At 39.7% G+C, this 135,414-nt stretch overlaps 8 protein-coding genes across 14 annotated transcripts; 2 read left to right on the top strand and 6 right to left on the bottom strand.

Moving 5' to 3' along the window:
• Positions 1-22,533: 22,533 nt before the first annotated feature.
• On the bottom strand, positions 22,534-30,636 carry sp3a (sp3a transcription factor). The gene is made up of 6 exons (XM_077536044.1): positions 30,453-30,636; positions 30,044-30,141; positions 26,670-27,918; positions 25,756-25,942; positions 25,459-25,655; positions 22,534-24,089 (listed from the first exon to the last, which is right to left on the bottom strand). The coding sequence occupies exons 1-6, from the start codon at positions 30,457-30,459 to the stop codon at positions 23,797-23,799; spliced, it is 2,031 nt and encodes a 676-aa protein (XP_077392170.1). The 5' UTR covers positions 30,460-30,636; the 3' UTR covers positions 22,534-23,796.
• Positions 30,637-32,310: 1,674 nt separating this feature from the next.
• LOC144030486 (uncharacterized) lies at positions 32,311-80,854 on the bottom strand. Of its 5 annotated transcripts, none has more exons than XM_077536842.1 (10): positions 77,101-77,228; positions 76,343-76,447; positions 76,138-76,256; positions 67,146-67,289; positions 65,693-65,838; positions 57,107-57,147; positions 44,405-44,530; positions 43,754-43,856; positions 39,551-39,676; positions 32,312-32,810 (listed from the first exon to the last, which is right to left on the bottom strand). In XM_077536842.1, exons 4-10 carry the CDS (start codon positions 67,269-67,271, stop codon positions 32,648-32,650), a joined length of 831 nt encoding a protein of 276 aa, XP_077392968.1. In that variant the 5' UTR covers positions 67,272-67,289; positions 76,138-76,256; positions 76,343-76,447; positions 77,101-77,228; the 3' UTR covers positions 32,312-32,647. The 5 variants fall into 5 exon arrangements, with proteins under 5 accessions (XP_077392963.1, XP_077392968.1, XP_077392967.1 ...); XM_077536841.1 differs by lacking the exons at positions 76,138-76,256; positions 76,343-76,447; positions 77,101-77,228 and adding exons at positions 79,568-79,715; positions 80,583-80,665; positions 80,736-80,854 and having other exon boundaries at positions 32,385-32,810; XM_077536838.1 differs by lacking the exons at positions 76,138-76,256; positions 76,343-76,447 and adding an exon at positions 33,534-33,680 and having other exon boundaries at positions 32,663-32,810; positions 77,101-77,224.
• Positions 80,855-83,080: 2,226 nt separating this feature from the next.
• On the top strand, positions 83,081-85,248 carry sp9 (sp9 transcription factor). The gene is made up of 2 exons (XM_077536920.1): positions 83,081-83,334; positions 83,472-85,248. Exons 1-2 carry the CDS (start codon positions 83,314-83,316, stop codon positions 84,750-84,752), a joined length of 1,302 nt encoding a protein of 433 aa, XP_077393046.1. The 5' UTR covers positions 83,081-83,313; the 3' UTR covers positions 84,753-85,248.
• A 984-nt stretch (positions 85,249-86,232) lies between these two features.
• cirsr (corepressor of RBPJ and splicing regulator) lies at positions 86,233-92,977 on the bottom strand. Its single transcript, XM_077536584.1, has 10 exons — positions 92,641-92,977; positions 92,287-92,381; positions 91,971-92,044; positions 91,437-91,450; positions 91,285-91,337; positions 91,142-91,190; positions 90,779-90,899; positions 89,041-89,147; positions 87,289-87,374; positions 86,233-86,958 (listed from the first exon to the last, which is right to left on the bottom strand). The coding sequence occupies exons 1-10, from the start codon at positions 92,710-92,712 to the stop codon at positions 86,460-86,462; spliced, it is 1,170 nt and encodes a 389-aa protein (XP_077392710.1). The 5' UTR covers positions 92,713-92,977; the 3' UTR covers positions 86,233-86,459.
• On the top strand, positions 92,322-95,683 carry scrn3 (secernin 3). 3 transcript variants are annotated; one of them, XM_077536583.1, is made up of 8 exons: positions 92,322-92,464; positions 93,344-93,556; positions 93,653-93,834; positions 93,903-94,102; positions 94,407-94,619; positions 94,682-94,844; positions 95,031-95,214; positions 95,282-95,683. In XM_077536583.1, exons 2-8 carry the CDS (start codon positions 93,404-93,406, stop codon positions 95,453-95,455), a joined length of 1,269 nt encoding a protein of 422 aa, XP_077392709.1. In that variant the 5' UTR covers positions 92,322-92,464; positions 93,344-93,403; the 3' UTR covers positions 95,456-95,683. The 3 variants fall into 3 exon arrangements, with proteins under 3 accessions (XP_077392709.1, XP_077392707.1, XP_077392708.1); XM_077536581.1 differs by lacking the exon at positions 92,322-92,464 and adding an exon at positions 93,007-93,190; XM_077536582.1 differs by lacking the exon at positions 92,322-92,464 and having other exon boundaries at positions 93,199-93,556.
• On the bottom strand, positions 95,529-105,017 carry gpr155a (G protein-coupled receptor 155a). The gene is made up of 16 exons (XM_077536580.1): positions 104,780-105,017; positions 103,231-103,731; positions 102,687-103,086; positions 102,430-102,592; positions 101,077-101,232; positions 100,618-100,701; positions 100,396-100,516; positions 100,240-100,324; positions 100,068-100,158; positions 99,804-100,002; positions 98,466-98,555; positions 98,231-98,358; positions 97,964-98,059; positions 97,830-97,894; positions 97,532-97,669; positions 95,529-96,553 (listed from the first exon to the last, which is right to left on the bottom strand). Exons 2-16 carry the CDS (start codon positions 103,661-103,663, stop codon positions 96,358-96,360), a joined length of 2,445 nt encoding a protein of 814 aa, XP_077392706.1. The 5' UTR covers positions 103,664-103,731; positions 104,780-105,017; the 3' UTR covers positions 95,529-96,357.
• Positions 105,018-105,796: 779 nt separating this feature from the next.
• LOC144030847 (acetylcholine receptor subunit alpha) lies at positions 105,797-115,805 on the bottom strand. The gene is made up of 9 exons (XM_077537482.1): positions 113,690-115,805; positions 112,197-112,339; positions 112,068-112,112; positions 110,891-111,000; positions 110,312-110,507; positions 108,934-109,171; positions 106,868-107,091; positions 106,439-106,675; positions 105,797-106,356 (listed from the first exon to the last, which is right to left on the bottom strand). Exons 1-9 carry the CDS (start codon positions 113,730-113,732, stop codon positions 106,228-106,230), a joined length of 1,365 nt encoding a protein of 454 aa, XP_077393608.1. The 5' UTR covers positions 113,733-115,805; the 3' UTR covers positions 105,797-106,227.
• An 874-nt stretch (positions 115,806-116,679) lies between these two features.
• Positions 116,680-127,652, bottom strand: chn1 (chimerin 1). The gene is made up of 7 exons (XM_077537329.1): positions 126,921-127,652; positions 125,886-125,970; positions 121,165-121,338; positions 120,974-121,051; positions 118,910-119,047; positions 118,638-118,743; positions 116,680-117,422 (listed from the first exon to the last, which is right to left on the bottom strand). The coding sequence occupies exons 1-7, from the start codon at positions 127,170-127,172 to the stop codon at positions 117,251-117,253; spliced, it is 1,005 nt and encodes a 334-aa protein (XP_077393455.1). The 5' UTR covers positions 127,173-127,652; the 3' UTR covers positions 116,680-117,250.
• Between the last annotated feature and the right edge of the window lie 7,762 nt (positions 127,653-135,414).

The following is a 135,414-nucleotide window of genomic DNA, read 5'->3' as shown; positions in this document are numbered from 1 at the left end:
GAATGAAAGCATATAAGAAAAGCATTTCTGCAGCTGCAAACTGGCACAGAAGATGCACATTTGACATTTGAATCTCAGGGGCCCTCATGAATAAGTAAATCTCCTGTCGAAGCGCCAATCCTGCACAGCACTCCCAGCGTAGAGACCATTTCAACTCTAGAAGGGGGCCAAACAACAGCAGTTGGTCTCCTTTAAACAAGTCTGAGCAAAAGGGGAGAAATCAATAAAGCCCCCGGCGCTTGGCTTTAATGTATTCAATTAACTGGCGGTCCCTCTGGAGAACATTCGGATAAAGAGGCAGCGCATCGCCTGGAGATGAATACCGCTCAATGTACTCGTTGTGACGAGCGTGATTACAAACGCTCCACAACAGCTTCTTAATTAAACTTTGCCTCCATGCGACTTTTTGGCTTTCGAGGGAAAATTGTCGGAGGCACATTGAAGGTTTTGCCGCGTTTTGGCATGTTGTTTACTGCTGAATTCATTCAAGTCTCGTGAGACTTCCACCGTGCCTGCGCAAAGTCACCTCGCCCTCAAAGAACATAGAATTATCTCCGATTCAATCACAGACAATTATGTTTTGAAATGAGAGAAATCCAGCAGTCGGGTCGGAGTGGGAGGGATAATTATGTGCCAGTCATTACTGTTCCCATAATAGCGCTGGAAGACATTAATGTACTGTATGAACATACTGCACGTGTTGGAAAAATATACGTTGAATATAGTCAGAGTGGCCATTTTTGAATTAAACTCCCTCCCACATTTGAAAGATCCTTCATCATGTCCTCAGGTGAAAGATGTGCGCTCGTGTCGACTTGAGCTAATTATCTTCGGCAAATACGTCTCGGGGGAACCCACTCGGCTCTGTAGCTGCTTTTCAGCTCCGTGCGGCCCCACCAGCACGGACCGTCTATTAAAATCAGTCCCTCATCGCATCGTGCACACGCAAGGAAATCAACTTAATCACGCTCATTAGGCGCCAAGACGTGTGAGCTGTTTATTATTATTATCCATTCCTGACTCTTGATATGGGAGCCTGTTTACGGCAGTGGAATTTATTTTCTTTTTACTGTCAGAAACCCATATCTATGGATAAAAAGTTTTATTTAATAATTTATTTATGTATCTACTGTCAGAAGCCAGTTTCTGACTGCGGCACCGGTATAAGAAAACCAAACAAAAAAAAAATCCTTATTAGTTTGGCCACAGGTGTCAAACTCAAGGCCCGGGGGCCAGATCCGGCCCACCACATGATTTTATGTGGCCCGCAAAAGCAAATTATTTGTATAAACGTCCATGATCCTTGCTAAAATCTATACATAAATTTCAAGTTGTCATGTCTAATCAATAATATTGAGATTTTGCACAGTTTTTTGTTACCCTTTTAACCTGAACAATAATTAAACTATTATTCTTGACTTTTGTTTTCAAAACTAGTCTTCTAGCAATTTATTTTGTCTTCTGTATATAATAATACGACGAGATGATTCAACATTTATGTGGTTCCACTGCTGTAAAAACAAAGTGGCCTCTGACAAAAATGAGTCTGACACCACTGGGTTAGTCGCTAGCAAGAAGCTGAGTTGATGTGAGAATGACAATTCCAGAAGGCTTTCTTCACTCTGTCTGTACGCCGCCACTTAACAAGTATGACTGTGTCGCAAATGAGCGTGAGAGGAGGTGCCCCAAATCCTCCTTTTGTGTTTGAGCGTGGCCTGAAAAGCGTGGACGCGCTTATAATGCGGCGTGGAGAATGACTTTGTGATGGAGTCAGCACCCAACCTGCAAGTTGGTCCCGTATCGGAGTATTTTGGTTAGTGGACACACTTGGTTGCACCAGGGCGCTTGGCCCCGCCTCCATTGCAGATGATAATCTGTTCGGGGCTGACTGATGACACAGCTTCCCGCTTTCCATAGAGCCAAGCCTCGGCTTTATCAATGGAGCCAAGCTGCTTGCTAATTAGACTCATTTCCTGCCGCATGCATTATTTATTCCAATTGTAAATGATGAGAGGCGATTGGAGCGTATCAGGATGAAATATTAGGTACAGTTGTGCAATTTAAGAGCAAGTATAAACGTGCGATTTGGACTGTCACTCATGTTTTGTAACAAGATGCTTATTATGGCGGCTGTGATGTTTGCAAAATTGGACCAATAAGTTTAGCTTATTATTTTTTCGAATTTGTGTTAATTTTACACCTGCCGTGAATTAAACCGAACAAAAAAAGCTTCCAAATTTATTGTAAATTTCCTCACCACTGAATCACTACTCGATCTGCATTAAAAAAAAACAAAAAAAACCCAACAACAACATGGTGAATTAAGATTAAATTAACAATATGAGTTTCACTTCTTAACTCATTCACTCCCAGTCATTGTCAATGAAAAAAAAAAACATTCGCTCCCGGCTGTTTTACTGGATTTTGACTGATTTTGCAAGGCCCACGGAATATCGTGTTCTATTGCTATCAGAAGATGGAACCTACCAAAAGAACGATTAGAGTCTCTTGTTTCATCAGGAAAAAAAAGTATATTTGTATCTGTTTCCGTTTTGCAGCAATTAGCGTTAGAATATAGCTAAGTTTCACCATTATTCACATTTTCTGTTGAAAACACTGACAAAAAGAGCTTGCTGCAACATGGCCCTGGCTGATCACGTATACTCTGCTGCCACCTACTGGCTGTTAAGCCACTTCTTCATGCCAGAACCTGCATCAAAGCATTCTGTATGCTCTTGCATTTAAAAAAAAAAAAAAACAAAAAAAAAAAAAAAAAACATGCAACTACGTTTTTGGGCGGGAAGGACAAAGTATTAAAAAACGTGTTTAAACGTTTTTGGGTTCGAATGAGTTAAACTGAACTAAAATAACCCAACAACACCCAACATTTTTAGTGTGCGCCGTCACTGACTCAACACTGTTAATATAATGTAAACTACCTGTACTGCAAAAATGTACAGTATGTATACATTAGGGATGGGCAAGTACTGATACCAGGCATCGATATCAGACAGTCGTAGAGGCTGGCGATACCAGTCACGGATAATTGGGCAAAAAAAAACAACAAAACTGATATTGAGAAAGTCCTCCGTGGCTGTAGTTGGCGCTATACTGCAGCAGTTTGACAGACACATCTGCAAATCATCAGTCAGAAAAAAAAAATGTCTGTTCACAATTTTTGTTAGTATTAAATGAAATTCTATATATTTGAGTAAAAGTGGTATCGAACATCCCTACCATATACTTCATAAAATTTGCCCCCCTTTTCATCCTTCCTAACTACATCTACTTTAATAATTTTGACAGTAAAAACAAAACAAAACCAACAACACTATCCTTAATTGCATTCCTATCTGGAAGGCAGAAATATGCAGAGCGAAAAAAAGCAAAACATTGCAACGTGACGGAATTGCTAATTAGCGTGTTATTCTTTTTTTTGCATTACCAATCAGTATGTTACGCTTTGCAAAGAAAGATAGAAGGCCAAGGAGAAGGGGGATGGGAGAAAAATAGAAAGTAGATAAAAGACTAGAGAGAAAGTTTGGCGTAATTGTGTTCTACTTGTTGCTCGGTGAAGTATTATGGTGCACGCTCACCTGAGGTGGCGGCTGCGTGACGCTCGCCTCTCACGGCACAATACACACTGATGAGGTCAACGAAAACAGCCGAATGATTACACCCGGGCGAGACGTGTCACACAATTCTCACCAAGGCTCAGCGGACAATGAGGCTCCATTTTCATTTGCACTTTGAAAGTTTATGCAGACTTTTAAGCAGTCATTACATTTCCAAAAAAAAAAAAAATCTCTTTTTGTACAATGACACTTTTGCTTGCCATTTTTGTACGAACAATAGCAAATTACACCAGTGTAAGAAAAAGCAAATCTTTCATAATGGATAATACGTTTAGTGATTGCAAATAATTGCCTCGAGGGGCTTATTTGCCTTAGGTCGAGCACGGCGACTTCTTTAGAACTAATATGAGGACGTGAACCCTTGGCCTCGCTGATGAGGCCTATTCATAGCCATGTGCCCCCGAACGCTACTTATGCTGCGGGCTGATGAGGAGTCTGCTGGTGGAGTTGCACTACACTGATGCGATTACGTCCCCGTGGCATTGCTTCAACATGCCAATAATATAATAACTTTTTTTTTTTTTTTAAACTGTTAATGTACTAAGAAAATGTAACCGTATTCAATACCAAAAAAACATATAAATACGTCTTTGGGACACTTAAAACATTTTAAAAAACATATTTACACGTTATTGGGAGCAAATGAGTTAATGAAAGCAATCATTAAGAATAAATTAGGACGGGGAAAAAAAAACCCACAAAAGGAAACAAGCAACAGCAAAGTAACTTTGTCTTAACGCCATCAAACTCCCATCAATGTTGACCTGTTGTATAATATGAATGCTGCATCTTTCAGGTATAAAATAGGCTTTGTGGAATATTAGCGGAATTGAAAGAAAACGTGAATATCCAAATATTTGTGCACATTGTCTTCCGTTTGTAAAGAGCTACCCTGGGAAATCATCCCGAAAACAAAAAAACAAACAAAAATGCAGGATGCTGGAATAATTACATGAGGGCGTCCAGCGCTCTGTCGCCGAAGATATCAGCGGCCGCCATGTCTGGGCTTTGACTATATCACAACTGAGGAAACTCCCATTTTGGTCAGCAAAAAGGCCCCTTGACAGGACACGTGTGCATCAAGTGAGCGCCTGGACAAAAGCCATGTGGACATGTTAACACTTTTCTTGCTGGTCACTGAATTATTTGTCTACAAGTTCAAAAATTCTGCACAACCATCAGCAAGTCACAAATAAATGACCTCCCACACTGTCACTGAGTGGGGGAGACGAAGTGAACTGAGTTTCTTTAAAAAAAATACTTAAATGCATATACCGTATGTAATATCCGGGAGACACAATCAGTCTAATAATGTTGCCCGCAATTTCCCGCACAGTAATTCCGAACACTTTGCAATCATCAGAAGTATCAAGTCGGGGTCAAACGTGTGAAAAAGGAATGGCTTCATCTGTAAATTGACACAAATCTATTGGAAAGTGACTTGTGTGATGATGAGTGCGGTAATGAGCAGCGGGGGGAGCAGCGAGGTGGAAAAAAGTTCTGCCGCTTGGCACGCTCGCTCGACGGAGTCACCGTAGGAGCTCGCCACTTAGCCTAATAAGACGAGTAGCCCGGCAACACGCAATTAAACGTCTCCGTGTAAAATGAGCTCTCAGGTCATGTTTAATGGGCAGAGAGCTCATCAAGATTGGGCTGAGCAGGAGAGGAACACTGACAAGGAATTTGTACGAGAGAGAGAAAAAAAAAAAATCACGTCATATTATGCCATACCAAGCATGAAAGGTTAACCTTAACTCCTGTTTTACTTTTTTACTTTACTACCCCACAACACTGCAAAAGAACAAAGGGGTGTTAAACACTGTCAGAAAATTAGGGTACGGTTGGGATCCATTCTTGTTCTCTAAGGGAACTTTTTGTGATGTAGCCAACAATTGAATCCCTAAATACGAATAAACACTTTTAAAAGGTATATAAATGGTCCATACCCGGAAAAAGGTTAATTTTTATTTACGTCACCTATGTGAATGTCTTTCAAAAAAAAAAAAACACACAATTGCATTGAATGGAGTTCAAAATAATAAACAGAAGTAGTAGAAATCGACAAGCTAATTGCACTTTCCACGAACTGTCAGCGGTTCTTGTGAAGCGGGGTTACCACACAATTTTTTTTAACATCTACAGTTAAAAGTATTTTTGGACAAATAAAACTGGCAAAACTTCTTCTAAAATATAATTAAAACTAATTGAAATAAATTAAATGGAAAAATAAAAACCAAGCAACTAATTATGCAAAATGCAAGGTCATATTTTTGAGAATTGTAGTTTAATGTACTTTATTACACATTTAGAGACTCCTTAAAGTTAAAAAGTTAAAAAAAAAAAAAAACTCACTCAAACCTAAAACTAAAAAACAACAACAACAACAACAACAACAACAACAAAAACCCTAAACTAAAATGAAGTATTTTTGGAAAAATAAAACTAGCAAAACGTCCTCTAAAATATAATTAAAACTATAATGAAAATTCCAAAATATAATAACTTGGCTTTTTACTGAGATGACCAATAAAGCACAGCACACATATGAAAATAAAATTAATACTAAAATTACTACTACTATTTAAAAAAACAAAAACTGGCGTTTCTGAACAAATAAAATCTAACCAAATGTTTCAAACGTGTTTAAAACTAACTGATATAAACAAAAAAGAAAAAAAAACTCAAAAGAAAAACTAACTATAACGAAAAATCTCAAACTACTTTATTTTTACTGACACGATCCAGAGAGCACAAATGTGGTGTAGTACCAAGACTGACCAGAGAGGCAGCAAACAATCTATTTGTTGATGTTGCCACTCTACTAATATGTTTGCATCAAAATCACTGTGATATTGTACGCAAATGACACGTGACATGAAGCTTTGCGTCAATACTTTGCTTTCCTGAGCGAGAGATGAAAATATTCATCTTTTGTTACGTGCATACATTGATTTTCGTTGGCAGGAAATCAATTGGAAGGTCTCCGCAACGACTCACATTGTGGCCATTTGTGTACCTAATCTGTCGAGACAATCATAAGCATAAAAGGACAGCGGCTGGGAGTGATGAATCGGACACAACGCTTGAGCCTGTCTGGCACGACAACATGAGGTGAAGTGGAATAAATGTTCCCAGTAAATGTTATTCCAAACAATATGCCTCCAAGAGCGCAGGGGGCGCGTTCAGCCGAGCGTCGATCAGCTTCAAAATGCTATTTCATGCATTAATACTCCGCAAAGCCAACACGGCCACGACAAAGCGCCGCCATTTATGATTACCAGTCAACTAAGCAGCGGCGGGCCTGTGCCCTCCGCCCCCCACCGACGCTGCAGCGCCGGGGTCCCCACTGGCCCCTGCGAACGGAGGCCGTCAGGATAAACGGGATCAAGGCCAAAGCGGGGCCAAATCGCGGCCGCGGGGACGACGCTCTTTGATTTTTAACCATTACGGAGTTTTCATAGAGCTGCAGTCAATTTATTTTATTTATTCTAATGAAGAGCATTAGGAGGGCCATGGTGTGCTGCACTGCACATTGATCGCCTCGTTAATCACACTTTGCAGACACTCGCAAATCAAGTTCTAACAGCAAGCAGTGAATCAAGAGCAATGAAGCGTGAGATCCTTCACAATTTATGATCTTTCAAATTGCATCTTTTCAACCATTAAATTGCAAGATACCATAAATTTTTATCCCTATTCTTCAGTGCCGGTATTGATTCTGTCGTGTGAAAAATAGAGGAGTTGTAAATTCTGGCAGTAAGACTCATCTTAAGTTCCAGCAAGGTGTCTGAGGGAAGGTTGTTAATTTGCGGATGAGAACAAATATCAGTAGAGATCAACTTTTAAAAGTCAAGCCGCACAGGAGGACACGGATTTGTTTCAACTATGTACTTCATTACTTCCTAAAATTCCAGTTGGGGCTGAACAATTAATCACATTCAAATCGACGACGCTCTGTAGTAGAATACAATTTTCAGATTGCAAAGGATGACATTTATTATATATATATATATATATATATATATATATATATATATATATATATATATATATATATATATATATATATATATATATATGTATATTAGTGTTGTTCCGATACCGGTATCGGTATCGGTGCCGATACCATTAATTCCAACGCTAATATAGGATTTTGGATGCAGCATCATGTAGCGTGCTCGTGCGGTTAAAAAAAAAAAAAAATTCAAAATTTGATTATTTTTTAAATTTATTCAGTCCACCTTTACGGTCTTTCACCTGCCTTCATTTTTAGACTACAGATAAAGAATGTTAATAAAAGTTCGTTCTGCGTGCGATCATGATACTTTTCGCAGCCAAACTATAATATATAGGGGGGAAAAAACGAGGCAGTAAAGCAAATCAAAAGAATCCGAAAACAACATCTTATCCCAGAACAATTTCAATCAGTTTAGAAAGTTATATACTTGCTTTTACCTGTGAAAATGTCCACCTTTCACCAGCCGCTTACTGTTTCCACTAAATGACATAATTATTCTTGGATTGCTTTGCACTCTTGCCAAACTGTGAGGACCGCTTGTCCAACAATGCAGGCAAATTAGTTCTTTATGATTGGGGCTTGTTAAGCAAGCACACAGCACTATATATCTCCAGGAAAAGAATGAGTCGTGACTCATTTCCTGTGAACAGACGTTGAGATGACGGAAAAAAACAAAAAAAAACAAAAAAAAGCTTTGACATAAAAAGTATGCTTAACCTCTCCACACCTGTGCAGAGTTCAATTCTTCAGCCATGATTGGAAAGTGCACCTGCTGTTATGTGACACATGGACACATGGAATACTGCTTTAAAGTAAAAAAAAAAAAAAAAAAAAAAAAAAAAAAAAAAAAAAGAGAGATTACGTTCATATTTGAGTCTTTTAAAAAAAAAAAAAATGTATTTAATGTGTCACTTTTTCATTTATGTTTCCATTGGGAAAAAAAGTGGCTGCGAATGTCAAATGTTTTCACTAGCATGAGTGAGACGCCAGTTTTGCAAAGAAGTAATGCAACAGAAATTGGTGACACGGACCCTCCCCAGGGAAGCGGAATCAGCAAGAAAAAACAACAAACCATAATAAAGGGCATTAGTGCTCACAAACATTGGATTGATCAGATAATTACAATCAATCTGGCGTGTTAAACCCAATCTGGTAGCGCACGCAGGTTGGCAGGCTGCCTTTCCGCAGCTGGAATGTTTCCAGATGCTCTTTTACTGGTGTGCGCACAGGAAATGCGGAAAAGAAAAAGAATGCGGATGCCAACCATGACTCCTCTTATTTTTGGGCGGCAACTAATGATTCATTTACTGGTTTGAACTGTAAAATGGGTAAACAGGTTGATCATTTTTGTCCAAAGCTAGGCCTGCTCGATTATGGAAAAAAAAAAATAAAAAATCATGATTATTTTGGCAATAATTAAAATCATGATTATTCAAACGATTATTTATTTTTGGTACCAAACAAGATCATGTTTAGGCATTTAAAACAATATTAAGACCAACTAAAAAAAAACAGAAATACTACAAATATATATATTAAAAAATATTTAAAAAAAAACAAAAACAAAACAAAAACTAAAACAAAAAACAGAAATACTATAAATATGTAAGTTCCATTTGGACCAAACAGAATTTATTGCAATATATATTTATAATAATATGTATTTATTTATTTATATTGAAGTGCACTATGCAGTAGGACAATCCTTTATTTTTTGGTACAAAGCAAGAAAACGTTTAAACGTAAAAAACAAATAAAAGAAATATTAAGACAAATACAATTACTTGAAACACTATAATTATGCAAGTTTTGTTTTGAATGAAACAAAATGTATTAAATTAGTTATGTTAAAATTTAAAAAAGGTGCAAATGTATCAATTTAAACAACTCAAAAATTTGTATTAATAATCTTTTTTTTTTTTTAACGATTATGCTGATTTTGTAATTGTGGAGTGCAATAATTGAAATTGTAATTGGATTTCGATTAATTGCACAGCCCTATCCAAAGCTAAATAAGATGCTCGCAAATGTTTTGTTTTGATCAACACAAAGATAATTAGGACTATGATCATAAATCTGAGAACATGTATTTCTGAGAGGCTAAAATGAGCATAAAGGGGAGTGCAGAAAAAACAAAATGTTTGAGGGACGCATCAGTTAGTGTTGGGAAGACGTGAAGGCAGGTAAAAATCAATTTCATAATGCATATGTTACAGTACGAATAAGCGTAACCATAAGACAGGAACACATGGCCGATGGGGAAAAAAATAAAATAAAATAAAAAAAATAAATAAATAAACAGCAGTGGGCTCATGTTGGAGCCCTGAGGAACACACGTGACAAATTACTACTGAAGGAAATAAAACAAACAATCCTCAATCACAAAGTCATTCTCGTTTAAAAATGAGCTCAACCATGATTGCACGAGTGTCAACTTCTAAATGTTTTGACGAAGAGACCTTGTGGCATAAGCGGGCATAAGCAATTACCGTCTCCACCCAAGTCATATCAAAAGAAGCACCACATTTAGATCTTCATTTTCAAGTGGGCATTCCCCGCTTAAAGCTCCTCTTAAGGTTGCTTAAAAAAAAACCAAAAAAAAAACCGAGCGAACCACAAACACGAACAACATTTCACCGAGCAACTCCGCAACCCAACAAAGGAAGACGCACGCTCTGGGCAATGACAACTTTTGGAGAGTGACAAAAACGCCGCCTGACAAGCATTCAAGGGGACGGCTGAGCAGCGGCAGATTACACAGATCTTTATCTTTTCATAAAACAGAGTGCAGCGTTTAAGTGCCACCGACTGCGACTACAATCTGAATGGTAACGAGTGTCACAGCCATTACGCGGCCATGTTGGGCCCGTAATGGTGGGAGTAATTGTGTGATGACAGTTTCACTGCGCACTGACATTCTCTGGGGCATTTTTCACCATCCCCGCCAGCCAGGTAATGCTGAGAACGGGACGGACTCTCTTTCACCATAAACACCCACACAGAGTCCCCCGTAGCCATCTTTACTTACTTCTCCGTCAAACCCCACCGAGTCCGAGTACAGCTGCAGGTCTAAGTGAGGTAATGAGATGTTAATGTGAACTAATGGCATCATGGCGGATCGTTACGTAGGGAAGAAACGCGGACGAAGATGTGATCTCCCGAGCGAGGGGAACAATTGCTTGAAAATCAAAACATGCTGTCAGAGGTTCACCTAAGCAGCAGCAAAATGTCCTGACTTTGGAATACATTACAGTGGTAATTGCTCCGACAAAATTACCTTGTCTAAGATGAGCTCAGCCAGACATGCAAAATGTGCGCGTCGATAGGCGCAATTTCCTTATCGTCCGAAGGCTAAAATCACCACTTTTAGGCAAGGGAAAAATAAATAAATCACTAACATACATGAAATATGTTGAAATCGGTTTATATAGAGTGCATCCTTTTAATTTAGGAGGTGAATGATTTGAATAAGTTCCAATCAGGAACATTTAGCAGTAGACATAAACTGCTATACATGAATAAAAAATAAAATATTAGACACTTAACTCATTTTTATAAATACGTTTTATGTTTTAAGTGTCCCAAAGACGTATTTATACGTTTTTTTGTTTTTGTTTTTTATGCTAGAGCATACAGAAGGCTTTGATCCAGCCTCTCAACTGCAAAGAACGGTTGCAGAAAAGGTAGTTATTACACAAATGGCCAGCAGGTGGCAGCAGAGCAAAGGAGATCAACCAGAGCCATGTAATCACCACCAGAAATGAAGACAATCCCTGATCTGTAAATTGTGAAGTAGTTTATTTGTTTAAATCCTGTATTTAAAAAGTGCATTTTCCAGAGTGAAACTGGCAGACTGCGCCTTTAAGATGCAATGCTTTAAAATGCTTAAATTTGAAATCAATTCTATGCTCTATGCGCCCTCACTAGTCTAATGCTCATCAATACCGCGTTTGGATATTGGAAAATGAATTAAGCAACAAAATCCACCCATTTTTATCCAACTCATGGGGCTGCCATTTTGCCTTATTGCGCCACTTGCCGTCTACCGAAAACGACATCACATGACCGAATCCAGAGAACAGGCGATCTGTGATGAGTATTCATACTGTGTGTTACGGTAACGCTGAAAAAACACCAACTGCAAAGCCATAGCTTAACTGTCTATGTTAGTCTTTATAAATTTGTAGTTCTAAATGGTTAAATGTTACTCTAAAGCTTTTCTCCAGTGCTATTAGTTAAACGGATGATTCTACAGTATATCTCTGAAGAGGACAAAAGGGGCTGAACAACTGCCAAGACGGAGGCAACTGTCTTAATAAACAAAAGCATATTATCATGCACGGACTTCCGCTTTGATTACCAGTTGTGCATCTTCGCAGTGGGCGTTCACGTTAGCAGAGGGTGCGCTACAATCCCCAATGCGCCTCCGATCCGATGAAGACCACCTTCATCCCTTTTGAAAGGTGACGTCGGAGCAAAACTGTTTCTCCTAACACGTTCTGCCCGAGGGGAGAGCGCACTTTCCCAGCCTGTTAACAAACATGTAATTTCCATAAACATGTCTGGTAATTGACAGCTTGATTTGGGCTGTGCCAGCGAGCTGACAGGCAGTTCTTGGCTCGCTTTAAATGCGAGCCCAGCCCGGCTTAAGGCCTCACCGGGCTCTAATGAGCCTCTCAGGGCTTCGTCTGGATTAAGCATCTGACAAGAGGAGCCTCGCACAAATCCCATCCGACATTCTTTATCTTGTTAGACGACATTTGTCTACTGTCATCAATAGGGATGTAACGATACCGGCAATATCGTGATATTAAAACTTCCACAATATCGTCGTCGTCATGTTCACGGTATTTAAATGCCACACATCTGTTAAAAAAAAAAAAAAAAAAAGTCAGGTTGATTTCCATTTGCGTAGTTGTAGCACCCTCTGGTGGCTATTTTTTTTTAGTGGTTTAATTTTCATTAGAGATGTTTTGGCCCTTCTATGTTTAAAATACACTAATAGTCAGATGAAGGGGGAACGTAATAGGGCTGGGAATCTTTGACTGTCTCACAATTCGATTCGATTACGATTTTTGGGTCTACGATTCAATTCAGAATTGATTTTCGATTCTCGATTCAAACGATTATTTGATTCAAAATTATTTGATTGACAAATGATTCCTGCTTCAATTTACAGATATGCACAACATTGTCATGATGTACTCCAGTCTGCTTTGCAAGACAAAATGACAAATAGTCATTAAAGTGTCTTTTTTTTTTTTTGTGTTTAAGCATTTATTAATTTTGTATTGTACGTGCCTTTTTCCACAAAAACAACATGTGGGCAAACAACTGCCTTTTCCCCTTCTTCTACGTTTCTAATTTAAATAAAATCGATTTTGGGATATTAATATCGATTTGATTCGATTAATAAATGAGAATCTCAATTCTTTTATGAATCGATTTTTTGGCACACCCCTAGAACGTAATATGCTTGTGAAGTGAGTCAATATGTGGAGGAACTCAATGTGTGCTTGCATTAGCGAGTAAGTCCCTCAATATTAAGTGTTATTAGAGATTGGAGGTAGTTTACGTGTATTACTGTTATGTACAAAAAGCACAATATTGTGCTTTTTTTTAATATGAGCTCTTTTTTTTTTTTTTTACAATATTGTGACCTTACATACCGCCAGCCTCCCCACAATATCGTGATAATTAACAAGCAAAGTCGGAAACAAGGAGTATAAACCGTGATGAATCTTTAATTCCCACGCAGCACAATGGATGTGACTTTATATTGTATAAAATGTATAGAACCAAGATTTCATGAGCAGCACATTCTGACCTATTCTTGTTCATCCATGGCGCATCACCGAGACGAAAAAAAAAAAAAAAAAAAAAATAGACCGCGGTAAATCTGTATTGAGCCGAGCACGAAGGCTGTTAATACATATTAATGGTGACAGGAGTATTTGCAAGTGAATACACGGGCAAAAGGGGATTAAACATAAGTCACCATAGAAGGGGAGGTATCATCACTCCCATTCTGGCGTGGGACCGGCCTCTATCCGATTCATCCTCATGCACATTGCCAGCAAACACTGAGCCCTTATCTCCTCGCTTGGGCCTCTCCGGAGAGTTTACAATTTCTCGCTTCGCTGGAGCCCGAGCTCAAGCTTGTTACGGGCACAAAGGCTGGCGAGGTGGCCTGCTCCACAGCACAAAGCTCAGCCCTCACCTCCGGACACGCGCGTTTCCCACAGATAACGGCTGACATGGCGGGCAGCGGCGCAACCGCGACCCTTCGTATTCGTGAGAACAGCATCGTAGTACGGAGCCCCTAAGGTGACATGGTAGAAAAAACAAACAAAAAAAAACTGCGTGCCATCGCTAAAAACTTTGCGTTCGAGAACGCAAAAAAAAAAAAGCAATTTTTTTCCCCCGATAACTGTTTATTAACCGGTGATCCATATTTACTTTGTACTGTAAAAGGTAAAATTAAAACAGATATTTTGATTGAACGCAGAAGATAATCAGTCTTCTTTCATGAAGGACTACATAAATTACTGAAAAATTACTGTTCATATGCTGAAAATGAGAGGACTTGGACAATTTTGAATTAAAATATGGCTTCAAACAGTTAATCAATGATTAAAATAGTTGTCGATTAATTTGATCATCGATTACTTGTCGATTAATTTTGACAGCTCTACAATATAACTTACCAACACTGAAAAGAAATTCACCATGACGCGCTAATTTTTTCTGCATACAAAAATGTGTTTAAAAAAAAAAATGAAGCACCAAAGTTAAAATTGTCCATAACTTATAAATATAAATCATTCCAACATTGCATAATCAACACACAAACAGTTGGACTGTACATTTATGCAACATAAGAGAAAAACAAAACAAAACAAAAAAACAAATCAATGTGCTTTCAAACCAGATTGCAGCTTGTCTTCCACGAGGCCTCCCGGTCGTTACAATGTCAGCAGACGCGTTGCTGAGACAGCTCCGCCATTGTTTCCACGGTACACAATGAAATTCTATTTTGGGTTTTACTTGGTGCAGTAATTATCTGCATTGTTGCTCGAGAATAAAGAAAATAAAGTGCATGAATATGTGCCGGTCAATTGGATTCTGTCACTTCAAGCAGAATCGGCTACACGAGCGCCTTGCCGGCTCGTAATAACGGCGGCGTTTTGCGTGGAACAATTTGCCCTCTAAAACAGCTCATCAACACAAGAGAGTCTGTCACCGCGGGGACGGACTGACAAGTCGCGCGCATCTGTCTGTTATTAGCATGTCTCTGGCGACAAGCTCAATTATCTGACACTGCCCGTAATTTCCATTTCCTTTTTCTGGCACAATGTAAACTTTTCCTCTCCTTGCTTTTCAAAAGGCAGGCGCTCGTTTCGGATTGCTGATATAAGAAGAAACGTGTGGGAGGCGGAAGCGGGAAAACATCTGCACGTCAGGGGGAGGCTGCCACGCTCGCTATGATGAGGCCTTGACGCTTGCGCTCCGATGAGTCCGTCAAGAGGGAGAACGTGGCAGGAGCACAAATGAGTGAAGCAACAATTATTTGAAAGATTCAGTTACGATTCTGGTGTCTTTATGTTGCAGCTAATGACAAAAGTCCTCTTGTGAAGAGGTGGTCGAAAACCAGCAACATACACAAGTCTTGCGGGGGTCTCGTGCAGCCATTTTGGCGGGAAATGATAAATTGGACAAGTTAGGTAGCTAGATTACATAAAAAGAATCTTTTTTTTGTTGTGAGGATGGCCAGATACTAGGGATGTAACGCTATCCGAACATCACAATACGATATTATTACGATATGAAGGTCACGATACGATAATTATCATGATATTGTGAGGCTGCCGACACAAAAATGGTCAAAATATTATATATATATATAAAAAAAAAGAGCTCATACTTTGAAAAAAAGATGTTTTTGTAAGCGGGCTGGCGGGCGGGCGGGCAGGCAGGCAGGTAAGCAGGTAAGCAGGTAGATAGATAGATTACAGTGTTTGCACAATTTAACGTTTAATATCAACTTTTCCCCATTCATTTTCAATGGGACAGACATTGAACTTTTTCTAAGTATCACTTTCCACGGCCACTTCCATACATATAACTTATCATTACCAGGTGTTGAATAATACTGCTCGGTGGCACAGTTGGAAAAGTGCATTGCCCAGTAACCGAGAGGTCATAATTTCACTATTTATCTCTCCGTTTAATTCTTAAGCATTCTTCATGCATTCAAATCTTAGCATTCAGCTTTTCAGCATTCCCACGCAATTTCTCCAGAAATTGCACTTAGTCTGGTTTATAACAAGTTTGATATATTTTTTTTTTGTAATAGAGATTAATTTATTGCTTGTGTTTGAAAAAAAATAAATACAACTCACTAGGGGTGTGAATTGCCTAGTACCTGACGATTCGATTCGTATCACGATTCACAGGTCACGATTCGATTCGATACCGATTAATCCCGATACGAATGGTCACGATTCGATACCGATTAATCCCGATACGAATTTATAAGTCGATTGTTGCGATTTTTTTCCATTCAAATTTAGAAAATACTATCAGTAAATTTCTACATGTACACTGTAAGATTTGTATGAATATATTTATCTAAAACTTGAGGCTTATAACCGTGAGCCACTGTACACAAACAGTTTGCAATCTGTTTCACATTTGAACAGCATTAAAATAAAAATATTAAGGCTTAATGTGCCGTTCATATAACATTCTTCCATGCTCAAGGTGTGAATCCTAAAAAAAAAAAAAAAAAAAAAAAAAAAAAAAAAAATTCGATTCTGCCGATTATTGAATCGATTCGAGAATCGCGCGATGTAGTATCGCGATATATCGCCGAATCGATTTTTTTTTAACACCCCTACAACTCACATTAAATCACAATCGAGAAATAAAATATTGAGGAAGAAAAATCCCAATTCGATTCTTTTTCAAAATCCATTCCCCTTCCTTCAGTCACAATGACACCACTTCCTTTGTTCACCCTCCTCCCTCTATGAACCGAAAAGTTGTCAATAACTAACAAACAGCTGATAAATAAACAAACAACTCCATTCATTGTGATTAATTATACTGGAATAATTCACTTATTTGAGTTGTGACTGGCTGCAGACACAACAAGAACCGAACACATTCACCGGCACTGAGTGCGTGAGCGTCTGTCTGCCTTGCTTATGGGGCCAACGTTAGCGGAAGCGGTAATGATGACAGCTCGAACGCAGTACAGGTGCACTAAAGCATGGCGGCGTGTTCAATTGCCCAGAAGCCATTACCGCTCCCCCGAGAGCAACCTTGTAATGTGCGAGGTTCCTTCTGCAGAGCACTGACCTATTGTCAACAGAGAAATCGCTCCCATTTTTACATGACGACGCATTGCAAAGGTTCATTCTGCTTAGTGAGATTTCCTTTCTGAGCAGGATGAAAGTGGATCGACAACATGGCTGATTGCTCCCGGCCTCCGATACTTTTTTTTTCTACACAAATGTTATTTGTTCCGACAATAAAAAGGGTGGGAATTGTAACATTCGCCGTGCGCAGTTTCTCATTCGTGAACAATATCAGTAATGTGTCGGCAACATTTATGCAGTATTCTCAGAAAAACTGAGCACGATTTATAAATACAAGCATTTTTACATTTAGAAATAGTGATTAATAAATGACCTTTAATAAAATCTTCAACCAGCTATAGTATCACTGCTTTCCCATTTGTCATCCTCTAGAACAGATGTGTCCAAACTACGGCCCGGGTGCCATTTGCGGCCCGCCGTCCATTTTTTTGTGGATTTTATTATTAAGATTTTATTGTGGAAATGCTGAAGCATTCCCACGTTATTGTGATTTTTATTCGCCACACTTTTTTTTTGCCGCGTAACAACTCCCACATAATACTTTCAATTTACACTGTTTAAATCTCAACTAGCTTAAAAAATTCACACCTCCCGGGGTGTATATCGTCTGATTCAACATTACTTACAGTATTTGCACAATTTTAATATCAACTTTTCCCCATTCATTTTCCATGGGACTGACATTTAACTTTTCTAAGTATCATTTTCTACGCCCACTTCCATACATATAACTTATCATCATTACCAGGTGTCTGATACCGCTCGGTGGCACAGTTGGTAAAGAGAATTGTCCAGTAATTTCACAATTTATTTCTCCATTGACTTCATAAGCATTCCACATGCATTCAAAATCTTAGCATTCAGCTTTCAGCATTCCCACGCAATTTCTCCAGAAATTGCACTTAGTCTAGTTTAACTAGCAGTAAGGATTAAATAGGTGCCTCCTGCTCCATAGCGCCCTCTACAGTTGTAAGGCTAATTTGCTCAAAATAAAAAATGATGCAACCAAAAATGTCATTGGGTTGACTTTGTGTGCTGCTGGCATCTCTATTCCCGTGTCATCTTGACGAAAGCCGCTGTTTGACGGCCGTCTGCCAGATGCGTTCCATCTGACGAAGGCATAAATGGGACCAAAATTGAGCTCACCTCCGAGGCGGACTTGAGTCCTCTTGAAGGGAGAAAAGCTTTGGATGGGCCCCGCGCTTGCAGTCCTTGTTTTGCTCCCTGAGACGTGTGTAATCAGAGCCAAAGTCCAGCACAGATTACAGTCTTCAATCAGTCGGGGAGGAAAATGATATGTACATTATTGTCTCTGCGGCACGTCGCCGCCACTGTCATCCTGCGTGCATATTACCTGTGTCAAAACTGCCACCGAGCCGTCAAACGGCGGTGTGGATTCTTGCCGGCTCGCGCTCTCGGCGGGGGGGGGGCGACTCCGCTGTGACCTCGGCGGCTGTTGTTGACACCGTTTAATGTACATTTCCAGACAAACGTCTCCTGTCATATGGGAAATTGTCTTCCAATAGGCTGAGTAACACAAACGGCCTGCTCTTGTCACCCAGAGACAACAGCGAGAGCGCCACTGCTCACTTCGGAATTGAGTGAGTTGAAGCGCCGCTGTCGGGTGTGACCTTGAGGGGAGCAATGAAGGAGAGTTATTCTGCATAGCCAAGGAAAACTACACGGCATCATCCGATGCAATTGTCTCGTCGGTAAAAATAGACAAGACACAATGGACATCATCGTGCGGGATATTGTTGTCGATTCAATTTTCACAGCTGGATGCGGCTAACGGTAAATGCAAAACAGCGGGGCAGAAATTCCGCAATGAAGATTGATCCGATTTGAATTTCATCCCTGAAAACGGAGGAGTCCGCGTCGTAATCCGCCGTCTGCAACGAGTGTTTAATTTGAAGCTGAATGGCACCTCGCCGCCTAACAGGATGACGCCAAATCATTTGTAACCACGGCAATTCAAACATTCATGTGTACCGAAAATACACGAGAAATGTCACCTGCAAGCGTGCTGGATATCGAGTTTGCATAAAATTCGCTCCTTGTCCCGCACCAGGTATCACCTTGAGCAATCCAGACCCGATCACAAAGCGCTTTTGCTGGTGCTACAATTGTGTTTTGCCTCCTTTGGAACCTGTCAGTGCTCGGGGGGGGGGAGGTCAGCAAATTGTCTGTGAGATTTAAAAAGAGCGAGAAAGGTGCTGACCTGGCGCTAAATTGTCCACATTGAGTAGACGGGAGAATATCAGGTTATTGAGTTGATCCATGCTGGCTTTCCTCGCCGGGGGAAAATGATCAGTGCTATTGTCTGCCTCGTGCAGTTGATCAAGGGCACGAGTGCGACGCCAAAAAGGACACCCTTCAATCCTGCCGATAACAAAAAAAAACACTATTAAAATAAATGTTATGCTTGGGCACATACATTCAGTCTACATGCAAAGATTCTGTAGCCTGTAAATCTTAAGAGGTGATTTACACACAAAACAGATGTAGTACATGACTGCAGCTGTGTGACGCCAACAAACCCTTTGCGCTGTACTTGTTCCTTGAGAAAGGAAAATAATAGTCATTTGGCAAAATTGCAGGCCTATCTTGCCACGAAAACCGGACCCAAATGGAGATGTTAGCCGCCTTCATCGCTCAAGTGTTTTGTATATGAGGGACAGTAAGGACGAAATATGTCATTTGTGCCAACAGTGCACAGACAAGGTTATACAGCACAATGCTCAATTCTATATTGTTGGAAATGTCATTGCATGAATACAGCGTTCTCCTCTCGTTGCTTAGGTTTCAATATCAATGCACACACCACAGATATGCAAGAAAAAAAAAAGCTTTCCTTTCATTTTTCATGATTAAAGCCTCTGAATAGTGAAAATATCTCTTATGAATTTCAAGCACTACAGAGAAGTTGGCAGAACAACCCTGACAAATTTATATATATATATATATATATATATATATATATATATATATATATATATATATATATATATATATATATATATAAAGAAGTATAAAAATTTGTATATTAAATACCGTTACTAAAACCTTTTTTTATACTTATGCATTGTGGGCCAAGACAAAACTATTTTTAGTATGTGTTGCGGGCCGCTAAATAACAGTGGGCAGGCCACAAATGGCCCCCTTGCCCTATTTTGGACACGGTTGGCTTTAAACCTTCCACCAGGTCATTACAGGACTTTTCATGTTGAAATGAGAGGCATTCGGTTATGTTTTCGCCTAGTAATAATAACGAAGCAACTCATAAGTTCTTTGTCTTCGCACGTTTTCAGTAATTATTTTCAAACACGGACATGCATTGGGGAACAATTCTCACCTTAAGGGGGAAAAAAACAAATCAGTGTATACTTACTGTGTCAACAGCAGCTTTACAGTGTGAAGTGGTCTCAAGTTCTTCAACCCAATTATGGCCGCAAGAAGGTCTTCTCAGCCCATTTGTCATTGGCTTACTGGCACTGAACAGAGAGCATTCAAACATTAGAAGAAAAAAAAAAATGAAGTCATGCAGCATACAAATGATGTCTCCATCCCTCACTGTGATTTCTGGCAAACCTAATAATAATACAAAGACAAATAATACTCGACGTAATAATAATTGATCAAAGGAGCTCACATGTCAAATGTGCATCCAGTTCAAGTGGATAAAGTCACGATGTTTCGCGCAGATTGTCCCAGAGGTGTGCGCATTGTGGATTTCATTCCTTCAGGGGAGCAAAGATTATTAGAGTATTCAGATTACAGAGCAAGGGAAATTAATTGGACTAATTAACATACAAGTAAATGATGATACCGTTAACACATTTCATTAACTCAAACTGTCATTCTATGTGCTTGCTGCACTTGGTATTGCATTACAATGACTTGGATTCATTAAATTATGCAAATGAAAGGTGAGGGGAAAAATGGACGAGGCCTCTTTAAAAGGCAACACCATTTGACTTGCTTTTTATTTTCTGACAAAAAAAAAAAAAAGAGAGAGAGAAAAGCATACTGATTTACCCCATAAAGCTTTTCATCGACTATGTTAATTATGTTCATACACATTAAAATCTAGTGGCCATTCATAAATTTTTAAACGTCTTCTGCTCCTTTCAGTAGACAATATTTAAAAGAAAGAAATAGCAGTAAGGTTTAATTGGTAAAGTGTCCCATTTCTTTATTAGGCAGATGTACAGTGCGCAAAATTTGTTCTCTTCATTGAACCTGAAGAACAATTAGTGAATGTCCTAATACAGATCTTTTGTCAGCATGGTGCTCAATGAAGCTGATTAGAAATTAAGCATACGTGTTTTGAATTGTGGAGGTAACCAACGCAGGGACAGGGAGGCCATGCAAATTTTACTATTAATTAGTGCAAAATTTATTACTACAAATAATGCCTTTTTTTTTTGTGTTCATCTATGAAAGTGACTGGCAAAACAATTAAATGCACTTCCACTAAATGGCTGCTCCATCTCTTGCCATTCATACAAAAGAATTACTTTTGTGACATTTTTTTTGTTTGTTTTTGCCTTGACTCAAAAAAGGTTGAACACTAGCACGTTTTTTTTTTGTGGCCTAAGAAGCAAATAAGTGCGCCTACTTCCTGTTCCCTGCTAAATGGTTTTGTCATAGACATTTTGGTGGAAAATCTGTCTCAAACTGGCCTTATTTTTTCTTTTCAGTGACATAAGCATTTGACCCCTTTCTTAAAAAATCAAAACAGTAATTTTACACAATTTGGTTGTCACTATTTTACATGACTTGATTTTAAATTATGTATAATGAATTTCAACTGTGTACTGCATATGTAATTGAATGAAGAGGTGATTACAAATTTGTGATTTTCAGTTATGTCTCTGTAGGAAACCATAACAATGCGGTCGGCAGCGACATTTTGTTTTGCACCTCATGCAATCAATCATATACAAGACACTCACCAAAGTCTGCCTTGACAAAGACAAATTGACTTGGCAATGTTTATTATTGTGGCTTTAGAACAACAACCCTACTGAGAAGTATCACCTCCAGCTCAGTTGGACACAGTGCAGTTCTACACTCACAATCCCAATAATAAGCACAACATAAATTAAATGAATAGACTCTACTTACCTGACATTTCAAATAGTGATGCTGAATGGAGCAATCCACAGGCGTACTTCACATTCACTCACTCAACCCTGCAGGTTGTTCAAAGTCATGAGACTTACTCAAGAAGCGTATGCTTCTAATGTTTTCGAGTGAGATCTCACCTCCTATTGGCCAACTTGGTCTTTGCGACACACACAGGGAAGGTCAAGGGGTCAACCGGGCCTCAGCGTTGCTCCCTTGGCTGTAGTGACATCTGCTGGAGCACACAGTGGGAGAGAGGAGGCTGCGGAGTTGAGAATGAAAACCTCAGCAACATAGGGAAGTGCAATACAAGGAAACTTTCAAGCTACGTCAAATTTGGAAACACAAAAAAATATATACATGGAAATTCAAGTGTAACAGAAATGTTTATAATGACATTATAGACAGGTTTTTGTACAGTTCTAAACAAGTAAAAATTGCAATTCTTAATACACAAGGAGCTGTGGGTCAGTTGAAGAGAACAATGTGTATATATATATATATATATAAAAAAGTAATAATTCCTCATTTTGCTTATTCTTTTAGATGTTGGGGCCAGAAATAACATATAACATGGCAAGACATTTCTTATAAAAAAAAATCTATACAAATAGAGATTTGCTGACATGGATGCAGACAATGAAGTGATCAAAATCCAAAGTATCACCTTCCAAATGACATTTTCAGTTAAATTGGACTGATTGTGAATTGCAGTTGAGATGATTCGGTACAAGAAACCAGGATCGTTACCAAATAGGGGATACAAAAAAAAAGACATAACTAATTACTCAATGGGAGCGGCTACAATAGCGGTGCCGTTCTTCTGAGTTTTTGGTCCGTCTGAAAAGATTTGTCCCAAAAATGAGACATTATAGGGGATATTTTCTCCACTTGTGTCATTCAGTTAAAACTCACCCTGAGTTTTTAGGCAATTTTGGCAACTATCACCAAACATGGCTTTTGAAGAAAAAAAAAAAAAAGTCCTCCATAGTATTTACAAAAACATATTTACTCACAATGAAGCCTTTTTTAAACAGTTACCATTAGTTGTAAACAGGATATTATGTCACCAACATAACTATCTGTTCAAAAATATCTAAAGAACCATTGTCATGTTGGTCCTTTTGAAGTGGAATTAATAAAATCTGTTGATTTGATTCTACCGAAAAAATGGCAGTGAGAAAGGCTAAACTGGAAGCACTGTGGGCAAACGCATCCTCAAGAAAACACACACAAAAAAACAAAAGCAAAACTTAAATATATTTGCGTCAAAGACAGTAATTCCGAATACGTTTTACTTGGAGGTGAAGCTTGGTATTGGCTTAAAGAAAAATGAACAAACACAAAGGTGAAGGTAAGAAAAGGTGGAAAAACATTATTAACAGTTGATTGAGGACACTGTATACCTACAACTATATGATATTGTACAAAATAAGGCATTTCCTTGTGTAATTACTGCAATTTCTTTTTCTATTCTTACCTCCACTTCATAGCAGAGCGAACAAGACTTTCTCTTTGAATGGTAAAATATATATCATCACTTTATTTTTCTTTTCTTCAAAGCTGGAATAAAAACGCAGGTAGGAGTATACGAGAATGCCGTCACGTGAGTTTGCGAGCGCCGCGTCCGTCACTCTATGACTTCGCTGGCCGCTAAGGTGGTGACGAGCTGCAGGGGGATCTCGGCGTTGGCCAGGATGTCCTGGGCGTTGTTGGAGCCCTGCTGGATGTTGGTGAGGATGAGGGTGGTCCCGCCCGGCGAGGTGATGAGGCTGTCCGAGGACCCGGCCGACTCCACCGAGGTCACCATGGCGCTGCCAGAGTTCACGCCTTTTTTGTTCTGGTGGGTTTTGATGTGCTTGGCCAGGTGGTCGCTCCGCATGAAGCGCTTGGAACATTCGGGGCACACAAACTTCTTCTCGCCTGCGACACAACAAATGTTGACATTTCACATATCAGGAGACATACAGTGGTGATAAAAAGATCTAAAAATCTCAGTTTGAATTCATTATTTTCTCCCATCAAATCTCAATAATGGCGGAAAAATTATTGCAATTAGCTGATTTTTTTCCAAAATCGTTCAGAGTTAACCAGTCACATTTCAATTTAAATGGAAATCAGCACACACCTTAAAGTTGCTCTGATTAACATCAAATAAATTTCAGTTGTTCAAGGAGGCGTTTCCGGCTTTCTAGCTGAAACCTCAAAGTTTTACAGGTATGTTAACACTGACTTGGTCTTTCAAACTGTTCACAATTCACCAAATTTCCCAAATGTTAGAGAATGTGTTATGGTCTGATCAAAACAAGGTTGAACTTTTGGGCCACAATTTTAAAAAGTGGCACAAACAACACTGCTCATCAGCAAAAGAAAAGAACACTACACATACAGTGAAGCATGGTGGTGCAATCTTAAGGCATAATGGATTTGGAGTCGTTTTCCTTCAGCTGTAAAAGTCTTTGGTCAAGACAGAAGGAATCTATGAACAGTTACAAATAGTATTAATTTTTCCACAATATCGGCAAATCAGAGGCACTTTAAATGGTGACATTAATTTGAATGTGATCATGGTGGATTTCTTTTAAATTATGTATCTTTATCTTTTTATCACAAAAAAAGGCATTTGAGCAGGCCAAGTGTACTACTAGTGTACCTTACTATCCACTGTATTCACAGAATAAATGATTAATAACCCCAACAGTTAAAATAAGTGCTAACTGGGCTTGCAGCAGTGTAATGAAATGCTTTTGTATGGCATCATGCTCACTAATATTAAGTCTATGCGTCTAGCAACAATACTGATTGGAAAAACATCTTTACCAGAACCGTTACAATTTCATGTTCATATTCAATCAACTGTAGTGTGTGTACTGTTTTGTGTTGCGTGCTATTATGGCTGCAGACAAGGACCACTGTGAAAGGAAGGGTAAACCATCACACACTCACCATCACACTTTCGCTTTCCAAATCCATTGATGTATTTTCTACAGCACTTGTCCTCAGTGCACAAATAGACGAACAAGCATTCACTCTCACATTCACAACATAGAGCCTTCAATTAACCTAAGACGCATGCTTTTCAATGTGGAAGGAAGATGGGAGTACCCAGCGAAAATGCATGCAATCACGGGGAGATCATGCAAATTACACACAGGAAGGCTGACCATTGAGGCAGAGATTTGGAAAAACAGCTTCCAATACTAATACAGAAACACTGTGAAAGTTGTGGTACAAATTCAGACAAGTTGCTGAAAAATTCCATCCCACAAATGAAACCATGACATTGATTTACCCGTGTGTGTTCTCCTATGTCTCTGCAGCTCGTCACTGCGCGTGAACCTCTTCCCGCAGTACATCCAGGTGCAGACGAAAGGTCGCTCCCCGGAATGCCAACGCAGGTGTGCCCGCAGGTGTGACGTCTTTCCGTACACTTTGCTGCAGCCTGCAATGTGGCAGATGTGCACCTTCTTCTTCCCCACGCCGGATCCCCTGAGGAACACGCGCCGGCACAACGAGCATCCCGACGATTTATTTAGAAAACAGCCGTACGGTTTGTGGAACTGAAGTGGATTCCGCTAAGAGAACTCACCTCCCCCCAGACTCTTTGCAGTTGGGGCAAGTGCACGCCACTCTACGTAGCCTCTTGCCTCCCAGGCCTATATAATTTTCATCCTCCACCAGCCTGACTTGAAGGTGGGACAGATCGCTTGTGTTTAGGGTAGAATCAGAGCTTAGCTGCCACTCCGCTGAGTCCGGCTCCTCCTTTATCCGGATGTCTGGAGAGTGCAGAAAAGACGTAGTTTGGAGTCATATTGATGTGTGTGACATGGCTACACAATATTTGAAAGTAACATTTATGAGATAATCAAAATAATATATATATTTTTAAACTTCAAAAGTATGTTAACTATTTTAAAAATAGTTTGTAAATGAAGAAATAAACAAAATAGCTCCCAGCATGGTAAATTTGCCCCCCCCCCCAACTTAAGGCCATGTTTTTACATTCATGGATTCAATGACTTTCAAAGACTTTTTAAGGATCTACAGGAACCAAAGATACCGTTGAGTTGGCCTGTTTTGTTAAATCTAATGGCAGTAATGCTTTGTTACTTCGTCAGCCACAAAGCTAACTTTGCATGGAAATTTTCTTCTTTCTTTTTTATGGTTGCATTACTCATTGCACTTGTTGACTTTTGACTTAGTGTCTTTCAGTCAGGCGTCGCTTCACTTAAACTTTTGAAATGGAGTTTTGGAAGATGTCTGTAGCTTTTGTTAGGTATTAAAGCCTTTTTCTTGTTCAAGGGCTTGGCATGAGCGCAACTTCGATGGGCACAGTTGGCAATGTGTCCTCCAGAGCTCTCTAATCAACGACAGTGCTATTTTATTTTTTTATTTTTTTTATGTGACTGTGTTGTTCAGAACTGAACATAATTATCTCCACAAAGGCAGACTTAGATTAGCATTAGCAATCGTTCCCCTTATATTATATGCAGTAAACACTACCTCTTGGCATGTCTGCATTTCCTTCCTGTTGTGCCACCGAGTTGACTGTCACTGTTTGCAAGGTGGGGATCTGGCCAGTGTTGACGCCGACTGGACTGGAACCCAGTGAGAGAGTCTGGACTGGAGCCAGAGTAATCTGCTGAGGGAGAGTGGTGGGAAGCTGAAGGTTTTGCAGGTTCTGGACACCTTGCACCTGGAAGGTCTGCCACTGTAACTGGCCTGACGGGGTCACCGTCTGGGCTTGGATGATGAAGGTCCCAGGGTTGATTAGCTGAAGGTTTTGCACACCCTGTCCGCCCGTACCCACCGGTTGGACCACCTGCCCGTTAGTGGTCTGCAGTGGCACCTGCTGAAGCTGGACGATGGGTTGAGCTGATGTCGCCTGGATGTCCGACTCTTGAGTCTGTTGGATGAAGCCCTGCTGGAGGCCAGCGCTGGAGTCGGACTGTTGAGTAGCCAGGGACGACAACGAGGCATCTTGGGTCAGGAGGCTGGCTTCACTGGTCGGATTGTGTAACTGGGAGGAAGACGTTGGCACAAAAAGCTCAGCATTGGCGTCATTTACTGGTAGTGTTTGTGAGAGGTCGTCGTCCGCCTTCTCCTGACTCTCGGAGCCACTCCCCGGTTGATTGGCCATGATGAGCTGGCCGTCGGCGGTCACGCCCGTCGCAATAGTCTGGGCTCCGGATAGGCCTAGCGCGTCCAAGTCTATGCTGTTAATGGGAACAAAAGTGATGTTCCCCGGCAAACCCACAGGCACATTAGTAACAACCTGACCCTGGTTGTTGAATGCGGAGCTGCCAATAGAAATCCCCTGGATCTGATGGATATTCCCAGTCTGTGATATGAGGCTCTGGTTGTTCGTAAGGATGCTGGCAGCGGACGTCACGCACAGACCCTGACTAGCGTCAGGCAAGATCTGAATCTGTCCCGACGCATCCTGACTCAGAGTTGCTCCTTCCATGCCGGTGGTGGCGAAGCTCAGCTGTCCGTCTGCAGTCTGAATCTGAGGAATTACTTGGTACTGAATGTTAGGCACTGAATTGGCAGAGGCAGTGTCGCTTCCTGACGACACAAAAAGAGGCTGACTCTGCAGACTCTGGAGGGGAAGAACGTACTGTCCATTTGACGCTAATATTCCTTGGCCTTGGATTTGTATCATCCCGGGGTCATCCTTTGCAGCCGTGGTGGGGGCTAACACCTCCCATTTATCGGACACTGTAAGCTGTGCAGATGTCTGATCTGTAGCCTAAGAGAGAAAATGGTGGCAATTACACACATGCAAATCCATGCAAAATACCACAGGAAACCTAAACGATTTGTGCCTCTCAGGCAAGGCAAGATTTTTCAACCAGTTGCTCCTGGCTGTTTTGTGGGCAACCTCCTTTCTTTAAATGTATAATTGGTAAGGTGTTCATCCAGGTATGTCGCCTTTAATTTGGGTGAAATACAAAATCAACACTTGAAATAAAATGCCACATGCAAGGGTCAAAAAATTTAATACTAAAACCATGATTTGACCAGATATGATGCGGCAAATTTAGTAGGGAAACGGGGTAATATGTTAAGAGTCATATCTGTCAAATTAAAGCAGGGTCATGTAGTAATTGTAGATTATGTTCCCTAAGATTCAAGGGACAGTTCAGGACTGGATGAATAATGTCTTTACAAGTCTGACTTATCAGTCAGTAAGTCCTCCAAATGTGGTAGATGGGTAATTAAGCTATTACATGACGATAAGTGGATATCAACACCCGTGGCTGTCATGAAGTCAATACTGTATGCCTTCAAATAGTTGCCAAATTGGGAGGCTACAGTGCGTGCATTAATCGCCAGGTGACGTGTCCACTTCAAAATAAATGCCTGGGTGTCAAACATTTCAGATTTGGAGTATGGTCAGAAGCGGTAATAGCAGTATAAGTAGGGAATAATGCATTGTATTATTCATAGGAAAAACAAAAAAAAAAGACACACGGAACTAAACTGCTCATGCGTGTCCGTTACACTTTCCATTCCTACTAACACGGAAGGAACAACTCTTTGACATCCGTTCAACAGACATGTCCATCTGTAACCAGGATTTTAGAAAAATTAAAACATCCTTTAAATAAATGCCTGATACTCTATAGTTGAGAAAATAAATTTCCCTGGACATTAATTACCATGGGTAAATTCTTAGATTATGGAAATTCCTTAAAATATAAGTATAATGAGAGGAATTTTTGATAGTGGACCCAGATTGTGGGCAGCTTCTCTGTTGTGCAACCGTTACCTGACCGTCTCTGCAGCAAGCACACCAAATGAGAGGATTTATTTTCTCTGAAAATCAAATTAGGCGACATCTGCCAAGTCTTTACCAGTCAATGCTCTTGTACTGTAATGTGCATGTTCAACATAAATTCGGTGTATGAGCTGTACATTGTAGATGAATATCAATTACTGCAACTCTTTCCTTACATGTATAATAATAAACATTAGTCAGCATTGCCTTAAAATAAATAAATAAATAAATAAATACATAAATAAATAAATAAATAAAGTCATATGATGTAATCGCTACATCGTACAGACATAAGCATGCCAGCTGCAGCTGTCCCATCATGGTTTTGGCGAAATGCAACAGATGCTACTCTGCCACAACAAATGGACGTGAGGTCAGTGACAGGCATCCTTTACACTGCAGGAACTAAGTTATAATGAAGTTTAGGCCAATGTTTACATATCATAAACGTGTACTGAAAATATCCCAAATTAGACAGGTGAAAGGATTTGAAGAGTTATATCACCATCTACAACATTAGGTATCCCAGTAAAATCCAAACTATATACAGGAATAGCTAATCTACTCAAACAGAGTAGTTAAAACAGAGTATTTTTAACTAATGATTCTGATTCTAACAGCTCTAGCAGAGATGCCCACTTAGCACACCAGCCGCGGCACCTCTGTCCGCCTCTGACGCCGGTGAGCCAAACAGTGCAGGTGCTTGCAAGCAGGTCGAGGGACGACGACTCAATGTCCTACCCACCATGTGCCACTTGTAAGGGGGAAAATTTGAGTGGCCATTAGCGCAGGCCAAATAGACAAAAGTGACGCTCACACAAGTGTATTTTTTTTGGTAGCTTAGAAATTAAATGCTTCTTTTGAGCGCCTCGGACATCATTCATGTCATGTTTACATCTGGTGGAGCTTTTCAGGCGGTCTCCCCGTCTGGAGCCGAGAAAGAAGGCGGGATTTTTGCACCGCCTGAGAGGAAGCGTTGTCTGAGGGGTTCAAAACCCCTCCAACTTTGCAACCGAGAGTCGCTAACTACACGCATGTAGTGCAAAAACAAACAACCAAAAAAAAAAAAAAAAAAGCCGCAAGAACCTCTCACCTGATTGTCCGTACCGTCTTCATGTTGCAAAAAGTTGCTCTGGCTGCTGTTTGCGTCCAAAGCAGCCATTTCGTCCGCTTTCAGTGGTTGTTCTGGCGCTGTGAAGGACAACATACTTGTTCGAACAGAGCAAAACGGAGCTAAATCACAGCTCGTCCCTCAAACGAAGGGCGTAACAATTCACAATATTCAGCTTGCATTCGCTTAAAAAATATTTAGAATGGTGCGGCGGGAAGTAGTTTATGTCTAAAACGCGCTAACCCATTAGCTACAAGCATAGCGTTAGCGGCTAACTTGGCCGCTGATTAGCCGTATCCAAGCTAGCTTGCTAGCAAGCTAATTTAGTCCGAGAATGCCTGTTAGCTTGTTAGCATTACGTGGGTGAGGAATAGGATGAAAAATTACATACCTGTCATGGCGTGACTTGCACTTTAACGGAGAGTTCTGACAGCTACAACCAACCCGACATGGCCGACAGATAGTATTGACAGCAACCGCGTAGAAATAAGTGATAACTGTCAAGATTTGTTTCTATTTTGATTGACTGGCGGTAAGCAACACAAAGGGTGGGGCCTGCACTGTTGACTGGAGCGTTGGCGTCATTCACAGGAAGTTCCGCCCATCTTACTAAATACTGTATTTGATTGGTTGCCACTTTGAAGCATCTTATTCTGATTTGCTAGTGGTCATGCCAATCATTCTGTGGCAGCTTATTTTCCTGTTCTGCATTTTGTCACTTTTACAGTACGATTATGAGTGTGGATATGTGCCTGAAGAATAAAAAAAAAAATATATATATAAAAAATAAAAGAAACGAGATTCAAAGGTTATATTTATATTTAAACCCACGGAAATTAATTCAGAAAAGCAACATCTAATGCTTGTCAAGTGTTCCAAATTACTAGAGGTGTAGAGAAACAAACACAATCAATAACACGCCAACACAAATACGTACTGCATTGTTTTTCAAACTTTATTGAGCAAAGGTAAACATTTTACAATACAGTAAAAATCTCACTGCACACAACCAGCTAAAATGACACAAAAAGTGGATTTGCGGGGGTCTACCGTCTGCCATCTAGTGGAAAACCAATTATTTGTTCTGTTTGTCACGATATGTCACCAGCATAGATAGTTGACTAAGAAATAATTGAGTGAAAATGGATTCTTTTCTGCAGCGCACCTGATGATCTCACACTGGTTGGGATTGGGAATCATGGCTGTAAAGCAGCAGTTACCTGCTCTAAAAATAGCTCACCTGATGGAACATCGTGATTTCCTGGGATTTTTTTTTTTTTTTTTTTTTTTTTTACATCTTAGCCTTTCTGTTTCTTCTCTGGTTAAATCATTGTTTATTTGTATTGTGGAAAAATCATGAACATAATCAGCGTGTTTGCATAGAGTAATGACATTATTCATTACAACATGTAATAAGGTTATTTCAACAAATATGTTACAATTCATTGGTGTGTATCAAACTGCCCTTTGCATGAATCAATACCCCACTAACAGCTCTCCATTTAAAAAAAAAAAAAAAAAGTTGCAATACAGAAATACATCACAGTATGTTAAATTTCAATCTCATCTCAGATTGGTTGCGTTGACATGCGATTGTGATGAGCAATACGGTGCGAGTCAGGACGCATGCACTCTTAGAGCTGCTAGATTAAAAGTACCTAAATTGGGTAAACTAGTTAACCCAGCGCTTAGTTCAGAAGGTACAGAGCCACTGCTGGGTTATTTATACTCCGCCAGCACATTGGGTTGAGGGTTTTACATTGCAGATTGTGTTACAATTTTGATCCTAAGTACCCATATTAACGATCCAGCATTTTTTTCCCAGAGTGGATAAAGGATAAACTTGCAGCTATGATAGCATTTATGCAACCATTTTTTTTAGCATATGACGTTTACCATTTAAACGCAGGATGCATGTGTAGACAAACAGCCACGAAAAGATTAACTTGATGTGGAATGAGTTCCACCCTCATAGCCCTTGTGCACATATCATTGTGAGAATCCAATGGAATGAGCGTGTGCATGCCTGCGATGCTATCAGGACCCCACTTCCGAGTTTTTTTTGTGTTTTTCTTCCCTGTGTGGTGTGTCAGTTCCTCCGAGTGCACTGCCGCAGTGAGGCTATTTCCCTCAACCTTCAATTCAAACTTGGCCCATTACAGCCAGCGTACAAAAGCACTTTCTGTGCACTCAGGAGCTCACAGTAGTGAATGGTGGATATTTCCAATCACTTCACTGTCAATCCAAGTGTCAGGTAAACACAGACCATTGGCAACAGCTTTAGAAGAAGAAGAAGAAAAAAAAAACCCTTTCAAGCTAGATCTGTCGTACTCCAGGAGACTTTGGAAAGGTATAAACAATTTGCAAGTGCTTCAAAGTTAAAGAGAGCAGTGCGGTATCCTAAAAGCTGCACGAATGCAAAATCACGGTGCCAAACATGAGACTGACACATTTCGCTTTTTAATTTTTTTTTATTCTTTATTGAAGACATTTTGTCCCTATTGTTGAGAAATACAAGAGGATACAGTGCCTGAGCTGACAGTGTTTCACATCACCATATTAACAATTGCTGTCACCATCGCCAGTTCACAGGTTGTGAGTGACCCCACAGAGAGAAAGTGTCCTGCTGCAGGCACCATGAGGGACACTGTAAATGGAACTTGAGCCAGACAGATGAAATTGGTGCAGCGTGAAGACATGCGGACGGAATATCCAATGAGTGACTGGAGCCGAATGGAACATACAGCCCCTGAAAGAGAAGCAGGTTTTTTCGACCACAGATTTTACAAAATGGCACACAAACGCGTACAATAATGATCAACTGTCATATTGTATGTAGAAGTAACGTGAGCAGATGTGTGTAAAATAATATATTGTTTGTATATTCTGAAAATCAGTGCACTTCCATACATTTACATACAAGGGTAACTATTTGACTACCCTTATTGTTTTTCATGTATAATGCTAATTTTATTTAAAAAAATTTTTTACTTGCTTCAAAATTGATGTATTACTAATCTCAGAGACCTTTAAAGTATTTTTTACTGCCTTATGTTTTTTCAACCTGCCATGAGTAGATCTTTGTCAGGTAGCATCCTGCAAAAAAATAATAAAAAAAATAAAAAAATATCTGAATTAGTTTCAAGTATTTTGTTGAATTTCTTCATGTGTTTTTTTTTTTAAATAATATCTGATGAAATGGTAAGGATCAGCATTTCATTTTAGTTAAAAATTAGGAATAGCCGATACCTTGAAATAAGGCCGAGTAATGTGAAAATGGCTGATATCGGTATCAGCTGACGCCTGTCTTTTGTCTCCTACTACAAAATGTTCAAATGTTTGTTATTAGAGAACAATGGCAATAATAACAGCATGGCAATGTTAAAAAGTACACAACTATTGAGTTACACAAACATTAATATTTATTTGTTATAACGGCTCTTTGTTTAAAGATCTATGGTGTGTTATTTACCAAAGCACTCTGTGGTGGTTTCCCCCCTTTTATGTGTGTTTTAAAAGGGAGCGTTCCACTTTGTGGTCTTCTTGGTTTGATGGCACTTGTGGTTTGTCGGCCCAGAGTGGCACCGCTTGATTGATGGTTGCGGACAGTTGATATCTACTGAGGGAGAACTTGTTACAGTTGTGCTTTGATGTTGTAGAACTCTTTGCCCCTTCAGGCAGCATGTATATTCAGTGTATTTTTTTATTTTTTTTTAATGTAAACAATACCATTATGTTGGTACTCTGGAACTCTTCTGGATTTCTTTGAATTATTCAATCAGACCTAATGAAAATGGGGTCAAACTATTGTCGCGTAACTTTATTAACTCATTCACTCCCAGCTATTTTCACTGATGCAACTGGATTTTGACTGATTTTGTAAGGCCCACAGAATATTGTGTTCTATTGCCATAAAAACATGGAACCTACCAAAAGAAAGATTAGTCTCTTCTTTTATAAGTTAAAAAAACCAATAACTACATTTGTATCTGTTTCCGCTTTGCCGCAACTAGCATTAGAATATAGCCAAGTTTCATCATTATTCACAAACCTGCTGAAAACACTGGGAAAAAGAGCTTGTTTTAACATGGCCCTGGTTGATCTCTTATACTCTGGTGCCACCTGCTGGCCTGTTTTTTTTTTTTTTTTGGCCATAACTACCATTGCTTTAAGCGACCTCTTCAGGTCAGAAGCTGCATCATAGCCTTCTGTGTGCTCCAGCATAGAAAAACTTAAAAAACGTATGAATACGTTTTTGGTAGGGAAGGACAAAGTATTAAAAAACATATTTATAAGTTTTTGGGTTTGAATGAGTTTTACAATTGTAAAACATCAATGGAAAAACTCGAATTTGACGATGATTATTAATATGATTATTCTAGTATTAATCCCCCATTCATTTAGAGTCCAAGGTGTCGTCTTCTCATAACGATTGTTGAACCCTTGTTGGGTAAGAGTAGCAAAAAGCAAAACAGACGCCAAGTTCAGGCCCTTAATATATTAGCCGATTAATCAATTGAATAATCGATAGATTAATCGACTCTAAAAATATTCAATAGTGACAGGCTGACAGCACGACAATGTACAATGTATTATTTTTGGCTGCTTGCTGAAAAATGTAAAACAAACTATATCAGAATGTCAAACATTTGCAGAGGATGTTCGTCCAGAATAAGACATTAGTTTAGGTCTCAACATCTGCATCTTCATCCTAAATACCATCATTATGCCTCCTGAAAGAATTATGTCATCTTATGAATAACAAAACAAACCAGACCACATATGAACAAATCGCGCATCCTCAAGACAACAGCGCATGAATTCGATTCAATGTGGTCGACGCCATCATCAATCATCATCATCAGTTCTGTCTCAAGTCGCCATTGTGGTCTCTGGGGGGGGGGGTTTGCATGGTTTCAATCAAAAAGGAGTCATGTAAAAACAATATGTTGATGTATGGAGCCCAGCGTATGTTACTGGCGACAGTTTTCCTACGAGGACTTCCTGCATGAAAATGCTCGGAAGAACAACACGAGCGATTGAAGGCGAATCTGCCAAACGAAGACAGTCTAATGCTATTGACCACGCGTAAGCCGTCTTCCACAGCATCTCGCCACAATAAACAGCAACCTATATTTTCGCACTGATCTCGAACCTCGATGACTATAATCCTGCTTATTTCCATGACAAACGCGATGCTCGGTAGTGCTCAAAGATGCACTGCAACGTCCAAAACAGCCGAGCCTGAAATCTGGATATGCAATGCTATTTCTGAAAAATTACCATTTTATTCAATCTTTTTTTTTCCCCGCCTGCCATCAAAAAGGGCATTCTGTTCTCCACAGCTTTAATGGTTACAAAAGCACTGCTGATCTAGTGCTCTTTGTGCGGACTCCCACCGAGAATGCAATCTTACTTTGGCTGCGGCCGTCCGATTCCATCAACATAAACGCTTCACAAACACTTACACACAAAGTATTGGCGAGGGGGAAAAAAATATTACTTCAACACAAATCATTTTCTACTTGTACTTCATGCTAGTCTGAATATTTTATCTCTATATGGAATACCGGTAATATAAAATATGGAATTATTATACAGGATATTACTGTGCATTTGGCAACCTTTTTTTTTCATTGACTCAGAACTTAGATTTATTCAGGGTTTTTTTGTTTTTTTGTTTTTTCCAATTTATGGCATCTGAGCTGCAGATGCACTTTTAGGACATAAGGCTGAAATTAAGTATGAATATTTTTCCACAATTGAAATTCCATACACGAACGGCTATCTAAAAGCATTAGAACATTATTCAGTTTGTTCTGTTCCTGGAAAATTAATTCTCAGTCTCCTACTTAGAATTCAATTAGAAAACATATACTTGTAAGAATAAGGGTACTGTCCATTTTTGTTCTCCAAGGTAGAAATTTTTTGTGATGTTTTTGTTTACATGTAAGGGACACACAAGTGCTAGGCTTATGTAAATGCCTTTTTTCACTGAAGCAACCACCTTCACTCCCGGCTCTTTTACTGGATTTTGACTGATTTTGTTAGGTCCACAGAATATTGTGTAACATTGCTATATAAACATGGAACCTACCAAAAGAAAGATTGGAGTCTCTTCTTTCATCTTGGGAAAAAAAAAAGTTTGTATCTGTTTCTGTTTTGCAGCAATTAGCATGATTCACAAATCTGTTTAAAACAGTGGGGAAAACAGCTTGTTGCAACATGGCCCTGGCTGATCTCGTATACTCTGCTGCCACCTGGTGGTTGCTTTTTTAATAACTACCATTGCTTTAAGCGTCTTCAGTTCAGCGGCTGCATCAAAGCCTTCTGTATGCTCTAGCTAGCATAAAAAAACAACAACATATAAATATGTCTTTGGGACCATGGTAATATTTAAAAAGGAATGTTTAATACATTTTTTTTTGGAGCAAATGAGTTTATAGGTACAGTTTGAGAAGTTGACAACAATAGACATTTTATTAATAGCAGCAGTACGTTTTTGTGTCTGCTCTTATTGCTCAGGTGTGGGGACATTCGCCATTCTTTCCATCAAGAGCACTCTTACTGTAATTCATCAATCATCGCCGAGCGAATAAACAGCAAATCCCGAAAGGTCACCTCCATCACTTTCCGAAAGACAGTTTCAAATGACCACTTTCTTGGCCGGAACACACCACATCCTGGTTGCACCCCCAACCACTTTACCCAAAAACCAGCATCCCTTAACAAATTTAATTACAATAGTCCCCTCTGTGCTGCAGTCAGTGTCAGCTGTGTCTTTTTCATTCTCTAATCAGTGGTGGGCAGAGGCGCTATCACGGCGGCCATGCCGCTTCGCGCTCGATACAGACATCCCGAAACACACACAGGTTGCTTTTGTCAAATGTTTTATTGAGTGTAGACATCTGGCCTACTGTAAAACATGCATTATCTGCGCGAGCGGGGAGAGGAGCAGGTGGCATTGTCCCCGCTGTCACAGCTGTGACAGCGCCCGCGGCCGTGATGGAGATTAATGAAGTATCTGGAGAGTAATATGCTCCTTACAATTTGGAGTAGGGGGCTGATCCTGATCTTAAATAGCAAAGCTGTCAGAGTTTAGTGAACCCGCGCCTTTGGCACGGAGAGGGATTCGATCCGACGGGATGTGAAACGGAAAAGCGGCGATTGTCAGACATGCGCTGGTCAACTTGTTGGGACTCACGTTTTCTTGGCAAAGTGAATTTGAAGAGACGACGTCTCCATCGTCAACAGTTGTCCGCAAGATGACGAAAAAACAATTCAAATTTGTACATTGCACAATTGAAAAACATTGATATGTACAGCTACTCATTAATCGTCACATTAAATACTCCCATTGTAGCAATAATTGAAAGTAATAGCGCAAGACTAGCTTCTGCTCTCTTTTATTTCCACTAATAACTCTGTCACTTTTTTATGTCTTTTTCTCTCGTCTCCTCAAATGCGCGGAGCACACATACACACGCGCTTCCCTCCATGTTTTGTTGGAGGGGGCGCCTGAAATTCCCACTGAGAGAATAATCCTCTCTTGTGCTCATTCAACTCTCGTGTTCACAAGCGCAAAATGTTAATAAGCCTTTGATTGCGGCGCCATCAAACTTCTGAAGGAAACAGAACAAGTTCTAACATTTCTTTTGTGTACAGTTAAGTATTTGTTCCCCTTCCCGGCAAACTCAAAATAATTGACTTGAAGTGCTAATATGGACAGGTTTATGCATTCGGCTCCTGAGCAGCGTGCAATTAATTAGAAGAATCAATGTCCCTTTAAAGGCTCAGGGGACCATTTAATCCAAGCTCAATACCGCCAGAAACACTGGTTGGAGAGGGAGACAGGGGGGGAAAAAAAAAAAAAATCAATGGCTATTTGTGATTCCTGAGTATGTATTAAAGCAGACACGTCTAACTGGTTCATTTGCACTTGAAAGCAGCCATCTGGAGCAGCAAGCTTGGCTTAAGCAGATATGATTACTAATAATGTGATACCCGCGTACACTGGCCCCATTCAGGCGGCCTATTCCCACAACTGGCATTAAATAGCCCTTAATGCCACAGGAAGAAATGTTCTTATGAGGACCCGACACTCAGATCGCCACCTTGGACCACAATAGGGGAACGCCCCCCTGGGACAGACACGTTTCACTCTTTGTTTGCGGCTTACCAAGGGTGTGGACAATACAATGCCGCTGCATTAAATATCAAATTGTTTTTTTTGTTTTTTGAGTCTTGAATGAAAAGGAGATTTAAATGATTTCATGGTATTTCCTCTTGTGTGTCGACGTAATTAAATTAGCTCTATGCAAGAGATTCACAAGGATTTATTTTGTTGTTGCTTGTGATTCACTTGCATTTGTGACCTGGATTAAAAAAAATAAAAATAAAAAAATGTGTTAAAGGTTGAATGTTATGCTTGATTGATTTCTGCCCAAGTAAGCAGACTGACTGAGTGAAAAAAAATCAAAATGGTAGCAGTCATGAGCTCTCCGAAATTGAAAGAGTTCACATTAAAGCACTTCATGGGCCTAGTTAAGGGCCAGGGTCACCAATGCTTTTGAAAGTGAAAGATACTTCTTGGGTGCTAATTAATGCAAAGGACTACGATTTTGTAAATAAAACATTTTCTAAAACTAACTTTATTATAGTTAAAAATTAATAATATAACCACGCATCAATATGAAACACTTTATTACGTTAAATCTCTGCAAGCGTTTAAATTTTCACATGATCACCTCTACAACATTCCTAGGAAATCTCAAAGTCCTGTCACAGGTGATCTATTTTTAGAACAGACAGGCTATTCATGTGTTACTTGATGATCCTTGTCCAAGATGGTTCATGTGACAGCTAGACAGGCCTGATCCCTAATGTTTAATCATATATGTATGTATACAAATATGATTTAGATTTTTTTTTAAATTATTTTATAGTTGTATTATTATTAAACAAATGAAACCTCAATAATATTTCAGTTTCATGATAATAGAAAAATTCAGTTCAATAAACCCCCAAAATACCATTTAAAAAAAAAACAAAAAAAAACACAACGGCCTCCCGAAAACAAGACATGCAACCACGCCACATTATTTGCTACTTATCCGTGAAACAGTGCTTATTTGTGGAATTTCACACCCGATTTAACTTGCCGCTTTCTATCACCCGCCGCATTACCGCCGCTGTGACTTTGGGATTTGCAGCCAAACGGCACGGCGTTGTAGAACTGACATAAAAAAATTTAAAAAAAAGCCTGCGCTGAGCTTCCGTCAGCCGGCGAAGGCGCATATAGTGATGAAGATATGCACAGCTGGAGCACAATGGCAGTGTTTAGAGCCAGGAGCGCTCGGCTTGACAGGAGCCGCGCTGCAGCGCGCGCACTAATTTCTTCCCCCGAGTAAAGGTGGCGAGCAGTTTGCAGTCGCCGCCTGTCAGCTCGACTGATCACACGAGACTTTCCCCTCATCTGCGGCTGCTCACCTTGACAGCGCTCTCGCTATGCCTTCCTCTTTCAAATCCTGGAATTTCATTACTTCCGCCATAACGAAGCCCATCTCCGAGTTGGCGTGGATCTTTCCCCGTGACCCGTCGAGCCTTCGTTCCTTTCTGTCAGGGAGCAAAGAAGTGAAAAGGACAAACGTATTGTTTTAGGGAAGATGGATTCCAGCGTGTGAACAAGATAGTGTTTGATGAGGTGATAGTGTTGCGAGTTTGTTTTTCAGGCCTCCTGATTCCTGCACTGCCAGACCAGCGCGGACGCAGATAAGAAGTCAGCCTTGCTATCAGCGCCTTGTGGTTGCCATTCCTTGTTGCTATTGATTTCTGGCCCAGTAATCTCGTCTCGTCGTGGCTCAATGCTCGACTCTCTGGCCAGAAGGGCAAGAAGAGTCAGCGTTGCAGTGAGAGAGGCCTGTAGGCCTCGATAGTGTTCGCATCAAATTCAATAACATCTCACTGTAAAGCGGACGGATTTTAAGTTCTCGAGTGTCTCAAGTAGAGCAGAAATGCAGCTTTGTACTTTCACATTTACTGAGCATGACAATTGGTAGTTTCAGTGCCAGTTTTGCTTTGAGGTGGATAAGTCAGTTGATGGCATGGAATTTATGGCAAAATGGACACCACATGCCACATGTGGTTGTCAAAACCACTAAAGCAATAAACAAAGGCTATGATAATATTGTAAAGGCTAAATATATACAGTAAGCCCCTTTTGTGGTCCCACCATTTTGTGGAATTTTTTTTTGGACAGTTAATAAATCCTTTGGTCTAATGCTTGTTTATATTAGGTGTAATTCTACTGTCAAACACAAGATGGCAGCACCCTTATTTTGAACCAGTGTACATTTGAAAGAAGAAGAACAAAAGAAAGTATTTCAGAATAGGCTAGCATAGTATTTGTGCTGCAATCCTGCTTTTTAAACTGAAAGAAATCAGCGGCTGTAGGTTCATTTTAAAATGAACATATTTTGGCCTTGATTATTGACATATATTGTCACATGACGTATTATAGTTTGGAAGAAATAGGACTTCTTTAATGTAAACACAGAGGGAGCAGTAATACTGTTCTTGCAATATTTTTGTGTTACCCAATGCTCTTGCTCTCTCAAAGTAAATTTAGTGTGTTTCATTGTGGTTGTATTATTTTGAAAGTGTTTTTACAGACTAAAAAAAAAGTGATGTAAATGCTACAAAAACATGTATCGAGGGAATTAAAGAGTATTTCTAAATTACTGGAACTGCTGAAGGGAAAGTACCGATACCAGGTATCGGGCCGATATTTCAAGGTATCGAGTACTTGAAGGAAGGATACCGACACCAGTCACTGAAAAAAAACAAAAAACAAAAAAAAACAAATCAGACCTAGAGTTAAGTCTCTTTCCATTGGACACATTGATAAAACATTGCTGAATTATTTGTCATTGTGCTATTTGAGATTTTATATATCATAAGTACTACTGGTATCAGTACTTGGTATTGGTATCTGTGAGTACTCATGAGTGAAAACTCCCATATTGGCACCTGTCTGGGGAAAAAAAAAAATGGTATCAGACACTCCTAGCTGGAACATAAGCCCAGCAATGGAGGCGGGGACTACTGAAAAACAATTAAAATGTCCATCCATGATGTAATTTGATGTAAAAAGGCACCACTGTAAATGAATTTATGACAATTTAGAGTATTTTTCATTTTTCTAAAAACAGATCCATACTTTGTTTTTAGTTCTCTTTGTCTGCTGTCTCTCTTGTTTAGTATTTGTCAGAAATCCGGCATCAAAATCAGCAAGAGTGACAACTTGAAAGTGTCGGTGCCCCGCAAATAATTCACATATAAAAACACCAGTGGTAGTTTTCCACAATTGTTTGCGCCCGAGTCCTCTTTAAGACCTCACGGATGACTGATGTTCAATTTATATGCATGGAAATCAAGCTGGCCGGCGATGACAAACGAGCCAAACAAGTGACGTGGCTGCCGTGTATCAGTGGGACTCGTCAAGCCCTCCTGCTCCCCCGCGGGTGTTTTGCGTCCGTGCTCAGGAACTGTTGAGCGCTTTTAATTAAGCATCTAATCAGGCCGGGGTCAACATATTTCATGCCACAAGAATGATGCGTATTTAATGGCGCTAATACATTACCATCTCTTTGCAATCTCACTGACGGAGTGCTTGTGAGCTTAACTACTATTAATCAGCATCAAGGTTTGTCTATGTGGAGGGAAATTGATTAAGGGAGGGATTTTTTTTTTTTTTAATATGGTACATTACAAGAGATGCACATGGTCCTCGTTAACAGCAATGCTGATAGATAATGGTCACCTCCAGCCTGCCTAATAAAGCATGTTAAAGGACTTGGGAACATAATGTTACTGAATGTAGTTTTTACAGTACAAGATGTATTGGTTTAATATTGCTACTCACTGATGCCTACCTGACTAAATGCCCCAAGAAGCGACTTTGGCTGGTGGTAATCTGTTATGTCGCCAACAACAACCTTAGAAGTGTTTCATGGCTTTTTTTTTTTTTTAAGACTAAATAACGGTGCCATCAGTCATGCTGTGGGAAGAGTTAACATGCTGATGTCATCGCAGAGAAATGCAAGGTGTCTTGTGTAAAAGTGAGCTCACGTTCGCCTCTGGCCCCAGCACAGTTGTGTGGAATCTTATCTTAACATCTGCACCAACACAGGATAAAATCGTGGTCAAATTATTATTATTATCATTATTATCATTATTATATATATATATATATATTTTTTTTTTGTGTGTGTGTTGAGAGCCAGAATAGGCAATCAAATGAAGTGGGAGGGAAAAAAATGTCGCCAGTGCACTTCCACATTTACTGAACAGGAAAAACAGTCAAACACTGCAATACAAAATGAAATCACTCTCAAGGAGCATGGCGAAGATGCTAATATTGAACTAATGGTATTGGTAAACTGCCAACACAAGCTGGAGTCAGAAATCATGACATCACTCACTTGGCCACATGAATACGCCAACGTGAGAGAGACTTTTGACTTAATGACACTTTATAAAGCCTAAAATTCTCAATATTGCCTTTTATCTGTGTTTATATTTAACAATATTATTCTTTATTAAAAGTATGTTAAGGAAACATTTTTGGGGATGAAATTGAGTACATCCTAAACTTGCAAGGTGACCAAATTTCATCTTTTCTTGGAACATTTTTTAACAAGCTTTTTTTGGGTGTAAAAAGAAAAAAAAAAAGCATATTCTCGACAAATTACGGTAGATTAAAAATAATTTGTAACTTTAAGGCAGCCCTTCTGAAACAGAGGAGTGGGCCCCACAGGGAGGCGCTTTGTGATGCCACACAACCTTTTTTTTTTTTTTTTTTTGGCCATACTTGAATACATTGTAATTGCACATCCACTGCAGTAGGTGGCAGTGGAGATCTCATTTTCAGGGTGTGCGCAGGGAGTAATGTTAATGAAGCGATTTATTTTCCTCTTCCGTAACAGAAATTATGACGTTACCTAATTAATTATAGGCAAAATATTGCTTCTTATTGCTGAAAATGCTAAATGAGTTAAGTAGCCCTTTAAACTTCTAAAGTATCTTAAAGCTGATTATTTTTTTCTGTATTTCAAATATTTTTTTGAATTAAAAACATTTTCTTTCCCTTGCATTTTAAAAGCACCGAAATGCATTGTTAATTTTCTTTTTAAACCTCCAAATCAACATCTGTATTGATGCGAGCGCCGCGATCCCGTAACACAAAGCTCTCAGCTGGCCGGGCTGTGTACACTGAGACACAGAGGGAGGAGGAGCCCCCGGCCAGGCCCCCAAACAGAGGAATGAAAAGCGACATCAATTTTGGCACAGACATCCTCCGTCACACAGATTAGGCAGGCACAATGCGCGGGCTTCCTTATCTCCGGCGGCAGGAGGAGGGCAGGCAGATCTGCGCGGGATGGAAACATTCTCATGGACGTAATGGGCAAAATCAATTGTTGCCCTCCTCAATCAATGTGGCCCCCACTTTCACTGTTCAGCAGCTCACCAGTAATTGAAGTTATCCTGGGCCTGTAATGACCGCCTAAAGCACAACCATGACAAAGTTGAGCGTGTGCGATATCAGCGAGGCTGCCAGCAGGGTGGAACGTGCTGCATTGGTTGGTGCGCTCCCTTACAATCTGTTCTCGGCAGGGGAAAGGAGGCACTTACGCATACAGTCCATGCGCGGTCCTCGTCGGGTCCAGCAGTGAAGAAGCACTCGAGGTGCAGGGCGGCGGCGAAGCCTGCCTTGATGATCTTGCCCACGGCGGTGCTGCATGGAGGAGACACACTTTAGTCACAATCGGCTGTTTGTGTGTTCTTTATAGCCTCTGATGGCGACACACTGCGGCGGCAAGGCCCTATTCATTCTCATATAAACCCATTAAATGAATATGATGATGGGTCACTTTGTTTCTCACATTCAACTCTCCAGTGGTTTCTTTGATTAATTAGCAGCTCGTAGACTCATTTAGCGTTTTTAAGAATTCAAGCCCATGCTTCGTTCGCTGCCGAGTTAGGAAAAAAAAAAAAAAAAAAAAAAAGACTGCAGTCATAATTTTTCTCTCTATAGAGGTTTTCACGCAAGAACAATAAACCGAAAATGCCCAAGTTATAATTATACCTACAGATGACAGATGACAGTTTAAAACTTAATTTAGAGGAAAACCCTTTGACGGAGTTGTTCAGTAAGAAGAGGGATCCTTTGCTTTATAATGGTAATTACGCTGCCATTTATTATTCTATCAGCACATGCAATTAAAGGAGTGCACGGAGGACGCAGTTGATAGTAAAATGTGCTGACACGGAATACTAATGAACCTCTTCTCTTGTGCTCCGTGCAGAACTTGGGCACCTCCTCTTGACTCGTCTCGCTCTCTAGGCCGCAACTGAAAGGGATGACCAACGCCCCCGGATTGTGAACGTCCACCCACTCCTTACACCGGTCTGGTAAAAAACAAACACACACGGAAAGAAGCAGTTAGATGTAGTGATTAGCCTGAGACTGTCTTTAACTTTAACCACAGAATTGTCTGCTAGCTTAATGCTAACAATGATTAGATATATTTCATGGGACAGAACATTTGAGACAGTACTTAGTAGAAACAAGCATGATTCATGATGTTTTAAATATGTTAAACATAAACAAGTGGACTTCAGACATTTTACAACTTGCCTTAAATACATGTATAAATTATATGCTTAATGATGTTTACAGGAGGAAACTTGTATAATATTTATTAAAGAATTATAACTGTAAATCATCAAAACATGCCTCTGCAAAATTTAATATTAGGGTCTAAGGAACTGAGCAAAGAAAAAGGGGCCTGCAAAGCAGGACATGCCGTCCACTTGTTAATGTTTTTTTTTTTTTTTAACTAAAAAAATAGTTACCACCCCGGCCTTATACTAACTGCCTATGAGCTGTATGTCTCATTTGTATGTATAACGTATAGTTTATAGTATGCTCGAGTCGCGAGATGGGAGGAGCAAGATGGCCGCCCAGTGACTTCAACCTCTTGCACAGGCTTGTACGGGCTATCGGCTATCCAGTCATATATTGAGGTGAGTGGTCCAAACGCAGATTAGCGCCCAATTACCCATTTTCTCTTCCCAGTATCGTGACTAGCTATTAAGGGCTCAAATGTGAATGGTAGGCAGGTGTGTTAGATTTGATGTTACCACTCTTACACACTAAAACCGATCACTGCATGGTCCCATTCAGACATTTTCACTAAGGAGTTTACTCACTTTTGTTACCAGTTGTTTAGACATATACAAACTCTATACGCTGACAACTTAACCTTGGAGCAAAGTGTCAAATTTTCAGTGTTGTCCTAGAATGATGGATATTCCTCCTCATTTGTTGCATTCGGCTTGCTGTCGTAACATGTTTGCCCCACTGGTGGGCCACTCTATTGAGTTGAGGCCATGTCAGCATATGGCTCCCCCTCATGAGATCATCCGCATTGTCCCTGCACTCATTCCCATCCATTCATTCGTCACCTGTCCTTAAACGCCTTTGTGCTTCCCTTCTTTGTCTTTCAATGCGGTGGTACACCTGACATAGCGGCGGCAAAGATGGCGTTAATGGTAATTCTCAGGCCGAACAATATAAGGGTAGTTGAGGGCAATTATGAGATTAGCCCTACGAAAGCGCTGGAGGGCGAGATTGGACGGGTCTGAAAGAACAGCAGCTCCCAAATCCATTTTCACACGGCAGCCTGACACAAGTCTGAGGCGGGATTGATTGGAAAAGTGTCCCCGTCATTACGTGTAATCCGAGTTTCCCGTTTAAAGAGCCGAAGAATCAAACGAGCACCTCGATGGGGCACGGCCAGTCCAATACCAGTGTGACGGCGGCTCCAACGACGATTAGCAATCTAAATGACATGACAGGAGACGTTTGCTTTGACGGGAAGCTTTTCCAAACATGCTGAGAGCGTGAATGAAAATTTGATGTGCCACACAAGGCAGACGTCCTCTTTCTGTTTACATGCAGAGTCGATGTTTGACTGCGATTCAGGTGGGCCAAGAAGGTAGAAAATCCAATCGGAAATAATAGCAGATGCAGTTTGTCACTTTTTTTGGCTGGCACGTCATTTGCATTCCTCAGGTACGCCGTTCGCTACGGGCGGCTTGAATAATGATTCACAAATCACTCTCTCCACACTAGTCAAGGAGCTGTGATCCTTTTGACGACACCATTGTACCTGAAACGGTAATTGGTGAACCAGACGGAGCCGAGCCAAGTTAGCCATGTTAACGAAGAGGCTCTTGGTAGCGGTGCCGAGGCACCATTTTAATAATGTGAAGCCCAGACGGGTAACGCGAGGCGCAAATGAGCGCGTGGGTTCTTCTGGGTCCTTGCACTGACTGACACCGGCGCAGGCAAACACCTTGCGGGAACATGAAACACCCCCTTCCCTCAAGTGCGCGGACAAAGCACTGTCAATTAGACGCCGTCAACACCACTCCCGAAACTGCTTCTGTCGACTCCGCCGCCGTCGGGCTTGCGCCACTCGGCCATTTGTATTTATGTCCTTTCCAATTATTTGTAAGTGTGGAGTGCATAAATTGGGGACGCGCTTATGTAAAACATGCAGTTCTTTTGCTGTAATTGCTTGATTCACGTCTTTTGAGGGGCAAATGATAGTGAAGTCGACCAATAGGATATGTCTAAAAAATTGTAATTTGACACGGTATTCTTTGAACCCTCTGGCCATATCTGACTTTCTTTATTTAAACTATTTTAAGCTGTGTTAATTCATGTCATGAAACTTCTAAAGGGTTTTGATTGTGCACTTTCCAACTTCAGCACTTTAAATATATCAATAATAGGGACGTTCGATATCATTATTTTTCAAATCAATGCCAGTACAAGTACTCAACTCTTGAGTGGTCACCAATACTAATACCAAATTTCCCCCAAAAAACATTAATATGATACCGATATGTATCGGTACTCAGCCATTTCTAATAATGAACTGTTAACACCAAAATATACACTGTATTTTGGCTTAATTGTGGCCACATTTTAAATTAATTAAAACCATGATAACATTTTTTTTAACTCCTTGTTAATTCACATAATTTGGGTTTCATTCTATCTCAACAATTAGAAATTTTAGTATTTTATGTTTTTTGTTTGTTTGTTTGTTTTTGTCTCCTCCAGCAGCAAGCCCCGCCCCCCAGATTACATTATTTACTATTTTGGTACAAGGGGGCAATTTCATTTAATGTTCCTAGTTTTGGGGCAAATGAATAACACAATTTTGACTTGACTCTTAGGTCCATTAAGAAGAATTACATTTAAATTTAAGAAGTGGAAGCGCACCTGTTGACTGTAAAAATACTTTACTCTATTAATAGTATTTTTTATTTTTTTTAAAGGAGAGAATATATATATATATATATATATATATATATATATATATATATATATATATATATATATATATATATATATATATTTGTCAAGCAACCAGCACTTTTTGCAAAGAAAATGGAGCTTCAAGAGTTAAAAATAAAAACATCTATATTTGACGAATGACAAAAACTGATATTAGCAGTGAACGATGAACAAATGGCCACGACCAAGCTGAAATAGCCAAACCAAACAAGGCCTGAATTCTAGAGATATTTATTATTAAACAATGTATTTACCGTCTTTGTAGTTTGAAGTGGTTTCAATCGTTTTTGCCACAAAAAAAAAGGCAAAATATGAGAAACACTCCTCAGGATGATGTGTTGAAATTACACACCACTGCAAACTGCCATACAAAATATTGTTTTTATTCCACAAGTATTGGAGCCAAATGATTGTTTGATTTTAACTAAAGTATTCCACACCGGTGTTGACTTAAGTCAAAGTAAAAAAAAAAAAAAAAGAGATGTGTGTATGTGTGTGTGTGAAATCTTGTCAGTCCTATCATTATATCTCAGCATTGAGTATCATCGCTGGGTTAATAGAAGGATTCAGCACTTTCTGGCCTTGCTATATCCCCTCTCTGAACAAATGAAGCCTGAAATTTTTATTCTTTTTATAATGGAATTCCAATGGCCTTTGCCGCAAATCAAGTGGAAATTCTTGCATATCAAGTGGGGAAAAAAAAAAAATTAAATGTTAACCACGTTTTAATGTGATTAAGGGTGACAGGGACATTATTTCTGCTAATCATTCACCAGCATGTGGGCTCAAACAATGCTTGGCCGACAAGCTGTTTGTGCTCCTTCCGACAAAAAAAAAAAAAAAAAGTTTCCTTCATTTTTAAATCCGGTACAAATTCAGATGTAGTACATGCTATGATATGAAAGCAGCCCATATTGAAAATTGCTATCATCGAACTTTCAAATTGGGAAATGACAATAAAAAATAAACGTCGCACACAAACTGGATGTGAATAGAGATGTCCCACAGGGAGACACCCCCCGGGGCTGCCCTATTTGTCTTGAACCCGGAGGGGGGTCGCATAATTCCCGTGTTTCCACAAGCCTCGGGCTTCCCCGTGGCTTTGTCAAAGCTTTGATCTGCTTAAATGGTTCGGGGGGAGAAAACAATAGGAGGTTCTAGAATACAAGGGCAGCTAGCTGAGACAATGACCCCGGGCCTGCCTGACGAGATGCTCGTACGGGCTGACTTTTAAGAGTGGTGCTTTTGCGACTAAAGAGAGTAAAGTCGACGTTTTCATGACATGCATCCACTTTAGGGTGTAAAAATGGACATGGTCGGTCTTCTAACTCCGCTGGACTACACAAACAAAGAAAGGCCGGGCACCTGAGCCTAAAACCTGCTCCAGATGATGCTCGCAGGCCGACAACCGCCCCTTCCTCCCTACTTTCTCTGCTAAGGGAGAGCAAAAGAAGAGGTGTGAGCTTTTAAGGCCAGGAAGTCACGGAGGAAGGGGGCCCTGTGGGAAGCGTTTCATCCTCCCAGTGGTGAGCTCATGAGCGACGAGCGTGCAGACGCCCGGCGCTCCCCGCGGCCAAGACTTGATGGAAATGCATCATCCACCGGTTTCTCCCGAGGAGATCTTACACGCTCGCGCACATTAGCGCTCAATATCGTCAACCGCTTTCAGCCTACAAAGCGACGCATCTCGATACGTGCACAATGGGGGCAGCTTTAATTAAGAGTGTCATCTCACATCACACCAAAAAAAAAAAAAAACATGAGTGGAAACAAGATTTTTTTTTTTTTCTTGAAAAACTATGACATCTTTGACATCCAAATCATGGCGATTTTAGGGGGATTTTATTGCCATTTTTAATATTTGTAAATATTGCCGTCTGAGACAAGGGCGTAAATACGGTAAATCCCAATACATCGCAAAGATTCCAAGTCTGCGGTCCCATTATTGGTGCAACTCTCCTGCAGACTGTAATTCTCTGTTCAACCACTAGATAGCGACACACTTTACTTTGAGATGGTGTAGCTATGACAGAAGAAGAAAGAAATCTAAAGTACTGTATTTCAGCCACAGACTTATATATTGTTAGGTTTACACACCAAAACATATAAGAATGACAACACAAGGATGAGAAGACAAGACTTATTCATTTTTACTCGCAGCAAGGAGCGCAGAGTTGCCAGCTACAAGCTGTCAAAGATGCTCTGGCAATTCTCTTGCGCCCTCTCTATTTATTGGGGATTATTTCCTGTCCGGTTACAAAAAAATAGCATTGCATCACTAAGGGGTGGGGAAAGCGCAATAGTGCAGCGCTACATTATCTAAAAATAACACATCTGTCTGCTTGGATGTAAGTGTGTTGCAAATAAGCATGTGATTATCCATTAGCAATGAAAGTTCTCGTTTCCGTTTCTGCCCCAGATGGTGCGACTTATTTTAAACACAGTCACACTGTCTGGAACCCTAAAAAGCAGTTCACTTAAAGTTCATATGAATGTAAAGCATTTTAGCAAATACATATTATAATGAATTTATTTAGTTATGTATTTATTTATTGGTTATGTATTTATTTATTCACTCGCCTACTTCTTATTAATTTATTGATTTAAACTTTATTTACTTGTATACTTAAAATGTTTTGTTCTTATTTTACTTATCTTATTCTTTACTGCATGACTGTTTTCTGTTTCATGTACAGCACTTTGTATACAGCAATGCTTGTTTTAAAGTGCTTTATAAATAAAGTTGAGTTGAGTTAAAAGGCTCTCATGACGCCATACAGGGAACCTAGTGTAAAACATGCACTGATAAAAATAATAATAATAATAAGATGGGGGAAAAAATAAGTTGTCAATAAAAGTGGCAACGTAAGATGGCTGCCCTCTGGCTTCAGTTGCGAGGGTCCTATTGACAGTCCATTCATATACAAGTCCGTGATTTCAGCACAGCCCAGTTTTTGTTGAAAATCATCGAACGTCATCCGGCTCAGGCCTTCCGTAAATTTTCTTTGCTGACTGCAAGTTCCTCCCATGTTCCAAAAAATTGCACGTTAGGCCCACTGCACACCGAGCGACGCGGTTAAACGCAACTGAAGTGGATCACGACAAATAAAAAATTTACAGTTGGCAACTCCTGGTCGCACACTATCTACCAATGAGCTGCAACAGAAAAAAACATCAACCCCGTATTGGGTTTTGAAGCTCTGCATATAAACATGCTGTACAGTGTTATTTTATTACATAACCACAAAAACATGGCGCGATTGTCAAAGAAGCAGATTGCAGATAGCTGGTTATAAAAAATTAAAATGACTCTGAAATTCAAACTGTATCCCAGAGGAGTGTTGCACCTCGCCCAAAATCCTTCTTCTTATCCATGCTGTCATTCACAGCAGTCGACTGGGCGAGAGAAAATAAAGGACCTGGGGTAGAGCGGGGGGAGTCGTCACCATGTGACAATTGTGACAAGAGCAGGCAAAGTGTGTAGCGCCGAGGAACGCCACACAGATTTCTCCATCTCGTCTTCCCCCCCCCACTCCCAAGATGACAGCTTAATGTCTACCACATGCAATATTTATTCCCATCGTGTGTCAGACTGTCTTAGCTGTCCCAGGGAGTACAAAGGATGCCACTTATTAGAATAAAAGCTGAGGCAAAGTAATCAAGGACATACGTAACATCAGCCAATCATGCTCTCTTTCGAACATTTTTTTTTTTTTTGCCTCCCTCCGTTCACAACAGCCAAACAATATTCCTGATAATGAGCGCTGAGGATCTTCACGTGGCAACTCTAAATTTATTTCTCAGGCGAGTGTGTTCACAAAGGCGATAAAAGGAAAACTGTTAACCCACACTTATCACAAGGAATACGCTCCTGACCTGCAGGTAAAAGGTAAAAATCAGTGACATACAGAGTCCCTTTTAATACACAAAAACACTTTTGTTTCTAGTTTCACCCATCCCACAAACTTTAAACTCATTTAAAAATATTAAAGCATGATTTTTAAAACAATTTCTTGGTGCCTGTTGTCACACAGTTCTCCTAAGAAGAGGCAAAGCGTGCTTGTGTCAAGCTGCTTGTCACTCCCAATTAGATTTGCTATAAAACTGCCACAAACAAAAAGACAATTAAACAACCTAACCATATCATTTTGACAAATAAAAGTCCACTAGCTTAAATGCTTACACATAACGTGAAAAGCCATAGATGAGCTCATAAAAAAAGGGGAAACATGTAGATGTTATAGTTAGGGAGGGTTGATACCACTTTTTGTTCTCAACTCTTGAGTAATCACCGATATTGATACCAAGTACCAATTCCACGACCACTAATACTTTTGATAAATAGAATTTTCAGGGGGGAAAAATGACAGATAATTTGAATGAAAGACCCAAATATCCCAAAATAGCATTTTGGTTAAAACTGCATTAAATTAAGAGCAATTTTCTATTCTTTTAATTTAGTTTTAATAACATCGGCCACCGTCGGAACCACCAATACCTTGATATTAGCGCTATGACTATCAAATTTTTTTTTAGAATCAATTAATCTGTCGATTATTCAATCAATTAATCCGATTCATTTCAATTTAGCAATAAAGTGTATTTCAAAAGCATTTTTTCCCCTGATTATGGTTAATTAACCAGTGAGTGGTGTTTATTTCGTACTTTGTATTTGTATGGTAATTTAAAAAAAGGGGATTGATGTATTACGTTATCGGTTCGGTCATTGTTTTCCAAGGTCTTATTTTGATTAAACACAGAAGATAATCAGCCTTCTTTCATGAAGGACTACAGAAATTAGTCAACAATTATTGTTGATATGCTGAAAAAAACTAAAAAGCAATTAAAAACGATTACCCAATTATTAAAATAGTTGTCAATTAATTTGACAATTGATTACTTGTCGATTAATTTTGGTAACTCTACACTTAATATAAGGCTGTATATCGCCCCGATGCTACTCTCCCCTCCCTAGTTATAGTAATAATGATGTTAACATGTAACAAACTTCTCTTCCTGCATTGCAAACTGCTGGACACTCCGAGTCCGATTTAGGCCTCATAAAGCACCGAGACGTGCCCACTTTTAGTGGAGAGCAAACAGACTCCATGCAGAATCATCAGAGGACAAACTGTTAGTCTGCCATCTCATTATAGCCGCAGAGCTGGCACCAAGGCTTGACCAGCACAAAACACCAAAAGGAGACAACATGAGACAACATGGTCAAAACTGTCCTTTCATTAGCGGGGAAACGAGGGACAGTCAACAAGTGGCCCGACTGGACTGCGAGGACTTTATGATGGCCATCTGTTTCTGTTTTAGCGCCTAGCCTCTTGTGTTGTTATTGAAACAACTTGCTGAAGGGATCCATTAGGGCTGACTCAGGCCTGTAGCGTGTACATCTTAGCTTGGGAAAGTGTATAAAAGAGGGTCCATGACATGTACTACATCCCAGATGGTCATATAACAGGAGCTACAAGTATAGGTTAGTAAGGAGACAAATGTCTTGAATTTCAAGACAATGTTTATACAGGACAAATTTGGCGGCTTTCACTTATGTTATATTATTATTATTATTATTATTTATTATGTCATCAATCATTAAGTAATAGCTACAGAGAGAAGAAACCTAGCTAATATCTTGAATTGTATATGAGCACCTTAAAGAATCTATCCTGTGTGAGGATAACATGAGCAGGTAAATCCTTCACTTTAATTGTCAAAGCTCCTCCTACAGGCCAAATGCAGTACATGCGCTTTACATACGGTTCATTTTCCATTCACACATATTACATTCCAGCCTCGAACATCCTTATTATAAGAGTCTATGTCAAATCATAAACAGTAGACCAAAGGTCGAATTTGACAATCTTAAAAACAATGACATTTGTAAATAATTTCACTTTGTGTATTTTGGGGCATGTGCACTGTGCTCTTTGTCTTAATACTTGACTGCTTGGTTATTGTGTTACTTGTACAATCTTGAACTGTTCTCGCATGTGAATTTCTGCACTCTGGAATGAATAAAGAGTCCTTAAATGTGAAGAACAGCGTTTTCTCAGATGTGTTTACACATTTGGTTTTGCCAGTGGCCACAGGATGTTGTGTTCATTGTGTGAACCACTGTGATCTTGTGGTCCATTTACTCCCATTTGCACTCTTTTTGTCTTTACTGCTTTCGATTGTACGTGCTTTATGCTCACACTAACAAAGTACTTTTACAATGGGGTCGTATTTCTTTCTTTCTTTCCTTTTTTTTCTATCAAAATATAATTAGCATTTAGAAGAGAGATGGCTGGCTTAACTTGAGAGACAAAATACTGTACATGTAAAGTGAATACATTTACTGAACACAAAAATCTGCCAATTACAATGACAATACCGTTTTGATTAACAATGATATTATTACTGTGGTTGTCTAATTAAGTGATTTCTCAACCAGAGCAGATTTCAGAGGTACGTTGAAAGATTTAATAATTTATCTCCAAGATGATAAGTAAATATTTAAGCTCAGATGGCTGAGTTTAAAAAAAAAAGGAAAATTTATTATATATATATATATATATATTTAATTTTTTTTTAAATTTTTTTCTTGTTAAAGAGATACTTATTTAGCCATTTTTGGCAGTCAAACGTTAATATTTTGCCTATAATAAATTTGATATTTTTATTATTTTTTATGTATAATTAGTACCTTTAAAAAGACATTTTGCAACTTGCTGTCGACTGAAAATGACATCACAGGGGCTCAGGTAACCAATCACAGTTCAGCTTGTGAATGTCACATGACCAAACCTAGAAAACAGCTGAGCTGTGATTGGTTACCTGAGCCCTTGTGATGTCATTTTCAATCGACAACAAGTTGCAAAATGTGTTTTCAAAGGTACTAATTGTACGTGAAAAATAATGAAAGTATCAAATTAATTATAGACAAAATATTAACTTTTTATTGCTACAATGGGCTAAATAAGTGAAGTATCCCTTTAAGTGTTTTGTTGCTGATATATAACGTTTTCGGTTTAATGGGGAATTATTCAAATTAGCTGTTTTTTTGTGTAGTAAATGTTACATTGTGGTATACACACACACATATATATATATATATATATATATATATATATATATATATCATATTTTTTGTTTAAAATTATATTACTCGCTTCAAGGCAGCATTGCTTATGTTTCTATTTGTGTTAAAAAGAAGACAATGCCTGGGAATATTTTGAATTTACATTAAAGAGACAAAATAAAATGACTTTCATTTAATAGTTGTATTGTGTTCTATATTTTAGGAGACTTGTCAACACCTATAAGAGGGGGCACTCATGGTATGACAAAAAAGTTTGGGGGTAGTCAAGAAAAAATAGGTTTGGAACCACTGGTCTAATTTGTGGCGCAGAACTGAACTGCAACATACTGAGAAGTGCTTCATATGTGTATTTTTCCTACTGTCAAGTGGCTTAAGTGTAACCACAGTCTGTAGTTCTAAACAAACATGTGCAGCCACCATAATAAACAGTATTAAATTAATCCCTCTCCGACTTGTCAATCAAAGCACTGCACGAGTGTTACCTGTGACAAGACTGCCTTTTGGATCAATCGAATCTTATTATCTAGCGCAGGTGTACCTAACGTTGTTGACCCTGCGTGTTTATTGCCAGCTGAGGTGCTTTGGGGTAGTTTGTTATTCGAAACCACGATGGGAGCAGATGGAGGCAAACAACAAAACAACTGTAATGAAGGGTAACAAGATGAAAGTAGCTAATGCAACACATGTGCTATATGTGTGATATGCTATACTTACTGTATTATTTTTTGTTGAACCACAAAAACATGGTGCGGCTGTCAAAGAAGGGGTTTGCTACAAAGACAGGAAAAGGGTGACAATATGCGACAGAGTGGTCAATATTTTAAGAGGCTGTTGGCAATAATCTATCACCAGCTATGCTAATTTCTATTTGCCCATCGATTAGCATTAAGCTAGCGGACTTCCGGTACACCAAACCCAAACAATTTGGGTGTAAAAATCTACTCCGCTTGATTGTCTCGTTTCCTGTGTCAGCCTCACAAAAAAACGGAAGTCGCAAATAAACAAGCTAGCACGTTTTGCCTTTTTTTGAGAACTGTCTACGTGACAGAGTGAGAATAAGTGCTCAAGTATTCTTTAAAAACTGTATTTTAAGTGAAACTGTGTTCTAATAAGTGTGGGAGGGCGAAAACAAACGAACGATCTTAATGTGTCACATATTCCACAACACAACCAGTGATCAACGGGGGCTTCACTGTGCTGATAAAGATGTCGATGCCTTGTAAAATAAACAATATCTTAAGTGATGAGTGAAAACATGCCAACGCTGGCAAGGCTGAAACCACCACATCATCACCGAGGCTTTAATGAGCCTCTCTCACAAACAAACTCCACGATAGGAAATGTCTGTCGACAAAACGAGACGAAAGCCTCTCGATAGACTCACGTAGATGCCATTCCCTATCACGCAATGCCTCTCAGTCATAAACACATGACAAATGCGCCGCCTTAATCATTTTTTACGAGCAGGGATGTGCAGGGGCAGCGCAGGGCCGGAGGGGAGGGGGGTCGGCGAGCAGCGGGCGGGCCCCTGTTGCACGGAGGAGAGGGCTGCGCGCTAAAGTCTCCTCTGGAACATCACTGGGCCAAGCGCGCCTTTGATCTCCACACCGCAATTACGCCTGCACCCAAATGAGCGTGGAGTCGCCTCGGAAACAGACTTCAAACATGCGCATGGATGCGTTCTCATACACATGCGCCGTATAGGATTGGAGCCATGTGCCCCCCTCTCTACGCTAAATGATGTACTGTCTCCAGCAGAGAACCTGGGGATAAAAGCCGGCCTTGCTCCTCGTCTGATCCTTTCCATTAATGATGCTTTTCTAAAGTTAATACCGCGCATTCTTCTCTAAACAAGGGCAGCTTGCTACGTGGCTTGTGAACTCCAAGCAGGATGATCTCGTTTGAAAATGGGCCATTTTTGGAGCTTCTGGAGTTCTTATCTCTGATGTGTGTGAACTGAGGAGAAACAACCTTCCCCCAAAAAATACTGAGAGAGATTTGGACATGGGCAAATGCACTTGGCCGAACAGCACTTAGACGAAAATAGCTGCAGGGAGCTGCAAGCACTATGGAATTGGATGGTTGAAGGTTTGAACCCCAACATGGATGAAAGAAACACTGCAAGTCTAATGTTTATAAATAATGAAACACTGACAGTGTCCATCAAAATATAGATAAAAATATTTTTAACAATTTGCGCCTTCACTCATCTAAATACGTAATTCTGCTTAATATTACGTTTTTGAAATAGGAATTAATCAGCAAAATGCACCAATTTATCCATGTCAGGGGCAGACATTTTGCCACTTGCTGTCCAGTGGAAATGACTCAGGGAACGACCAATCACAGCTCACCTGTTTTCGCAAGTTGAACCATGATTGGTTTGTTACCTGAGCAACTGTGATGTCATTTTCAGTCGACAGATCTGACAAATCTGTGAATATTTACTGTTGAGAGGCTAAAATCACAAGGATTAGGACAATTTTGAATTTTATACATTTTTCAAAATTAATGTTCATACCTCTTGCTGATGCTGAGTTCCAGTGTCTGTCCGAATGATACCTGAAACGAAATAGAAAGGACACCCTGCAACAATACAGTATTGATATATTGTCCCAATAGTGTACAGGCAGCAGAAAGAGAAATTACCCTAAAAAAAATAAAGAAAACAACTGTTATTTTTCTGTATTTGCCCAGTGATCCAATCCAGTGTAAATCCAGTTGACCTTTGCTTATATACCATAATGTCTTCACAAAACTAATAAAATGATGCATTAAGTTCAAATTAATACATGACTGATCAAATGAATGAATTTAAACACCTTAAAATTCAAACATTTGCTGAGAATGTGCATTGAATAAAAATCGGTGAAAATGTCTTGAATGACAGTTCTTAGCGTCACAGATAAAATTGGCTTATTTGCCTCATTCTGTGAATCACTTTTTTCCTTTCAGACATTAAAGCTGAGATTGCAATTTGTCTAGCTGTTTGCTTTGAATAGTCTGTAACCATATCATCATCTCAACTGCGTTTAAAGGGAGAAGAGGGGGAAAAAAAAATATAAAAAATCACACACGGAAGCTTGGCGACAGGCAAATGGCAGTCTGGCGTCTCGGCTGCAGACCGGCTGCCATTAGGGCTGAGAGCAAGCGTTTATTGTACAATTAGGGCCAGCCAGATCTACCTGTAATCATCTCCATACAGGTGTGAGCTCCTCTCTGGACAAGGGAAGTGACTCATCACTTGTCAAACATCAACACTTTGATGTCAACATTGTTCATCGTGGCGCCCTGGAGACCCTGCAGCAGTATACTGTTTCAAACGTTCTGATTTATTGCATCTCTCACAGTTCGGGGGGGAAAAAAAAAAAAAGGAAACATGCATTCACATACACGCACGCACGCACACAAAACTCTTCCGACTCAGGCTAGCTATCGCACAGGCCGTGAATCATTTGATTTACGACTTCACTACCTCCTCCCTCTGTCTGACAGTCACACAGGATTTCGTGCCAGGAACATTTTAACAATCACAGGTGAATGAGTGCCCATGTTGTGATACAAGAAACTGATAATGATATTGGAAAAGTGAAATTTCGGTGAGCTAGTTGATACTGTAACAGGTGATAAACGTGTGTATATATGGTAAAGCAGCGATTCTCAAAGTGTGGTGAATAAAGTGTCATTGAACAATGTTTAAACTGCAGGCTTAAATTTTTATAAGAAAAAAATAAATACAGGTTAAAATCACTGCAACATTAAAATAAAATTGTTCTGTCACTTTTATGTTCATGTGACTAGCATACGTCCACACATTACAATATTTTTGAGCCACAAAAGCTTAAAGCCTCCGGTAGCTGGCTGGTACAGTACATTTCCACAGTGTCATTGGGCTAGCTTGTTAGCTTAACAGTCTTCCAGTCACCCCAAACCAGCAGCGAGGTCATCCAGTAAGTCACCAACTCATTTTGAGAAATTTTAGGGAACGTCAAGCATTAATGAGACATTTTCATGATCGTTTTGGCCAAATTACAAACCGTGTAACCTCAGGAGCGTTTGTCTTCCACAGTATTTCAAACGTCAAAACTCGGAGGTGTGGCGCAGAACAATCATAGCTAATTTAGCATTAGCCAAGTGAAGTGCTCAGTTATTATAAAAACAAACAAACAAACAAACAAACAAACAAGCAAGCAAACAAACAAGGATGCTAAGGGTAGTACGATATACAATTTATTAATGAATACTTAAGTGAAAAAAAGAAAAATGAAACATTTCTTATCCATCCTATTTGGACAAAGTATTTGTTATTTGTGGGGATTTCCGAGCTACTAGTGCCACTTGTAAAGCATGCCACTAATGCTACAATTGTGAGAAACATGTGGCAACAAAGCTAAATATGTGCAGTAAAAGCCATCTTCAATATAACCGTCCCTAGAAGAGTAGACCCACCCCCCCTCCTTGTGATTTACTGAGCATCAGCAGATGGTATTAATGACTTTTTGCTTTGAACATACTTATATTTGCTGTTTTGATATTTAGGGCCTTCACTCTCTTTGATATTGTATGGAATTGAGAAAATGTTGTTGGAAAATGGGGACCATATGCTCGATGAAGTGCTTAATGAAGTTTTGCCGGCTGTTTAGGGTTTGCAGGGCAGGATGTTGTGTTGGGGCATACTAAGTGACACTGTCAGACTCAGTACATCGGCAAACACTCATCCAGGGGCCAACAAACTGATGTGTTGTCATTTGTTTGCAGGTACTAGGTAAAGGTTGTTCATGATACTGACCAAGGGGCAATACTTACATGGTGAAGGAGTTTGCTTCAGTTGTGTGAACGTGGTAAAAGAAAAAAAACAAAAACAAAACAGTAGTCAAAGTGTTTCTGGAATGTGCCCGAGTGTTTCAGTTAGATATATGTCAGCGTTTCATTAGTGTGTATTACAGCATTTTAGTAATGTGGCACTTCAAGGCTTCTGTAGTCAATGCAAGAAGTGAGTACAGTATGAGAGGATTTCAGTAACGTGAGTAAAAAAAACATCAGCAACGTGTGTAAGCGTTTCAGAAGTTTACATGATAGCATTTCAGTCGTGTGTGAGGACATAATAAGTGTGAGATTACTTCAGTATTTAAGAGAGTTTATTGTGTGTGTGAGAAACTTTCATAGGTGTATGTCAGAGAATTTCAGTTGTGTGTGTGTGTGAGCAACCAATTCTGTAGTGTGTGAGAGCATTTCAGTAGAGTGCATGAAAGTTTGTACTAGTGTGTGAGAATATTTCAGTAGTGTGTGACATTTGGAGAATGGATTCAAGAGTGTTTCAGTGGTGTGTATGACAGTAATTTAGTAGTGTTTGTGAGAGCACTTCAGTAGTTAATGTGAAAGTGATTTGTAAAGTGTGAGAGCATTTAATTAGTGTGTGAGAACATTTCAATACTTAATGAGGGTGTTTCAGTTGTGTATGATAAAGTTTCAGCAGTGTGTGTGAGAAACATTCTGTAGTACGTGAGACGATTTTACTTGTGTGTATGACAGTGTGTCTGTAGTGTGTGAGAATATTTAGTAGTGTGTGACAATTGGGGAATGTGAACGAGAGTGTTTCAGTGGAGCAATTTAGTAGTGAGTGTGAGAACATTTCAGTAGTCATTGTGAAAATGATTCCATAAAGTGTGAGAGCATCGCATTAGTGTGTCTGAGACTGTGAGTGATTACGAAAAGTAATGAGTATTCGTGCGTTTCAGTAGTGCACATGAGAGCATTTCATTAGTGAGTGACAACATTTCAGTAGTTAGTTACACAAGTCAGTTACATTCAAATGAATGGAAGTGAGCCCCGTCTTTCAATATATCCACTTTTTTTTGTCTTTACACTCTTTCTGCAGCAACCTGTTTCTTCCTTGACTGACAGCCTCCCAAACTAGGACAATTGACTCAAGACTTACATGAATGACATCATCCATGCTTACACAACATGGCGGCAGCGACACGTTTGAGGAAATATCACTTATGAACAAGAAGAAAGTGATCAATGCATCATAAAAGTTCAGTAAAAGCAATAAAAGAAAAATAGGACGGGTGAAGAGACGCGACTTCAATGATGGTTATATGTCATGTTTATATGTCTTATGACTGCAGAGATGAAACCGGATCGCTGCCTCCAGCTCATCCGCTTCACATTTGTTCAGAGCTTGGGTGGCGTGCGACTGGCAGAATGATAGCACCATGTGTCATTGCGCTTCCATGAAATTATGTCATTTTTGTCTTGTGCCGACTTGCCCAAGGACGGGAATGGCAAGTCTAAAGGCCCCGAACGACTCGAAATCGTACCTCCAATGTGAATGCTGTCAATAACTATTAAATAACTAACGAAATTTGAACTCTTTGGAAATGAAGCAAAACATTTGTGACTTTCAATTTGTATCATACTTAAAAAAAAAAAATGTAAAAAATGCAAGCTATCAGTTTCTTTGATTTTGATATTTATAGGTATGTATATATTTGAGTAAAATTTTTATTTTTATTTTAGTAACATTTTATGTTGCATTCGAGAAAGTTGGGAAGTAGAACTTCATACCAGGAAGTATGCGCGGGAATGCCCCTTGAGTTGCGAAGTCTTGACTTCAACGACCGGTTTAAGTCTGACGTCATTCGACAATGACAAACCCCGTAGAGACAAAGACCGTGAATGGTGAAACACAATTTAGCAAGATATTTATCTATTCATTTATTATAAGTGAAGTTATTCGAAAAAAAAAGTAGCTTTACCCAACGTGATTTTGGCTGATTGTGTTAACCAGAACGACAAACAATTTACCGGAATCAGCCATCTTTGTTGTTTTTACATTTTCCTTGAACGCTTTGAGGTCGGAACTGAGAGAATCCAAGTGTGATATGTCAGACTTTCCACCTTCCTCGAATGCAGCAATAGAATGGCAATAATGTAATATTTGTCGCAAAGGATAAACAATATTTTCCTGTGAGTATTATTTCATCTCTTTACATGTGCTGGTCCACTGCTCATGTTCAAATATAATACTTCAATCCATGAAAAGAAAAAATGTCTATGGTGGGCTGTAGTGCAAAAAAAGCCAATTTAAGACTCTTTTTATTAGATTTGCACATAAGATAAGAAAACCGCAAATTAGCAGTTGGTTTTGAATCTGACATGAAAAGACGTGTTTCCTGTCATCCATTACTGGAGTTTGCACATTAGGTCCTGTTTGGGGTTAAAAGAAAAGCGTGTGAGCGAGAAGCCATTAAAGAAGATGAAAAAGAATATAAACCCAGCAGGCCGTGTGCTAATTGTTTCCCCAATGCGAGGCATCCTCATGCCAAACAATGACCGATGACTGCGCTCACATTGGAGCAGGAATGTCGAGTCTTTGACGGGGACGACGTGCACCAGACCTCCTTCCATTCCTGAAATCCTGACAAATTCCCACTGGGGAGTCTCAGACTACAGTCACGGTTTTGAACATTCATAGTTTGCCGGGATTGTTTGAGCAGAAGAAACGAGGACGGAAATTTGAAATAGCCGAGAACTAATTGGAAGTTGCTTCGTTAGGTGTAAATTACGGGTCCTTCCTCGGATATGTTACAGTATCTGCTTTGCTTTTTGATAGAGTGTATGGAGATCATTTTAAGTATGTAAGTGTGAGTGTTTTGGGAGTGCGTTTGTGAGGAATTTGTGGTAGTGTGCCTGAGAGTGTTTCGGTTGTGTAGTAAGAGCATTTTATAACTGCATGTGTAAGTTGTGTGTATGAGTCTTCCAGTAGTAGAGTGTGAGAGCCTTTCATTAATGTGTATCATTTTTGTAGCATGAAAGTTTTAGTAGAGCGTGAGGTTGTGAGAGCATTCATGTAGTAAAATCTGCAGTTGAGAAAAGAGAGAGAGAGAGTTTCAGTAGTGTCTAGGAGAAGCGAAAGAGTGAGATAGTAGTGGGAGAGTTTCAGTAGTGTGTGAGAGCATTTCACTAGTGCCTCAGAGAACATTTTAGTAGCATTTCTGGGTGTGATTCAGGATTGAGAGAAAGCATTTCAGTAGTGTCTGAGAGGGTGTTTGAGTTGCTACTGTGACAACATTTCAGTAGTAATTTTTGTAGTGTTGTGAGAGAGTGATTTGTGTGAGAATGAGAAGTTTTCAGTGTTGAATCCCCCTGAAAAAAAAATCAGTAGTGGGAGAATGTGTATTCAAGCATTTTAGTCGTGCATGTGAAAAAACTGTCCAGTATTGTGAGTTTCAGTTTGATATGTCCATCCATCCATCCATCCATCCATCCATCCATCCATCCATCCATCCACTTAACCGCTTACTCCTCACAAGGGAGCTTTATATGTGTGAGAGCATTCCAGTAGTGTGTGTGTGGATGACAAGGGATTCGATATTCTTTCAGTGTTTCGGTCATGAATGTGAGAGCATTTCAGTAGCGCATGTAAGAAAAAACAACATACTGTGTGTGTGTGTGAGGGTTTCAATAGTTTGTGAGAGCCATTTAGTCGTGTGCAAAACAAACATCAAAGGCCATTGAAGTGGTCGTCAGTTTGTCCTCTGGTGGACAAAATTAGCAAAATTAGACTTTCATTATATAATAAAACGAAAAAATACAACGCGTTGTATCCCCACGGGCTGGATTGGACGCCATGACGGGCTGGTTCTGGGCCGCGGGCCGTATATGTGACAGCTTGTATGGCGAATACTTGAGAGTAGAGTCGAGAGTGGTTCTTGACAGGAAGAGGGGTGGAGAATGGGAGGCCTGGAGATAGAAAAGTTGTAACGGAGCCTATTATTGTTGATTTATCGCCGCAGAAATTAGCCCAACGCGTTCTCATTGTTCCTATCAACTTGACCTGCCTCTTCATATGAAAACTCCCCCACCCCCTCAAACACTCCCTTTCCCTCCCCGTACCCTTAGCGCACTTCACCATCACACTGGCTTTTGAAAGAAGTGAGGTGAAAAAAAAAAAAAAAAAACCTTGCCAGAGCCTCAATTACACAATGGCAGCAAAAAGCTCCACACGCTGACCCCCAGCCAGCTGCATTCGCTCTGGCCGCATCTCTCTCCGCAGGAATTCTAAAGGCCTTTTAGTCAGGCAGCCAGAGTGCAGCCAGCGGGAGAGGCGCACGGAAGAGGCGCGCGCACACACCCCGCCCGTCCGCCCGCCCGCCCGGCCCAAGTCTTCACAGAGAGATTAATCATGTGTGAAATGGAAACAGCAAACGGCGACTGACACGGCCTGAACTCGCTCCAGGTTTCCCTCATCAGCGCGCGGCCGCCGCGCGGCGCTCCCCTAACAGGCAGGTGTTAATAAAAGGCATGCGGGTCCGCGGGGGTCAAACGCAAACGGACGCCACCGCCGAGCGCCGCCGGTGGGCTGCCTTCCCATTATTGTTGTTTGTGAGACCATTCGGATGGACAAAAGCGCTGGAAAATGGTTATTGCAAACATCACGGCAGCATTGTTGGCAAATCCTGAGAACAATGGAGAAATATAGCACAGTTGGTTCTGATTTATTTTCATCCAAATTATTATTATTATTATTATTATTATTATTATTATTATTATAAGCAGTGACTCAAGATCTCAACACAGTGACACACATCCATTTGCATATGTACTGTATAAACACATATTAGAGGTCTGGAACGATTAATCAACAACTAATCAATTAATCAATAATTATTTTGAGAGTCAAATCCTCTGAATTTCGGCCTCTCGACAGGAAATTATCCAAAATATTTTAAAATTTCTGTAGTCATCCATGAAAGCAGACTGCGTTCAATCAAAAGAAAACATTTGCAACCATCTGCTTTTAATTTGGAAAAATGATCAACATTTTGACCTATAATTCATCTGAATTATAATCAGTAACTTGAATGATAATTAAGTTGCATGTATGTTTTCTGCACTGTCAACTTGAAATAATGTTCAGTTTTTTAATAAACAGATGGATATTTTTTTTTTAATCCGGTTAATCTACAAGATAATCGACAGATTCAGCACTGTCAATTTGAAATAACGTTTTGATTTTGAATAAAGAAATGGATTTTTAAAAATCAAAATAATAAATTAATTGACCAAATAATGAGAGTAATTATTAATTCAATTACATACATACACATTAATGTTGTCAAAGTTAAAGCATTAACTAATTAATTACCAAAAAAAAATATCACATTAATCATATATTAACGCAGATTAATCACACTTAATTTTGACCGCAGATGATCCTTTCGCTGACAGCGGGGTTACGTTAAACACAGGTTGTGTTTGAGCAATAAACATAACTACATGCATTAAAATAAAGTATTAAATAAATATTTGTGGATGACATTCAGAATTCCATTTTAAATTATGCAAATAATTAACTTATTAGAAAAAGAGGAGGATAAGCATGTGCATTGGATCAAAAAATGTCAAAAGAAATAACACATAACAGGTGCTGTTCAAAATTGGTGGGCAAAAATTTGGACAAAAAAGCCTTTTTAATTAAGCGATTAATCACGATTAATCAAAATTGTCTTTACACAGAACTTGAATCGCTTTAACTCAAACGTAGGCAAAAGTATAAGAAGTTTCATCTTTCTCATTGTGCATTTCGAGATGAGGCATAAACATGCATTTAACGGCGTCATAAACATGCAAATATGCGACCGGCGGCAGCTGAGCCGGCCGAGGGGGGGGGGACAATCACGGCGTGTCCCTCCCGTCTTAAAAGCCTGGCACAGCCTTTGATAGGCTCCATTCTTTCTTGCCATCTAAAGAGGTCTTCCATAGATTTGACTTGCCTCGCGCAACCTTTGGCGAGTAATGTAGATCATTTTTATTCATTGCCAAAAATTGTCAGCAATTATGTGCGCAAAGCGGCCACCTGCCTTGGCTGAATGGCTGCTGTTAGCGGGGCTGCACGGCTGGCGGGGAGGGAGGGTGCGGCCGTGGTGGGGGTGGGACGTGCAGCAGGTGAAATGGCCCCTCTCGTTAGTATAATGAGTGGTCCGAGCCTCGGAGTGGCGGGGGCACGTCGCTCCCGAGTGAAATGCCACATCCCCCTCCTTAAGTGCATCATGGGACATTTACAGTCAAATCACAGCTCAAGTTGCCCGTTCAGACTTACCATCTTAACAACACGGCCGCATTTTCACATATTTTTATCCGACACTTTCCCGTTCCCTTAAATGTTGGCGTGCATGCATGGTTCGTGCTGGCGTGGCCGCTTTGGAGTGCCTCATTGTCACAGTAGTTCTCGGATTTAGCAGTAATCTGAGAAAAAATTATTTTTGTAATGCACCTTAATGCAAAATGAAATTCTGATTATTTGATTAATCAATGGAATAATCGATAGAATAATATTGTTAATTCTGACTGCCTTAGTATGAGTAGACATGAGGAGGATTCTAGATAAATTAGCATCCATTTTTGTGTTTGATTGAATGGGGCGGGGTTTTAGTACATCCAGTGGACACGCCCACAGCATTGAGAGCAGAGAGAACTGTCTGACTTTGGTTTTGTTTTTGTTTTTCAGGGTCTCTACAGGTATCATCACATCTAATTTAATGCTTTTTAATGCCTTTTTTTAAACACAACTTAAAGCTAATTTAATGCCTACGTCATACTGCATATAAAACAGACAGACATTACAATTATCGGAATAAATTGCATGACTTCCATAGTTAACTAGCGATTAATCATAAATTAATTGCACGTTATATTACTTCTAAATGCAGAATAAAATATATTTTTCAAGTTTTTCATACTCATAAAAGTGGACATATATGGTCACCAAACACAAATGTGGTGGTATCGTTTTTAGTTCATTGATACAGTAATTTTATAGTAAGTAATTCATGAAGCTACAGTTAATAGTTAAGGTTAAAAGGAGTGTGAAACATTGAGTCATATATTTGTAATTTTATGCCACTAGGTGGCATTAGTGTTTCATGTTGATGACAGGAACAGTACATTTTTCTTTACAAATAATTTGTATTTGGTACATGACCCCAGGCCATTTTGCTCATTGTAAATTACAACTCATCACCAGTCCCGACAAATCACATTTGTCATTGCTAAATTGTGTTACAGCGACTCCTTCAAACAACATTGTATGTAAACTAAAGCATGAACAAGTATTTCCATTTTTAATGCCTCTCGACGGACTTTAAAGTTTTTTGTGTGCTCTCGCCAATTTTGGTGTGCGGTAGGCAGACGCGTCACCTGCTGTCTTTGATTAAGCGGCTGCATGTTGACTGATGTGAGTATTACTTTAGATGGAAAAAGAGCCGGTGTGGAAACACTTTCATTAGGCCACAGCGCTGACCCCGGGTCGGCCACTGAATAAGTAACTCTCTATTAATGATTTCTCCAGCGGCACACTCCTGACCCCTGATCGCTTTCAATCTCAGAAAGGGAGAAAATGGCGAAGGGGGGAACGGGGGGTTGTTGCGTGGAGGAGATTAAGAAAAACACTTTTTTTTTCTTGGTTTGCCATGTGTGTGGGAGGGTGATTATTTGTGCTGCGCTGCTGGGAGTGAAAGGGGGGGGTGCAAAAGATCCCGCTGAGACTGACTCACGTATTCTGGTTTGAGTCTCCTCTTTAATGGCCGTCTCTTCTCCAGATCACGTCCTCGTCCTTCAGCCTCATCTCCTCGTGGATGATCTTCATGTCCCTCACGAGCTTTCCTCAGCATAGATGACATCCTCGTCGTCGAATGCACCTGCAGCGCAAGGACACACAAACAGCGCATCAGTATCGATTTTTTTTTTTTCTTCCTTCCCGCTAACAGCAGGAAGGAGTCAAATCGGTAAAAATGGAATCAATGAGTCTTGTCCTTACCCACCAAAAATGTTTGGGGGGGAAATTATGACTGATCAAAAACAAAACAATAAAACAATAGACGGCATAAATATGGCACAACACTCTACTGGAGTGGTTAGCATGTCGGCCTCGCAGTTCGGAGATTTGGGGTTTGAATCTTGCCATCCTGGTGTGGATTTTCACAGTCATTCCAAAAACATGCATGTTTGGTTCACTGAATACTTGGCTAGACCTATTTGAGCTTATCTGCGCCGCCATTATAACTTTAGGCTAACGTTTTTGCTAGCTAGAAACAACGTAACCTATAATCAAAAAAAAAAAAAGCACCCACTAAAACAGGCAACTACAGCCACCTCCATGACAGAAAATAATTAAGAAGCACTGTGCTAGGTTAACAGTAGACCTTCGTAGTGGAGACTGCAACTCTACAAAAAGGTACAATTTCGTGAAAATTTATTTCGATACAGTATTAAGAGTGTCCAGAGGATGTTTGGTGTCATTGTTGCAAAGCTCATTTCAGAGGATCTTTAAACAACTCAGGACTTGTGAGCAAGGCCAGAATCCAGATTCAAACCCTGGATAGCAGAACTGTGAGGCAGATGTGCTAACCACTAGCTTACCATGCTGCATTTTTCTATACATTTTTATAAATCAATCATCAACAACCACCACTGTCATAAAGGTAACACTATCTCATTCAACAAGGAAGTACAAGCCAGGTGAAAGTCTCAATGAAGCGTGCCTGGTATGCTCGGCGTGTGCTCGGTGGCGTCTGTTAATGCTCCATATAAAAATCGTGTTGACAGACAGGTGAGTTCCCAACGGAAAGGTACGTCACCGCTATGATTGGCTCATTAAAAAGCTGTCACACCATAGACGAGCATGCCGGAACATTGATGCACGCTCGAGTATTGATGACTCACAGATGTGTCACAAACAATGCTGTCAAAGGCTGAGGCGCGTATAATGCATACCATGTAAAATGCTCATCAGCATCATTACAAAAAAACAACTTTCCATTTGATTTCTTGTTGTAACAGTATAAGTGTCGTGCAAGCGCGCTTTATGATTTGGTTACTTCCTGAATGGTGACTTTTGCACAGTAATGAATCACAGTGGTGAAAATGAATAAAATGAAAAGTCCCTGTAAAGTGAAGAGAAATGTCTTCTAAATTTGATACGCCACAGAGAAATATGTTGTTATCATCCCTGCCAAATCTTGCTGACTAGTTGCCATTCGGAGATAAAATGAGGCTTGAAAATCATGAAACATCAAATTGTTGTTTCCACTCTCGCATAACACGTCGAAACCACACCACGATCGATTGTCAATCAATTACCTCGACTACGACCTGAATAATGCTGCTACTGTGTCTTTTTATAGCTAGTCATAAAAACATGTTTGAACCACGAAAAAATATATTTGGCTGGAATATATGCCAGTCGGACTTTTCCACACTATGACAACGAGGCACTCTAGTGGCGATAGCAGCCTGAGGCCATTTGACCAAAAAATAATAAATAGTACAAAAAAAATCCCCTCTTCACAATTCCACCTGTCACAGGGTGATGTGCACGCATTCATGGACAACGAGGCACTCTAATGCAGTCATGCCAGTGGACTTTTGGGATGTAGGCGCACATAGCTAGCTAACTCCGCTAAAACGGGCCCCATTTTAGCTATGCAAGCCCAACCCCAAAAAAAATTAAATAAAAAAAATAAAAATAAAAAAAATCAAGAAAACTGAAATAGTGAAAAACTGTCTAATGCTATACGTAGTTCTTAGTCTTTAAACATCTTTGCAGTAAGTACTGTATCTTCAAACCTGCAATGTATTTAGGAAATTTACACTATACAGGGTCTTTCCAGGTATCTGACTTAACTAGGGTATTTATTTTCCAGCTAACTTTTTACTTTTAATCAACATTTGAAAACATATCTGTAGTTTCTACTTCTTAGCTGTACAAAAAGGCTCATCAAGTCTGTGGAGATTTTCATTGATTAAGATCTCGCGGTCTGATGAGGCTTAAAAAAAACAGGAAGCGCAGGAACGTGCAGGACCGTCAACCAGAAACTATTAACACCAATTACACAACAGATTCCGAGAAGGAAGACATTGCCTATTCAGGGCCTTATTGAAGAATAAATAAATAAATAAATCGTTTGATATTGTCCAAGAACGATTTGTAGTGAATGATTTGTGTCTCACGCCAGACTAAAAAACGCAACCCAGTGGCACTGAAAAATCCTCTGACTAATCTAAGAAATACAAATAAATCCTATTTTTTCCAGTTGTTGTCATTAGCTAATTTTGCATTTTTCATTAGTTAGCTCACATTAACAAAAATACAGGGACAGCTTGTCCTGTAGTATTAGCTTAGGGGGTGACTGTCCAATTTGTTAGCCTTGGCCCCTGCATCGCCTAAGATTTCACCTCATTGTTTTGTCCTGATATTACACAGATCCTGTATCGGCGTCCCATATATTTATTTATTTTTTGCCATGTGTATGTCACTCACACAGTTGTCATAGTGATTCATATGCTAAACCCATTAAAAGAGAATTTAACTGTGAAATTATTTTCTATTTATTGCTAAATTCACGTCATACTGCCATTAAGGGAGTTTGACTAAATTTAGTGAAATTTTATTGTCTATTTAACAGTCCTGGATTTTTATTTTTGAAAATCTGGTCACCCTACTTTAGCTACATTTTGGAGTCTGTACTTTTTTACTTAAAGACTACCAGTCTTTTATTATCCAGTACAGACTATGAACACTTTGCCACCTCTGCGTAATTGCTAAGTTAGCAACAAGGATGTTAGCATGCCAACAAGAGCAATTAGCATCAACACTGGCTAACGGGAATTCTTGCATGTCATAGATAGAACAAAACAAAAAAACAAATCCTTCCAACGAATGCACGCGAGCTTGTTCTTCTGCTCGATTCATTTTCTTTCTTGCTCTTCTAAACCAGTATCACTGATCCACGTATGATTTCATACTCGGCCTGTCAACAGAAGCGGCGGACTTGCGCTGTCATCGTGTCCTCCTCATGCTGAAACGAACTTACTCAATTACTTTGTCTAATCAGCCTGTTTTGGTTCGTCTCCTCTCGCAGAGGTACTCCACAGTATAAACAGTTCACTTAGGCTCCACAGAAAGGGGCTAATCAGCGGAATTATTGTTTTGCTGCTCCAATTTACCAGCTCCCTGTTTAGCAGTGATTGCAATGAAAATTTGCCATTGTGCTTGTATGAACTTCGGAAATATACTGCAATGTAATCACTTTGTTTGCTGCATGAATATACATACATGAGTAGCAATCCCAATGTACAGTTCAAAAATCCTGCTGTGCAATTTATTCCGAGCAATGTTTGCACAACAGGTTTCAACAGCGTTTGAAATAGCAATAAATCATGATTGATTTCAATCATGGCAAATGAAAGTTCTGGAAATGTGGCTACAATCTACAATGTGATGTTATATTCCATCTGTGTCATGGAAAGCAGATAATTGTGGGAATTTCAGCATTCCCACATGTTATTCAGATTTTTATTCTCTACACTTTTTTTGCCGTGTAATAACTCCCACATAATACTTCCGATTTACACCATTCGTATTTCAACTTGCTTCAAAAATTAATGCCATCTTGGGAATATATCGTCTGATTTCACAGTACTTACAGTATTCACACAATTTAATGTTAAATATCAACTTTTCCCCATTCATTTTCAATGGGACTGACATTGAACTTTTTCTAAGTCCCACTTTCCACTTCCACTACAACTTCATCATTACCAGCTCTGTGAAACTGCTCAGTGGCGCACTTGGTAAAATGCATTGTCCAGTAACCAGGTTCGAATCCCACCTCCCATTGTACATTGCAAATGTACACATGGTAATTTTGCTAAGTGATTACATGTATACCAACTATCTTAGTTCCACTTTTCCATCTAAATGAGTGGCAGATACTGCATGCCTAGGTGGCGCTATTGCATGAATTTTTTTTTTTTTTTTGCAGTTTTCCACTGGATACCGTTAGTTCCATTTTTCCATCTAAATGAATGGAGGGTACTTTCAGATAACACTTTTACATATAAATAGGCCATTAACCATGATTTTCAACAAGCCAAGTTGGCTCACATGTTAAATACTTGCCCGGCGTTACGGAGACATGTAAGTGCGCTGGTTCAAATCTCGTTTGGGAAATATTTTATTTGCATTCAGCTTTCAGCATTCCCACTGAATTTCTGCAGAAATTTCATTTTGTCTAGTTCAATAATAGAACGGCTTTAGAAGTGCAGCAGCAGCTGATCGCTCACTATTTAGTCTTCGACTGACATTCTCCTTTGGCCACCACATATCCCACCGTAATTCCCTTCAATTAAGTCTCCCTAATTTAACATTCACGTCAACTTTACAGCCGCCCAATTCACGGCTGAGAGCTGGGGAACAAATGCATGAGTAGAAAGGGGAAAAAAAGAGAAAGTCTAAGGGGGTACTTGTTCCAATTAGTCCTCGACTCGTGAGGCCGCTACCAGCTTCTGGGGATGTCACAATCGAACCAACTTATTTTAATGTTGTGCAGTGTCATTGATTCATTTCCACGAAGTAGAGGTTGGCTTTTATATTTTTTGTTTTGGTGATTTCACGAGGTAACGATTATGGCCATACGAACGTTAATATCATCCAAAATTTTCAAGGTAGAAGAACTGATGAGAGGGAGTGGCTTTGGATGGTCTGATTAGGGGCCTGACAAAAGCCTCCAATTTGTGGATTTACAGCGGTACTCCAAGCTGGGGGTGCCCGACAAGGACTACGGCATAATGTGACTCTTAAATGGTTTGAGGAAAGACCTGCCGCACCAGTTTGGGATTTTTCACTGAACGTCAGTCTCCTCCCCCAAAGAGAAGCTTGAGCTATCATCACTTTTGAATGATGTCGACAGACAAGACTGCAATCTGTGTCAAGTCAAAGATCAATACCGATACTGATTGAGCGAGCGCCCTGTGATGTCGCTACCTGGGAGGATACGTGGTCAACATAATTCTGTTAAATTACAGTATTCATTCAGCCTGCAACTTCCTGCGCGTGTTTTCACATGCAAGGCGGCTAAGAGCATGTCTGAAGAACTCGCATTCCTCTCGCTGCCTTTAAAAATGTTCACGCAAAGTCAGCGCCGCAATTCTGCTGGCATTCAGAGCAGTAAAAGGCATTTTATGGGCACCTTGAGGGGGAAGCACATGATGGGTGTCTTACCGGTATTGAAACATTACGGATGAACATGAGGGCTATTCAGAAATATGTTTTTATAGGATTCATGAAACTCTCAGCTATATGATGACATCTTCTCAAGTCTTTCCTTTGCGTACTGACTGACATAGCAATTACCATAAATACACAGGCAACTTAAAGGCAGCTTACAAAATGATGCACCAAAGCACTCTGATCCAATCTTTCAAGTTAAAAAAACAAAAAAACAAAAATCACATCGTTAAAATTTTGTCATAAGCATTAAAGCAAAAGTATGCAATCATTTGGGCTTTAAATAATATCAAAATCAATGTGCATGACCAGTGCTTATTAGGGTGTTGTTATTGTCATTGCCGTGACGAACGTGGACCACCCACACTAGAACACCTCAAAGTGCACCTATAATTTTTCTTTTTCATATTTTCGCCTAGTATTAGGCGGGGAGAGGATTTGTGTATTTTTTTTATTCATTTATTTATTAATTATATTTTTAACCAATATTTTACCTCATATTTTTGTATTTTATGCAATTTTTAAACACATATTTTGAATCGGTTTTTTTTTCCTAACCATTTGTTTTTAGAATATTATTTTTCTAATATTTTTGGGTGATATTTTGGATTCACTTCACTGTGTTGCCTATCTTTCTGTAATATTTGTGTATTTTTTGTATAAAGTGTTTTCCCATAATATTTTTGTGTAATATTTTGCCTACTTTGCCATATGAGTGTATTTTTTAAAATAAATATTTTTGACAATTTCTGCCCAATGTTTGTATTTTTGTCTTGTATTTTATTTTTTTCTCCTGAAGAATTTGCCATGGCCTATGACTATATTTTTCCTCGCATTATTTTTCCAATATTTGTCCTAGTATTTTGAATTTCTGAGGTTGTTTTTAATCTGTTTGTGTTTTTTACAAATATTTTGCCTATACTTTTTTAGAACATTTGTATGTTTTTATGAAGAATCATGATAATAATAAATACATAGCTTACTTTTCTTATTTGTATTCTAAGAAAATGAGAAATACTCTTCAGAAAAATAATAGTAATGTGTAGAACCCCAAGTTGAATGCTGTAGAGAAGATCAGGTTCGTGGTGACCAAGAAAAATAAAAATAGCCAAACCAAATCGATTCATCCTCTCATCTTTAGCTTGACATTGACATTCCATTTGTTTTGCTAAAGTGCGGCGCACTAGAGTACCTGAACTGGGAGCAAGCGTCACATGTACACAAGTGTTGTCCCGCATCAGCGAACAAACCTTTTCAGGTCCTTCACTGCCATAGTGCCGCTGATTGCACAGGCACCAGCAATTTCCTAACCAACCGCCACCTGAACAATGATGTGTTCGCCTTTCAGACCCTCCGGCCTTTCAAAGCAAAATCATTTCACAGTTTGGAACGAGATCTCCATAGCAACTCCTTTTTGAGGGGTTTAGAATCACCATCCAATAATTCTATGATCATCGGGCCTTGCCATTCCCAGTGGTTCTTTTCACAGTGGACAGGAGTGGAGGGGGGCGCGCAAGGAAGGGGAGGGGCGGGCGGTGGGCTGAGTAGGAGGAGGAAGCAGGAAGAGTCGCTAGTCTATTTCAGGCAATTCATCTTGCGGGGCCCATTAGAATTCAAAATATGGCGACCTTCAATCACCGAAGATTTTATTTGGAGCCGTGGCGATCTCCACTCAAGATGGGAAGGCATTTTGCTCTAATCATCCGCCACGAGTGGAGGCTGACAAAAACTCTTCATCCTCGCTCGAAGCAAAACGCTCATTTAAATGCTGTGACAGCACCTCAAACACGAAAAGCGCACAAAAGGAGGATGATCCCGCCACCGCTAAATGATCCGCACACATATTATCCAATGTTGCTTAAAACAACGACTAATATGAACTAAAAACAAAACGTGCACACCACAGGGGAACAGATTGCCACCTACTGTAGTGGATGTGCAATTACACCGTTTCATTCACTGCCATTGACGGATATAGACGTCAAAGAACCTTTTTTAATTCATCTGTCAGTGAATGAGTCGTTCTAGTATGTAAAAAAAAAAATATATATATCTATATACAACCCTGGGGTTACACGTGCCCTCCGCGGCATCGCACCACACCGCCGCTTTTGAGGAATATGTCACGCATCGGGATGACAAGTAAGTTTCGGTGTATATCGCCGTTGACGAATGGGAATGTGGGAAGAGCTTTTGTATGATATTCCTGTTCTTTGTGTCCTTTTCTTTTTAAAGGCCTTTGATGAGGGCGCTTCAAAAGTCAAAGATAAAGAAAAACTTAATCATCTTGTGCTTATTTAACTGAAGTCTTGTGAAGTTGTGACATACGCAGAGATGTTGAGATCCCAAGTTCTGCGCAACTTTCTGGAAGCATATATTTTCACAGAAGGATAGACACACACCACACAAATATCTAGGCGGCGAAAACTACGCATACTATGGATGCTTGTGGATATGGAGACTATGTGAGCAAGTGAATCATCAGGTATAATTCCTGGAGAGATGCCATTACTGCTGTCATTCGTGCAAAACCTCTTGGCAGGGGATTACAACCACCTGCACAGTGGATTCAATTAACAGACTTTTATGGAAAATTCAGCAATTGTGTCCTTACAGATTTAGCAATCTCATAGCAGATAATAAGGATTCAAATGATCATGAAAGATCGAATTAAAGCAAACAGGCTATCAAACATCTTGCAGAGTTAATGCTAGCCTTTTTACAGTGCTACCAGGGTTTTCCCTTATTCCACTGTATTGACTATTATCTAACTCAATGTCCCAGCGCGAGAAAAGCCTGCACCAGAAATAGAACGTTACCAGTAAGACAGGTGCCTGGAATGAGGTTTAAATGCCCCAAGGCCTCACAATGGGTGACATAAAACCGCAGATTAGCCTTGGAATAGATTGCTCTATTGTCAAGCTGACGCCTCGTGTTAGCATTCAAACGACTAATTGATGGAAAACAAACAAGGGGGAATATTGCCAGGTGAGTTGGCGGTGTCTCCGCTGTTGGGAACACGAGTAGATGAGGTAGAACATGTGGGTCTTGTTTCAGGCATGGCTGATTCTGCGGCGGTCCAGTCAGCGCCGAGGCATTAGCGAGGACGTTCTAAAACGCTAAACATAAGGGTCATAATGCTTAATGTCACCAAAATTTCCGTGGACTTCTCCACTTTTGCCCACTTCATCCACTGAAAAATGTTACAATAGGAGAAGAAGAAAGAAGAAGAAAAAAGAAGAAAGAAGAAGAAGAAGAAAGAAGAAGAAGAAGAAGAAGAAGAAGAAGAAGAAGAAGAAAGAAGAAGAAGAACAAGAACAACAACAACAACAACCGTGATACGAACCAGTTCATGAATTTTGTGTAGTGTTGCACGTACACCCCATTCCAAAATATCTTATCGTGTGACAATCTGTATTCTGGTTCTTTCCAAAGCTGTTTGTTGGGTTTGCGGTCATGGCTCTTAAGTTCTCACTCACCAAAACATTCTCCGCATGGTGCACTGTGGCACAGAAATGGGCCTTTCCCACACTTTGCTAGGTCTTTTCCAAAACTTTTTTTTTTTTTCCTTCAGTGAATGCAGGTTAAAATAAAAGTCCTAAAAGGCACACATTGTTGGTTTTAGTTATAATTAAGAAGTATTTTCCAAAATGAAGTCAACGTTGATAAAAATGAGCAGCTTACTTATTCAGACGAGCACAAATGCAGGTTTGGTCTATTAAATTTAAAAGACTGCACAACAATTGCCAGCTCGTTCTCACACTGCATGGATGGATAAACGCCAGCTCCCTAAAAAATATTAGCATGTAAGTGACCATCACATCACTCACCCATAGTGGCCAAATGCTGCATGCCATATAATCAAGTACATGGCTAGTTACACAGAGACACTGTTCCCATTCACCTCCTTTACTGCAGCACAGCTAAAGATAAAGACATCACTCGTGAATCAATGAGACCATCATTACGAAAAGACTCATGATCATTTAAAATATGAATTTGGATGTTCTTTTAGGGATGGGCGAATACTTATACATGTACCATTTTAAGGTATCGGGTACTCGTGGAGTTAAAAATCTGATATTGAGTAAGTCATCCTCTGCGCGAGACTGCATCAGTTTGACACATCGGTGAATCATCATCTGCGTAGCAAAGAAGTTATCAATTTTTTTTGTCATTGTGTTAAATACATTTTACATAACGACAAATACTAAAGGTATCGTGAGTACTCAAGCAAGTACTCGCACTGGTATCAGTCTGACAAAAAATAAATAAAAAATTGTACTGAAAAATACAGAGTGATTGAGCAACAAATTCCCCGTAGTGCGGTAATACTGATTGACAACAAATGTGCAAAAGATGTGTAGTGACAGCCTAACAATTATGAACAGAGTAACAATCCAATAAACGTCAATCAGAGGGAGGAGCAATTGATGATTTACCGTAAATACTGTTAAACCAGTCAGTCGCACTGCTACCGCTGGCATGATCAGCACTGGCAGCATGCGATGTCATTGTATGAACCTGGAGTCAAATTCATCCATCCATTTTCCATACCGCTTATGTTCATTAGGGTCGCGGGGGGAGCTGCAACCAATCCCAGCTGACTTTGAGTGAGAGGCAGGGTACGAATGGTCGCCAACAAATTGACACGACGCCATGTCATGTTGCCAGCTGTGTTCCATAACAGAGGGAGGGGTGTGTCAGCAGTGGTGTTACATTCACTCTTCCCATCATTGCCGTAACCGACCAGTTGGTGTGAAACATTCCATTCAACAAGTTGTCACCGGAGCTCAGTATCAATTTGAAAAGAATGTTCAGCATTGACTCGTGTCACAAATACGTGATGTGTTGATTTAATACAGTTTTAAAGTAGGAGATAGGGGGTTAAGGTTAGGAAATTCTTTTAGTTTAACGACTTTATCAATACGTTCAAACTACTTCGCAGTACGACAGTATTAAAACAAGAGTCGAAAGGTCTTGTGACTACGTAGAAAAACAAGGTCAACGACCTTTGAATGATTCAACTCTTTCCAATGTATGACATTTGAAGAAAGCAAAGTGAATCCTAGTTGATCCTTCTCATTTCTGTTGAGAGCGTTTAAGCCACTCCCACTGGTTTTAATAGCTTGAGTCTTCGCACAGTATTATGATGACGAGTGTGTTTGTGGAATATGATCGAAGCAGCAAAATCCACCTGTTTTTTTGTTTTTGTTTTTTTTATCCATCACAGGGGGTGGCCATTTTGTCACTTTCTGCCAACTGAAAATGACATCACAAGTTTCTCATGGCTCAGATAACGACCAATCACGGCTCAGCTTGCAAACGTCACGTGACCAAAGTCAGAAAATAGTTGAGCCGTGATTGGTCCTGTTCAACTGTGATGTCATATTCAGTTGACGGCAAGTTGCAAAATGGCCGCCCCAAGACGAGTAAAAATAAGTGGATTTGGCGGCTTAATTCATATTCCACAAAATCATGTTTAGACTACTGAGTGCACATACAAAAGCATATATTTGTAATGAACGTTTTGGGGTTTACTTTCTTTCAAGTGCCCTCCTCAACTATGTCCCAGCTGAGAGCTCATGAGCATTATTGCTGTAATATTCTCGCTGTTAAATTAAACCACAATTTCTTGGTTAAGATTTAAAAATGTGAGCGTGTGTGGCCTTGGAAGAGGACCATAATCCGACAATGAACCTCCTCAGTTAAAAAATATTTGTGAAAGAACACTGCAAAAAAAAACCATGGCAGGAGAAAAAGCAACATTTCTCTCATCCCAAAATGTCTCTTGATAACTTTTAAATCTTCGAAAAGCACACATGAATGTTGATGGCGCGTATACAACGCGAGATCAAACGAGCATGCGATGCTCGCATAATTCAAACCATGCCGCATAGCTTCTGAAACTTAACACAGACAAGAACCCTCTGTACTTCTGTCACTCGCTTTGAGCGAGCCTTTTCACAGAAAATGTGAGCTTTGCTGCCACTTAATGAATTGTGACTTTAATGTTGATCTCTGCACCTAACGCTCCAAATGGCCTACGAACAAGAAGTTGTGCACAACCGAGGCGTGCGCTTTGAAACGGCTGCAAGTCTTTCACAAGCCTTTGAGCTGTGTCATAATGTTCGCCATGTGCTGTTATACCATGTGGAGTCGCGCACATGTGGCAAAGTGTCACGTGGAAGACGCCGTCCAAGGCGATGGGCCGAGCCCAGTGTGGGCACCTTTTAGCAGGCCTGCAATGTCTACATTGAGAATGTTTTGTTTTGCTAAAGTTTTAATTCATTAGACAATTATTTTTCATAATTAACTGTCTTATACAAGGAGTGTCAAACTTGTTTTTGTAACTCTAAATACGTTAGCTCTCCATTCAAGTACCGTCATCACAACCAATGTTAAAATACTCTTGCATAGTAGGCCCATCAAGACAGAGGTTTTATTCCTATAACATATATATTTAATATTACTGTAAGCCTCTGTAAAATTAAGCACACAGTTTGAAAATTGGAAGGAAGGAAGTGTGTAAAGGAACTCGGAAATTCCACTTCTAAATGTATCAAATATTCTGTTTTTGACAAATAATAATGCAGGTTTGATTGAGACCTATCCATGTTATTGTGACCAGTGAGATTCAAGGTCACCTTCTAAAAAATATGGACAACACAATATGAGTATGTACAGCCCTCCTGGAGGACCCTCAACAAATGGCTAAAATTTTTCCTTTCTTAGTGTAAAAAAAAAAAAAAAGTGACTTGAGTGGAGTGCCAATCATGCGTCATATACAAAGAGGAAGGAAAAACACAACAACAGCAGCAGCGGCAGCAGTTTGGTCTTTAGCGAGAGAGCAAGACGACCGTGAGCGGACGTCAAAAGCGAGAGAGGGCGAACGGCGAGACATCCTACCTGGCTGGTTTGTGGAACTGACAAGAGGAAATCATACAGCGCTGGTCCGGAATGGGCACTCTGCTTTCATGTGGGTCAATGGTGCAGAAGAGGAAAATTTTCAGCAGCCGTCTGACTCTTTGTCTGCACGCTGAGAAAGGTTGACGTCCTGAAAATGTAAACAGTGGTGAAAGGGTGCTGTTGGGCTGACAGTAAAATCCACCCAGAAATATGACTGCCTAATGCAAGCTGATGAATAGTGTAAACAGAATAATAGAATGTAACAAATCCAGCATGTTATAATGATGGGACAAGATACATATAAGAAACTTGAGCATTCTTCCACATCTACAGACAATAACAACTGTCCATCTTTTATAATGCCATCTTATTAACAGTAATCCAGGACAATCCCTTCACTCAGTGCTCTTCGCAGTGTAATGACAGTTTACCGAGTTCTATAAAGGTGAAATTGCTCAAGATTGCTAAAGTGCACGTGGTCACTCTTGAGAGAAAGCAAGATTGCTTGTTTTAGGTCACCTTGGAAGGAACAAAACAAGAACAATTCACAGCAACACAATAAGCACCATTGGGTGCACAAGTGGACATTAGAATATAGAGTAAGTGTTTTACTGTCGCCAATAAACCCTTAAATGGATTCCGTGGAGGAATTTTCAAACAGATAAGTGAGTAAAATTTAGCTAAAGCATTTAGCATTAGCATTTAGCTAAAGCTGTAGCTATTGAATTTTTTTTTTTTAGATTTAATTACTGATTATCCTGTCGATTAAGATTCAGATGAAAACTGGTGATGTGGCTTTTGTTGGTGAGTGACGCGGGTGTCAGCTAATGAGAGTGAAGAGTTGGCTACTGGTTAGTTCAGGTTAACGGCTAGCTGTTAACTAGCTTTAGCATTAGCTAGTCTGCCAGTCTCATCACTTATTGCACAGCTGTACGACTACACATGCTCATACATTACATTAAAGAAGGCTGAAATATGGCTGTCTTGTCATCAACATAAACAACCATCCACTTACACTTCCAAAAAAGTCCCGTTTTCGGTGTTGTGCTGGACCTTCGAGTCAGAGGTGGACTTTTGGCCACACCTTCCACCGTTCCCCTGTGGAGACATTGTCAGCATGAGTCACTCAGATAAGTTTTATTCTCTCCTCTTTCCTGATATCAAACACCTGCTTTTGGAGCCGTTTCTCACACGTTTCAAAATCTCATTGAGAGATTAGCCAAGACTTCACAAACAGCAAAGTGGACTGAATTGTAAATGGCTCACTTCATGTTCTCAAATAAGCCTTGAGAAATTAAAGCTGACTTTATTGGGAGCCACAATTTTAACGGTTACTGTATCGTTTACTGTATGACAATGTTTTATTTGCAACTGGGCTATACTTTCTTGTTGTCTACACGATGCCACATGATTAGGTACACTGCACCATGTTATGTAATCCAAATCGTATTATTATCCACCATTACAAACAGAATAATGTGAAGTTTTGGTTGACGCTGTCTGAGATGACTCATTATTGTGGCTCATGTGGAGAGCTGCATCGAATATTTTTCCTCTTTCTTTGCTAAATAAGGTCAGTCAAATATTTGCAGCTTCCATTTTGATGTAAGTCTGCAAACAATAAAAAAAAAAAAAAAAAAAAAAAAAAAAAATGTCATTAATAACTCGGTGTTATCTTTGAAAAGTCTGATTTTTTTTTTTTTTTTTTTTTTTTATATATTGGGGCAGGTTCACAATTATTTCATGTCGTGTATGCCATGTATCTTGTTACAACCATAGCAGTGCAGACTTGAATGCTAAGACTCGGTTTAATTATTCTAAAAGTAAAAGTCATCTTGACAAATTGCTCATATAATTGCGGCAATAATTTTCTTCAAATGTAACCAGCACATACTGTAAACGTCACATTTGCAGTGTTTGTTCGAGTTCAACGCCCTCGCATCAACTTGCCCTCTGCAGAGACACAAATTAAACCACACAGGGGCACAATTGCACAAAAAAAAATAAAAATACAACAACAACAACACTGGCTAATAATCCTGCAGCCTGTCGCAGAAAGTGAGGCAGTCATAATGCGGATGTGAATGAGGCAAGTGCAGGCTGCAGGGGGAGGTCGCTTTTTTTTTTTCTTTTTTTTTGGGTGAAGGCACGCACCCCCACTTTTTAGACTCACCACAATGGACGCCGAGCGTTTCGTTCGCCCGAATAAATCACGCCTTTGTTTAAGGTACATTGATCATTCTAATGGCGTGTAATGGGCTCCTAATTGGCACGCGGCGGTGCTCGCAAATGGACGTCCAACAGAAGCGCAACCTGAGGGGCCCCTTTTGTCCTAAAATAAATGTATTTTATTTCTAGATATATTTTTTTTACATTTACAAAATAAATTAATAAACCTAATAATGAACATTTGGAAAAAAAAACATCTACGTCATGTTTTTTGTTTTGTTTTTTTGGTTAAAGTATTTATTTTATCAAGGCCCTTGAGGGGTTTATATTCAGACAAGCGGGCTCAATATTGGTCAATATAATTAGAAATAAAATTCATTGCCCTGTTTTAAATATTCAAACAAATGTTTATTTTCCACAACGTAATTCATCTTTAAAAAAAATGACATTTAATAACGTTAGCACAGTTTTTTCCCCAGCAGAATGCGTTTTTTTTTTTTTTTTTTTTTTTTTTTAAGTCGTGCATTGTGCGTGTGTATTATTATTTTGTTTTTTAAGGATTATTTGAACAATCATGTTTTGTTGACTGGTACCATTCATGCTCGAGGCTTGTTTTTAATAACCTAATGCGCTTCGTTTGGGCTTTCTTTGTAAAATTGCTTCAGCATTTAAGAAGTTGGAGGGGAGTTAGGCTTACATCTATGACAATTATTTCCGTAAGATAATTTGATTTATGAAGCACCCTATTAATGAATTTTTTTTTTTTTTTTTAATGCACGTGTCAGACGTGAACATTTCTAAGCACGTGTCAGTGGCAAGCGCGCACGAAAGCATGAAGATGAGCTGGCTGCTCATACATGACGCGTAACTGCAGTTATGCAGCAAGTTGGGCTGTCAGCAAATCAATCATCATCGCTCCTCGTCACCAATTTGGATATTTACACACGCAATTTAACTGTTTGTTTGCAGTCTGCGCATGTGCTTCTCTTTTTTTTCCTGTGCTCGTTTCTGGTCAAATGATTCACGCGTTAAAATAAAAAGAAAATCCCAGCTGTGATTTAATGTGATGAAGTCATCTGCTGTCAATGCAGTATTTCCCTGATGACATGTGATGGAGACGCTAAACAGAAAGATGTTTTTTAATGAATGAAAAATGCTTACCTTTTGAATGACTCACCGCAAACGAATCAAACAAAACATTGGAATTCATAAAAATAAAAAGAGGGCATTTTAAAAACCTCAAATCCGGTGTGCTACAGTATTCTGTGAGCTTGAGCGGAGGCTGAGAAGCAGCTGCCTTGTGGGCGTGGCCGGCGACGTCTCAACGCGCGCTCGCTCCTCCGATTGGCCGACGGCTTCCGCGTTCCCAGAAGTCACTTCCGGATTGGCTGCGTGCGCTCGGCGAGTCGCACTTCAAAACAAGACGCTCGCCGCAACTAAAAAGTAGTGCCGGCGGACTGGAGCCAGAACAGAACCCGTGTTGAGCCGAGCCACAACACGGAGGCTCTGGATCACTCCGGTTCCGAGCAGGTTCGACATCGGCGCCCATTTTGTCACCTCCGGGACACAACTTGGATATGGCTACCTCCATTCTTGCGGTGAGTTGTTTTCAAAGTGAGGCAACTTTTGCGAGTCCAACTTATAAGAAGCAATCTGACCAGTAGGAAACGTGAATGTTGTGCTACACGTCCACGCGGGGTGTGTAAGTGGAACTTTGTTGTTTTCCCCTCCCCAGGAAGAGCCTCGTTTCGGAACGACACCTTTAGCGATGCTGGCAGCGACCTGCAACAAAATCGGAAACACGAGCCCCCTCACCACTTTGCCCGACTCCAGCGCCTTCTCCAAGGGTGGATTTCATCCGTGGAAGAGATCCACGTCGAGCTGCAACTTGGGCTCGGCCCTGCCCGGCTTCGCGGTGGCGACCAGCCGCGCCCCCGCGACGAGCGGCGCCGGCAGCAGCGCCTTCTGCCTGGCCTCCACCTCGCCCACGTCGGCCGCCTTCTCCGGCGACTACGGCGGCTTGTTCTCCAACGGCGGCGGCGTGTCGAGCCAGGAGTCCGGCCAGTCGGCCTTCATCTCCAAGGTGCACACGTCCGCGGAGAGTCTGTACCCGCGCGTGGGCATGGCGCACCCGTACGAGTCGTGGTACAAGTCCGGCTTCCACTCCACCATCTCCGGCGAGGTGGCCAACGGCGCGTCGTCCTGGTGGGACGTGCACACCAACCCGGGCTCGTGGCTCGACGTCCAGAACCCCGCGGGACCCCTCCAGGGCTCCCTGCACTCGGGCACCCCGCAGGCCATCCACTCGCAGCTGAGCGGCTACAACGCGGACTTCTCGTCGCTCACGCACTCGGCCTTCAGCTCGACGGGGATCAGCCCCAGCGCGTCGCACCTGCTCACCACCGGCCAGCACCTGTTGGCCCAGGACGGCTTCAAAACGGTGCTGCCCGCCTACACGGACACCTCCGCGGCGGCCAACGCCATGATCGCCGGAGGCGGCTCGGGCTCGTCGCGCTCGTCGCGGCGCTACTCCGGGCGGGCGACGTGCGACTGCCCGAACTGCCAGGAGGCCGAGCGGCTCGGGCCGGCCGGGGCCAGCCTCCGGCGGAAGGGACTGCACAGCTGCCACATCCCGGGCTGCGGCAAGGTGTACGGCAAGACGTCGCACCTCAAGGCGCACCTGCGCTGGCACACGGGCGAGAGGCCGTTCGTGTGCAACTGGCTCTTCTGCGGCAAGCGCTTCACGCGCTCCGACGAGCTGCAGAGACACCTGAGGACCCACACCGGCGAGAAGCGCTTCGCCTGCCCGGTGTGCAACAAGCGCTTCATGCGCAGCGACCACCTGAGCAAGCACATCAAGACGCACACGGCCGGGGGCGGCGGCAAGAAGGGCAGCGACAGCGACACCGACACCAGCAACCTGGAGACACCCAGGTCCGAGTCCCCGGACCTTATTTTGGAAGGGGTCAACCCCAGGATCACGGTGAAGGACCAGTCCCCCCACGACGAGCCCTGATTGGGGATCAAAACGACCCACACGCGCGGGGGCTTATTTGAATTTAATAAGGGAATATTTCAAAACAAAAATAAGCTCTCACCTCCGGACGCTTCAGCAGTATTTAATTGTGAGGAGAAACCTGTTGAACTTGGGACAATGTGAGTTGCATCTTGTATATGACTAACGACCACGTGTTCATTTCATGTTCATATTGTTCTTCTTAATTCGTGTTGCTTCATTCCTGAACGTCAGGGAGTTTACTTTTCGATGCACTTTGTGGATATTCTGTACGTGCACAGCTTTCTTCAAACATTACGTTTTATTTTTTTGTTGCTTCAAAAAAAAAATCTATATATAAATGTTTACCTGTATAAATTCACACGTATAAGACTTTGATTTTAAAAGTCATTAAAACACATTGAAAAGGCGTCTTCTGTGTGATGGAACATTTTACATTGCTGGATTTATTTTTATTTTTTGTAGGCCTATATTGTCAAAATCAGAAAGATTGTTTTTCTCTTGTTTAATGTGGCGTAAAAAGGGCATTTCATGGGCAAATGCAAATGCTGTTAATTATGAACACATCACAGCCCCATGTGGCTTATTTGAAATTAGGGAGTTATCACAAATGTAATTAAAAAAAAATAAATCGTGGTTTGATGACAAAATTCCCTGAATGAAATTGTCCGATTGTAAACATTTTCAGATAATTTTGAAAAAGATGATTTTATTTTTTCCGTTTAATGAATGAGCATAGAATGCAAATGTCGAATTTAAAAAAAAAAATGCTTCTTGCAGGGCTCACTCAAATGTTAAATTGAAAAGGTTCAAGGATGCTCTCTTGACTTCTTTGTGTTTGGGCAGCACAGCGTCCAAAGTCTTTCAAAAGGTGTACGGGTCCGAATCTCCTCCACATGGTCTCCTCTTTATTGGGGGATGTTAAATCAAATTCGACAATAAAAAGTAATGAGTCATTTTTTTTTTTTATAATAAAAATCTGTGGTCAAATAAAATGAGAAAACCGCTCTGAATAAAATTATTGGAGCCATGTGAAATATAAACAAACGAATTGGAAGCAAATCATATTTTAGAGATGCGCACAATTCTGTTCATATTCATCTCAACTGCTGGCGTCAATTTAATTGGATGTCAAAATTGCAAACCACTTTTGACCACCTCTGCACCGGTTCAAATGCAAGCAAACTAAAATTAAATATACCAAATTTTGAATGAATTCAAAAGCATCAATTTCAAAGGTTCGAGACGGGCCTTGCGCTGCAGGCGTTACTTCTCTCACGATTTATATTTCTCAACTCTGGGGCAAAAATTAGATTTAAAAAAAGAAAAGAAAAAGAAAATCAACAAAAAACAGGCAAATTCCTGATAGTAAATTCGAACATTAATTATTTCAATATTGCACTCAATGAATGCCATCCATTTAACACAAGGAACGAAAATGAACAAAAAATCTTTTGTTGGACTTCTTTTATTACAGTTTCAAACGCTGACTATACACACATAATGGATTGTTTAGTAGGTTTTTTTAAAGAAAAAAAAAAAAAAAGACCATACAAATTGTCTACACACAATATTGTGTGAATCCATTCAATTGTTCCCCATGCAAAAGTGATATTTTGTCAACTGCTTCCCTCTACTGGTGCTGAAGGGAACTGCATGCCTCTTCAGCCCTTGAAGTAAAGATCTTTTCAAGGCATAAAGGCGCCCTCAGTGTTTCCGACTGCTCCTGTCGCGACTTCTGCTTCTGTCTGGGCTTCTCCTCCACTCGCCCGCCGCACTTTCCTTTCTCTTCCTCTCAGCGTCTCGTCTGTGATGGCGCTCTGCGGCCCTCTCGCCGCTGTGGCTCCGCTCTCGCTTTCGTTCTCCGCCTCCCTCCGGCGTCTTCTTTTTCTTCCTCCCCTCGTCCTGCGGGCTCCTTCCTCTCCGCGTCTGCGTTTGTCGACGTTCTCCAGCGCGCGGGTTCTGATCCGGCGTCTCGGGGCTGCGCTCGCGGCGGGACGTCGTCGTCGTCTTCTTCTTGCTCTTCTTGCGGCTCTTGAAGTTGCCGTCGGAGTCGCCGGAGCTGCCGGACGAGTCGTCGCTGCTGCTGCTGCTTGAGCTGTCGCTGCTCTCTCGCTTTTTCTTGTGCTTCCTTTTGCTCTTCCTCTTCTCCTCTTTTTTGCTCTTCTTTTTCTTGGAGTTTCGCTTCTCCAGACGGTCGAGTTTCCTGCGGATGGGTCACACGTTTTGATGCCGCACACAACCGCGAAATGGGGGATTAGCTTCGCGTTATGGACCAGAAATTGACGTTCTGATTGAGGTGGTGATAATGGCATTAATTTAATAATTTAAATAACAGGTTTATAATTGTGGTGGTAGTTTGCCATCGTGAAGAACTGCATTGCATCAGAGTAATCAAATTTGAGATCTGGCAATGCTTTTTATAAGTCAAGTCAAAAGGTCTTCTTTAATTATATGCATACATAATTCTTGTTAACTTAAAACACGATTAGAATAAAAGAATAAACATATGTTGTATTAAATCTGCACTTTTTACCTGAGGAGTTTCTGTTTCTGTTTAGTTGTTAAAGATTTCAAAAATTCCACTTCTGGATCTCCTTCTTCGTCACTCCCAATATATTCCTTTCCAAAAAGAAAAGAGAAATTTGGTTTATTCACAACAAGATAAACATAACGTGGGGGGAAAAAAATGAACACACCATCAACAAACTATCAGTTTCATTCATCAAGAAAATACAGGATATCTTATATTGCTCTTTATAGCAAATACATATTATATGTAATATACAGTATGTTAGGGATGAATGATTTTGAAAAATCTAATCGCCCTCAATATTGCAATTTAACATGCAATTATTCTTTCAAGGTCCTTTCCCATGCAATAAATGATTCTGCATTACACTAAACAATAATGGCTTTACAATACTGATATTTTTCAGTTCTATAAGTTGGGCTTATGCAAAAATGAAGGCAAATAAACATCTCCATTAATATGAAAATGTATTTATCTATTTCAACTAGTTAACGTGCTAATTTTGACTTGTAGTCTTTTCAGCGTTCACGTCAACAACTTCAAAATATTCTCGCCAAACAAGTGCAGTGCAAAATTGGACTCATAAATCTGATTGCAACAATAATGCAAACGAATCTGCGGCTTTTTCACCTCAACTTTTCATGTTTCATGAAACAATTATGCAAACTACATTTATTTAGCACTGAGCTTATCTACACACAAAATAAATAAATATATAAAAGATATGCATAAAAATGACCAGCACACTGAAATGAAATGAGAACATTTGTTTTAGTCTTAAAAAAAAAATACTGAGAAAATAACTTGCAAATTTCAAATCCAACTGTTGTCATTGACAGTAGTGATTCTCAAACTGTTCCGTTCATGCTGCAGGGTATGATGAATTTGAATTTAATTTGAATCGATCTTTTTGTGTAGTCGATCACGTTTAAAAAACAAATATGATTTTTAACACAAAAAGAACCTGTCTGGAATTATAATGTTCACAATAACTTGAAAAATCAGATACATGATGTTGCAAAAAAAAAAAAAAAAAAAAAAAAAAAAAGGACCTGCACATAGCCAAATTGGACATGAATATGAAGAGTGGCACGTGGGCTCCATCTAGTGGTATGTGAAAGAATCACTGAAGTAAATGGTAAATATAAATAAAATCTATAATCTGCATCCAGCCTGATGAACTTTTTCAAAATCCAGTCAAGTAAATTTGTAATTTTCCAAGTACAACACATTTTTTTGTATTTAAACTTATGCATAGTGCAACAATTCACGTTAAATCTTCAAAAACACATTAAAATACAAGTCTTATTTTACTTCTATGTGCAATATACATTTTAATGAAATCCTTTAAGTACAGATTTTTCTTTTCCAATATTTATGCACAATGTTAAAGCTCAAACTACAGATAATGTTAGTTTCCTACAAGAATCAATAATTAAATTAAATTAAAATAATTTTTAAACACTTTTTTTGAGGTGGTGATTATAGTAAAAAGTTTGTGTGCCAAAGAACGCCTTTAATTGCAGAAAATTAAATATGAATTAAAAAAAAAAATCTAAACAGTTTTTTGTCTCTTTACTTTTAATAATAGTTTGAGGAACTCTATGTGACTTGAATCATGCAGCGCTAAAAGATTACACAGTTCTATTAGCATAAGCTAACTAACGTTAGCCTGCCCTCTTTCAAAGGTATAATAAGCAAATGTGTGCTCATACAACATCTGTGAGAAAATGAGTGCGTGAGACAATTACTTACCTGCGTGGTATCACAGACGGTAGCGCTGCGATCAAGGACGCATTTCTTGAGGGCAAAGCCGCTGTTGCGCATCTCGGCCATTAGTTCCGAGGGGTGCATGGAGGGACCTGTTAGCGCAAATCACAGCGTCACGGCGCCATTGATGACGGAGCCTCGCCCGCCGCCGTGGGAATTTCGGGGGGCGGCTTTGTTAACGGGACCGAACGTCAAATCATGTCACTCCACTTCCGGCTGAGCAAATCACACGATATCAAGCTCGGGCAAAGCAGCGCTTAGGAGGAATCACAATACACAATAATTACTTTTTTTTTTTCTCTCTCTCTCTCTTTCTGCTTCTTCCGCAGGACGACGGCAATTTGAGTGCGGCAAAATCGAGCCTTGACCGGATTCTCCCGGGGTGAAACGTTATTACTCGCCGATTGCACAACTACAAATCTGCTCGAGGCGGAAAACGTGACAGCTTTCGCTTCTGAATCCTTTTGTGTTTGACTTCAGCGCCACTCACCCACTACAAATATCATTTGGCGGCTGACACTATTATTCTCTAATGTGAAGAAAATTACAGCAAGGAAATAAAGATAAATTAAATATTTTTTAAGAAAATAATATAATCTAATTATACATATATTTATAATATATATGAAATAAAATTGATAACAAAATAATCATTTAAAAATAATTAAATAAAAGAAAATATATTAAATACTAGGGGTGTTAAAAAAAATCGATTCGGCGATATATCGCGATACTACATCGCGCGATTCTCGAATCGATTCAATAATCGGCAGAATCGATTTTTTTTTTTTTTTTTTTTTTTTTTTTTTTTTTTTTTTTTTAGGATTCACACCTTGAGCATGGAAGAATGTTATATGAACGGCACATTAAGCCTTAATATTTTTATTTTAATGCTGTTCAAATGTGAAACAGATTGCAAACTGTTTGTGTACAGTAGCTCACGGTTATAAGCCTCAAGTTTTAGATGAATATATTCATACAAATCTTACAGTGTACATGTACAAATTTACTGATAGTATTTTCTAAATTTGAATGGAAAAAAATCGCAACAATCGACTTATAAATTCGTATCGGGATTAATCGGTATCGAATCGTGACCATTCGTATCGGGATTAATCGGTATCGAATCGAATCGTGACCTGTGAATCGTGATACGAATCGAATCGTCAGGTACTAGGCAATTCACACCCCTATTAAATACAATATAAACCAATTAAATAAAATTCCACATATGTATTACATGCAACACAACACTCAATCTAAAAATACAAAATGTGTTTATAATTGTGGTGGGAATTTGCAGTTGCGTACAACTGCTTTCAGCTTTGTATTGTGTACTTTGCATTGTGTTCCTAATATTTTTACTTCTTGTTATTATATTAAAATATTATAAACACTACTTTCTTTTTGGAATTGGAAAAAAAAAGTTTGTCGATTTAAATTACATTATTACAAAAGTATACATTGGTTGCACGCATTAACATCAAGTTTTCCCCAACATAATCGAATCTCATCTTTAAAACTCATTTTTAGCCTCTGACTTTTTGACTCAGCATGGACTCACTATGGGTTTTAATGTCATTATGTTACTGTTAACTAACTGCCGTTTTTATCGTATTACAAATTTTTACTCCATGTGCAACACTTTGTATGCAGTAATGTTTGTCTACATGCATTCCAACATACAGAGGCAATAGGTCTAACGGATGTGATCCAAGTGTACCTGCTGTGTCCTCTGAAGCCACAGAGCTGGCATTGATGCCTGACAGTCCAAACAGAGGGCATTCTCTGTCCGTGTTCACATGGCCCCACTTGTGGCATTTGATGCAGCGCACATTGCGCACCTTCAAAGTGATCGGGAAAAAAAAAATAATAATAATCATGTAAGCATTCAATCTTATTGACTTCCAAAACACAATTTAAGTAACTCGACAACTTGAGAGATCTATCAGACAATTCAATGTCCTCTTCTTGTTCACGTTTCTTCGGTGCCGATTGAAACGGTCGATATTGTTCAATAGTGGAAATATGAACATCAAATTATAACAAACATTTGTTGATAAGCGGGCAAAAGACAACAAATCACCTGAATTCCAAAAGGCTGATCCCTGATGTTCATGTCATCTTTAGCATATCTGCAAAAAGAATTAAATTGGTTAAATAATTCAAGAGTACTGTGAACTATACCAATAAATGAATGAATGAATGAATACATGAATAAATAAATACTTTTCTCTGGGGGCCCCTTTCTGCCATTCAAATTTGTACTCCTCTTCTCCCTCCTTAAAGAAAAATAGGGATACAAATGAGCTACTGGCATGTAAACAAAATAGTTGTAACAAAACCCATAAAGAGACACAGTAAAGGTCCATAAGTTTTACCTCAGCCTTCTCCTCTGCAGCAGGGACAGGAATTGTGAGAGAGAAAAACAAGTATCAGGACTGAAGATAAATACAAATACAATGAGAAAAAAACCCACAAACATAAACATTGCACATATTTTAAAAGCTGAACTAAAGATGCAACACTACATTTTGTCCACCAAAGGCCTATTTCTGTCAAAATATTGTTTACAAATCTGTCAGACTCTGTGTTAGCGAGCATTTCTCCTTTGCCGAAATAATCCATCCACCTCACAGGTGTTTGCATAACCCAAAACGAATGCACACTTTGTAGTGGTCTTTTCTGTAGGCAGTGTGAGGCCCACCTGCTGTCTTCTTTGCATTTTGATATGGCACGTTTACCAGGTGGATGGATTGTCTAAGCAAAGAAGAAACGCTCATGAAGAGTCATTTGTGAACAATCTTTTGAGTTCAGATCATGAAAACTTTGAGTAGAAACAAAATCATTGTGCTGATATTTTTTGTTCAGTATACAAATGTAATTGAAAGATTTGGCCTGAAGAGATTACTTACCTTTCGATGCTCCCGGTGGAGCCTCATACATGAAATTGAGGCCATTTTTAACACGATCATCCCCTATCAACACCCTAAAAGGTGAAGAAAGAAAAATGAACGCTCAAAAAGTCATCAGTTATTTTGAAATTGAACATTCAACTCGTGGTCATATTTATTAGGGCAAAATTATCATTTCAGATCTCAGTGTACTGTGCACCTTTCTCCAGTTCTTGTAAGTATATCATCTTTGTGTTCAACTAAACAAGGCCAGATGTCACACTGAGCACTAAGTAAATTTGTGAGGACTTCGTACCATGACTGGATTAGGGTTTACCTGTTGTTGTAGGTGTCCTGCTCCTTCAGATAAGCCTGCATCAGGTCTTCCTGCTTTCTCTTCTCGAAAGTTAGCTTCTGCTCTGCTATCCATACCTGCACAAAAGGAGGATCACACGTTGGAGCTTTCCTTAAAAATATATGGCACTGGAATGAAGACATTGTAAATATGTTAATTTGTGAGTAAATTGTGACATCATTATTATTTCATTATTGTTTTCACTTTGTGGCATTTTTGTCAAGCGTTTAAACGTCAACTAGCTGCAACTCAAACCAGGCGAAGGAAACTATGTTTACAAGCAAACCGAAGGGTTTACTGCAAAAACTTCTTTCCGAAACGTTAACTTTTACTTACCTTTTTGATATTAGACTTCGACGCAGGGTGAAAATCCTTTTTACACATGAAGTTGGCAAAAGACTTCCCCATGGTTGATAATCAAAAACGTCCGAATATTAAAACGAAATTTCAGCTAATGCTGGTTAGCTTCGCTCTTTCCGGAAGTTAACTAAACGGAAGCGGAAATCGTCGATGCATTCAGGTTTATCGGAGAAAGTAGATACAAAAAGCGAGATTAATCAAATCAAATACAATTCTTTTAATGCCCAACACTAAATTTAATATAGTACCGTATCTACGTTTGTTTGTTTTTGTTTTTGTCACATTTGATGTGTCACCGAAAAGCCCACATTACGTATGTGGCGTGACGGTGGTGATGCAACTTGTGAAAAAGTGTCGTAAATTTCAGAGCGCTTTAGGATGCTTCGGCAAAATAATACCTCATATGTATTGTCACATAAAAATATTTAACTTAACTAATAATAATTATGATTATAAAATTGTAACAATTTGTGTAATAAGAAGTAACCAATTGCAGTATCGTCACGTGACTGTCGTAAACGAACCCGTGAGTCGCAGAGATGAGAGAAAGTAAACATTGACAGATTTTAGTCGATATTGTGTTAAGCAGTTAACAGCGGTATTGTAATTGTGTGGCGTCTTATTTGCCTTTCGTTTGCTCTTAAACGGTGTCTTACTTTTTTCTATGCAATGTTGTCAGGTCATATGTGACGTCATATCACAATTTGGCCAGTTTGTGATCCATCCAGCTTCGTCCAGCATGTTTTGTTCATGTGACACGTTTGTGGCTCTGCCCCCCTCCACCGAGGGACACCACATCATTTTTGGGAAGAATGCCGACAGGCCTTGCGACGAAGTCCAGGAAGTGCTTTATTTCCCTGCGACTGACTATGAGCCGGGGGCAAAGGTCGAGGTGGGTGCACTTGCTACAGCCTCAGTATTAATTCCTACTTGTGTGACCCTTCTGTGACAACAGTATTTTTCCTGTGTCACTTCTCCTGGTGAACAGTGTACTTACATCGAGATAGAGCAAGTTGCCCACACATATGCAATCATTTTGAGCAGACCAGCGTGGCTGTGGGGTGCAGAAATTGGTGCAAATGAGCACCAAGTTTGTATTGGGAATGAGGCTGTGTGGGGAAGAGAGAGTGCTGATGGTGAGGAGGCTCTTCTTGGCATGGATCTCGTCAGGTAAAAGACCAGTATTCGTTATGTATCACTATCATGCCAGAAAGAAAAACAAAACACTTGTTTTCCAGGCTTGCACTTGAGAGAGCCGACACTGCAGAGAAAGCTGTGCATGTCATAGCCGAGCTTCTGGAGAAATATGGCCAAGGAGGAGCTTGCTTAGAAGAACAATGTGACTTCACTTACCACAACAGCTTCCTGATCTCAGACCGGAAGGAGGCCTGGGTGATGGAGACCTCAGGGAAGTACTGGGCTGCAGAGAGAGTGGAAGGTAATCGGAACAACTTCAGGCCAAGCACTTTGAAGAAAGTGAGATACGATCTAATAAGAAATTGCATGCAGGGAGACAGTTCGACAACCTGATTAGTGCCTGAGAAGAGTTAAAAAAGAAAAAAAGAAGAAAAAAAAGTCATATTTACAGAGCTATTACAGTGGATCAAGTGTATTTTCATCAATGAGCCAGTCTGTTATACTTTTGTCCACTAGAGGGTGCCTCAATAGAGCGCTCATCTCATTTATACTTTTAGACTGTTTGAAAGTTGTTTTTTCAAAATTTGTATTATGTTCCGCTTTAGCTGGACATCGTAACATCTCAAATGAGTACAGCATCACAACCAAGATGGACAGAGAACATCCCGACCTGCGCAAATATGCACAAAATAAAGGCTGGTGGGACGGAAAGGCTCCGTTCAACTTTGCCGCCATCTACTCCTACATGAACACGGCCAGAATTGAAGCATCCGGGAGTCGATACTGCGAAGGGAAGAAGCTGCTGCGGAAGAGCAATGGTTAGTTTTACAGCATTTTTGCCTCATCCTGAAATTTGAGAGTTGTTTTTCATCCATTAAAGGACACATCACCGCTCAGACGATGATGGACATCCTGAGGGACAAAGACAGCGGCATCAACATGGAGGGCATGTTCATGACAACAGGCAGTATGGTGTCAGTGGTACCTGTGGATCCAGCTCTGCCAGGGGTTCACTATTTCACTGCGACTCCGGACCCGGAAAGGTGCAGCGTCCATTTTATTGTCCTTATTAGGTTGAGCCCAGCTGAGTTTAGCATAATTTGAACTGAATTCTGAAGGGTAAGGAGGTGAGATTTGATCAAAATGAATAGAAATTTAAAAGTAAAGACCACAAGAGCCGGTCTAGCGGCATCCAAATTGGTCACGTAACTTCCTCTTTCGTACAACAGGTCAATATTCAAACCCTTCGTCTTTGTGGAAAACATGAGAGTGGAGCTAAAGGAGACCACTTCTCCCAGTTACGGCCCACATGACCCAGTAAAGAAGAAACCTCGTTTCCAGAGCAAGCCTGACAGAAAGCACAGCTTGTTCACTAAACACGAGGTGGTGGCCGCCTTCATCGAGACATACAAGGTGACGCAAGTCCACAAAGTCACATCAGTATGTGGAATACTTTACCGATGTTGTTTATTCTCGGCAGGAGCGAGGAGAGCGGATGACGCGCAGAATGAGAAAGCTAGAAAGTGAGAGAATGAAACAGATGGAGCAGATTCTTTATCATGGCGTCGAGCAGCCTGATACTTTGCTGGATCTGTTCCCCAGCACTGTGAGGGACGAGATGGAGCTGTACGGCAAAGGCTCCGAAGTCCAATAATCAATCATTCAGGACACGGCAGCAGTAGAAAGCACGTCGCTAAACAATTTACTTCACACTTAACAGGAGGATGTAACATCTGCAGGTTTATTCTAAATGTTCTATAAATAAAGCAGCATTGTACAAAATGTGTCATAAGTGCATAACATAACATTTAAACACAAAATAACACTCATCTTGCAATTGTATTTCACCCGAGCAAAAATAAAGTGTTCATTTTCATGCTTATTCACTATTATCATCAGTAATAAATAGGCTTAATGGTACTTTCCCCTTTTAAAAAAAATGTCCAAACAACATATTTATGTTGAAACAAAATATGGTGAAGGTCCTGCCTTGACTTATGTCAATATTCACTATGGCAACATAAACTGTGTACAGTCAGAAAGAAAAACAATAATGTCCATCTTCCCTTCTTTATCGTTGAGGTAAACAGAAAAATTCACTCGCATACTGGCACCAAACACTACAATTCAGTACTTTATACTGGCTTGCATAAAAGTTGACAATACTGTCATTAAAAAAAAAAAACAAACAAACAAAAAAAAAAACTTTCTGTATTGAGCATTTGGTTCATTTGAAATGTTGCCGATTCAACAAAGTCATGCATTGCTGAGCAATATTGCTTGTAAAGAATAAAATTGTCAAGCCTCAATTCAAACTAATTAGCCCTCCAAATATGACATCATCATCACATTTGCCTTTTTCCACTTACGTCATCTCATTTGCATTTCAAAACAAGTGGGAGTCAAATTTGGCCCCTCCTAGCGCGTCAAAACTGCATCTCTTGCACGGCCCTGAATAACTCAAGCAGTTTCATGCATTATATGAAGCGGACACACGTCAAGCAGCCATCTTCATACAGTGCTGAAGTTAAAGTGCTTGCGGGGGGGGGTGACTGCTTAGGTCACAAAGGAGTAAAAAATGGGAGCGTCTTGGAAGGCGCATTCCTGCTCGATGTGCTGAAGAACGCCGCCCTGCAGCAAGCACGTGCCGTAGAGGACGGCCGCAGCTTGATCCTGAGCCAAGCCCACCTGCTGGAGCCACTCCACAAGTTCACAGCCCAGGAAACAGTCCACCATTGTCCGCATCCCACACCTGAAAAAACACAGCAAACACTGAGGGATGCTCAATTATTGCCAAAATAATAATCATGATTTTTGGCAATAATTGAAATCGCGATTCCTGTATTCAAACAATTATTTATTTTTTGCTACAAAACAAGAAAATGTTTAAGCATTTAAAAATATTAAGACCAATTAAAATAAAAATAGAAACACTATAATTATGTAAGTTCCTTTTAGATCAAACAGAATTTATAATAATATATAATTATAATAAGTATTTATGTTGGCAAAAAGCTTGTGCACTGTGCAGTAGGATCATCATTTATTTTTTGGTACAAAAGAAAAATGTTTAAACCTAAAAATGAAATTAAAAAATATTAAGACAAATAAAATAATTCGAAACATTAATTATGCAAGTTCCTTTTGGATGAAACAAAATTAAATTAGTTATTTTAAAAGTTTAAAAAAGGTGCAAATGTATAAATTTAAACATCTAAAAAAATAGTATTAATCATATTTATTTTACGATTATGCTGATTTTGTAATTGTGGAGTGCACTGATTAAAATTGAAATTGAATTTCGATTAATTGCACAGCTCTCTATATATTTCTTTTGAAGTTGAAATATATTTAAGCCTTCTTTCCATCAAGCATGATTGTTTGATTCTATTTAGATGAATGTACATTTTTTTTATAAGGTTGTGTATTAAAAAAAAAAAAAAAAAGAAGAAGAATGTAATGTCAGTAAAATATTTTACTAGTGGAGCCCAGAGTTCAAAGCAAACATGGTGAAGCAGCATTTAGCTGTTATGCTGCATGCAAATGAAATATGATTAAGGTTTTTCAAAGCATTTTTAAAATATTCTCTCTACTTTTACTTCTTTACTCTGCTTTCCAATGTCCATTTTTTTTGTTTGTAAACACACTTTTAATTATGCACCCACTATATAAATAAAGCTGCCTTGCCTTCCACATTTCTGAAAAAGCACTGAGCAGGACATCTTCTCACCTTCTCTCCCTGACAATGTCATGAAAACATTGGTCTTTATGGTGTTGGACGAAGTCAGCGCAGGTCTTCCTGATCTCCTCGGTCACGTCACTTTGTGGTTGCTCTTCCTGCCCATTTCCATACCACAGTCTGTGTAACCTAATCCACAGGCACAACATCAACATATTAACACACATGCATCCTTATTCAATACTCAATATTCAATTTGGGCAGTACAATTCATTATTTTAGCAACTTTTTTTTAAAAGCTCTCTCACTAGTTTTTACGTTCTTACATTAAGTACTGTTTGTTTCTCACCTTTTCCAGACGGGCAGTAAAATGGAATGTTTGTCCAGGCCAAACAGAGCAAAGGAGAGAAAGCCCTGCAATCACATCAATGTCATGTAGCGCGTGACGTAGTGGAAACTCTCATTCTGATTAGAACACCAAACCTGCCCGTAGTTGGCCACAGCACAAAAAAACTGCAGCTCCACGTAAAGTCTGCCCGGGTCTTGGTACAAGAGCAACCACACGCAGCTGGACAAGTTCTATCACGAGGGAAGGGTACATGTACAAAACAAACCGTTTTCAGTGATATAAAATGCAACTGAATGAACCCTGATATGGGTTTGATGCACTGCCAATGATAATGCAATCACTACTTGTGAGAACATCAAGTGAGAGTTTATCATGTTTTTTTTGGGGTTTTTTTTACTCACAGCTAGCGCACCGACCGCCAGAAGCAAACACAAGAGCACATGACGGGCCACTTGTCTATCTTCATCCTGATGATGCTCTTCCACTCTGAACACAAGGCAAACGGTCGAGTCGCTATTCTCACTTTGACCTGAGGGGGCAGAATAAAGATTTGGAATGAACATTTCATCCTCCTGTGCAGCAAATAATTCAACTTCACATGAAGCACAGAAACCTTTGCATGCTATTGCTCAATACCTGCGAGTGCGTTTGCCGTGTGGTTCATATTTGTGCTGATGATCATGTCAGGCATGGGCTGGGGTGGCGCACATCCGCACATGAGGCGCACTGATAACGAGAAGGAAAGTAACAGCAATTCATTATCAGTAATCTAGTGCGGAGTATTCTAGTAGAGAAGAACGGGTGCCTTGAGATAAGACTTAAATTTGTTCTGTGACCAATTGTGAGGAAAAAATGCTCTATAATACTGTTTGAAAACAGAGTAATGAAATTAGGACTGCAACTAACATTTTTAAAAAAAAATCAATTCATTTATTATTTTTTCGATTAATTTGATTTAAAAAAAAAATCATTCCTGTTTTGACAGTGCACAAACGTAAATGAATTATGATTCAGTCACCGGTTTGGTATTTAATGTGAAAAGAGGAATCAAATAAAGAGAAAAAAGATCAGGACCAAGAACGCTTCCCTGCGGAACACCATATTCAATATCAAATGTTTGTAACACACTAACCCAAACTGACAAAAAAAAAAAAAAAAAAAAAAAAGTTAATTTTGACACCATCCATAGCCTGAGTACACTGTTCTGCTGCAGACATTGTGACATTAAAAGACACAAAAATGATCAGAAACTGGAACATTAGTGATATCCTCCTGACTACCAGGAAATAAAAATACTGCCCAATCATGTTTATTATGATATTCCCCAATCTTTGTGAAGTAACTGGAATACTGCAAAAGAAATTTTTGAAAAAGAAGAAGTTTTTATTTTTAAACTATGATGTGTCCACTACAGAGGACATTTTTTAAGACTTAAATGTGAGGCTCAAATACAGTTAAAATAATTAAAAAAAATACTTTAATGTGTTCTAAAGAGTCTTATAGAAAACATGGTAAGATTTTAAGCCTAAATTTGTTCAATAAAAAGTGTTATACACTTACTTTTCCTTGTCAAAGGTAGCAAAGCCCCACCCCTACACATTTGGTATCATTGGAAAGTTCTGAATGTCCTCTATAGAGCGCAAAAGGAGTTAATTCAATCGTATGCACTCGGTGGGAGATATCCAGGTTTTAAAGGGTCCACTCCAGAGGACAAATTCGAATTGCTGGTTGTCAGGAGGATATTGATTACATCCATTTCAATAACTGTTGTAATATCTAGGTCAAAAGTGTTTCCAGAGATATGGGTGAGCTCCCTTTACACGAACAAAACCTGAATAGACAAAGCTGTAGAGAAATTTCATAGCTTTTGAAAAAGCAGTGTTAAAAAGGCATCACTGTATAATAATAAATCACAATTTTCTACTGTATACAAATCCAAATATGTGTAACTTCTACACGATTAAATAACAGTACCTGTGTTGGGATCTGCTGAACGGGGTTCAGGTTCAAACAAAGAGTGGTTATCTTGCTCACTTTCAGTCACAAGGTCTTCCACGGACGGATTTCCCCCTTGAATTCGGTCTTCTTGGGCCCAGCTTCCTCTGCTGAGAAACACCAAGGAACCCCCTGATAGTAGTACACTGAGAGTCAGCACAAACGTGCTGCAGATGATCTGTCAAAGCAAACGCGGGTAAGAAAAGAAACAAAACACAAAAAAGGATTGTTAACCCACCATACCTGCGTTTTACTGTAAAAGAGCGATGAGTCGATGGTGTCTGGCAGTTTTTCCCCACAGATTAGCAACACAGCAGTTATGAATGCAGGGATTCTGTTCAGAATGAAAAAAAAAACACACTATTACAGTGTTGTTGACCACACAAGTGAAAGTACCTCATGATGGCTGACTCACCCCCAGCCCGCAATAATAAACATGCCGGACGAAACCTTCAGATGGTCAAACCTTCTCAGAAGCACAAGAGAAAGTGCAATGAAGCCTAAGATGAGAAACATTAAGATAATTAGCATGGATTTATTTATGTCGTTGCCACGTGTATTCACAAAATACCTGGCAAAACGTAAGTGCAGTAGAGTGAGGTACACAGCAGCGTAAAAGACAAGATCTGGCCGATAAAGTTGTCTCCGTTCACCACAAATTTCCACAGGATCATTCCCAAACAAGTGAGGAACTAAAACAACAAATAATGACAGTTAATGATCGTTACCCTAGTGGGCAAACTTCCAGGAATGATTGGAACCTTGAACTGTTTTTTGTGCAAGCGTTGCTCACCTGTGCCAGGAAAAGGTTGCTTGTGAACATGTGAGGCAGCCTCTTGAACTTCTTACTAAAAAACATGACTGCCATGGTCCACAGCTGTCAGTGAAATACAAATACCTTTACAAAGTGAAGGTTGTTTATGTGGAGTTTAGTTTTAAGTAAAACCTGTTTGAACAACCGTTGTGCAACGCGCATGAACCCACAACCTCGCCATGCCTAGACGCCCACTCATAATCAAGTTCCTCAGAACTGGGCCAAAAGTAACAAATGAGGAAATGAGCCTTTTAGTCTGTAAAGCATCTGCCTCCTAAAAACATCCTGCAAATGACTCGAGTTTTAACCCGCCTAAACATGTCCCAGTCAGACATGTCACCACACGACCACATCATAAACCGTGTGACATCAAATGCGATTCTAGGTAATGTCATGAAAGTGGAATTCTGACATTGTGGCGTTCTTATTGCGACTCACCAGTGCCACTAAACAGACAATGCTTATATCGAAGCTGACATCTTGCAAGGTGCTCATCAGAAGCTGAGGATCCATCCGGCGGAGGGTGAGCAGCCAGGCAGAGGTAAACATGATTGGAGCCGAGAGCAAAGTGCTGATCACCATTCCGGAAATAATCTGACAGGAAGCAACACGCGATCAGCCATGACAACACAAAACGGTTCAAACATGAGAAAAACGACAAGTTGAAGGAAATGATCTTTTACACCATCGTTCAACCTGGTATCACATTGCTAGTGTTGAAATTGGCTCCTAGTAACTTTGTCAAAGAAGACATTTTTTTTTTTTTCATTTTGAAGTCATCACATCATGGCAAAGAAAATAATATCACTATCGAAACATTTTAAAATCGATAATCCCCCCCTTGCAATTAGCATTAGGGCGCTAGATTACATTTGCGTTATTTAGTTCACCCATAGATATAATGATATATCTACATTACATGTGTAAGAGTGTCTTAAAAGTCACTTGCAGATGATGCTTCAACATTATTCCATGAGTAAACTAGGGTACTAGTTTATGCTAAACTGTTTGCACTCGCGATTAGCATTAGCGCGCTAGCGATTAGCATTTTAAGTAAACAAACACTAACCATTCAGTTCACACAATACATCATTATATCTACATTACACATGTAGTAATGTCTTAAAAGTCACTTGCAGACAATGCTTAAACTCAACATCATGCAATGAGTAAACAAGGGTAGCGCTAGCTGTTAGCTACATGAGGTCACTAATTTCCTGTTCCTGTCTTCTTCTGGGCATTTTTAGTGAATGACTGCCCTCTACTGGTTAAGCGATATTTTGGAATAATAATTACATACCAAGCGCTTTTTAGGACGTACAGAATTTTCTTTCTTTTCTCTGCTCAATGTCCTGTACTGTCTTTAATAAGAATCCATCAAGTGCTCAGTCAGTGAGCGTTTTTTTAAATTTTATTTTCGTTTGTTTGTTTTTTTTAAGCAGAAAAATATCCACCATTTGGCCACTTGGCGGTGCACTAACAGAAGAAATAAAGATCCGACCACAGCCCGAATGCATCTGTATTTTTAAAAAAAAGAAAGAAAAAAAAACTGTATACAATTTGGATGGCCCAAACATATCTTGGAGGCAAAGAATTTTAGTCGACCTATTTTTAAAGTTGAATTATTCAACTTGGTCCACTTTTTTCCCCCCAGCTACATCTAAATTCATCACTTCATTCCTTTTTTTTTTGGCATGTTTTTGTACTTGAAAATTATCTGGGGGATCCCACAGGGGTCTGTGCTGGGACCCACTCTGTTCATCACGCATCAGCTCTTGTAACAAGACTCACCACTTCCAGCTGTGCGTTGTAATATGCAGCGTAGATCGCCACGCTAGGCGCCGTGGGGAACACTCCGTAAAGAAAGGCGTAGTTGGAGAGACTCGAGTGGTTCGAAGGGCTGACGGTGTCGAGAAGATCCACCATGTCTTTGCAAATCAGCGGCATCAGCAACCTGGAGAATGCACGAGTGCGCCATAAATGAGGTCAGATAAACGTCTGACTCATCAGCACAAAAATACAAGGTCATCATCTCATTGTATACTTACAATTTCGCAGTCAAGAGTAACACTAGCGTGACAACAGTGGACCTGGTTAATTTCTTCAGCTGCCCCACCATGGACAGACCCAAGTAGAACAAAGCCGCTCCCCCGAAGGAGTCGGCCAAACCGTCCACAAAGTCCTCCATGAAGGAAGGTATCTTCTGGCGCAGGAGGAAATGGGCCACGATGCCAATGACGACCATGAAAACAATCGGGTTCCGGAGGACGTGGAGCACCACTTGTCCAACGATCACAAGTTTGCCCTGCTGGTGCTCTCTCTGATCCTTCCATCTTTGGACCTCACAAAAGGCAAAGCCGATGGGATTCAGCAGCATTAGCGACACGGGTGCCACCAAGTAGATGTACTGGACGTATTCTGGGTATGTGCTCTCGTATAGAGCTTTAACTGTGGACGCACATCGAGTCAAACGTTAGAACCTGAAGTGTTTTTTTTTTTTTTTAAGTCATTGTGTATGGTGGAGTACTTGATTCCTAAACAAAAAGTTAGTTAACAGGAGAACACTGCTGTACTCAAAAGCATCATACATACCAATTGGGTAACCCAGAGCAAAGTCGTTGCTTTGGGTAGCAAATATAGAGTACAGCCCGGCTTTGCTGCAGCGACTCTCGGGACTGGAAACAACCAGCGTCAGGACACAAACGATGCCAAACACAGACGCTTTGGCTATGAGGACGCTCCAGATGAAGGGCCAGATGACGTTCCCAAAGTCCAGCAGAACCATGTTTTTAAAGAGGAGTGCGGGCAGAGCAAACTTGGACACAAAATTGCCTAAACCTTTGGCCTGGGTGGATGTGATGATGCGGGATCTGCCGGCGATATAGCCACACAGGATGATGCCGAAGCACTTCAGCAGAGCCGGGAGGAGCTTGTTGATGGATATTGTGGTTGATGGAGCAGAGGGATCCATCGGGTCTCCATCCCCATGTGGAAAGATGCTGGCAGCGGTGGTGCTGAGTGCCATAATATTGATGTTGTTTCCCCACCAATGTCAGCAGTCACGTATGGGTCCAGGTCATATTGATGTCATGACTGTCAGGTAACACATGGAGAACACATGTAACATTAAAGGAACATTTATCAAGATAAAAATAAATAAATAAATATTTTTTTTTTTTAAACTACAAGAGGAAAATTTAATTGGAGCTCTAAACTGGAGGGGGAAAAAAACAAACAAACAAAAAAACAAAACAAAAGCATTAATCAGTTCCAAATATAGTCATAAATATTTTGGAGGCACCCTGACAAAACTTTTGATTTATTTATCTATTTTTCTTAATGTACAAAGCAGTTTTGGTATATAGAAACATTTTAAATTTTGAACCCTGTTAACGTGCCCTTTTAATTTTAATTAAATATTTAATTATATTTTATTTTTCCTTGTAAGATGTTAAATTTTAATTTGAAAATAAGAACAGATGTATCAAGTTTGAGATAATTACTTTTGGTTTCAAAATGATCTTCCCACTTCTTGCTAGAATTGAACTCGCTCCAGAAGAAATTTTTTTTTCGTATATACAATTTGCAGGTGTAGTAGGTGATCTCTCTAAGATTTTATGGTAGTTATTTCACCATTATTTATTACATCTGCATACTTAGTTAGTTAATCTTTATTTAATAAAATAAAAAAAAACTAATGAATAATTTTCTGTCCAAATAGTTTATTGTATCGGTTACAGATCCTGTACGTACATCGTATTATTTGAGGTAACAAGTAAATTGTATGTTTGGAAAAAAAAAAACTTGCCTTTTATCTTGGATGTGGTGCAAGCGCGTGCAAAGGTAATCAGATGACTGATAACCTCAAGCAACAAAACAGCCAGTGTATATGGAATTATGTGTCACGGTCCACGGACACTCATCTAAACTATATATTTGCTGCAATTAATGTACCTTGGCTTTATTCAACTATTTTTGCCAGCGACGTGCAGTGACAGGCAGGAAAAGTTTGGCGGTGCGCCGTTAGATTTTTTTTTTCTCGTGTTAAACCTATATGCCTTGGCTCAATATGATTAGTAAACACATACGTGGTCAAAACACGCGGTTTCAAAAGGTCAGCAGTGAAAAAAATAAAACTCACCGTTGCTCTCATGTGTCAGTTCCGGTGGGAGTAGCCATGTTTGTTAGCGCGTTAGCTAACGTTTGCTGTTGGAACAAACGACACCGGTAAGTCATCAACACAACGCTAAAGGACGAGAAATCGCCGAGCGGTCGCGACACACGACGCAACACCGCAAACGAGTGAAGGTTTGTGGACAGAAGCTTTCTTGCTTGACTTCCCTCGCTGTTGACTTTCGTAATACAGGCTATAGAGTCGACCAATCACAAGCGAAGGAGGAAGGAAGAGGCGGGGCTTAGCTTGACGGTCCATTATTGGTGGAAAGTGAACAGTCGGGCACAACATCAGGTGCACTGACACATTCGGATTAAATACAAGAAAGTATTATTTGTTTTTAAAGGCAATATTTTGTTATATCATCATCATCTTATATTATTGCATTAATTAAATAAATAATTACTTTAAAAATATCTGATGCACTTTATTTGGGGAATTGTTAGTCAAATAATAATACAAAATATCGGGAAAAAAACATGCAGACTAGACTGTATTTTCACTTTATCCATTTTCAAAGATGAAACCTAACTGTGAGGCAAACAAACTATGCTGCCTTAAATTTGTTTCCACACGGCAAATACAATTTACAGAGGTCACCTGTAAATATACATTTCAATATAACATTGGGCAAGCATCGGAATCAGATGAAATCCCATAACGAACTTTAACATAATATATATTAAGGAGAATATTCTCCCTTTACAAAGATATCAATTGATATTGAGAAGTATATGTTTATTGTAGTTGTAGCTTACAACAATTTTTCATTGTAATTTAATATAAACTGAACATATTGTGTGCCAGGCTGTTTTGTAGATTATTTTTATGCAGGAAAAAAAAAATAGTAAAGTGATGACAAGTTTTGTATAAGGTTTCATTTGCCTATTCATGGTTCCCTGTAACCATAATTCACATAAGATCACATTTGTAACACCAGCGATACTTAGAATATCCCCAGAATACATAAAACGTGCAAAAATAGAACATCCTCATAGCATTTATTGTAATATGTTAACATGTATTACACCACATCAGTTGCATAAACGCGCCAAACACTATCATGATATACAGTTTTCCACAATGATAATGTAAAAAATAAATACAGCAAACGGGGTAACACCAACAGCATTGAGCAATCATGAGGCTTTTGGTTTGTAGCAGTCATTCTCAAAAATCTGGTACGATGGCTCCCTCTAGTGGTATGAGAGGGAAAGAAAATTACGGCTTGAGTGCACTTCAGTTGTACATTTAATTTTTAAATGGAGCAAATTTGCATTTAATCTTTTAAAACGTGTCTTTTAACACTTTATTATTTTTAATTTTACTTTGTCTTAAAAATACTTTATTGTAATATACCTTCTGTTTGATTTCTACAGTATCGTAATGTTGGTCCTGATTGTGGTAGCAGCAATCTAGAGCATGCTGAGCTCAATGAGACGTCCGGCAAACACGCCCAACGTGCCGATGAGACACACGGCCATGAAGACGCACAGCAGGATGTGATCCAACACCATGGCCACAAACTTCCACTCCTCAGCAGCCTGGACAAAGTCAGCCATGGGACACTTGTCACACAAAACGACAAAATGGCGCTACTAAAAAAAAAACAACCGTTCGCATTACATTGTTAGAGTCTTCGTCCGATTTCATCGTCTCGGCGATGTACTTGACTCCTTCGATGGCGCTGCGGACGTCGGGGTTTTTGGTTATGGGGGACTGGTAGGGCACGGCAGAGGCCTGGTTGCCGGAGATGTCTGAGATGTCAAAGTCTCCCCCGTAGATGTTCTTCACCGGTTTTTCCTTTCTGGGACGCTTCATCGTTGAGAAGAACATGATGTTCGGGATGGTTTCGATGAAAAGCTGCTCCCAAAGAAAATCGAATCATCATCATCAACAACAAATATTTAACAATTACTTTACAATCCATATTAGTAGCAAGAGTACAGGATTGCGTGCTGATCTTGCTATCCATCAATCTGTCCACTAGATGTCAGTATAGCCAAAGGACAGTAGATAGAGCTACCAAAATGTAATATTTGGTCAACCGCTGACCTTTCGAACCCATCCGGGCATGGTGTGCGTGCTCGGGGAGCGGTGGTGAGTGTTGATGACGATGACGGTGATGATGATGGAGGCGATGACGAAGACCATGGTGAAGAGCATGTACTTCCCAATGAGCGGCACCGCGCTGGAGGTGGACGGGATCAGCTCCACGATGACCAGCAGGAAGACGGTCAAGGAGAGCAGGACGGAGATGCTCAGGGTCATCTTCTCGCCTGGATGACACCATTTTAGGCTACGTTAAATTGAGCATGCTAAAAAAAAAGAAAAAATGTGGCTAATGCTCAGATTGAGAAATCACATTTATTACTGATAAATCACAAAGCTTGCCACTTCACATGGCTTGGCAGCTATGACAGAGTGTATTTTGGCAGCAGCTACGTTCGAAGCAGCGCTCGAGTGATGCATTATACATGAAAGCGAAGGCTCGCTTTCAGACATGGCAGCGCAGAGGGGATGCTGGGTAATGAGGCGGACGTACACAGTGGGAGCACGGCCAGATGTGCACAGCAGCAGAGTTGTTTGCGTAGTAGTCGGCGAGACCTCAGGCTGGCACTTGCAGTCGCGCTAAGGAGTCAGGACGCTGGTTTTGCCAACAAGGCATCAAATGATATCATGGAAATGTTGCACATATTTTCAGTACTTTTTATTCAAGTCTTGTGCTCGGGTATTATGGCTGAATAGTGTAGTTTGATTTTTGATTTATAATGTTGCAGTCAATGTGTTTAGCAAGTTAGCAACTCTAACACAAGTAGATTTAGATATTTTGTTATTATTATTGATATATTATGTTTATATTAATATTTATTATTATATATTTATATTATTATTTTTATATTATATATATTTATATATCTATTTTTAGATATGATTTAGAATGCAATTTAATAAAAAGTCATTTATATTAATTCATGATTTATTCGCCTTTTGTTTAGCATAAAGCTAACCTCTACCAATTTATGTATACTAATTCTGCTATTTATTGTAATATAGATTAATTTATTGCTTGTGAAAAAATTACATAATAAATGACAGGTGCAATAATGAAGGGGGGGATCGCTATTATTGTTTTTGTCATCCATGATTTTTCAAATGTACACTTTTGCAAAATAACCTTAATAGCAAACTACATGATACAATTTTTTGATTAAGATGTCAAATTATAGTTGTTCACTTGAATAACTGAACAAAAAATATCTTTAGTTCTATTGACAATTCACTACTGGACTTTTTTTAGGAGGGCAACCTATCCTCGGATATTTGCTAAAAAATAACTTCAATTTGATGTTGTGCACTTTCTGAAATGCCCTAAAATGCCACAAGATGGCGCCACAGTCCAATCTTTATGCAATTTTAGTGTTTGCACCATCTTGTGGCATATTAGGGACAAGGAACTATGTTGAAGTGAGGGGAAGAGCTTCTATTAGACGGGCCAAAGCCCTGACTAACGTAAAAGTAGTGCTTTGGCATCACCTTGTGGTTTCTATACACATTTATAAACTTGTTTGTTGATTTTCACTATTGGATAGTGGGTAGACAGCTACAATTGTATTCCTATTAACTCTTTGACTGCCAAAAACGTTTAATAACGATTTGTAAAATCACAATATATGCCGCCATAAACGTAAAATTACGTCAACTTTTTTTGTTTTTGTTTTTGTTTTGTTTTTTTGGGTTTTTTTTTTAATCAATGGGCAGTGCAACATCTTAGTGCAGCGTTGCCTGGTCAATAGGTTGTGGAATCAAAAACACCCACTAACTATGGCCAGCAGATGGCAGCATTGTATCTCTTTTCAATGGACTGCCGGTGTATGAAATTACAATGAAACATGATGAAATCTGATGAAATAGAACTTTTTCAAGGATGTTGTGAATGATCATATCGAAGTTTTTTTTGATAATGTGAGGCAGTAAAAGAGTTAAAAATGGTAAATTTAGCGTCAAACGATTGTTACCTATATGACTTCATATTTGTGTCCGAAATATGGAACATGTTCCTTTCATTTTTGACACAATGTCATTATCGATAAAAGCATGTAGAACGCGAAGCGGCTTACCCGAGTCTGTGGGCAGATAGAAGACAAGCCCGGTGAGGAAAGAGAAGAGCATGCATGGGATGATGACGTTGACGATGAAGTAAAGGGGCAGCCGCAGCATGAGGAAGTGGTAGGTGATGTCCAGGTAGGGCGTGTCTGGACAGCAGGCGTAGTACACCCAGTGCTTCCAGCTGCGAAAGTCTTTCATCACCCACTCGCCACTCTCCATGAAATTACTCAAGTCCGGGCGATCGCTATCCTGGAGAGACAAAATAGCACAGAAGATTTGTAAACAGCAGAAGTTAAGATATATTTTTCAACTTCTTTTTTTTTTAAACAGTTTGACTATGATACTAATCTAGCCCTAAACACAGAAATGGACACACTAGTCCTTCTTTTAAGCTAGCTGTTGACATCCAATGTGTTCTTGCATCAAATTACCTCATTACTAGCTCAGGAAAATTAAATTATATACAAGTTTGGCGAGTCATCTCCAAAGACAGACCAAGTAACAACAGCCAAATTAACATATACTCTAAAAGGTGTGTTTTAATATGATTAACTGTGTTTAAAGTGACTTCCTAGCTTTGACTTAGGAAAGCTAACAAATGCTAAAAACAATCCAGTGTCACATAGCCTACGGGCTAATAATTAGCATCACTGTTTCTTCTAACTGTTTCAAAACACAAGAGTTTAATATTACTTTTACTGCAGATAATTTTCAACATTTGTCTGAAAGAAAAGCAAACAAAGGCAAATGAGCAATTAAAAACGTCACGTACGGGCTAACGACTAGCATCAGTGTTGCAATTATAAACCTTGAAAAAAAAATGTGAGCAAATGCTAATACTGTAATTCATTCTAAACATCATATATGGAAAACTATATAAAAAAAAAACTATTTGATTTAAAACACAAGGCATTTATATTAATATTACTGGAGAGGAGTTGACGCCTCATCTGTCTCCATGTATATTAGTATGGATACATTATACTGCCCCCACATGGCCATTGAAGTGAAGTAAAACATTTGGCAAATATTGATGTCTTTAGATTCTATCAAATTATGTCATTCCAGTTTTTTGTTTGTATTATTAAGTACAATATAACAGTGGTATTTTTCTTATTAAAATATACATTATCGGCTGGAACCGATTTGACTTGCTGTGGTGACCTCTGACAGGGAAAGCTGCTTTTATGTTATCTGAGAAAATGTTTGTAACAAAATATGTATTATTTTTAACCATACTACACCGATCATATGAATGGGTAGTTTTCCACCCCTCGTTGACTCGATGTGCCGGGTCTATAGATATAAATAACCCATTTGGGTTTGATTTAACCCAGCAGTTATAAATACAGCGGGATCAAAGCTCCAATTTTGAATTTGTGACGTTACAGGATTGACGACGACCAAGTTCCCGTCATAGGTCCAGGTGCCCAGTTTCATGCTGCAGTTCTGCAGGTCGAAGGGGAAGTGCAGCACAATGATCTCGCAGTAGCTCTTGAAGATGGCAGGCGGGTTCCACGTGATCAGTCCCGTGTGCTCCAGCAGCACTTTGGTCTCATGCACAATGGCAAAGTCACCATCGGCGCTGCGGGCACAACAACAACAACAACAACAACAACAAAAAACAGCCAAGCGTCAACATCGTTATTTTAATAACACGAGGCGACACCCGGGCTCAGCTCGTCGCTCGTCGTTTTGGCAGCCCAGCAGGTTGTCGGGGGGGGGGGGGGGGGGGGGGGGGAGCGGTGCTACGTGTCAGATGTAAACATATGGAGTATGTGGATGTGTGTGTGAACGGTCTACGACAGTAACTATATTTAGCCTGGTGAAATCTTACCCGAGCTTCCACAAGGCATATTGGAAAGAGCGCAAACACGACTGACAGCTGTTTTGCTTGTTTTCCGGAGATCACTCAGCTCGCTGTATAGATCACAAATAGACGTGAACAGAATCAAAGGCATGACATACTTGTTGTAGAGCACCAGATCGGGCCGCCAAATGTCAGTGGAGGGAATTCTGATCTTTCTGATGCCGCCGTAATCCTCCGGGTTCCACTGCAAGTTGACATCTTTCCATTGCTGGAAAAGAAAAAAGGCAGACAATGCAAACTTGAGCAAGCACATACGGTTAGCACGTCTATGACGTTTTGCATTGTATGTTAGCATTAAGCTAGTGAGGGGTTTTAGGCAGTTGTTTTATTTTTAAATGTAATCAATACCTCTGTTTTGGGTTTTGTTTGACAGGAAACTTCAACTGGGAATGACATTAAAACGGCTTGAAGCCTCATTTTGATTAATTGTTCACAACTTGCCCCCCCCCAAAAAAAGTAAAAAAATCGGCTGGTTGATTTATTGCATGTTGGAGAAAAAAAAATCCTCAATTTTAACAACACATAATCAAAAATACCTCTTGACATTTGTGATTTTTAAAATGAATATTCTAACTCCATTACAGAATAAAATGTACAGATTGTTGCTGTATTCTCCTGATTCTCCCAATTTGTCAAAATTTGTCCTTGTAGTGGACCATTTTAAACCTGAATATGTCCCACCCAGTGCATACAATTGAATTATTGTATGTACTTTTGTGCTCTATATCGGGCATCCAGAGCTTTCCAATGATAACAAATGTGTAGGGGTGGGGCTTTGCGACCTTTGATTGCATCATAAAAGAAAATGGCTTCCCTCAGTGCAAGCACTTTTTAGGGAAGAGGAAAATTAAATGTAAAACACTTTTTATTGAACAAATTTAGGCTTTAAATGTTGTTAGCATGTGTTCTATAAGACTCTTAAGAACATATTAAAGTATTGATTGAATTATTTTAACAGTATTTGCGCCTAGCATTTAAGTTTTAAAAAATGTCCTCTGTAGTGGACACATAGCTTTAAAATAAATACTTTTTTTTTTTTTTTTTTGCAGTATTCCAGTTACTTCACGAAGATTGGGTAATATCAAAATAAACATGACTGGACAATATTTTTTTTCCTGGTAATCAGGAGGATATGTTAGCTACTATATGTTCTCATTTAAAATAAAATATTGCATTTTTAAAAATTAGATCTTTGATTAACACTTATGTTCAGTTGAATGTGTCCTACCTAGATCATTATATTTAAAAAAAGAAAACAAAATGAAGCTCTCCAACCTGTTTGAGTCGCACATTGCTGTTGACAATCTGGTTGACTTCATCCTGTGGATACAATTAATAAATTCACACAGCTGATGAAATTGAAGCAGATTATTATTATTATTATTTTATGTCCTGACATCTTACCACGCTGATAAGCTGGATGAGCTGAAGGCCCACGGTGACAACCACCGGGTCCTTGAAGTGACTGACGGGCCGGACCACCTTGTTGTAACCAGTGAAGAGGGTTTTGACAAGGCGGGTTTCATCCTCCGAAGCCCAGGTGGCAGCTCCAGAAGAAAGAAAGCACACAGGACCAGCTCATGCGCTTGTTTACAAAGGGATTACCAGCAGTCGTATTTAGCAGCATGAAGACTCCTGTGTGTGGGGGTTGCTTGTAATTGTGTTGGAAAGCGATTATGTTCCCTTATGAATGTGACAGAAATAGATGTGACAAGTGTCAGACTGAGGCTAGTAGCCTACTACGTGGGTGTAACCTTTGTATGCACCATAGTAAGGCAATTGTGTGTTGAAGTACACATAATGATGATAATATTATAAAGCACATTTTGTTTATGAATGAATTTGAGCTGCATTAGTTGTGGTAAAAGAATATATTTCGGTAGAAATTGTGTGAAATGCTAAAATGCTAATGCTGAACTGCTAGCTAAAGTTTTCTTGTATTTCAAAACAAAAAGTAACAAAAACTGTTTCCAAAAACAGATGTTTTGGCTTTATAGGATAGGCTTACACAATAATAAAGGCAAATTAACCCAAAAAAAAAAAAAAAGACAGTTTATCTACTTCAATTTGAGTTAACTTATACTTTGACACACAGTCTTTTAGCATTAGATATGACAACTTCACAAAATTCTTACAAACATGAGCTGAAAAGCAAGCTAAAGTTTGCTTGTATTTCAAAATAAACCCCCCAAAAATGTTTCAATATACAAATATTTTGGTTTTAATTTGAGTTGTGAGATTCCAATTTGTCTTTCAGCGTTAGCTATGAAAACTTCACAAAATTCTTCCTAACACGTGTGGTGCGAACACAAGTCTGTAAATCATTCTGATTATAACGCAAACAAATCTGTGGATTTATCGCTTCAACCTTTCATGCTTCAGAAAACAATATGATTGTAAACATGTGGACTACACTTCTGAAGCATTGAACTTACCTAAAAAAGAAAAAGAAAAAAAAAAGAAAATACGCAAAAATTGCAGCCATTGCGGTTTGACATTTTAATTACATTACATTGTTCATTCCCCTTCACACCAATGTCACAATGGCTTATTACTATTTCTCAGTTCACCTTGACGCCAAGGTCATTTTACAAAGACATGTTTGAATGGTTGGATGGTTCAACTGGAAAAACTATTATGAAATCGCCTGCTACCGCTAACTACGCCGGGACCGAGACGTGCTGTCATATGGGGAAAAAAAATGGAAAAGCCAAATGAGGAAGAGTGCACGTGCCCTTGTCACTCAAATATCAACATCGCTCATTAGTTTTGATTCGGCTCAGGTTGCAGTCTCCTTTGGTAGCCTCTTGAATATGTATTAATAACACGAGGTGTTTTTGAAATGAAAAGCTAAACAACAACAAAAGATGCATTCGATTCATTTGTTCAGTTCTTACCTGTCAGGACGGTTAGGTGAAAAATAAGAGTGAGCACACTCATTGTTGTCAATCAGTCCAAGTCATCCAAAAGCTCTCTCCAACTTCAGCGCGTCGTCTCTTGACCACCAGAGGATTGCGAAGGTTGGACCTGCCTAAAACATTTTTTCACGACGGGCAAAAGACACGGCGCACATGCGGCGAGCTCGATCTTGGCACCGGGCGTGTTGTTATGGTCCCGCAGCTGACGGCTGACAACGCTTGTTACACGAGAGGGACACATTCTGCGTCGCGCCTTACGAGATCAACATGTCACAGTAATCCATCACTAAAATAAACCGCAGCAAACTTGACGGGCAGTGCACAACTTCTAGGTGGCGCAATAAATAACCACAATGAAGTAAATGAACACAAGGAAACACACAAAAATGAAAAACATTTAAGTTGTATTGTGCAACTGCAGTATATTGTTAATTGAGTTTGTAATGTATCAATGGAGCGCCATGCGCCACCTCTTCTTAGCACTACCGCTAACATGTCACAATTACCATCAAAAAGTTCACTATAACAGCTCACAGCTGTGTGTATGTAATATGGTGCAGTTCAGAATCAATATTTATCTAATAATATGACAAACTATATAGCCTATAATATAAATAAGATGTTTAAATAAAAATACTGCTCCTTCCAGAGAGGTTGTGAGGATGAATTTGAAATCTGATTGGACAAAAATCTGTCTAGCTAGCTCAATGGCTAGCTAGCCGTCTGGCTGTTTAGATAGATGCCTAGCTAGATTTTTGTTTGGTTTGGTGTAATATTTTCTCAGAAATCACAAATGGACATTTCTTTTCTTTTCTTTTCATTCTTATTTTGCTGTTCAGCTATCATCTAGCTAGCTGCCTCGTTGTCTAGCTAGCTGTCTGGCTGTTTAGCATTTAGCAAACTGTCTCGCTAGATTTTGGTTTGGTATACTGCAAACAGAAGTCATAAATGTGCATTTGTTTTAGGATAGTTTTTTTTTTTTAATATAAATAAACAAAAAATATAAAACGCTAACCAGACTTTTGTATCCAACCCCATTTTCTCTTATTGGAGCCACATCTCCTGCGCTTGCTCACCACGTTGGTGCCCCCGTGCCGGGTCAGTCAACTCAATATCCTCACACCCGCCGTGTGTTCAATCAACTGCTCGCTCAACCACAGGCCTCATTCATCTCACTTAGGGGCCAAATCACCATTTTGGCAACGTCTGAATTAAGAGAGATTTGCCTCAACCCTCCCCCCGCTCTCACCAAATTTACACCATAATTTCGGGGTCTCCATGTGACACTGACAAGTGGGCATTGAATTTGCGCACTTGTTTTGTAAAAATGTGAACCTTCAGGCATTGTTTGTTTTTATCAGCCTTTCGGCTTATTTTGTAACCATTTTAGCCATATACAATCAGTCTAATTTTCCTTTTTTTGTGTCTTCGCCTTGAGTATAAAGTACCCATACATTTGTATTTTTTAGTCCTTCAAATTCCAGTTTGTTTGCAATTTTTTATATATTGTCAGTACACATTATTTTGCATTACAAAAGCCCACTATCTTAATGATAGCAATACAAAGCATCACAGATGGGCTGATGAAACTAGCACCACTGCTAAAAAAAAATTAGAAACAACTTATAATATAAAGACAATGAGTAGCAACACATGCATACAGCGCATACAATATAGTCCACACAGGCATATATTCTTTATCCTCTGTAAAGAAAAAGGACTAACATTTACTTAACCCGATATAAACATGAGTATTTTCTGTTTAAACATCTGCGATGAGTCATTGAATTTGAATGAAAATAACGTACTGTCTGTCGGGTCAGCACAATAAAAGAGGACAACAACTAAATGTGCTCGCCTCAATGAGCAATAAAAGTAAGGATGTGAATGCGCTATGCAAACAAGAGCATCGTGCAGCCATACAAACAGAATAAACCACATTTGTAAATCTATTCAACACGGCCAACAAAGGTCACTTATCTCACGGTTCACGGCTCTTGAAATGAACTCTCATTCATGACAACGGGGCCCCCCCAGAGTAGACAAAGCAGCGGGCAACCGCGAGCTTATCACAGCATCCGACCCGGTGATGAGGAGCTCGATGGCGGCGGCGGCATCGATGACGCCGTGATAAATTTGGGGGATGCTAAACGCTTGGATGAAAATCCAATTTTTTACGCCGCACAATCACCAGGAGACAAGTGAGGGTTTGGGCTCACATTAACCGAAGGTGACGCCGGGGCCCGACAGTCGAATGATTGGATGTCAAGCGCTGATTGCGTCTTGCTTGCTTTGTGGGATGGAACGAAAAACAAAACACAGGAAAAGCGACAGACATGAAGGCAGGACAGAAAATCAGTTTTGAGATATATATATATATATATATATATGGACCCTGTGTAAATTTGCATGCGTGCGATGAATGATGTTGACTGGTTTGAGTTTCACACTGAATTACTGTGAGTGATGGAGGAGTTGCGGCACAGTCACATGGTGTGACGCTTTTAGGGACAACCTGTCATTGCCATTAATTATGCATAACTAAGGACACACAGCGCCTTTCCCAAGGTTACCCTGCAGCCAGCTGCAACACACATTAACCACATATAAGACATTATTGAGTTAAATTTTGTTTATAATGTGAATGAATAAATAAGCCATTTTCAAATTGATATGATATAACCAAAGAGCATCAATGAATGCTTCATTGGTGTGTATTGAAAAGCATTAAACTAAGAGCAGGTCATGCATAACTAATGCCATCTAGTGGTGAATAGTGAAAATACAATTTAAAGTAAATGTAGGAATTTTTTTTATTTTATTTTATTTTTTATACTTCCTTGAATACAATTTTCCCCTTGTGTAAAGCAATTGTGCAACAAAATGGAGCAACAAGATACAAAAATTGCTGCCCGCTCCTTTCCACATCGAATTGTTTAAATAAAGTGAATTCACTACACTCACAAATCCATGTTTTATCAGTTTAATAAATCAAACTGATCATGCACAGGTTGTGTACAAATAAAGACAGTACAAAATTAATTCACCAACAATGCTGTTTACAGTACAACAAAAAGTCAGGCAAAAGCACCAGTGTGACAGGAAAAGTCTGAAAGGCTCATTCGACAAAGAGGTCATAAAAAAATAAGACATTGTAAAAAGTACCTCCAAAACTCGCCCACCCCAAAAAATCAGTAGCTTATTTTTAGTTGAATCTATACAATGTTTGAAGAGATGACGTGGACTAAATCTATCACAGCATAGACAAAAAACAAAACAAAAACAACCCCAAAAAAACATCACAGCGAAACACTCTTTTCACATGCTGAGATACGACTACAAAGCACTGATGCATGCTGGTATGTCAGCTTCCCGCATAAATTCCCCCGACAGAAATGGGGAGGCGTAGAGTACAGAGTGGAAGGTTCACCATCTATACCTAGTGCATACAAGGGACCTTTCAAAAAAATGAATCAACTCATTCAAATCTTTTCCTTTCTTCACAAAAAGCAGGCTTGAGGGCCCGCTGGCAACACTCGGTCAGAAGAGGACGTCGACATTTTTAATGAGCACCTCCACCACCTGCCTCTGGTGACGGATGTCATTGAGGGCGCTCATGGCGTCGAGATCCGGCGTGCGCATTAGGGTGGGTCCGAAAACAATGGCCAGGTTCTCGGCGTTCATCAGGTTGCATTTCTCGTTTTGGGTCACCCTGGAACATCAAAGTTGCAAACGTGGGGACAAGATTCTTTAAACCTTGCATTGCATTAGATACACTTGCATAAGTAAATATTACAGTCAATAAAAAAACAATAAAAGAATAGATAAAATAAAATAAATACAATATATATTTTATCACAGTTTTTCGTCTATGCTACAGTGGGGCCACATTAGGACCGCACACTTCCTAACCAAATGTATGACAAAGATTTTATTTTAAATATGGACATTTAATACATTCCAACACAACAACAAAAGATTTGAAGAATACAACAAAATAACCACACTTTTTTTTTTTTCTCACCCCCGGCACAAAAATGACCGTTCAAGGTTGGCACAAAACTCTTGAACAGCAAACAAACATTAAATGCATGAACTGATTTTGTGCATATTTTTTTTATTCCACAAAAATCAACTTATTACAATTGTTTATATTATTGAAGTGCTATGTTTGTCCTGGATATCCTTTCAAATCTCCCCAAAATTATTATGCCTACTCACATTGTATGGTAGAGCAGTATAAGATCCATGTTTGCCATCTAGTGGTGAATGGTGACATTACACCCTAAAAACTACAGTTGACCCCTGAACACTTGCGGTTCAGCACACATGGCTTCACATATTCTCTGATTTGTTTTTTATTCTTTTTTTTTTTTTTTTTTTTTTTTTTTTTTTAGCATTTACAGTATTTAAAAATAATAATAATAATCACATTCCCCTCCTTGCCATTTTTATTCATCAGATTTTTTTCTTCAGAGGTTTTTGGTAAAATAAATAAATAAATAAATAAATAAATAAATTAAAACAAAATAGTTTTCTTCAATGTTTTCTTCCAATTTTATGTATTATTATTATTATTATTGTTATTATTATTATTATTTATTTTTCGTTAACCAAGGGGCCACTGTGTGTCGCCCTGTTCAAGGGCAATGCTGATAAGGATTTTTTTATTTTATTTTTTCCCAAGCTGATGCTGATTCAAATGTTTGGCAGAATACAACTTTGATAAGCAAGTAATTGGCCTAATTTACTTTAATTGACTTACTTTAATTTAATTGACTAATTTAAAAATATATAATAAATGAAATGACTTTTTGCCATTTTTTTTGTGGAGGTTTATCAATGTAATTTTCTTTGTCTTATGTGTTTAAAATAAAAACAACAACAACAGTGGTAATATCGGCTTTTTGAGTTATCAGTTGCTCACCTTTTTAAGTGCGCCATGAGATACTTGAGCGTTTCATTGTGCGACGAGGGCAGCAGCGCCAGCGCCTCTCGGAAAGCTTCCAGCTTCTTGTCCGGGTCCGTGAGCTCTGACGGATCAACGACATAATGGTTAAAGTTGACGCAAATCAATGAAGCTCTTTCCTGCCGGGCCATGAAAGCCATTAGCCTCTCAAACGCACATTTACAGTAAACACAGCTGTCAAATATTGGATTTATTGCTGGATGGCAAGTACGAAATGCGTCGAGACTCACTTGCGGCCTGGATGAACCTGGGGTAGGCGTTGTACGAGATGACGGGCACGGGCAAATCCCGCAGGTATAGCTTGAGAGCGCCGGTGATGATGTTGATGTCTTCGTACGCTTTCACCGAGATGTCCGTCTTCTCGCCGGCTGTGAGGATGCGTGATGGGACAACGAGTGGATGGAACGAGGCAAAGAAGGAATATGAGAAGCGGGCTCGCGCTTTTCACATCGACGGCCGGAAAAAACAAAAACAAAAACGCGTGACGTCTCGGCGGCGATGGCGTCTTTCCAAGTGTCTGCTGAGGTTTGATCGCAACTCTCCCTCGCTTTGGCGAGCGGGCCGTGGCCTACTTGTGCTGGCAGGCTGAACATCACAGCGCTGTGAGCTGGAATGACACTCTGTCACGGATGATCTCACACATGGCGAGCTGGGAAAGTCCGCTGCTCCAGTTAAAATTCACACCACGCACATTGATTTTGAAAAATCACTTGGCTGGCGCATCACTATTCTTTTTTTTTTTCCATGTGGCTTGTACACCTTAAAGGGATACTTGACTCTTTGAGCCACTTTCAGCAGTAAAAAGTTAATATTTTGCCAATAATTAATGTGATAACTTCATTATTTTTCATGTTCAATTAGTACCTTAAAAAGTAATTTTTCTACTTGCTGTCGACTGATGATGACATCACCCGTGCTGAGGAAGTCGGTAACGACCGATCATGGCTCAGTTTACTGAAAACAGGTGAGCCATGATTGGCCGTTACCTACTTCCACAGCACAGGTGATGTCATCATCAGTCGAAAGCAAGTTAAAAAAAAACAAAAAAAAAACACTTTTTAAAGATATCAATTGTACATGAAAAATAATGAAGTTATCAAATTAATTGTGGACAAAATATTAACTTTTCACTGCTGAAAATTATTCAACGAGTCAAGTATCCCTTTAAGCATGTTTTGAATTCGACTTGTTGCTGCCAAACTAACATACATACCTTATGATGTTAAGTGTATATAATACAGCAATACTTTTTAAATGTGCTATTTATAAAATATACAAAAATTTTTTTGTCATCTTCCCCAGGAAGAAGGAAATATATCACACCCTGCAACGCTAAACAGGATAATGTGTCTTTAAAAACCTCAGCAGATAAGCTAATCCTTCTTTTACACTCCCTGACAATGAGAGCACTACTGCCACCTATAGTAGTGGATGTACAATTACACTTTATTCTAATACATGTTCCCTGAGGTCATACGAACACCATCCATCCATCCATCCATCCATCCATCCATCCATCCTTTTAACCGCTTGCTGCTCACAAGGGTGGGTGCTGGAGCCTATCCCAGCTGGCTTCGAGCAGTAGGCGGGGTACATCCTGAACTGGTTGCCAGCCAATCGCAGGGCATCGCACCCTTGTGCAAAAATCGTTGATTGGTTATAATGTCATAATTTGATGTCATTGATCAAATCCGTGAAATAAGATTGGATGTTCTGTGCTGCTGTTGTTCATAAGCCATAATCCAATTATTTTCCAATATTTTTAAATGTTTTTTTTTGTATGTATTGAATGCTTAGCAGGATTTTTAGTTTTTATTATTATTATTATTATTATTATTATTATTATTATTATTGTTATTATTATTATTATTTTGTTTTTCCCCCCAATGCAATTCAATTGTCATCAATCAAAAAGGACTCTGCAAGTCTCGATATTAAGCAAAAATAATGTTATTAAGCATTCCAAATGAAATCTATGATATCATTATATGCATTCTGTAATAAGGAACTAATATGGATCAGCGTATTACTTCTCTAGTCTTCAAATATGTATTATAAGACTATTCTAATGAGAATTATAAGTAGTAGTTTTGAGCTGCTCCCCCTTCAGGGGATTTGTGTCAACACTGCATGTGAGGGACACTTGGCTGTCACTCCCGGAAGGCCTTTAATCCTTTCAAGCGTGTCACTTTCTAATGAATCTCAAGAGAAGGTCATCGTCGTTTGAGGATGTGCAACCATGAAAAGTCAGTTAGTTTCTTTGGTGTGAGCGGACAAAAAGAGAGAAAACCAACCTTTGTCGAACGCCATCTTGACCTCTTCCACAGAGTCGCTGAATCCGGATATTCTGTAGAGGCCTTCCGACTTCAATCCTGAAGGACAAAAAAAGACCCTTCAGAAAAATGGAATTCTGCCTTTGGCCGTTTAGGAAATTCAATTAATACAACTATATGTATATGTATACAAATTGTAAGGTCACGCTCACCTCTTGACTCAATCTCGCGTATGCACATGTCGACCACCATGGGTCTCGCTGTGTTGTGAGCGTTCACCAAGGTGGTGAGGTCGCAGCTGTACACTTTCCGGATGTGTCTCAGACTGGGCTTGCAGTTGTCGGGAACCAGAAGTGAGCACTGCTTGTGGACGTTCACGCCGCAGTCTACAACAGAGACATCGACGAGGGTTTTGAGAACGCGCTAAAAGGCTCATTTGCCTCTCGACATTGTCCTTTGTCCGGCTAAATAAAAGATCTTGTTGATGGATTCTTTCAGTTCACCAACCGAATTGAGCTTTTGTATTGATTCGAATTCCAACGTGAAGTAATTGCCGGCTTTATTGTGTTTAGGCCGGCAGAAAAAAACAACAAAGGGCTTAGTCTTCTCAATCAATGTGTACACCCGGAATGTCATGAAGCCCCTCCCCCCTGTCATGCATTTCCCTGCAATTATTACACTAAATAGCCTGGAGTTAGTGTACCTGGATGGAAATTTAACCCAGTAACGTTCTGAGGTCAGCAGACTCAGGTCAATTAGTGGAGCCCAGGGTTCAAAGCAAACATGGTGCATCAGCATTTAGCCGTTGTGCTGCAGAACTGACGTTAGCACCAATTGTAAATGCTTTTAAATCCAGGTTAAATAAAAACCTTGATTTTTCCACCATATCTATCATTAACTCATTCACTCCCAACCATTTTCACAGAAGCAGTCCCGCTCGCTCCCAGCTGTTTTACTGGATTTTGACTGATTTTGCAAGTTCTATTGCTATAAAAGCATGGAACCTATCAAAAGAAAGATGAAAGTCTCTTCTTTCATCAGGAAAAAAAAGTATATTTCTATCCGTTTTCATTTTGCAGCAATTAGCATTAGACGAGAGCTAAGTTTCATCAGTTTTCACAAATCTATTCAAAATTGTAAGTAATTTAGCTTTTTTTCTAGATGGCCCTGGTTGATCTCCTTTGCTCTTCTGCCACCAGCTGGCCGTTTGTGTAATAACTACTATTTCTGCAACCGTTCTTTGCAGTTGAGAGGCTGCATCAAAGCCTTCTGTATGCTCTAGCATAAAAAAACAACAACAAAAAAAAAAACACACAAAAAACGTATAAATACGTCTTTGGGACACAAACATAAAACCCCCCCAAAAAAAACAAAAACGTATTTACAAGTTATTGGGAGCAAATGAGTTAAGGTCTTTTACAGCATTTGTATAATCATTTCATGTTCTTTTAGTCAATTACTTTTTATTTCTCTATTTTGCTTGTAAATACCTTTAACTATTCTGTTTTGACAATGCCTTATTCTTATGTTTTTCTTGTAAATAAATGTTTTGTAACTACTAACTCAAGTAAACAAGGCACGCATACTTATATACACGTCAGCATCATAACGGGAAAAGTCGAGGGCACAGTTGTTTCCGGGCAGAGTCCGGGTGTTGGGTGGACAAGGGACCAGTGGAGAACAGGCAACATGCGAGAAACTCCACGCCTGCCTGCCTAACAGACGCACGCAGCGAATTATAGGAACACTAAAAAGGACGAGAAGCGGAGGCGGGCCGCCACTGTTGAGCTCTATTTTTTTTTTTTTTTTTTTTACAAATCCGAGCTCACGCAGCAACAATGGCAGCGGAAGCAGCAATTCAGCCGCTGCAGGCTACACTAGACCTACTTTTGCAGACTAAAATGGAGCAGCTCCTCCAGCTCTTAGATCTTTTGACTCCTCTCTAATTTCAAAGAGGTTTTCATCTACGTGCATTTTTTTTTTTTTTTTAATTCCACCCACTCCACTGCTAAAATTTCTATTTTTCCTTCCGACAGTCTGCACCTTAGACCTTCTCCATGCACAACCTGGAGACATTATTTAGACGAAGCAGGTCTCAAGAGAAAAGGATGCAGCGTTTATATGCATTGGAGCAGAAATGTAATTACCTTAAGAGATGATTCTCTTAAGGGTATGTGACAGGCAGTATAATAGAGGAGGCATGTGTCCATGTGTGCGCATTGAAGGCCTCCAAGGGTCCCAGGTGGGGCGAGGGAGGGTGTGGTGGAGGTCCGAGGAAGACCATCAGACAGGGGATGAAATTTTACGACACCGTCAGCGGTTGCTATGGCGAAGAAGCTCCGTTATGGTGATGCTTCATGGTGACTTCTTCCACCAACTGACTTGCACTTGTTTTCGTGCTTGTGAGTTTGATAAATAATTCATATTTAATCAAATTAAAGGATGCGCGGCCGAGCTGATTGGTGGAAGAGCGGCCGCATTCGAATTTGCGTGGAAACGGGAGCCGCTTCCCCTCTCGCGCTCTGAGCTCGGCACCTCATTAAAGAGACATGCCAGCTTTGTTTTCCTTCACGGGCATGATGAGATGAGGCTGGGGGGTGTTTGTGGGAGGGGGCGGGCTTGGTTGGTGATGAGCGAATGTGGCACAACAAGCACCAAGCAAAGGCTGGCTCCCTGGAGCTTGGCCAAAACAGTTGAGCTCATTCATACAGGGGGAAAGGGGGGGGGCGGCGGATCACGTTTTTTTGGTATGCAAATCTGAGCGCCATGAGAGACTTTGCTGTCCTAGATTCTGGCGCTGGCGAGTGACGGAATGGCAGCAGCAGCCGAGACTCTCCGAAGCCAGACTGCAAACATACGCGTCCATAATTTGGTTGCTGTCAACTTTCAAAATGGAAGCATTAACAATTAACGCCAAAGCTCCCGCTGACACCGAGTGTATGCGCGACACACTTTGTTTCATCAATAAAAGATCAAAAAGGCATCGAGAAGGATGTGAATTTTAACAGCTACAAGTAAACAGAAGCTGCATCAGGATTACAAAGTGGCAACAGAACTTTTTTTCCACTGGAAAAAAAAATGGATGATGAATTTTAATGTAATTTCTTAGCAAGGAATAAATAATCATACATGCACACTTCTATACTGTAAAAGCAATTGGATAAAAAAATAACCCATTTGTATCAAAAAGGGACTGACCAATCTGCAACTTGGGTCAATTTGACCTGACTTTGTTTTTTATTTATTTATTCATTTATGTATGTACGTGTGTGTATGTATTTATTTATTTATTACAAAGATACATTTTTTTTTATTTTTTTTTATTTTTTTTTGTCGGACTGACCCCATTATTGGATCGGTTTACTTTTTGATCCAATTTGGGATCTGTTTTCAGAGTGTAAAAACAGTTGGTTGGGTCAAGTTGACTCAAGTAGTGACCCGACTTTCAGTTTTGTGGGTTTTTTTTGTTTTTTTTTTAACCAAAATTATATTATTTTCCCTTCAATGTTTGGGTTGTGTTGAACTGACCTCAGTATTGGATCGTTCCGCTTTTTGATCCAAATTGGATTATTTTTTACTCAACTGCTTTCAGAGTGTTGGGTCAAGTTGACTCAAGTAGTGACCCGACTTTCAGTTTCAGTTTTTTTTTTTTTAAACAAAATTACATTATTTTCCCTTCAATTTTTGGGTTGCATCAAATTGGCTCCAGTATTGGATCAGTCCACTTTTTGATCCAAATTGGGTTTTTTTTTGACTCAGTGTAAAAACTTGGTTGGGTCAAGTTGACCCAAGTAGTGGATCGGTTCATTTTTTGACCCAAATTGGGTTATTCTGACTCAACTGTTTTTAGAGTGTAAAAAGAGTGGATTATTGGGTTATTTCTGACCCAATTGTTTTTACACTCTTCAAAGTAAAAAATAACCCAACAGCTGTTAAAATTCATATCTTTCTCGGTTTCTGTTTTATATTTTATTTATGAAACAAAGTGTGTTACACACACACGTGGTGTCAGCTCAGCAGGCACTTTGGCGTTAAGACTAAAGTGAGTTGAGTCAAAAATAGCCCAAGTTGGGTCAAAAAGGGACCAACCCGCCACTTGGGTCAATTTGACCCAGCTTTCTGGGTTGTTCTGGACAAAATGGGCCCATTTTTGGGGTTGTGTCCAGTTTTTTGGGGTTGGGTCAAATTGACCCAAATGTTGGATGAATCCATTTGTTGACCGAAATTATTTTTGATTCAACTGTTTTTAGAATATACAATCAGTTGAATCAAAAATAACCCAATTTGAGTCAAAAAATGGACCAACCTGGTTACTTTCCAATTTTTTGGGTTGTACTTACTTGTCTTGATTGGTCCAAACTGACCCAAATAGTAGATTGGTTTTTGAATTGGGTTATTGTTTGACTCCAACTGATTTTAGAGTGTGGAAGCTGTTTGGTCAAAAATGAAACATTTATGGGACCATAAATGGGACCAATCACTACTTGGGTCGATTTGACCCAATTTCTTGGTTTGATTTTTGTGCCAAAAAAATCAAAGAAAAAAAAGTTGGGTTACTTTTTTTACCCGACTGTTTTAGACTGCAGACTAGGTTATCAAACAGCTATTATTATTTCCAATAAAATCATTGGTATATTCAACTACATCAACAAAAAGGGAGAAATAAGTTTTTTTCTTCTTCAAAGAAAGCCCATGCATGTTTTCAAATGAACTGAAATGTTCACAAACATGGAGCAATTGATGTTACATCATAGTAACGAAGCCCTCATTCCGCTTTATTATACAACCCCCTAATCCAATGTTTTCACTGTTGGGATTGTAGATTAAAAGGAAAATAATCCAGCTCCAGATGTACTAAAAACCAAGTAACCCATATACAGAAATGCTCACTTTGTAATCAGTGAGGAGACACGCGATCAATTGGAAACGGTACCTGCACACTTGACCCCCTGAGCCATCAGCCCCCACATGAAGCTGGCACAGTGATTGCACCAGTGAGGCCCACGGAACGTATGAACCTGCAGCACAGAGGACAAGGACAGATCATACAGATTGCAATATAAAAGAGTTCTGTCTCATTCTCTTGTCTTGGTCAGAAGTACTTTATGTTTTGTTTATTGTCAGTTCTGTTGCTTTCCTGTGAAGGAATGGAGGATCCATTTTGAAGAGCCACCAAATATGATTCCTTGCCCAATACATACAAAGCTATACATAAAGCAGACGAGGAGAATCCGACAGTGAAAGAGGTTCAATAATGAGTGTCAAGTCTTTTGCCATGGTGGCACAGTAGGAGGGATGACACTCCCCTCACGTGAAGGAAAATCTGCTATGGAAACAGCCAACTCCACCAGGTAGCAACAGCCAGCCAATCAGGAAGGCCCCTGGGAGCCAGAAGCGGCAGTTTGAGGCTTCGTGTTAACAGACAGTCGCTTTCGGCACGCAAATGAACAACTCGAATACGTCGTAGTAATCGTGTCAACAACGACGACAGCATCTACTTTCAAATGCACGGACCTGTCTGAATGTGGCGCTGGAAAACACATTTTTGTGGCTCCGTCTGGGTTTTAGATGTGGTGCTTTTCATGGTAATGGCATTTTAAGTACAGGAACTGTGCTCTTTATATGAAAAAAAGGAACATTTAGTAATAGATGGAAACAAAGGCGGCGGGGTTGGCAAGAGGGCGGCAACAGTTCAAAGGCTTCCTGGTAACATTTCTCTTCCGAGCAGAGCACAACAGGAGCGTTTGGAACCACAGCGCACACCCGAGTACTGTTTTCCCGGCCTAATCTCTCCATCTGGCACTCAAATTAACAGCAGTGGGTACACAGGGCACCCCGCAGATTTTCTTTTCATGGTACAGACCAAAACAGTTTGTTTTGAATAGCATCTTTCAAAGCGTGAGAAGCTGCCCTTTGGCCACACATGATGAAATGTTTGGAAACGGTTAACACCATATTCCACTCTCACCTTGAAGTTGTGGACTTTCTCCGTGATCGCCACCCGCTCGGTTTCCTTCAACGAGGCTCTCCGGACCAGCGAGGTAATCTGCGAATAAGCGAAGATTTTAAGGGGCTGCCAGAACGTGGCCGTGGGTTTCTCGGGCCCCATCCTTATCCCCAGCGCGGCTGCCAGAATCTCCTCCTGATTGGCCTCTCGTTTGGCCTTTTGTACCACCGACTTGTCCTCCTTGTGAGCCTCATGGGGCTCTTTGGACGGCATCCTAGGTGGGCTCAAGTGAAGAGACAGCCCCGAGGTCCACACATGAAGAACAGAAAGTCGTCGCCAAACAACGTCCAAGGTAAAATGACTTCAGCGAGTCCAAACGAGGAGAGTCCCGGAGAGAGGACTTGGTGGGAACAGACAAAAGCTTTTCCGCCAAAACAACCTCAGCTTCTCATGTGGCTCCCTCGGAACGTATGCAGATGAGATGTGCGGCGGCGTTAATCCTCTCCTCCCTGCGCTGAGCTGATATTTTCCCTGGAAGCGAGGCGGCGCACTGTTTGGATGCTGTGAGGGCAGGCAGAGCGAGGGGGAGGAGTACGGGGGTGGATCCTGTAGTAGTCACGGCTGATTAAATGGATCCCACCGGCCAATGGCGGCGCGCATTCATCGGCCGTGGTGGCTGCCTCCCCGCCCCCCACGCGAGCTACCGCCGTCAGATAAGCGAGCGGGGAAGCTGGACTGGTAATGAGCAGTGAATGAGTCACGCGTCAGCACCGGGAGGGCCACAGCAGTGGGCCGTTAAGGAGAAAATTGATTTTGGAAATTGTCTTGTCACAACAGCAGCTAATGAATGGACCTGGAATTGTGAAAAAGTGTCAAATACAGTATGACCAACAAAAGAATATAGAGAGTGCAGTAAAAGTAAAATACAGTTTCTAAATGATGATGTTTATTAACTCATTTGCTCCCAAAAAACGTACAAATACGTTCTATTTTAAATATTATAAGTGTCCAAAAGATGCATTTATACGGTTTTTTTTTTTATGCCAGAGCATACAGAAGACTGATGCAGCCTTTCAACTGCAGTGAACAGGTGAAAAAAATAGTAGTAATTACAAAAACTGCCAGCAGGTGGCAGCAGAGTATAAGAGATCAACCAGGGCCATGATGAAAACAAGCTGTCTCCCCACAATTATAAACAGATTTGTGAATAATAAGGAAACATAGCTATATTCTCAAGCTAATTGATGCAAAACGGAAACAGATAGAAATATACTTTTTTTTTCCTGATGAAAGAAGAGAATTTTTCTTTTGGTAGGTTCCATGTTTTTATAGCAAAAGAACAATATTCTGTGGGCCTTGCAAAATCAGTCAAAATCCAGTATAAAGTTGAGTTGAATGAGAACTAGAACATAGATTGTGATACGGCATTCTTCTGCATCAATGGATAAATGTCTATATTCCATCTTCCTAGAAGAGCAGAAGCGGTTACAAGATAAGTGGGATAGACATTTTTGCCCGTATTCATATTTTATATGTGTAATGGCTATTTTTCACAAAAATTGTGTTCATCCACTACACTGTATATAGGACAAGCATCCATAAATTATGATCTTATTTCAAAATCTGATTGAACTACACAGTTTGCTGTTAAAAAAATAAATAAATATATACCATACATGTGCTCAGCTTGGACATGATGCATTTTGTTTCCTTTGCTGCCTTGCAGTCCAAATATTTTCTCGAGCTTTATTGCTCAATACGAACGCAAACATTGCACATGCAAATGAGGTATCAAATATAGCATCGCCATAGCAATGTGGGAAAACCGATGTGCAGCCTGCTGCTGAAATTCACACTGCAAGTCAAATGTGATTACGCCCCTGTGTCACCGAGTCGATTTCAGACAGCGAAGGTGTAATATTCACACTTATACGTTTACTAGAGCGCGACAGAGAACGCTAGTGTGCCACCTCCCTTTGCAGTTCATTCAATCCTAGAAAGGTATCAAAAAAAAAATCAGAAAGGAGCTTTGAAGAGAAGCACACTTATGTCGAGTGACATCCCGACATGTGGCGTCTAACAGTAGCTGGATCCGAACATGAAAGAAGCCAAACGTAGCAGGCCTCCTGCTCAGTGCGCGTCCTCGCTCGGTTGGATACTTGAGCTCCAAATAGATAAAAGACAGCAAACGCTTTTGTACGCGCCACTTCATCCTCTCAGTCCACTTTGGAGGGCTTTCCGAGGGCTCGCTGTTAAGTGCACAAGGCGTGTCCCACTCCCAGGATGTGGTTCACTTTGAAGGCAGCTTTAATTGATGCTGATTGATTTGCTTGCCTCTCATAATTGGCTAGAAATGAGACTCGAGGGGGTGAATGTATGATGGACTGTATCGTTCACATCGCTAAAATGCACAATCCTTCACAGTAAATCATGGGGGTTACATTCCAGACCACCCCTTATATAAACGAAATCTACAAAATCTACTTATATAAATAAAATCTACAAAATAGTACATAATAGTACAGAAATACTCTATAGGCGTGTTTTTAAAGCATTTATGGCACCTATTTTTTTTTTTTTTTTTAAAGGTCTTTAAATACAATTTTAGAATTAACACCATTCCTTGGGTTTATTGTATTTATTGAGAGAGAGAGTAATAAATAATGAAAATATTGTATAGATAATAAACACTGTAACTTTGTACCGATCCTTCTGTGTGAACCAACAGCCGTTTCTTTCTGTAGGCGTAAAGAGCAGGATTACAGCAGACGACATTCAATCATTTTCAACAAAAACTAGGCTGCACCAATGTACACAACAGCATCTCCTGTGTATTTCTTATTCTTTGAAATGTATATATATATATATATATATATATATACAATCTCAAACGAAATAAGTGTGCTGACATCTAGTGGCAGAAAGTGGAATTACGCCCACTTTTTCAACTCAACTTTATTTATAAAGTGCTTTAAGAACAGGCGTTTCTGTATACAAAGTGCTGTACATAAATACAATTATCAACTGTATGCCACGCCCCCCAACAAAACAAAACAAAACAAAGCAAAGCAAAAAAAAAAAAAACAAGCGAAATAGCAGTACTGCCAAACTAGAACTCGCAACTATAGTACAACAAAAAATTTACAACATGAGCAACAGAAGAAAAATCCTTAAACCAAAAAATAATAGAACAAAAAATAAGGTCAAAAACACACTAAGCAAACACAGAGTGAAAATGTTACATTGGAATCTCTGATGTCAAATTATTTCCAACAATGGAAATAGAAAATTTGAGGAAACGAGGCTACTTTCAAATCTTGCTAGCAGTTCTAATATTGCATAACTTTAGCTGTATATTAATTTCATAAGGCTTGGTGTAGCTGCAAAAAAAATCCACAAAAAGACAAATAAAAAAAAAAAAAAAAGAACACACAGACCACAAATTCATCCTGTGATGCTTGTTTAAGGAACATATCATGCTCCGAAACTATTTTGCAATCTCATGACTGATGCCGCTTTGATGTAAAAACTTTCCCCACTCTGCTTTGTTTGTTTTGTCCCTGACTTGAAGCCATTACGCATTTGGCGATATGATACTTTTTTTTTTTTCTCCTGTGTATAAAAGTTGTTACATAAGGAAAGCTTCTAATGCAGTGCTGAACCAACACTGACCCATTAAAAGGTAGCCGCACTCTTTGCCCTGATGTGATTCGGAGGTCCAGCAGCCAAACAGATCATCAAGTTCTTCGTCATTTACATCTGGAAGAATCCTAATCTGGAAAACCCACTTTTAGTGATGCACAACTGACCTCATCCTCAAGCTAATCTGCAGGGATCACAACGTTACGCAACGTTTTACGTAAGCAGAAAACATGAGCGAGTGAGAGATGGCTCACTGCGATAAAAGTAGCGCCAACTTCAAAACAATTTCTAACAAGATGATTCCAATATAAAGTTCAAACTACACATCATTCATGATTTATCACGTTGGAAGAGCACGATCCAAATCCCAGCCAGAGAAGCTACTTAATGAGACTCGGACATTCCACATCGGCTGAAGCTGTGGCACCTACCACTTTTTTTTTTTTTTGCTTTGCTTGCAAAAAAAAAAAAAAGCTGCAACAAATTAAACTCAATTTCACCAGGAAAGATAAATTACCAGCGTGCGGCCGGAACAGCCTGCGCCGTGACATTGATGTATGGTGCTCTGCTATCACGATTTGCTATTCATAAGCAAGGTCAGAACACGCTAAGACAGACACGAAGGTGAGTGAAATATTTGGCTGTTGATATAACCATGAGCTGCAGTTTAACTGTGGATTATTTCAAAAAACGATGACACAAGGCTATTATATGAACAAACATGCGGCGGCGGTTGAATTCGCGCCTGGTGTTTGTTTAGGAAACGTCAACCACGGATTGGAGGCTATAGGATGTATGAAAACTAATTATAGAAATGTGCTGTCATATAATAGATAAATTGATCCACTTGACTCTTTATATTAATTTATTTTCGTCACAAATCCCACAAAGACCGCTATCACCATTCCAAATGGTCTAGTCCAGTTCTCCTCACAGATATCGACTTGGGAATCGGCCAGGAAAAAAAAAAAAAAAAAAAAGAGTAATATGTAGGCTGGCGAATGATAATTAAATTGCTTTATCTCCATGTGGCTGCACAAAGAGCCGTTTCCTCCAGTGTGAGTCGGAACAAAAGCCGTCAGGCGGTGACGAATGGCTCTTTGTGCGTTGGCTATTTTGGCAACAAGTGAGGATCACAATCACACTTTCATTTCGGTATTGCCTGAATAATTTAATCAAGCGTTTGACTGAATGTAAGATTTCAAGAAGTAAATAATTTAAACGGCGATCACCACAAGAAATTTTGATTGTACAACTCGAGCTGTTTTGGTGTTCTTTTAGGGGTTAAAATCTGTATTCAAGTCTTTTTTTGTTTACCATCATGGTAGTGTTGTGCAACTATCTTTTTGAATTGAGGACCAATAATAACCCTTATCAAAGCGACAAATTTACCATTCAAAGCAAAAGACATTCTTTCCTACAATTGAACCATCTTCAAGATTTTATCACGCATTAAAATTTCCTAAAATGGAACTTGAAAATCACATGCCGAACACATGATTTTTTTTCCATTATTACCGTACATAATTGGACAGTCAAACATGGCTGAATTGTCAATAGCTGTTTCATTATCGCAACAATTTAGATGACTGATTGAAATCAATTATTCTGGCGCCTTATGACACGGTTTATTGAATTTGCTCGGAAAGAAAGCGAGACTTCTGAAGCACCCTTCTGACTGATAACAAGTGAAAAGTAAGACTACATTTTTAGTGCGTGGAACTGCCGATGTGGAGTAAACAGTTTTGACTGGGCTATATTGTTTGAACGTACTGCAAAGCGGTTTGAAGGTGTTGATAAAGTAGTCCGAACATACTGACGTCTTTCGAATGTCTTGATAAAGTCATTCAATCGTACTAACAGTCATTCGAATGTACTGAAAAGTCATTTGAATGCCTTGATAAAGTTGTTCAAACCGTCTTGATAAAGTCACTTGAATACATTTGTAAAATCGTAAACATGGACAAAGACTTTCGAACGTACAGAAAAGTCGTTTGGATGTCTTGGTAAAGTCGTGGTAAAACGTAGGCTAAATTCTAAAACCTTCAATTTTTTACCCATAATGCCACAGACTTGCACATGTAAAATTGTGGCATACCCTGCATTATGGGAAAAAATGCTATTTTTTTCAGCACGTGGTCTCATATGTTCAAATGACTTTACCAATATGTTCAAACAACTTTATCAATACATTCAGACGACTTTGCAGTACATTGAAACGACTTTAGGCTACAATACATTCAAAAGTTATGGCCCATTCAAAACTGTTTACTCCACAGTGGCAGTTCCACGCGTGCTGTTGGTATTAACCGTATGAAATCAATTACTCACTGTACTTAATTGGCTTAACGGTCATCGGGCAGAGCTTTCTTGGACTAATCCAGAAATCTACAAAAATGCTCAGAGCTCATAAAAGGCAGCATAATTTAATTTATAGCAAAACATCAGCGCAAGAATGTGCCATTTTGGATTCTTTAGTTTACTTGCAGGGATAGTATTAAAAGTCAAGGGCTTGAATTTGGGACAAAAAAAAAGTCATGTGACTGCGTGAGAAACATGAGGTTGAGTGATCATATTGTGTGTTCGCTGCCCATAAAAGTACAGCTCCGTCTGGGGGACAGCTGGTCGCGACACATTTGGCAGCGGGGCTCGATTATGTGATCTGTAATCTGCTCACTGTCTGATTTGGCCGGCGAGGACGCAAACCTGTGGAGTGCTGACCATATTGCATCGAATGTTTGCATCGCTGCAGAAAAGAAAGCATCTGGTTCGAGTTCCAGGTTCCCATGAGGATTTTTTTTTGGAGCTTTTGGAATTCTTTTATACGCTGCTGGGTTGACTTATTAGTTTTGCTAGATGACTTGTCACATATGGATCGTTCAGTGCCATTGACGGTTATAGACGTCAAAAATCCATTTTCAACGGGCTGGCAGTGAATGAGCTAATTGACATTTTAGAGGTGATGTCAAAGGCAAAATAGCTTCTCCAGAAGGCTTTTGTAGGTTCTTGTTGGGAGAATTAAAGCACAAGGTCAAGTTTAAATTTCAATGTCGTCTTTATACATGTTCATTTCTGGAGTATGTAACTGTCCTGAGATCCACAAATGCATCGCAGATTGCTAAACCATGAAGAAACTATGAGCACGACTAGTTTCCGGTGCTTTGAATATTATATCATCCAGTGACGTATTTGTTAACATCTAAGCTGTGACTGAACCTTTTGTCATCTGCCTGTTGCCTTGTTTCCAACCGCCGAGGTTGAACTCTTGTGCCATCCCGCTATGATCCAACCTCGTTTTTCAGCTCCCTTCATTGTGTGACTTCCTCACAGTCACACAATTGCAAGAGAATCCTTTGTCAGAGATAATCCAACATCCCCCAAGCGCGCTCAATTGTGCCACTTTATTCCCGAGCACGACATTGCGCTACGTAACGTCCTCCGCAAAGACAAGCTTGCTTATTGTTGATGCGCGCCCTTGCTTGCCTCTGGCTCATTGTCCACTTTCACCCGCTTGTACTTCCTCTAATGGTTTGTCTGAAACAAATATACAACTCAAACTTCTAATGGATCCGCAATGGTCTGTTATCTAACATCCCCAGATAAAAATGGCAGCTATCCGACAGCTTCTACGACCTTTTAACAAAGAAGCGCAGAATTGTGGCTGCGTGGCATCAATCAACCCGCAAAGAGAACTTTATTTGCTGTGGGACCGAATGGGGCGACTTGAGATCAATGCCTGTGTAATAAACAAGGAAAAGGCAGCATCTGTCAGGGCAGGTTTATGACTTGCTTTGAATGAATATAGATAAAGTCTCCCTAATCCCATAATATTGCTTTCTTGTCCAGGGAATGCTGGAGTTGCCATCTTACACGGGACCCACTACAGGAAGCTAATAAGATTTTTTGTTTTCAGAGACATCATGTAATAAAAAAGGGGAACAGACCACCAAATAAATGTCAGCACAGATCAATACTTATCTACCAACATCTTCCAGAAAACAGACCAAAGACGAGACCACAAGAGTAATCAAAAGTGCAGGATCACTCGAACAGCTTTGTCTAATGTTTAAAACTCATTCCAGCCCAGAGATGAGAAATTCATGCCCAGAAAATAAAAACAAAGTTTAGCTTTAGCCACAGGTGCTTCTCAAACAGTAGTTAACAAGCTAGTTTACACCAGTGGCTAGTTGTGAGTTAGTTTCCATTACTAGGCCAATTTCTACAACTAATCCATGCAGATGAGTTAGATAGCTAGCTAGCTAGCTATCCTATACGCTAAAGATGCATCTCCCCTGTATGCCACAATAACTCAGTGTTATTTAAATTCCCAAGCAACAAAATAATACCGTTAGCTTGCAAGCTAGCTGGTGGGTAGCACCTCGTTTTGGCATGGAAAGCCCCGCAATGACACGGTATGATAGAGACTAGCCACCGGAGGCTTTAAGTTGATGTATTTTTTATTTTATTTTTTTTATTCACATGTAGGCATGTTTATTGCCCCTGCGTCCTACAAAATAAAAAAATTATAAGCTGCCAATATGCGTTTCCTGTTGTTTCGCTTACATACAGTTTTACATTAGCCGTCAAGCTAAGCGGGTGAAATTTAGCATTATAGTTTGCTCTTAGCGGTAGTCTGCAGTCTACAATGTGCTCTTGTATTAAAGATAAAAGTATACCCCATCTTAAGGATTTACAATTGCATCAAGGAGGTACAAGTTCTCAGAAAAATCTAATAAAATGACTTTGAGGCATCCTGTTGAGCATCTTCACCAAATTCAACTTTGTCCTCTGTGGTGATATCCTAGTACTGATATCAACTTTTTGATGTTGTTTTCGGCTTCAGTGAACTATCGCATCCATACTTTCTGCGGTG

The sequence above is a fragment of the Festucalex cinctus genome, chromosome 11 (genome assembly GCF_051991245.1).
Source record: "Festucalex cinctus isolate MCC-2025b chromosome 11, RoL_Fcin_1.0, whole genome shotgun sequence".
NCBI lineage: Eukaryota > Metazoa > Chordata > Actinopteri > Syngnathiformes > Syngnathidae > Festucalex > Festucalex cinctus.
This window is presented reverse-complemented; position numbering and strand designations above follow the sequence as displayed.

What these genes read in the sequence shown, in the direction of transcription:
- sp3a (XM_077536044.1), bottom strand. An exon ending in AAGACGGTACGGACAATCAG is followed by an intron (nt 27,919 to 30,043) that starts GTGAGAGGTTCT and finishes TTTCTCTCTTAG; the next exon opens with GCTACAGATCAGACATCTGC. An exon ending in TGCAAAGAGTCTGGGGGGAG is followed by an intron (nt 25,656 to 25,755) that starts GTGAGTTCTCTT and finishes CGTGTTCCTCAG; the next exon opens with GGGATCCGGCGTGGGGAAGA.
- LOC144030847 (XM_077537482.1), bottom strand. Translation starts at nt 113,732, where the DNA reads ATGAGTGTGCTCACTCTTATTTTTCACCTAACCGTCCTGACAG. An exon ending in TCACCTAACCGTCCTGACAG is followed by an intron (nt 112,340 to 113,689) that starts GTAAGAACTGAA and finishes TTTCTTCTGGAG; the next exon opens with CTGCCACCTGGGCTTCGGAG. An exon ending in TGCCCGGATGGGTTCGAAAG is followed by an intron (nt 106,676 to 106,867) that starts GTCAGCGGTTGA and finishes CTTTGGGAGCAG; the next exon opens with CTTTTCATCGAAACCATCCC.
- scrn3 (XM_077536581.1), top strand. Translation starts at nt 93,068, where the DNA reads ATGTATTGTCACATAAAAATATTTAACTTAACTAATAATAATTATGAT. An exon ending in AGCCGGGGGCAAAGGTCGAG is followed by an intron (nt 93,557 to 93,652) that starts GTGGGTGCACTT and finishes CCTGGTGAACAG; the next exon opens with TGTACTTACATCGAGATAGA. An exon ending in GGCTGCAGAGAGAGTGGAAG is followed by an intron (nt 94,103 to 94,406) that starts GTAATCGGAACA and finishes GTTCCGCTTTAG; the next exon opens with CTGGACATCGTAACATCTCA.
- gpr155a (XM_077536580.1), bottom strand. Translation starts at nt 103,663, where the DNA reads ATGGCACTCAGCACCACCGCTGCCAGCATCTTTCCACATGGGGATGGA. An exon ending in GCAACCTTTTCCTGGCACAG is followed by an intron (nt 100,517 to 100,617) that starts GTGAGCAACGCT and finishes TTGTTGTTTTAG; the next exon opens with TTCCTCACTTGTTTGGGAAT. An exon ending in CACGGCAAACGCACTCGCAG is followed by an intron (nt 98,359 to 98,465) that starts GTATTGAGCAAT and finishes CTGCCCCCTCAG; the next exon opens with GTCAAAGTGAGAATAGCGAC.
- LOC144030486 (XM_077536837.1), bottom strand. Translation starts at nt 77,163, where the DNA reads ATGCTGCCAGTGCTGATCATGCCAGCGGTAGCAGTGCGACTGACTGGT. An exon ending in GAACTCAGCATCAGCAAGAG is followed by an intron (nt 44,531 to 57,106) that starts GTATGAACATTA and finishes GTTTTTTACCAG; the next exon opens with ACCGGTGTAAGGAGTGGGTG. An exon ending in ACCGCGCATGGACTGTATGC is followed by an intron (nt 39,677 to 43,753) that starts GTAAGTGCCTCC and finishes GCTCCCTGACAG; the next exon opens with AAAGGAACGAAGGCTCGACG.
- chn1 (XM_077537329.1), bottom strand. Translation starts at nt 127,172, where the DNA reads ATGCCGTCCAAAGAGCCCCATGAGGCTCACAAGGAGGACAAGTCGGTG. An exon ending in CAGGTTCATCCAGGCCGCAA is followed by an intron (nt 118,744 to 118,909) that starts GTGAGTCTCGAC and finishes TTGATCCGTCAG; the next exon opens with AGCTCACGGACCCGGACAAG. An exon ending in CTCATGGCGCACTTAAAAAG is followed by an intron (nt 117,423 to 118,637) that starts GTGAGCAACTGA and finishes TTGATGTTCCAG; the next exon opens with GGTGACCCAAAACGAGAAAT.
- sp9 (XM_077536920.1), top strand. Translation starts at nt 83,314, where the DNA reads ATGGCTACCTCCATTCTTGCG. An exon ending in TGGCTACCTCCATTCTTGCG is followed by an intron (nt 83,335 to 83,471) that starts GTGAGTTGTTTT and finishes TCCCCTCCCCAG; the next exon opens with GAAGAGCCTCGTTTCGGAAC.
- cirsr (XM_077536584.1), bottom strand. Translation starts at nt 92,712, where the DNA reads ATGGGGAAGTCTTTTGCCAACTTCATGTGTAAAAAGGATTTTCACCCT. An exon ending in AAAGGGGCCCCCAGAGAAAA is followed by an intron (nt 91,191 to 91,284) that starts GTATTTATTTAT and finishes TTCTTTTTGCAG; the next exon opens with ATATGCTAAAGATGACATGA. An exon ending in ATCAGCCTTTTGGAATTCAG is followed by an intron (nt 90,900 to 91,141) that starts GTGATTTGTTGT and finishes ATCACTTTGAAG; the next exon opens with GTGCGCAATGTGCGCTGCAT.